General features: G+C 55.4%; 7 protein-coding genes across 8 annotated transcripts; 3 read left to right on the top strand and 4 right to left on the bottom strand.

The window, feature by feature from the left end:
• Positions 1 to 10830: 10830 nt before the first annotated feature.
• Positions 10831 to 25973, top strand: Onecut3 (one cut homeobox 3). The gene is given in 8 exon segments (XM_038312165.1): positions 10831 to 10863; positions 10866 to 11511; positions 11514 to 11545; positions 11548 to 11698; positions 11701 to 11879; positions 11881 to 11921; positions 11923 to 12020; positions 25681 to 25973. Coding segments are annotated over 8 exon segments (1473 nt in total).
• Positions 25974 to 31035: 5062 nt separating this feature from the next.
• Atp8b3 (ATPase phospholipid transporting 8B3) lies at positions 31036 to 50653 on the bottom strand. Its single transcript, XM_038345648.1, is given in 31 exon segments — positions 31036 to 31684; positions 33218 to 33345; positions 33484 to 33622; positions 35152 to 35199; positions 35202 to 35312; positions 35314 to 35394; positions 36079 to 36162; positions 36940 to 36963; positions 36965 to 37164; positions 37270 to 37492; positions 37495 to 37638; positions 37766 to 37865; positions 37953 to 38028; positions 38663 to 38774; positions 38859 to 39023; positions 39688 to 39800; positions 39881 to 40072; positions 40195 to 40360; positions 40682 to 40931; positions 41017 to 41207; positions 41567 to 41655; positions 41905 to 42063; positions 44440 to 44522; positions 44845 to 44915; positions 45071 to 45143; positions 45864 to 45925; positions 46175 to 46273; positions 46857 to 46970; positions 48042 to 48133; positions 48479 to 48534; positions 50552 to 50653. Coding segments are annotated over 30 exon segments (4017 nt in total). The 5' UTR covers positions 48525 to 48534; positions 50552 to 50653; the 3' UTR covers positions 31036 to 31102.
• Positions 50654 to 52146: 1493 nt separating this feature from the next.
• On the bottom strand, positions 52147 to 76377 carry Rexo1 (RNA exonuclease 1 homolog). Its single transcript, XM_042055436.1, is given in 37 exon segments — positions 52147 to 52865; positions 52868 to 52885; positions 52888 to 52914; positions 52992 to 53115; positions 53194 to 53292; positions 53294 to 53336; positions 53421 to 53478; positions 53481 to 53535; positions 53853 to 53942; positions 53944 to 53975; positions 54214 to 54253; positions 54255 to 54283; positions 54551 to 54638; positions 54640 to 54666; positions 54792 to 54836; positions 54838 to 54885; positions 54888 to 54930; positions 55262 to 55284; positions 55286 to 55377; positions 55995 to 56094; positions 56096 to 56119; positions 56411 to 56542; positions 56846 to 57009; positions 58320 to 58428; positions 58430 to 58468; positions 58470 to 58535; positions 59044 to 59145; positions 59916 to 60437; positions 60439 to 60564; positions 60566 to 60748; positions 60750 to 60841; positions 60844 to 61330; positions 61332 to 61633; positions 72074 to 72173; positions 72175 to 72236; positions 72824 to 72926; positions 76156 to 76377. Coding segments are annotated over 37 exon segments (3954 nt in total). The 3' UTR covers positions 52147 to 52827.
• Positions 76378 to 77333: 956 nt separating this feature from the next.
• On the bottom strand, positions 77334 to 86613 carry Klf16 (Kruppel like factor 16). Its single transcript, XM_038339804.1, is given in 7 exon segments — positions 77334 to 78156; positions 78159 to 78318; positions 78320 to 78358; positions 78360 to 78430; positions 86082 to 86190; positions 86192 to 86290; positions 86292 to 86613. Coding segments are annotated over 7 exon segments (756 nt in total). The 5' UTR covers positions 86541 to 86613; the 3' UTR covers positions 77334 to 78127.
• Positions 86614 to 94301: 7688 nt separating this feature from the next.
• On the bottom strand, positions 94302 to 101368 carry Abhd17a (abhydrolase domain containing 17A, depalmitoylase). Its single transcript, XM_038313751.2, is given in 10 exon segments — positions 94302 to 94709; positions 94787 to 94966; positions 96680 to 96701; positions 96704 to 96746; positions 96748 to 96812; positions 96815 to 96873; positions 97495 to 97577; positions 97579 to 97655; positions 97658 to 98019; positions 101222 to 101368. Coding segments are annotated over 9 exon segments (927 nt in total). The 5' UTR covers positions 97830 to 98019; positions 101222 to 101368; the 3' UTR covers positions 94302 to 94483.
• An 8494-nt stretch (positions 101369 to 109862) lies between these two features.
• On the top strand, positions 109863 to 121529 carry Scamp4 (secretory carrier membrane protein 4). Its single transcript, XM_038345489.1, is given in 8 exon segments — positions 109863 to 109928; positions 115754 to 115801; positions 116140 to 116268; positions 116365 to 116521; positions 117425 to 117526; positions 118712 to 118829; positions 120667 to 120786; positions 120789 to 121529. Coding segments are annotated over 7 exon segments (666 nt in total). The 5' UTR covers positions 109863 to 109928; positions 115754 to 115794; the 3' UTR covers positions 120822 to 121529.
• Adat3 (adenosine deaminase tRNA specific 3) lies at positions 109874 to 114600 on the top strand. Of its 2 annotated transcripts, none has more exons than XM_038345470.1 (2): positions 109874 to 109928; positions 113255 to 114600. In XM_038345470.1, the coding sequence occupies exon 2, from the start codon at positions 113271 to 113273 to the stop codon at positions 114324 to 114326; it is 1056 nt and encodes a 351-aa protein (XP_038201398.1). In that variant the 5' UTR covers positions 109874 to 109928; positions 113255 to 113270; the 3' UTR covers positions 114327 to 114600. The 2 variants fall into 2 exon arrangements, with proteins under 2 accessions (XP_038201398.1, XP_038201405.1); XM_038345477.1 differs by lacking the exon at positions 109874 to 109928 and adding an exon at positions 110071 to 110270.
• Positions 121530 to 139489: the final 17960 nt, after the last annotated feature.

The raw sequence follows: 139489 nt of genomic DNA, 5'->3' as shown, positions 1-139489 counted from the left end.
GAACCCCAATCCTCCCTCCTTCCTACTGTGGTGATAACTGGGGAGCGCCACTCTGTCTGGATTTAGATGCTGCCTGTGAGGTGTTGCAGCATCTGGATTATTCCAGAATACTGCAGTCTCTCCACAGAAGCGGGCTCCACCAGGGTCGCAAGAACTTAAGGCTCAGTCAATCGGACCATTCAGGACCCCTTGGAGGCTGAGGCCAGATATAGTGTTCTACAACGGTCATCCTAGGACTCCAGGTGCTGAGGCAGCGGGATTGTTTGAGTTTGAGGCCAGCCTGGTTATATAGCAAGACCCTGTCACAAGAAAAGAAACTTGGGACCCAGGAACAAGGTGTTTTTCCCTGGCTTCCCTTCCTCCAAACGTGTTTTGGAATCTTCTCTCTGGGACAAGCAAGGGACGAACAGGGCATTGCTCTTTGTCTTGACCACTTGATATGCATACAGGTGATACTCAGGTTGGGGCTCCCAGGATGCTCCTGGATACCCAGATGTGGGAACAGAGGGAGATGCACAGGTGGGTATAAGGTCACTGTGGCCAGTACCTGCAATGAGTTTTGCAGATAGAGTAGTTTCCTGGAGAGGCAGGATTGTTGTGGGGAGGTGGGAGCTGGTGTCTGGCTTAGTGTGGAAGATGCCCATCTTCAGAGGGGGAGGCTGGAGGGGGAGGTGGTAGGACCATCTTGTGGAGACGGGAAGCCTGGGGGGGGCACAGTCAGGTGTTGGAGGAGTCGGGCCTCCTCAGAGACACCCTGGTACTCTGTGTGGAGAGAAGCCAGGGCCATCTCTCTCCCTCCCAGGCTTAAGCGTGGCTCCCCACCCCCTCCTTCTAGGTTATTAATTTTTCAGAGAAGAAAATGCTTTTCGTATTTTTTTTCCAGGCAAAATATTGATAATGGACTTAATGCGTGTTTCCTGCTTTTGTGTGTGTGTAGAAAGAGAGAGAGAGCACTCGCTGCAGAGGCAGCCCTGTCTGCAGGGACACCCCCACCCCAAGCCCCCCACCTCTGCCCAAACAAAGCCAGACGCCCGCCCCTAGCTGGGTCGATGCCCCGCCTGGGGAGCCACAGCTTACCGCTCCCACTCTGTCTGTCTAAAATTTGCTTCTTTTTTTCTCCAGCCTTGGAGATGCAGGAAGGTAGGAACCTTCAGTCTGTGGCCTGAAGTGACTGACTCCTCCTGTGTGTCAAGTCCCCAGCAGGACATACAGGCCCCTCCATCCCCAGAGACAGCAGAGGAGGGTAGGCAAGTGGGCTCAGCAGGGGAAGGGGCTTGCTGCCAAGCGTTGCAATCTGAGTTCAAGCCCCCACACTCGTATGGCAGAGCACACTGACTCCCAGAGTTTGTCCTCTGGTGTCATGGTATGTCCACCCACACGCATTAATCAATATAAACCCAAGCAGACAGCCGCAACGAGTGTGTGACTAGAAACCCGTGAAACCTGGCAGTTCCAAGAGGAGAGGGAGGCACCGATTATTCCAGCACATGGAAGCTGAGGTAGGAGACCAGCTGTGAGTTCATGGCTGGCATGAATTAATAGTGAGACTTTATCTTTGTTCGTTTGTGTGTCTTTGAGACAGGGTCTCTCTGTGTAGTCCTGACCATCCTGAAACTCACAGAGACCTGCCTGCCTCTGCTTCCAGGGTGCTGAGATTAAAGGCGTGCACCACCATACCAGGCCTTAAACAAACAAACAAACAAACAAACAAATCCCCCACAGGGTCCAATGTAGCCAGATAGGCCTCCAGCTCACTGTGCAGCTTAGAATCACCCTGTCTCACGGTACCAAGCACTTGCTCATTGTTCTCTGCCGCAGGTTCCCCACCAGAGACATTGTGAGCTGGAGACTCTTCCTCTGGGCACCGGTGTGGCATCAGTCTCATGGATAACGGGGGTCCCTGTGTGCAGTGACTCTGTGTCCTCAGAGAACTGTGACCATCTTCCCATGGCCTTCAGATCACCTGTCGGTGAGGGCTGGGCACACACCCCAGCACTCAGGAGCTGAGGCAGGAGGTTCAGAAATTCAATGTCCTCCTCAGCTGTATAGTGAGTTCAAGGTTAGCCTGGGCTAAAGATTGAAATCATCTCCGGGTGGTTGAGAGTGTTTGGGCAGCTGTGGGAACTGAGGCACAAGGCCCTGTGTAGTGTGGAAAGAGCAATGAGGAGGGTTCATGTATGTGTGCACACCTTGTGTGTGTGTGTGTGCACTCCTTATATGTGTGTGTGCACTCCGCTCCTTGTGTGTGTGTGCACGCCTTGTGTGTGTGTGCATACCTTGTGTGTGTGCACTCCTTGTATGTGTGTGTGCACTCCGCTCCTTGTATGTGTGTGTGCACTCCTTATATGTGTGTGTGTGTGCATTCCGCTCCTTGTATGTGTGTGTGTGCATTCCGCTCCTTGTATGTGTGTGTGCACTCTGCTCCTTGTGTGTGTGTGTGTGCACTCTGCTGTGTGTGTGTGTGTGTGTGTGTGCACTCCACTCCTTGTGTTGGAGCTCACTGTACCAGGCAGTGAGAGAGGAGCAGAGGAAAACGGTTTAGTTCCCATGTGGGTGGCGAGGGCTTCCTTCCCCTTTGGTGGGAAGCACACAGGGAGAAGAGCATTTATTTGACTTATGGCTCACATTCCAGCAAGGAGGAAGCTGCAGCTGAGGCCCTGGAGGGGGCGCTTCTGAGTCCAGTCCGCACCCCAAGGCTAGCTCAGCTTTTCCTCTGACACAGCCAGCCCACCGGCCCAAGGACAGCATCACTGGTGGGCTGTGCCCTCCAACATCAGTTAGCAATGAAGGAAACGCCAGTCTGACATCCCAGCTCCCAGGTGGTTCCGGTTTGGGTCACCTTGACAGTTAGTTGGTGGTAACTATGACACTGTATTTAGGAAAGAGAATTATTTTCTTTGATTTGGAGTAGTTAAATTCACGGACAGGGTCTAACTGTCACATACACAGGAGAGATGGCTTCTGGGACCCGGGCCACAAGCCTTTCGCCTTGCCTGCTGGGGAGCTCAGACCATTGGTGTCAAGCCTTTCAAAGTGGCTGCTGTGGGTTTGAAGGGTTGGTTTCCCCAACCCCATGTCTCCACCTCAATCCTGTGGCTGCCTTGCCTTAGTTCTTGTTTTGTTTCTCCCACTTCCATCTCTTTGGCTCCTAAGGAGGAGGCAGGTAACACCCATGCCCTTGTAGGGCAGTGGCGGCACACACCTTTAATCCCAACACTTCAGTGGCTGAGGCAGGAGGATCTCTGTGAGTTCAAGGTCAACCTGGTCTACGGAGCAAATTCCAGGACAGCCAGGGCTAAGACTCCTGATCACGTCTCAAAAAACAAAAGAAAAAGAGAAAAGATCCCAGGCTGGAGGGCTGACTCACAGTTGGGAGTGCACACTGCCCTGCAGAGCACAGGATTTCGATTCCCAGCACCCACAAACAGCTTCTCAACTGCTGTCACTCAACGCCAGAGGACCCGGCGCCCCCTTCTGGCCATTATGGGTACTGCATGCATGTGGTGCACATATAGAGAAAATAAAGCAATTTTGAAAAAGGAGAGATTCTTCCCAGATGAGTACACAATCTCACAGGGACACACACACAGGTTCACATGGACACGCCCACAGACTCAAACAGAGACGCCCACAGGTCACACGGACACGCCCACAGGCTCACAGGGACATGCCCACAGGCTCACACAGATACGCCCACAGGCTCTCAAAATGCTGAGACCCCTCCGGTGGGGATACTGCTGAAAATTCATGCAGTCAGGCTGAAGGGTTGGCTCAGCACCCACAAAACCCAGACAGGGCTGGAATTCACTGTGTATCAAAGCCTGAGGCAGGAGGATCAGGAGTTCAAGGCCATCCCTAGCTACTTAGTGCATTTGGGGCCAGCCTGGGCTACTTAAGACCCTGTCTCCAAAGACAGAGGGGATGAGGAGAGAAATCAAAAAAAGGTCTCTTGGGAAAATCAGGGTGAACACGAGGCAGAAGTGGGTCTGGAAGAACCCAGCAGGCTACAACGGGCAGCCTCACCCCTGCCAGGGTAGGTGCAGCATTGCTGCCCCAGAATCTGTCCCCTGGTTGCTCATCAGTGAGGCTCTGCTGGGCCTGGATGAGGAAGGAGTTGCCTTCCTGTCCCCCTCCTCCTCTTTCTCCTCCCCCTCCTCCTCCTGCCTCCCAGTATGGAGCCATCCTTGCTGGCTCCAGCTCCCCTAGGATCGATGGGAGAATCAATTCCAGCTGCAGGGCTCCTCTGGGAGCTTCCACCCTCCCAGTCTCCACCCTCCCAGTCCCAGCCTACCAGCCTCCACCTTCCCAGTCTCCACCCTCCCAGTCCCAGCCTCCCAGCCTCCACCTTCCCAGTCCCATCCTCCCAGCCTCTACCCTCCCAGTCCCATCCTCCCAGCCTCCAGCCTCCCAGCCTCCACTCTTCCAGCCTCCACCCTTCCAGCCTCCACCCTCCCAGTCCCACCCTCCCAGTCCCATCCTCCCAGCCTCCATGAAAAGCTTGTGTACCCCATAAGCCTCTCTGTCTCTGCCGACACAGCAATCCAAATCAGACCAAATCGAAACAAATTAGAAAAAGTCCAGGTTTAATGGGTACAATGCTCCTGGATGATTTTTCCAGGCCCCCAGAGAAGAGACAGGAAAGGAAGACCAAAAAAACCACGTGTCTGTTTTCTGGAGGGCGAAATCTTGAGCATCTCTGGGGAGGGGGTCATCATTTTGCAGGCTTTCTGAGCTGCAGCAGGGTTTGGAGAGAGATGGGGGAGGGAGATTGGGATGGAGTTACCACCTGAGCATTCAAGACTCTTTGGGTACCTGGATGCCAGAGGCTGGGGTGAAACTTCCAGGAACACTCCACGCTCCCCCACTCCTTCCGACCCCTCCACCTCCTTGGTTCTCTCCCCTTGAGGTTGGACTGACCTGGGAGGCCCCATCTGCCACAGGTCTTTCCCGAGTCTCTAGCAAGCATCCCCAGCGGAGGCTGGGGCAGTGCTAGAGAAAAGGAGGCTCCAGGAGGGCCCGCACTGTGGGTCGCAGTGAGGCAGTAGGGACCTGCAGGGGTGCAGGGCTGTGGTGTTGTTCCCCATGGGCCTTCAGTTGAGAGGCACCTGCTCTAGGTGTGCCTCAGTTTCCCCATTTGTAAAACAACCAAGAGGTTGCCTTATGCTCCCTGTCCCCGCCATCCTGCAGACTCCTAACGTGGAGTGGAGGAAGAGGGGAGCCAGGAGATTGGGACTTAGCCTAGACAACTGAGCTTGTTGGGGAGGAGGGATGAGGAGAGGGGGAGGCAGCCAAAAACCAGGGAGAAGAAGGAGGTAAGATTGGGTCCCCAGACCCCCAAATGCCCATGGTCTGTCTCTCTGCTTGCCCAGTAGGAGAAACTGAGGCCAGGGAGAAGGACGGCCCTGCAGCCCACAGCTCCAGGATCTGTCCCTAGGGCCTCCTCTCCACCCCTTCCCCTGTGGCTGTGGCCCCGTCGGGGGCTGATCCACCTGACAAGCAGGTCCAGGACATTGGAGACACTGGCGACGGCTCATTTCAGGCTGCTGTCTTCCGACTGGTGGGTGGCGGGAGGGGGCACGGTGCCAGCCAAGACTGACCCTCCAACGCTGGGTCACCTGGATACCCCAGGGGGCCAGCGGGACCTAACTCCAAGCCGGCTCCCACCCCTTGTCCTCTGTGTGGGCTCAGCACCATGCAGAACCTGGCTCTCCATCTGGCCCACCCCAGTCTAGTTCCTGGCTTTATCTGATTGACTCACTCACCAAACATTTCCTGACGTGGGCCATGAGCCAGTAAGATCCCTGAACTAGGCTGCCGGTAGACCTCTGCTTCTGTTAGCCCCTGATGCGGACCCAAACTCCTACACATCTTACAAAACTTAGCCACTAGGACCTCTGGCTCCAGAAAGGGAAAGGCTGCTGTCCTAGTCCTCTCTTGGGTGGAGGAGTAGTGTTTGTCTCCCTTCCCCAGCAAGGGAGAGGAGAGGCGCGCTCTCTACAGTGGCGACCTCCTCCGCCAACTCTGCAGGTGCAGTTCCTGTCCCACGGAACTGCAGTTCCTGTCCCACGGAACTGCACCCTTTTTGGCTCAATCCAAAGGGGAAGACAGCCGTAGGAGCCCGCCAAGCTGTCCTCAGGGACCCGCCTTCCTTCCCCACCCGCTGGGCCAGCGGATAGGGCCGGGTGTGTTATGATTAACGACGCGTTATTCCAGCCGGGCCTCACCCGCTCTCTGCCTCCAGCCGAGCTGTGGAGGCTCAGGGCCAGACGCCATCCGGGGTGGCCCACGTCCGCCTGGCTGTGGGTCCTCTCCCGGGTTAGGGCTCCGGCAGACCTCCCCAGCCACCGTGGGGCACTTCAGGGTGTCTATCCCGTGAGAGACCAGCGGGGCCACCTGGGGCAGGACGCTGTGCCCTGGAGGCGTGGGCAGGGAGTCTCCGGAGTCCCCTCAGCCCGGCACAGCGCTTGGTCCTGCCCTGGCAGCCCCTAGCCGCGGGGGTTCCTTGCTCAATCCAAGTGGACGCGAACCCCAGTGTGGGGGCATCCAGGAGGTCCCTACCTGTCCCCTGCTCCTGCCCGCCCTCCGGTAGCCCTAGATCAGGTCTCTCTGTTTCCCCAACCCCCACCGTAAGGACAGTTCATTTTCCCCAGCTCATGGTGGAGAGATTGGAGACAAGTGGGGGTCTGCATTCCTCACCCCAGGAGGAGGCTGGACGGTCAGGAGCCTGGTTGAGGGCAGCCTGGGCTACAGGAGACCCTGTAGGAGAAGGAAGCGGGGAAGGACAAAGGAAGAGCGAGCAGAGGAGGGAAGCATCAGGTGGCTTAGAGAACAGCATTGGGCCCTCTCTCTCCTCTGGGGTCCCATAGAGCCAGCGGCTGCTTTCTGGGTGGGAAACCGAGCGACAGGGTAGCGGGCAGATCGGGGTCGATAATGGGGATCTCTCCCCGCCACTGCGGTCCTGGAACCTGAGAGGTTGAGGGTCCTTGCTCCGGTATGCAGTCGCGCAGTCCCTGGGGCCGCTGCAAACAAGCGGGTGTTTGCGCAGCGCGCGGCGCAGAGCAATGCGGATTCGATGGAGACGCGGGACTTCGGGGATCGATCGGGCGCAGCTGTCGCGGAGCAACCCCGGGGAGCTGCCACGGGCGAAACCCGCACAGGCCCGGGCGGTGCACGGATCTCGGGGTGCCGCGTGCGCCCTGGGTGAGCCCCAATGCACCACACTCAGAATACGTGTGCAACCCCACACCCGACCGAGAACCTCGGGGCCACCCCAGACCCGACACCTCTCGTCTGTCCCCATCACATGCATCAGACACCCACACCCAGCACATTTCCAACGGAGGAGGACAGGCGCTGCGCTGTGGGGAACAGATCCACAAAGCTTGCAGGTTTGGGGAAGGCTGGCCCGGGGACCTGCGGGCCATCCAGCTCTTACTGAACTGGAGGAGACAGTCGCCAGCGTTCCCGGTGAGAATAGCGGGGACAGGTGTGTAGCGGGTGAGACTCTCATTTCCGTGGGAAATAATAAGCCGTGGCCTGTCGGGGGCAAGGCTGGGTGACCCGGCTCAAGGCACAACCTTGGGTGTTTCAAGCGCCTGCATCCATTTCTAGCTAAAATGAGGGCGTCAGGCAAGGACCGGTGAGGAGGCTCCTGGAGGTTGAAGGGGCAGCCGACTGCTCCTCCGTGCAGGTCCCCCAACACCCTTGTCGCTTGTGCTCACCCGACCTTCACAGTCCTCCCGGAAATCGAGACCCCGAAACCTCCCATACTTGGGCTGAGCACAGAGACAGCCGGCTTCAGCCTGGAGCAGCCCAGCACATTCCAGACACCCAGAGGCCATTTTCCAGGGCTCCTGGACTCCACCTCTGATTTTCCCACTGGGAGCTTCCATGAGTTGTCCTAGGTCCCCACGGGTATGGAGATGGGGGCGCCCTGCCCCCCCTCCACCACTCCTCCTCCACCCTCAATTTGCTTAATGACCCAAGGATCGATCAGGCCCCAGCCACCTGCATGCCCGATGGCCCCACTCAATTCTATTTTACTAATTACTAACGTGAGGGAGGCTAGTTCTGGGCCGGAGGGGGGACGATGAAGCAGTGCGATTCTGAAGGGACCCCTAGATTTTTACTCCATCTCTCAGACCCTACAGAGAGAAGATTTAAGCACAGACTGCACACACGCCAGGAAAAGTCCCTTCGTGGGGCTGAGAGGCCCCTTCTAAATCTAGACAGTTCAAAAGGGTGTGTGTGGCAACCGAGGGTGTTATAATTCAACAGAAATAACCCCCTCATCCCAAAGTCACCCCTCAACTTCTTTTTTTCCTCAAAATGGACTCCTCCTCATCAGGAAGAAAAATCCACCTTGGTTATTACTTAAAACAAGAACCCAGCACAGGAGGGAATGAACCCCATCCACAGGAGCCCCCCATCCGCAGCATCATCCCAAACCCGACTGTCCACAGGAGCATCCCTGGTGGCAAGCCTTTGAAAGGGCTTCTAGCCACCTCTTGTTTCTCCATTCATAAGACCCCAGTCAGCCCCTGCCTGCTATGCTCCACGGCTCTTTCTCTTGCTTCCTGAAGCCCTGGATGTTATCGGCTAACGGTGGAGGATTGATTTCCACACCCCACGATTATGTTTATTATCTGTAATGTGGCAGAGTAGACGTGGTGGACCTCAGACTTGACTGGGAGCCTGGCCACAGCCGGGTACCACCCTACCTCATACACCACATGGGAGGAAACCCAAGTGGTGAGATCGGTCCCTCTCCTCGCCTCTGCCATTCTTTCTGGAAGATTGTGTACCCCCAAATTGTCCTAGACACCTCAGATCAGAATATCCTCAGGCTTTTGACCTTTGGGAAGTGTTGGGTAAAAACAACAGAGAAGAGTAACACTCTACAACCCTGCCCCACAGGGACCAAGGTGGCAGGAGGCAGATGTGATGGGGGGGGGACGGGGATAAATGTTGGAACTCTACCTCTGCATCCTCTTCTTGCCCTGTCACCTGAGCCCCGTGAGGAGGAAGCCCTGGGTCTGACCACACACACACACACACACACACACCACCACATACACACACACCACACACACACACACACACACCACGACTGTTTCTTCTTTCTCCACAGCTCCTCTGCTCCCACGGGGTCAGAGTGGAAAGGGAAACTGAGGAACACAGAAGGCTTCTGGTATGACCTGATCAAGGACACAACGTAGCTGTCACAATCCTCTATTGGGATGGTTTGCACTGTCTCTTCAGCCCAATAGCCCAAGACCAAGCCATTGCTGAGGGCAACGTCCTCATGTAAGTGGGTATCTGTCATTTAGGGCACTTGGTCCTCTCCCTGTAGAGGGAGTGACTCCCCCATTCCAGAATGGACCCTGGCAGTCCCCCTAGACAGTGGGCAGGGAACAGAAGGGAGAGAGCTGGGAACAAAGTTGAGGTCCCCTCCTGATCTAGCCTCTGGACCCCCAGGGTCCTGCCTTGCCCATTCTAGGAACTCTTATCTACCCACCCACGAGGGATCTTGTTTCCAGCTCCGTGGGGCCCGGAAGATATGCCTCTGTGAGCCCTCCTTACTCCCTCCCTGTCTAAAGGCTGCAGAAAGAGTTCCTAGGGCTCCCTCAGTCTCAGAAAAAACCCAAGCAGTTCTGCAGGTGACCTCAGCCAATATATTTCTAGACCCCAGGCACAGTGGGGCAGGAGGGTAGTCATACACACTGGATTTAGAAGGAATTTCTCTTTCCTTCCTTCCTTCCTTCCTTCCTTCCTTCCTTCCTTCCTTCCTTCCTTCCTTCCTTTCTTCCTTTCTTCCTTCCTATCTTCATTCCTTTCTTTTATTTGCTTTTTTTTCCATAATAGGGTTTCTCTTGTAGCCCTGGCTGTTCTTGACCTCACTCTGTAAACCAGACTGGTCTCGAACTCAGAGATCCGCCTGTCTCTGCTTCCAGTGTACTGGGTTTAAAGGCCTGCGCCATCATGTCCCCTTACCCACTGGGAAAGTTTTCTGTTTTTTTTTTTTTTTTTTTTGATAGAAGGTCTTAAGGTCTTACTAAGTAACCCTGGCTGCACTGCAATTCGCTGTGTAACCCAGGCTGACCTTGGACTCAACGAAATCCTCCTGCCTCTGCCTGGAGTGCTGAGATTAAAGATACACACCCTGCTGGGATTAAAGATAAGCACCCCAGCTCCAGAAAGATTTCTGAATGTCCCCAGGCTGGGCAATTCCACAACCGAGAAAACTGAGTCCCAGACCGCTTTTCCTTGTACTTGAGGTCAATATAGATCCTGATCGGTCTGAGGACTCCGCACTTCCCCACTTCACCCCCGCAGAGGTTTATTATTATTATTATTTTATGCATACGGGGTTGAGCCTGAAAAAGAGCTCCGTCTTTTTTGTGGGTATCAATTGAGTTTGGGTACATGTGGTCATAAACCCAAGGATTCAGGGGGGGTGTGCCAGAAGGGCCATACGGGCCAGAGATTACAAGGCACAAGATGAGACACATATACCCAGCCTCAGCTAGGGCGCTCCCCCTAATCTCCGGGTTCTCTGGCAAGCAAAATGGGGGGGACCCAGGAGCCAGCCTGGAGCTCCAGGGGGTTTGGCGGGTGCAGGCGGAGCAATGGGCGGGGGCGCTGACGTCAGACCCGGGCCCGGGCGCCAGCGGCGGCCGCCCCGCCACCATTCCTTGTGGCCGCTGCTCGCAGCAGCCAAAGCCGCGTGAGAGCGCTGAGCTACTGGGACAGCAGCCGCGGCCACCTGGAGCGTCGGCCAGTGGGTGGGGAACATGCAGCGGCCTTGAGCGCGCACGGAGGGGCGCCCGGATGGAGCTGAGCCTGGAGAGCCTCGGGGGGCTTGCACGGGGTGACACAACGCTCAAGCTGGCGAGCTGCTGAGTCCCGGCCACGCGCGCTCCGCTGCGGCCCAACACCGAAGCCTGGTGGCATCGGGACGCCCGGGCCTGGTGGCGGGCATGGCTAGCCTGCTGGACGGTGGTGGCGCCGGGGGCGGGGGAGCCGGGGGCGCGGGAGCTGCAGGGGCCGCGGGTGGTGGCCCTGACTTCCGTGGGGAGCTGGCTGGTCCCCTGCACCCGGCCATGGGTATGGCGTGCGAGGGCCCAGGTTTGGGTGGCACCTACACCACGCTCACGCCCTTGCAGCACCTGCCGCCGCTGGCCGCTGTAGCCGACAAGTTCCACCAGCACGCGGTGGCCGGGGCGCACGGAGGCCACCCGCACGCGCACCCTCACCCGGCCACCGCGCCGCCACCGCCCCCTCCGCAGCGCCTGGCGGCCAGCGTGAGCGGCAGCTTCACCCTCATGCGCGACGAGCGGGCGGCGCTGGCCTCGGTGGGCCACCTCTACGGGCCCTACGGCAAGGAGCTGCCCACCATGGGGTCGCCACTGTCGCCGCTGCCCAGCGCGCTGCCCCCGGCTCTGCACAGCGCCCCGCAGCCGCCACCGCCTCCTCCGCCGCCGCTCGCCGCTTACGGGGCTCCGGGCCACCTGGCGGGGACAAACTACTGCCACCCGCCGCCTTGCGAGCCCACATGCCGCGTTGCTGGGGCGCGCGGAGGACGCGCTGGCCCGAGGGCGTCCTGGAGGCGGCGCGGCGCGGGAGGCGGCGGGGCTGCTGGCGGGGGCGGCCGCGGGTTTGCTGGCTCCGCTGGGTGGGCTGGCCGCGGCTGGGGCGCACGGCCTCACTCAGGTGGCAGTGGCCCCGGAGGGGCGGTGGCGCCGGCGGAGGCGGCAGCGGTCCGGGAGCCGTGTGCCGCAGCCGAAGAGATCAACACCAAAGAGGTGGCCCAGCGCATCACAGCCGAGCTGAAGCGCTACAGCATCCCGCAGGCCATCTTCGCGCAGCGCATCCTATGGCCGCTCTCAGGGCCCCCTCTCCGACCTGCTGCGCAACCCCAAGCTTGAGCAAGCTCAAGTCGGGTCGCGAGACATTCCGCAGTATGTGGAAGTGGCTGCAGGAGCCCGAGTTCCAGCGCATGTCGGCGTTGCGCCTGGCAGGTAGGGACGAGGGGCCCCAGAGGCTTGGCCCCGGGGGGACACACTTGGCTTAGGGTGAAGGGGACTGACTATCTAGGGCCCTGGAGAGTGAGTCCTCGGTCGGCTGGGGGGGTTCCCCTGGCCTAGGAGACTGACCTCCGGTCTGCACCGCCAAGATCGCACCGTCCGTCCGCCGTCCCTGTCTTGGGAACTGTGTAGGGTGTCTAGTAGTGTCTTTGGGGGACTGTGTAGGGTGTCTAGTGTCTTTGGGGCAAAACTAAAACAGTCCCTCGCATAGACCCGTGTATGCGCGCGCGCGCATGTACACTCCTTCGGTTCATGATCCAGTGTGTCCCCCGCGACCAGAAGGTGCCACTCCCCTCCTCATAGCCACCCTGCAAGAGGGGCCCACCGGCGCCTCCCTGCCACCCAGTCCAAAAAGCGCCGGGTCGCTGACTACGCTCAGCCAGGCCTGGCCACCTCTCCGCCCCCAGCCCCAGCCCCAAACACCGATCGCTCTTCCTGTGTAGCTCAACCCCTGCCACCGATCGATCCACTAGTCCCCTCTCCCTCCCCCCTCTGGCTGCTGGCAAAGGTCATTTGAGAATGGGGGAGGGGCGGGCCCATGGACCCTGGGTTCCGTGGCCTCCAGCAGAGGCCCTCACACCCGCGGTTGCTCCCGGGCCCTGGTTGTTTTCTCTGTCCCCTTCCTACTTCTCTCCATCCCATCGGGACACATGGCAGTTCGCTCTCTTGGACCCGGGTTCCTAGTCCATTCTCTCTTTATTCTTTCCTTCCCTCGTGTCTTGCCTGAGACTCTCCCACACACACAGGGATACCAGCCAGCCCCCTGGGGAACCCGTTGTCTCCTCCTTTTGGTCTAGTATATCTGCTCCCACCCTATCTGAGTGGGTGTGGTGTGTGTGTCAAGTACCCTACATCCTGTGTGTTTGTGGGGTACCAGAGTCGGTGGTCTAGGCGCAGAGCATTCTTCTCTGGCGTGGTGGGGAGGGAGCTGGTACCCCGTTCTAGGGACAATAGCGGTTTCCAGAGAGTCATCGATCCCTCTGCACACAAACACAGAGAGGGGCGGGGCAGCCGGGGCTCGGTAAGGCGCCCCTCAGGCACGAGCAAGCCAGCGAGCCAAGCACCAGGTTGACTGTATCCCCAGGCCACCCTGCAAGCATGGGGAGGGGGGCGTGCAGAGAAGCAGGAATACTGGATGGTACGGGGTGGGTAGAAGCCGACCTGACTGAAGCCTTAGACACCTGCTCCTGTCCCAACCATTGCAAGCTCCTGCAGCCAGCTTCAGTTTCCCCCTTCCTCGGGAGCCTTCCGAGTGACGTCTACTTGAGATCGGTAGGCGAGAAACACAGGTTTATCTGAAGGGTCCTGTTGCTGGTGACCTAACTGGGATAATGAGACATGTCTCAACACACAGCTCCTCTCCTTCACCTCGCTGATTGTCCTCAAGTAGGATCACCAGGGACCAGTGCAGTTCTGAGCCACAAGCTGCTGAGTGACTGGCACCACGTTCTGTGTTCTGTGAATTCTGAAAGTAAAGCCTCCTCTCCTGGACACATAGGGACACTCCCTACCCTGAACCCACTTGACTGTCACCTTCAGTGTCCATGCTGGTCAAGGTAGTGTTTCAGTTGGTCTTTTGTGGACACCATAAAAAAAGCAACCCCACCGCAGGTGCCTTGGCACATCTGTTGGGTGCAGGGTCCCGAGCCTTGGGTCTAAATTCACATCAACACCAAGGCCACTGGCCCTCTTTGTTATTACAGACAGGAAACTGAGGCCAGACTCGTCCTTGTCTCGTGCTACAAGTGACCGAAGTCTCCTCCTCAGGGACTGTATCATGTGAGGTGGCTGTTGTGGGTCACTTCAGGGGAGCGTGAGGACGCTGAGCACACTTGGGGCACACACTGTTGTAGATAATGAAAATGGTAGACCTGGCCAATTCCAGACCTTCCTTAGGGTCCACACTCCGGCACTCGAGCCAGAAGTGCTGCCAGCCCGACCAGGGTCATTAGGGTCCCAGTCTTTAGTTCTGGTCCCTGCACAAATGAAAAGCAGTTAAGTGGCGGTAAATTGTGGTGTGTAGGAGGTGGTGAGGCAGCCAGGCAAGTCTCTTCAACATACTGTGTCTTGGTGACAGCCTGAGGCCTGCAGGTGTCCCCACACTAGTGCCAGATTGGGAGCATCACCCCCTTGTGTGTCTACTTGGGGCAAAATTGGACCTTGCTTTCATAAGCCCACGAGGAAAATTCTCCTTGCAAGTCAGAGCCTCACTAGGAAAAACATTGTCCCAATGCTACCAACCTGAGAGTGTCCTGCAAAGCAAAAAACAGTCAGAAAAAGGAACGGTGTGGGGACAGGGTGTGGAGGGGAGATGATAAAGAGGATGGAATAGCAGACAGACAGACAGACAGACAGATCGATAGATAGATAGATAGATAGATCGATAGATAGATAGATAGATAGATAGATAGATAGACAGACAGACAGATGGGTGGATGCGTGGATGGATGGACAGAAAGACAGAGTAGAGAGAGATGGAGAAGAAATGAAAGGTGGAAGAGAAGAGACAGAAAAGAGAGAGGAAAAGAGAGATGGAGAAATGAGAAGAGAGAGGGAGAAAGAGAGAGGTGAGTTGGAGAGACAGAGAAAAAATAGAGGGATGGAGAGTGGGAAAGAGACCAAAGCAGAAAGAAACAGAAAGGAGCACTGGAGACAAAGAAAGGGAGGGGCCACGGCGGCCAAGGTGGCTGAGCTGAGGCGGGGGGTGGGGGGTCCCCTGGCTGCTTCTGCCCCCCAGATCCGGGAAAACACCACAGCCTTCCCTTTCCTCATTTGGAGACCACTGAGGGTCATTCCTTTCTTTGTCCTCCCGAGGCATCACAGCAAAGAGCCCCAGAACCCATCCCTGCTTCAGTGTGCATTGTCCTCCCACGCCTCAGTTTCCCCAATGTAAAACACGCATTGTGTGTATGGGGAGGAGACACTGGGGGTCCAGGCTCTGGCTCCCCGAAAAACGTTTCCCACCATGCTGGGGGGACATTGTATCTGCTCCCATCCCACCTCAGAGTCCCCTCTCTGAGCTGTGCTCCCCCCACAGATACCCCAGCAACAGCACAGACTGTGACTGTGGGAGCCAGGCTGGGGGAGGGGAGGCTCCTGGCGGGTGGGGCGGTCGATGAATTCGAATTACCGTCTGTGATTCATCACCGTACAGGTCGATAGCCTCGGCCGGCTTCAAATATTGTTTAAATTGCAACTCTGGACTGAAAAAAATTCTTTTTTTGTAACTGATCAGAAAGAAATATACATATATAATAAGACATTCAAATAAGGGGACAGGAATTCACACACACACACTCATGCGCACACACTCATGCACACACACCACAAACCATGCACATCACACACTCACCATACACACACATATATGCACGCACACACACAGCCCCGCAAACCATACACATACACACACGCACACACACACACTTGCACGCCCATACCACAAACCATACACATCACACACAAGCCACACATACACATACCATACACACACACTGTATATACATGCATGAACACACACCACACCGCCACACTTATACATAGACACCATACAAACCCCCATACACACATGCATGAACACACACACCCTCCCTTCTTCAGCCTCTGCCTCAGGGTCGCTAAGCACTGGGAAGGGAAACAGAACCCGCAATGTAGCGGGTGGGAAGAGCATGGAGAAGTTGAGGCAGGAAATACATAGAACTGTGGGATGCTGGATTCTCTGGAGGTCCACAGGGGTTGGTGCAGAGGCAGCTGGCCACCAGCAGTGGGCAGGGAGGCCAGTGCATGCTGGGCTATAGAAAGAACGGTAAAGATTGGGGAGGCCTGCGACCCAAGGAGATGGGGCCCGCTGCGGAGTCCCTTGTTTACCGCTTGAGACAGGGTTTCTTGGTAATCCAGGCTGGCTGAGGCTGACCCTGAACTCTTGACCCTCCTGCCTACATCTCCTGAGTGCTGGGGTGACAGACATATGCCATCATATCTGGTTTATGTGGTGCTGAGCTGGACCTTGGACCCCATGCCTGTCAGGCCAGGGCGTTCCCCACTGAGACACAGTTCTGCCTCTTTCTTAAAGGCCAGGAGTCCTTGTGTAAACATCAGATACTCTGACAGAGCCCCCCCCACAACACACACAGGAGGTCTCTCTCTCTCTCTCTCTCTCTCTCTCTCTCTCTCTCTCTCTCACACACACACACACACACACACACACACACACATAGAGGATGTCCCGCCCCCCCAGGGGTTAGAAAGACTGTTTCGAAGGCTGTATTCACCTCTGTCTCATCCTTGGCTGATTTTAGACAAAGGTCTCAGCCTCGGTTTCCTAATCTGAGAAATGAGAACAGTTGCACAAGCGCCTGAGAGAGCAGCAGGGACTCTGGGAAGGTACTGGGTGGGTGGGTGGCACAAGCCCACATGGGGAAAAAGGGAAGACACTATTTGGGCTGTGGTGGCACACGCCTTTAATCCCAGCACTTGGGAGACAGAGGCAGGCGGATCTCTGTGAGTTCGAGGCCAGCCTGATCTACAAGAGCTAGTTCCAGGACAGGCTCCAAAGCTGCAGAGAAACCCTCTCTGGAAAAACAACAACAGAAGTGGAGCCATTGCAGGTGCCACAGAGAATACACACTCACTACACTGAGACCAAGGCCTCCTCTGCAGGCTAAGGTAATGCCCATCCCCCTGACCACGCCCCCAGCCCCTCACTGGGGATTCTAGGTGGGGCTCCACCCTGACCGCTCCCAACCCCCCTCACTGGGGATTCTAGGCGGAGCTCCACCCTGACCACGCCCTCAGCCCCTCACTGGGGATTGGGAAGTGGTGGGCTCTAGGACATTGCAGAAACAGAGATAAGACATCAGCTGGGGTGTCTCTTGGACGTGAGGGAAAGACGTGGTTCTTCACAGAGCAGTAGCTGGTAGCCCTTGACACACCAGCAATCACAGGGGTTTTGAGGCTGTGTTCGGCCTCCAGCTCCCAGGCACTGATGGGTTGTCCTGGAACACAGGAACACAGGTACACACAAACACATGCGCGCCCCTGCCCGCTCGCACGCATGTGCGCACACTGCCCAGGAATCCTCAGGGCCCAGGAGTTCTCAGAGAGCCTCAAGGAAGCGGGAAGGCTTTGACTCAACTGGACACCGTAACTTCCTGTCCCCTCCTGATGCCAGTGTCTGAGGCCATGTTCACACCTTCTTTCAGACCCAATAGCCACTTCCTGTGACCACACCAGAGTCTGGTAGACAGACAGGTAGACAGTTGGCCCCATGACTGCTTGGCAAGAGGCTGGGCTGACCTCCAAATCGTTCATTCTAAAGTCCCCTTGAGGGGGAGTTTACATGGCTCAGTGGGGAAAGGTCAAGTCTGAGGACTTGGGGTCACTCCTGGGGACCCACATGGTGGGAGAGAACCCACTCCTACGAGTTTGTGACCCCAGCCACATTCATAGACACACAAAACAAAATGTAGTTTTAGCTGAGCGGAGGTGGCTGATGCCTTTAATCCCAGTGCTCAGGATGCTGAGGCAGGAGGATCTCTGTGAGTTCGAGGACAGCCTGGTCTATAAAGCGAGTTCCAGGACAGTCAGAACTACACAGAGAAACCCTGCCTCAGAAAACAAAACAAACAACAACAAAGAGAACAGAAAAACTTAAGCCCCTTTCAACTAAATTCCTTGCCTGAACTAAGGCCCTGTAGATACCCTATCAGCTACCGCCTGTCCAACCTGAAACACAAAGGACAATTTTCTCCCAGCTGATCTCTTGGCTCCACTCCCCACCGGGCCAGAGCCCCTAAGTTGCGTCTTTCCAGGACAGCCTTCCTCTGCAACTCCCTCAGTCCTCTCAGAGAATAAAGCTGACCTGGCTGGCGCAGGACAGGTGAGGAACAAAAAATCAGGAGGCAGCAGAGTGGGGAGGCTGCCGGAAGCTGGTCGGCCCCCGCGGCCCCTTTGTATTAGCCTGCACACAGCCTGCTTTAACCAGGGAGTTCAAGCTGGTTTGAATCAAGTTTTTAATTAAAAATAGGCCATGATCAATACCCTAGGCTGTGCTGGAGGGGGAGGTGTGGGGCTGGGCCCAGAGGGGGGTGGTGACTGAGAGGTTCACGTGATCCTTAGGCAGCTCTGTGACACGTGTGGCCTCAGTTTCCCCTAAGCAAAGTGACCCGGACCCTCCCTCATCTGGGAGCCCTGCCAGTGGAGACAGCGGAGGGACTTACAGAATTATGGTCACGTTAAAAAACCATAGAGAGAAAGAGAACCGGCTAAAGGGGCGGCAGGAGGTCCCTGGTGTGGGCATCTGTACTGGAACCCCAGTGGAAGAGTTCTGGGGACCCTGTGCTGTTGGGGTAAAGGATTGTTCAATTTGAGACGCTGTGCCCAGGCTGCCAGTAGGCAGGCGATCCATGCCTCCGTTTACACCCAGACGCCCCACTCTGAGACGGGTGACCCCACTCTGAATCGGCGTCTCCCCCGCACATCCAAAGCCCTGGGCGCCTCCCCACGTCCAGAGCCCGGGGCGACCCCTCAACACTGCCCTGCGGCCGTGGGGAGGTCTCCAGCTCTGGAGCCCAGAAATCCAAGGCAGTTAGTGCACTGACTGAGCAGAGAGCCTGGGGATCCCCGCTGCTGGGAGGGGGCACAGCCCTCCAGCCTCCCCTCCTCCCTGCTGCACCTGCCCTTCCTCCTCCCTTTGGCTGGACCGCACAAATCTTTCAAGCCCTAACCCTAACCTTAAACCCCATCTCAGTGCAGCTGACAATGAACTTGACTCCCAGTTCGCTTGGCCTGCGCCTTCTTATTCTTTTTCTTATTCTTATTTTTACTTTTCTGGATTCTGCAGGGTCCCGGTGGATGCTCAGCTGGGGAGCTTCCTAGGTTTCCCCAGGGGCCTACTTGTCCACACCCAGCCACCCGCCTGCTGCTTCTCAATGCTGGGCTCCAGCCCGGCCCACAGTCAGGTGTTTGAAAACTGTGGCCACCCTTGGGTGCCAGGACGTACTTCCGGGGACACGGAGCCCTTATCAGTGGATTAATTCACAAACAATTGATCTGCTCACTCACTGCCCAGCCTGTTCTGGGTCAGTTTTTCTCTGCCTTCCTAGTCACCTGTTTCCTTTCCAGCCATCTTTTTCTAATTCCTCTCCTAGCTGCCACCTTGCCTCCTGCAAATGACTCTTTAAACGTTGAAGCTCAGCCTGGCGCAGTGGCACTGTCAGCTTTGGGGACCGAGACTGAAGGATGGCTGGGAGTTCTAGGCTAGCTTGGAATACAGGAGTGAGAACATATATATAAATGTGTGTGTATATACATATGTGTATATACATACATGTGTGTACATATATGTGTATACATATGTGTATATACATATGTGTGTACATATATGTGTGTGTACACATATATATGCGTGTATATGTGTGTATATATATCCAAGTTTTGGGCAGTGTGCTCTTTGCTGACTCGGTTTACCCCTGGCTGCCCCCAGTGTGTGACCCCACCCTGTGACCCTTCAGCTCCTAAGTGCCCCTCATCCTGGACGGGCAGGCCAGGTGGGTGTGGACTGTTGGTTCCAGATAAGACTTTGAAAAATGGAGCCTTTAAAACTCTTTGGAAGGGAGGGAGAGGGAGAGCTGGCGGGCGGGAGGGCTGTGGGACTGACTGAGGTACCTCAAGGCCCTTTTTAACCGCCCTGGGAACTTGTGACCCTGGCAGAGTCGCCAGCCCGGCTGGGAGGGTGGGGGGAGCACAGCCCGGCTGGGCTAAGTCACCGTGATGGGGAGGGATCCGTGGTCCCAACACCTGCCCCCACCCTACAGCTGATGGTGGGGCAGGACTTGTCGCCAAGGAAACCGGCCATCATCCCAGCCTGAGACCAGGCTGGTATTGAGTTGTCCGCTGTAGGAGTGTGGGGAGGGAACAGGCACACCCTTGCTGCTGCTGCTCACAGCCTTGGTGGGCAGCTGGGGGCAGAGGGCATGGGTGAGAGTGATTCAGGGCACCTGTGGGCACGGCGCACATGGGGGCCTGGGGACACCTGCATACCTTATTTATTGCTTTTTTTTTTTAAATTGGATTATGAGGCAGGGTCTCATGTAGCCCAGGCAGGCCCCTAATTCCCTAAGTAGCCAAGGACCGATATTGAACTGATTTGTTCGTGTATTCCTCTCCAAGACTGAGAGGAGACAGGACAGGCATGTTTTATTTAATGCCAGGGCTTCATGGCAGGCTGGGCAAGCACTCTTCCCACTGATCCCCAGCCAGTGACCAGTGATGGATCCAAAGCTTTGCAGGCAGCTACAGAAAGGGCTTTCTGGGGCAGGGGGCCGATGCAGCTGGGCTTTAAGGGGTGCGTAGGAACTGTCCAGTCAGTTCCTGTGGCTTCTAAGGGAAGATCCCAGGAAAGTGTGAGACCTTGCTAATAACGGGTCCTCATGGCAACATGAGAAATGAGACCCAGATCTCCTCTTCTCAGACACAGCCCCCTGTGAAGCTGGGGGGGTCCCTTCTCTTCCCCAATTCATTAAATATTTTTTCTTGCCACTGCCTAGCAATGGATAAAAGGGAGTCCCACCTGGGAACCCCAGAACAGCCATGCGTCGGACCTGGACTCGGGGTGATCTGTGCACCCTAGTGTATCTAGAAAAACAAGAAGGGCACCCTCCGTGCAAATCCAGGGTTCTAAGCAGATTCCACCCAAAACTCGAGGGTATTCCTCCAGGACACAACCTGATAGACGGGGGCGGCTTCCCTCTGCTGGACACAATGGGAACTGCAAGATGATGGGCGAGGGGATGGGCACGCGAATGAATGAATGAATGAATGAATGAATGAATGAACGAACGAACGTAAGGTTTAAAGCCAGGGCGTGTGGAGGCACTTGGTCGTATTCTCTGTTCTGTGGACACAGCAACAGGAGATGCTGGGCTGGTCTAGCCTAACCCACAAGCTTCAGGTCCAAGTGAGACAGCCTGTCTCAAAAAACAAGGTGAGGAGCTGGAGAGAAGGCTCCCTGGCTAAGAGCACTCGTGGTTTGCAGAGGCCGTGAGTTCAGCTCCCTGCACCGAATGGTGGCTCCCAATCCCGTGACTCCAGCCCCAGGGGTCCCGATGCCGCCCCAAAGGTGCCTGAACTCTCTGCACATGCCCCAGAGCAGACACACATCTACACACTTGTTTTTCCTGAGACAGGGTCTCTCTGTGTAGCCCTGGCTGTCCTGGAACTCTGTAGACCTGGCTGACTTCACAGAGATCCGCCTGCCTCGGCCTCCCGAGTGCTGGGATTGACATTGTCACCACTTCCCGGCCACAAAGGTAAAAATGATAAAAATAAATCTTGCCTGGTGGAACCCTGTTTTTTGGGGTGAAAAAAAAAGCAAGTGTGGACAGAAGGATGCTCGAGGGGTCTTGTACAGGGACAGAGCAACAGGAGGACTCAGTAGGTGCCAGGCACTGAACACTGTGTCTCGGTTGTGCTACTGAAAGGAGAGACCTGCAGACTCACCCCATCTCGGCAGCAGCTGCAGCACCCGTGGGTGGTGCTCTGTCCACACACAGAAGGCTGACCAGCCCTGGCTGCAGGCCCTGGTGCTGAGCATGGAGAAGTGGGGATCGTGCTGGGGATGATGGGGTTTTGAGGACACCATGGCGTGTGATGCAGATTGAGAAGAAAGGAGGGGAGTAAGCTGGGATGGGCAGCGGAGGTGAGGGTTTGTGCGATGCGGGTGATGGGCAGCAGACCATTGGTAGAAAATGGGGGGACCATGGGGGAAGGGAGGGCAGGATTGAAGGAGACTGAGATTGAAGGGGGAGGGGGGAGGAGATGGAGGTGAAGGCAATGGGGTGGAGGGGATGGGTGGGTGGGTGGGTGGATGGTGGGTGAGTCGAATTTAAAAGCTTGAGCTATTGTTGCTCTCCTCACCTGCTGGCTCCCAGCTGTGCCCTCATCCAGGGATGAGCACCTGGTCTCCTGTGACCATGGTAGCACAGTCAGGTCTGGAGGAGCCTCACACGAGAGTGGCCCCTTCTGTCCATCCGCCTGCTCTACTGTGACCAAATCTATGTGCATATATATGGGACTCAGGGTGGAAACCAGGGCCTCACCCCACAGCTTGCATTGGCAGTCAGTTTTAAATGTGCCCTTGCAGCAACCCAGGACCACCTGGGAGGGAGTCTCAGTGAAGGACCATGTGGATCATGGTGGCTATGGATCAGTCTTGAGGCAAACTCTTTGTGTTTTATTGCTGTCCTTTTTTGAGTCAGGGTCTCTGTATTATGTAGCCCTGGTTGTCCTGGAACTCGCTCTGCAGACCAGGCTGGCTTCAAACTCAAACCAGCCTCTGCCTCCTGAGTGCTGGGATTAAAGGCGTATGCCACCACGACAGTCTGTCTCTGTCCTGTTGTTACCTTAGGTGGGAAGACCTGTCCTTTGGAAATGCCACCAGTCACTGGGTTTGGGTCCTGGACTGTGGAGATGCCTCAGTGCTTAGGAGCACCTGGTACTCCTCCAAAGATAGGGATTCAGTTCCCAGATCCGGCACCAGGCAGCTCACAGCTGCCGGTAACTCCAGTTCCAGGGAATCTGATGCCCCCTTCTGGCCTTGGCAGGCATTGCACTTACACATGCCCATTTATGTACGTGCGCACACAAAACTAAAAATAAAATAAAAATTTAAACACAAAGAGTGGAAAAAGGCATTTGAGCACAAGCAGCTTGCAAGCTGGGTAGTCATGAACTCGTTTTCCCCTCGAGTTAATTTTTCTCAGGGTACTTTATTACAGTCATAGAAATGAACCGCAGAGGGCTGGAGAGATGGCTCAGCGGTTAAGAGCGAGCACTGACTGTTCTTCCAGAAGTCCTGAGCTCAATTCCCAGCACCACGTGGGTGGCTCACAACCACCTAATGAGACTGGTGCCCTCTTCTGGCCTCACACGGCAGGATACTGCATAAATAAATAAATAATATCTAAAAAAGAAAGAAAACATAAATGAACCGCAGAGCCCTGTGCCTTAGGCGCCTACGCTCAGTGTGTTCGCGCATGCGCACATGAGGTCAGAGGGATACCTGATCCCTCTCCACCCTATTTATTTTTATTTGATACATTTGAGTATTTTGCCTGCTTGCCTGTCTGTGCACCACATGTGTTGCTGGCCCCATTGGGGTCACTGGACACTTACGGTTTGATCATGGTTCCTGTGAATGAGCCCTCGGCTGAGCCACATGGGCCGTAGGATGCCTTGCTTTCTTCTCTCTCTGTCTCTCCGTCTCTGTCTCTGTGGTGTCTCTGTCTGTCTCTGTCTCTTTCTTATGTATACACATTCTGCCTCCATGTATGCCCACATGCCAGAAGAGGGCGCCAGATCTCATTACAGATGGTTGTGAGCACCATGGGCTGCTGGGAATTGAACCTGGGTGTTCAGGAAGAGCAGCCAGTGCTCCTAACCTCTGAGCCATCTCTCCTGTTCAGGATTACATTTCTTCTTGTAAAACTCTCTGCAGACCCTGGAGTCACTTGGAGCCATGCCATTCGCTGGACACTCCCCAACAGGATCCAAACCCAACTCATTAAGACTTTTGGAACCTAGGGGCTGGTGAGGTGGCTCAGAGGGTAAGAGCACTGACTGCTCTTTTAGAGGACCTGGGTTCAATCCCCCACACCACATGGCAGCTCACACCTGTCTGTAACTCCAGTTCCCAGGGTTTCTGACACCCTCACATAAACACACATGCAGAGTAAAACAATGATCATAAAATAACAAATAAATTTATAATTACTCACGGTCAGACCATGGTGGCACACACCTTTAATTTAAAGATCTGTTTTGTTTGGGTTTTTGGTTTTTCAAGACAGGGTTTCTTTGTGTAGCCGTGGCTGTCCTGGAACTTCTTCTGTAGACCAGGCTGGCCTAGAACTCAGATCGATCCACCTACCTCTGCCTTCCTAACTGCTTGGATTAAAGGGTGCCCACCACTGCCTGGCTCCTATTTTTAATTATGTGTGTGAGTGCATCTCTATGTGTGCCCATTCTAGCCAAGGCCAGAAGCGGGAGGACACTCTCCGGAGCGTCAGCTACTGAGCTGGAGTGCTGGCTGAGACCTGGACTCGGGTCCCTGCAAGAGCCACAAGAGCCGCCTCCAGCTCTGTCCCTGGAATTTTTTTCTCCTGGATTCTGAGCCCTCCAAAGCCATCCTGATTCTGGAGGTTTCCATGGCACCTGCCTTTCCTTTTCGGAAGCTTTAGGAAATGTCTGTCTGTTCCCAGAGGTGTGTCTGTCTGTGTGCACTGGTGTTCTTCAGTCCTGGTGTCTTCCTTACAAAGGTTGCTCCAGGGAGCAAGGGCTGTTTGGTGATAGCTGCAGTTCATCACCACGGGGAAGAGAGGCTGTAGGCGCTCGGGGAGATGCTCCAACCACATCCACAGCCAGAAGTCAGTGAATGCATGCATGCTGGGAGTCAGCTCACTTTCCACCATCAGCCCAGGATCCAGCCCAGGGGCTGGGCCACCCATAGCGGGCAGGCTTCCCCCTTCCCCCCCCACAAACCAAGACGCTCAGTTCCTGGGTGATTCTAGGGTCTGTCATTATGACAGTTACTTTAACCATCAGGCCTATATATTTACATTTTATCTTATTTATTCCTGTTGTGGTGTGTGTGTGATGTGCATGTGGATACACCGGCCATGGTGCACAGACGGAGCTCAGAGAACATCGTTTTAGGGTTTGCTTCTCTTCTTCTACCTCTGTGCAAGTTCCAAGGATTGAACTCTGGTGACTAGGCCTGGGTGGCAAGTTCTTTCACCCTCCGAGGTATGGCCCTCTTTCCTCCCTTAGCCGATCATCTGTTTGATCTGGTTGTGTGCTAACTCCAATGTGTAGGCCTTCTACCCCGAGCCACACTCCCCAAGCCCCTCCCTGGGTGGGGTTCCTCTAGTCTAGCAGAAAGACAAGGGCCGGTGAAGGACTCATGTCATCTGCTCCTGAAGGGGTCAGGTCTGTGTCTTGCTTGCTGAGACTCGAGGCCTAGAGTCCAACACACATCTCACAGTCAGGGCAGTCCCATCCTGTCCCCAAAAGTCCCAGGTGGGATTTGTGGCACAGCAGGGGGCTAGGCCCTCCGCACCCACATCCACAGTCTTTCGGGGAGAGGTCATGTTGGGATCGCGATTGGAATGGGAGGACTGGCAGTAGGAAGCTGTCACTGGTCACCCCGGAGGGAGGCTTTGCTGGAGCGGGTGACTGTGACACGCTTGTGTTAATATGATGCCATCGCTTGGCTCCCCCGTTTGTGGCTGCCTATCTCTCCCCAACCCCCGCTGTCCTGTTCACACTGCTAACGACCCTTCTCTTCCTTCTTCTCCCCTTTCATTTTTCTCCATCCTCTGAACCTTTCCGATGTGCGCCCTCTGCGCCCTGACCAACCCTCCTGCTCTGTGTTCCCTGACTCGGCCTGGCTCTTGTACCCTGCACCTCCCTTCCCTCTCTGGGTGCCCCACGCCCCCTTCCTCCCTATGTCCCTGCATCCTGCCCTGGCCCCGCGCTCTGGTCCCCGTCCCCTCACCGCCCCCCGTGGTGTCCTCTCTCGCCCCTGTCCCTCCTACAGCCTGCAAGCGCAAGGAGCAGGATCAACAAAGTGACAGGGGGGCTCTGCAGCCCAAGAACAGCGGCTGGTGTTCACCGGACCTGCAGCGCCGCACGCTGATCGCCATCTTCAAGGAGAACAAGCGGCCGTCCAAGGAGATGCAGGCCACCATCTCGCAGCAGCTGGGCCTGGAGCTCAACACCGTCAGCAACTTCTTCATGAACGCCCGACGCCGCTGCATGAACCGCTGGGCTGAGGAGCCGGGTGCCACTCCGGGCACCGCGACAGCCACTGCCACCTTCTCCAAGGCCTGAGCCTTCCACCCCCACCCCCCCCCCCCGCCCAGGGAATCGCACATCCCAGCCCCGGGCATGGGGACCCCTCCCCCATCCAGCCAAAGGAAGTCCCACCTACCCCCAGGGGACAGGGACCCACCCCAACCCCCTTCAGTTTTGGACACTAAGGGGACCTCGAGGGAAGAGTGGGTCAAGAATCAAGCACACCCTACAACAAAACCCGGGTATTTTTAAAAAAAAATTTAAATAGAGAACCTTACCTTCCCAGATCCCAGACCTCCTCAAAATGGGGAAAGCAGACAACTGCCTGTTTCTCCCCCACCCCCTTTCTCCTCCAGGCCAGGTCTCTGTCCCCTTGCCCCTTCCCAGGAACTGAGACTCGTCCCAAGTGGCCAAAAACCGACAATAAGCCGGATCCTTACAGCACCCATCCCCAAACTTTGCTCAAACGAAGCCCTCTCTCCGGGCAGGAAAGCCCCTCACCGCGGAGACCCTGGCCGCCCACCCCCCACCTCAGCGGCCTGCAAATCCTGTGCCAACAATCCCCCTGCCTTAAGCCGGGGAGGGGAGCAACGGGAGCCCCCTGTCTCCAAGGAGACAGTGGCGGATGTGGAGATGAGGGTCGCCATGGCCGCCTCGCCTCAGCACCCCTGGTTGAGTTCGCTATGAGCACCTTGCTACGTGAAAAAGAAAGCTACACAGGGAACGAGGTCACCAGAAAGCAAAAAACGACACCCCAGATCTTGGGGGCACATCAGAGTCTCCAGATCCGGGGGGCCCTTGGATGCAAAACTCTGGAAATCTCTGGAACTCATCGCCTGGTTTCTGGTTGCTTGGGGGTGCACACCTGGGCACCCCACACACCAGAGGACATTGGGGGGTAAGCCTCGCCTTGGTGACGCCTCGCTCAGAGGAGGAAGTGGAAAACTGCTCGCTCCGTTGTTTTGCCAAAAAAATGTACAATGGGGAAGGGTCAGAAGAGCAATGGGGGCACCCCCACCCCGCTGCTCAGTCCTCTCCCTCGCCTGGAGCCAGATCCCGGAGGCTGCATCTCTCCCTCCCCCTCTGGGGGTTCACCATCCTGGGAACTACTCTCTTCTGAACCCTGTCCCATGGCTGCTCCCAGGAAGGGCGCACCCTCAGTTTCCCTAGAGAATGCAAGAGACCTTTCTAGTGAGAAGAAGAAGAGGAACCTCCCGTCCTGTAAAGGCTACCTCACTGAGTCCATGCTGTGATTCAAATATCACGTCTGATACCAAAGATTCCCCCCCCCCAAGGGTTTGTGCTGGAAGCCAGGGTGTCCCCACCCTCACCCCATGGCTGTCCCCGCCCGAGAGAGAGAGAGAGAGGGAGAGAGAGAGAGAGAGAGAGAGAGAGAGAGAGAGAGAGAGAGACAAGAGGACAGCAGCGAGGTCGGTGAGTGCCTTTTTATTGAACCAAAGATGTGTGTAGAGAGTCCTCTGTCCTTAATGACTGGCTGCTCTCCCATGGAAGCAACTTGGATGGATGCTTCTAGAATCTTCCGGTGTGAGGCAGAATGCTCAGAGTGAAAAGAGCCCCCCCTGTTCCCACTCAGCAAGAGACAGGTCTCCCACACACACACAGACACACTGAGACATGCACACACCAAACACACCCCGGCTGGCAGGCCAGTGTATACACACACACACACACACACACTCACAATCATCTGGAACTCTAGTTCCGAAGGACTCAGCGCCCTCTTCTGGCCCTCCCAGGCACCTGCACTCTCACACACCCATACACGATTAAAAATAATTTTTTTTTCTTGTTGTTGTTGAGACAGGGTTTCCCTGTGTAGCCCTGGCTGTCCTGGAACTCACTCTGTAGACCAGGCTGGCTTTTAACCCCACCTGCCTCTACCTCTTGAGTGCTGGGGTTAAAGGTGTGCGCTACCAGGGCCCAGCTAAAAGTAAATCTTTTAAAACACACCCGCTAGCTCCCTCCCGTCTGAGACTCAGGCACTCCTCCCACCTGCACTAGCACTGAGTCCTCCCCTCACTCCCACACTTCTGATTCAGGCTCCAAAGCTGCCCTGCCCAGCAGGGGGAATAGACGGAGCCGGAATGTGGGTAACTATACTTAATGCCAGCATTCAGGAGGCAGAGGCAGGATCTCTGCGTTCACATGGTAAGAACCTGCCTCAAAAGATCTATGACTCAATGGCAAGTTAGAAAAGACCAATATATATGTGCATCTGCATCTGTAAGTTTGCGGGCAAGGTCCTGCTCTGCAGCCGAGGCTACTGTCCAGGCTGAGCGCTCCCTCCCCCAGCCTCCTGAAGACTAGGACCACAAGCATTGAGGCAGCAATCAGATTAAGTTTTGCTTTTCTCTTTGTCTTTTTCTTTTTGCTTTCCTTTCTTTTCTGGTAGTGGTTTGATAGGGTTGGAACCTAGGAGCTAGTACATTCTAGGCAAGTGTTCACCCTTGACCACAACCCAGCCCCTCACCATAAGCTCTACTCCTGACATGCCCCCAACCCACACTGGGGGATTCTAGGTGGGGCTCCACCGGAGCCACAATGGAACCCTTCCAAATACCATCACAAACACAACACACACCACCACACCATACATGCACGCACACACCACACATACCACACACACACACATACACACACAGGATCAACTGACACAGCTTGGGCTCCACACCAGGAGCACTGACACAAGCTGGGCTCCACAACACATGCACACACACACACACACACACACACACACACGTGTCAGGACCCTCTCCAGGCCCAGATGGGCCTCCACCCCTCCCACTCTGCCCCAAACACCTTCTGGTCCTTACCTACCAAAGATCTTTCCTACAGAGGGAACCCACAGTCCAGCACAATTCCTTCTAGCCTTTGACAATCTCTCCTGAAATACCTCAAAATATTTAATGTATAGTTTTATGTGCTAAAAACAAAAACAACAACAACAAAAAAAACCCTTAGCTAGTTTTGGGAATATGTGACTCAAAGCTTTATACCGTTAAATTATAATTTTGCAAATAATGGCATGTTTATCTCTGATCAGTTCCGTGGGAGACGCACTGAATGTTAGGGCAGCGAAGCCGGTGGTCCCTGCGAGGGTGAGGGGGGGACCGGTGGCCTTCACAGATTTCCTATGTGAAAGAGTCTCTTAGGAAAGAGAGAAAGGCGGTGCTCCACGGCTGTCCTTCCTCCCTGGCTTCTTCTGTTTCCTTGTTTTATGAGGTCAAGTCTTCTAAGAGTATTTTGATTCTATGTGTTCCGTGTTCAAATGTAATTTAGAAAAAAATAAGAAAATGAAAACCAAAAAAGGTGATGGAATTTGATTCATGTCTCATATGTTCTGATGACGTAACGTGGAGTGGGTATCGCATTATCATTGGCCCTGTCCGGGGACCCTCTGCTTAGGACCCACTCCACCGCATTGGCAAGGCCCTGAGGTAGAGGGGGGCTCCTGGAGCACAGCCAGACCCCCGAGCACCACAGCCATCGCTTCCCCCCTCCGATCCCGCCAGCTGTGTGTCCAGTCCTGACAGGGGAGGGCCATCGCTTCCCCTCCTCCTCCTCCGTTGCATCTGGGAGCAGGTGGGTGGCTGTGGACTCCTTGTCCCACCCAGTGGGGTTCACTTGAGCACAAACTTCCCACAACTAAGAAATTCATGTATTGTAGTCAAGAAGCTTGGTGCACACCAACTTCCCCAGATGCAAAAAGCCTTCTGGAAGCCCAGTTACCTGTCCTGAGACCCCTCAGCTTCCCAGGCATGGGTAGTCCCTTTCTGAAGTACATGGGAACCCTGAACAGGGCTCTGTACATCCCCATCAGTGGAGAAAGAAGTGGGGTACAGGCCACCTTGTGATTCCTGTGCTTGTCTGCCCCGACCTTCCCAGGGAGCTGACTTCTAAGGGCAGGTCCCATGTCATAGGATTGGGGCGAAAGAACAGCCCAGTCTCCCACCTGCAGGACGGCTCCCACGAGCCAGGAAGCGTGGTCCTAGATGTTTCCGCCTCATCACCCCAAAATGGTTCACCAAAGTTTTGCCACCAGGTATAGGGCGTTATCCTGGGGGCTTGTAAGGCTCCCTGAGTGTGGTGTTGGGGGTGTCTCAGGCCAGAGTTGGTGTGAGGGAACTCCCAAGTATTCTCAGAGAAGGAATCAAAGGCTCCAACCCCTAGAGGAAGACAGAAGGGGCAGCCAGTCCCCACCCTGCCCTTAGGTGACAGGCATCCACCATAACCAACGACAGGCAAGGGAAGCGGCACCGCCATTAACCACGCTGTGCTGTTTTTTGTTCTTTTGCTTTTTCCTTCAATAAAGTATTTCCTGGTCATTCAGTCTACATAGGGTGCTGGCCCACTGTGGACTGTACAGACCGGAAGAATGGGGGCTCCCGCCACCCAGAAGTTAGCAAGGCGGGGAGACCTTGAGGTGGGCACCCACATCAGGATCTGCTCCAGCCAAGGGAGGAGCCTGGAGGAGGAAGGGGGCCCAGGTGGTGTGGGGTGGAGACTGAGAGCTTTCCTTTCTCAAAAGCACCGAAGCCTATGAATTTAGAAGGTGGATAAAAGCCCACAAAAAGTTTCCTCAAATTTAACTACTTGACCAGTAAGGGTCAGTGTTTTGATGATTTTGGGGGGTGTTGGGGTTGGTATTTTTGTTTGTTTTTCAAGCCGGGGTTTGCTCTGTAGCTTTGGAGCCTGTCCCTGTAACTAGCTCTGTAGACAGGCCTGGCCTCGAACTCCTGAGCGCTGGAATTAAAGGCGTGCACCACCACTGTCCAGCGGATATTTCTTTTTTTTAAGTCTGGAAAGGAATGTTCCCTGGCTTTACCAAAAGAGGAGTTGGAGAAGGAGAGAGCCCAAAGCAGCCCTGGGGTCAGAGGACCCTGTTTTATTAGAAAGGCAAGGGTGTGGCCCCCCTTGTCTTGGGATGCTGTTTGTTGACTGTCTCTGCCTCCTCCTGTTGGGGCTGGGGCAGGTAGTTTCCTGTGTACGCGAGCAGGGTGGAGGTCTGACGTGAAAGGTCCCTGGTGCCCACCACGCTGCCGCGGCTGTGCCTTGGCCTTCTGCTCACTCCCAGGTGACGGTCCCACTGTACTGGATGACTGGGGATCTCCCAGCGACAGACTTCTGGTCAACTGGAGTCGTGGCTATGTTGCTTCTTGGGGACTTCCAGTTGGCTCGGCGTAGGAGAGGCTGGGTCCTTCCAGGGAAGTCCCTTCCAAGAGGCAGACCTGACGTCCAAGAGCTCTGGCCTGGCTCTCCAGGGTGTACCGTGAAGGCACACTGTGGAAGGCCTGGTCATCAGAGGAGGACACGGACGTGGCGCTTGGAGTGGTGAGCGGCTTCCGCGTGTCCGAGGGGTCCAAGGACAGAGTGGCCGGTCTCTCTGTCTGGAAGCTTGAGTCGGGGTGGACCTCCTCCTGGGATGCTTTTGCATGATGCTGCAGCTTCATCTTAGCCAGGATGGAGATCTTTCGCGGATTAAATATTGACTCCCTGTGGTGTGGGGGTTGCTGTGGGGGTAGGTCTTCTTCAGACGGGTTCGGGGAATCGCAGACAGATTCCTCCATGGACTTGCGCAGGATGGTACCCTGGGTGATCAGGTCTGCGTAGCCCTCACGGTGGGAGAAGGCATAGCTGGATCTGCGGGCAGGGACGCCGCGGCGAAGATGCCTCATGGCAGGCTCCACAGCCACTTCCTCTTCCTCACTTGGGACCTCCTCCTCCTCCTGTAGAGCAAGCGCGGGGTCAGGGCCACCTGGACCTTCTCAACACTGGTCCAGCTGACTGACATCTGGACCAGCAATTAGTCCTTCACTAATGGCCTACAAGAGAGCTTGGTGGGTAAAGTCACTTGCAGCCAAAAACCTAAGAACCGGGTTTAATCTTGGTAACCCACACAGTGGAAGGAGAAACTGACTTTCCAAAATGTGTCCCCTGTCCCCTGACCTCCACAAATATCCCAGGCCATGGGCCACTCAAGCTCCCATCCCCCACACACACTACAGACAGAAATGTAAATTTAGAAAGAATCCTTCTGTGACCCGCCCCCACTGCGCGGATCAGCAGTCTTTCCCTGGGACCTGATTTTATATCAGATAACAGAATTTTTGGTGGGCAGTGGTGGCGCACACTTTTAATCCCAGCACTCGGGAGGCAGAGGCAGGCAGATCTCTGTGAGTTCGAGGTCCGCCTGGTCTACAAGAGCTAGTTCCAGGACAATCAGAGCAACAGAGAAATCCTGTCTTGAAAAACAACAACAAAAAAAGATAGGAAGAAAGAAAGAAAGAAAGAAAGAAAGAAAGAAAGAAGAAAGGAAGGAAGGAAGGAAGGAAGGAAGGAAGAAAAGAAAAAAGACAAAAAAATAAAAGAAAAAAATTCCCTTCAAATTTAGCATGTTGGGTGGGGCTGGAGAGATGGCTCAGTGGTTAAGAAGAGCACCGGCTGCTCTTTCAGAGAAAACAGATTCATTTGGTTGCCAGCATTCACAGGTAGCTCACAACCGTCTCTAACTCGAGGTGAGCCGACGCCTCTGGCCTCTGTGGGTGTACACGTGGTACACATAACTGCACACTGACAAAATATCCACACACACTACAATTAAAAAATAAATAAATCTTAAAGTTTTTTTTCCCCAGTTGCCACCTTAGCCTCATTTAAGGGCATTTTCTGGCTCTACACAGATTCAGAAAGTTGTCCAACTGTTGACTTCCAGAACCTTCCATCATCCCCAATGAAGCCTCATTTGGCTGCCTCCTCTGCAGCCCTTGTCGCCCAGTGATCCACTGCCCACCCCTGGACACACACGACACACACCCTCGTCACCCAGGGATCCACTGCCCACCCCTGGACACACACGACACACACCCTCGTCACCCAGGGATCCACTGCCCACCCGTCCCCCTGCATAGAGTCCCACACTGTGTGTGTGTCCTTTCTGTCTGCCTCTCTCGCTGACCACAGTGTCTCTGAGGTCCCTCATCCTGCATTCTGGGGTCCTTCTTTTTGGAGCATGTGACCGAGTCACGTGTCAGCCCACGGATGGATACTGGAGCCTACTTCCCATCTGGCCTAAATTACCCCCGAAGCAGTCTTCCTCCCTCCCGGGGCTCTGAATGACACACAGCAAAGACCCCAAGGTGTCAGAAGTGTTCTAAGATATGGCTGTGCTCAGGGGTCTGGGTCCCCAGGACACTGCCCCAGGCAGGACACAGTCAGTGTCTGTGACAGCTGGGAGGGGCTGGGGTCCAGCTCTGCCTCACCTTAGGGCGCAATTTGGGAACAACTCTATGGATGATGCGAAGAGCCAGGACTGGCAGCGTGTTCAGGGACACATTGAGGATAATCACCAGCAGGCTGGTGGGGTGGCTCAGCACGTTGTAGTCAGCAACTGGAGACAAAGGAGAAGCAGACGGGTGGAGCGAGCTCAGGCCTCCCTCCCACCCTCAGCTTCCTCCCTCCAGATGACACCAGGGGGTCCCTGCAACCCTCCTGGTCATGCCTCCCTGTACACACAAAGGAAGCTCACACAGGAATGGGAAGGTCTGTGGTGAGATCTTGAACAACCACAGGCTCTGAGTGAGGCTTGTCATGACGACATAGGAGCCAAGGCTGAGCACGATGCTGCCCACACACAGGAGCGTCCAGTACTGAATGAAAAGAATAACCTGACGGGAAGCCAGGAGGTCAGTATCAGGAGGCAGAACCGCAGAGGACCCCAGGTCAGCACTGGGGGGCTGGTGGTGAGTCTAGGCTGAGGACCCGAGTTCCAATCTCCAACACCCATGTGGAAGCTGAGCGTTTGCTCCGCATGCCTTGAACCCCGGCACTGGGGCAGAGGTGCCCTGAGGATGGGCGCGATCCTCGGACTCAGTGGGAGAAGCAGTCTCAGGACTGGAGGTGGGGCAGAGGTGCCCTGAGGGATGGGGCCGATCCTCGGACTCAGTGGGAGAAGCAGTCTCAGACTGGAGGTGGGGCAGAGGTGCCCTGAGGATGGGCCGATCCTCTGGACTCAGTGGGAGAAGCAGTCTCAGACTGGAGCCTGAGGAGTCCCGAGGAGATGTCAGCGAATAAAGCACTGGCTGTGTCAGCCCAAGGACCCGCATAGGGCTGCTGACTGGGTGTAAGCATGCACACCTGCCATCATGGCCAGCCCATGGCTAGATGGGAGGCCGTGGCCAGACAGCCTGACCACAATCTGCAGCTGTTCTGTTATCGCTTCCAGGAAACTCCATGAGCAGGAAGGCAGACAACACAAAAAGCTTCAGGAAGTCCCTGAAACTGACCAGATTTACTAGGACCCTGCCTCCCAGAGTGAGACCAGCAGCCGGCCTGGAAGACACAGACACCTGCTGAGCTGCCTGGAGAGGCTTAGAGCCAGAGTCGGCCTGTCTGAGGTGCGCTCCAGCTTTTGGGAGCTGTCACCCAGGCTGGGGTGGGCTCATACTGGTTCACCATGCTGGACTTCAGTGGATTCTCTACTCGAGTCTGTTGTGGGCTCCCTATCTGGGGTGAGTAGACAGGTGTCTTTTTTTTTTTTTTTTTTTTTTTTTTGGTTTTTTTGAGACAGGGTTTCTCTGCAGCTTTAGAGCCTGTCCTGGAGCTAGCTCTTGTAGACCAGGCTGGTCTCAAACTCACAGAGATCCGCCTGCCTCTGCCTCCCGAGTGCTGGGATTAAGGCGTGCGCCACACCGCCCGGCTTAGACAGGTGTCTTGTATGTCCCAGGAGATGTCTTCTCACACAACAAGCAGCAATGAACAGGACCGTGCCTCAATCAGAGCACACGTATGCACAGGCACACATGCAGCCACGTCTGCATGTCCTCGAAAAGCTTTTTTGAGTGGGCACAATGGTGTATATATTTAATCCCAGATGTCTGAAGGCAGAGGCAGGTGGATCTTTCTTAGTTCAAGATCAGCCTGGTCTATCTACTGAACTCTAGATCAGTCAGAGCTGCATAATGAGACTTCATCTCAATAAATAAATAAATAGAAGGGGGGAAGAAAAAAATAAACCATATATATATATATATATATATATATATATGAGCTCTCTCTCTCTCTCTCATATATATATATGAGAGAGAGAGAGAGAGAGAGAGCTCTACCACCACCCTTGTGAAACACACTTTAAGGCTAGAACAGTCACTGTGAGGCAGATGCCGCCATGGTTTCTCAGGTGCCATGGTCCACCTACCTCCAGGGTGATAGACAGTAGCCCAGATATGGCCACCAGTTACCCCAAAGGGACTGGTAGTCACTAGAACTGCCGAACGTGGAAATGTCACTGCTGATGAGCACAGGCAAGAAGAAGTTGATGAGCGATGTAAGTGTGCCGTGGACGATGGCTTGCAAGAAATATGCTGTAGTTGAACAACTCGTCTTTCTGGCCGGCCACGTACAACTCAGGCATCTTTAGGCTCTTCTCTGCAGTCACATCCTGGACAGGAGGCAGAGGCTCTTAGTGGGGTCAGAAGGTAGGGGAGTCTGCGGTGGGGTGTGGAGGGGGGGAGTCCGCCGGTGGGGGAGTCCGTGTATGGGGTAGTTGGCGTTTGGGGGAGTCCACGTGTGGGGTAGTCCGCGGGTGGGGGAGTCCGCGTGTGGGGTAGTCCGCGGGTAAGGTAGTCCACGTGTGGGGTAGTCCGCGGGTGGGGTAGTCGGCGTGTGGCGAGTCCGCGGGTGGGGGAGGTCTGCAGGTGGGAGAGTCCGCGGGTAGGAGAGTCTGCGGATGGGGATTCTAAGAGTGTCTGTAAAAGTTCACTCAGCACGTGGAAACACATATTCATGCAAAATGGCCGAATTTTCCTCCCACCAACAACTAAATATTTCAAAATTTAAATGTGAGATGGAATTGAAACTCTTGCTCTCAGTCCCCGTTCCTCACCCAAAATAAACCCCCCTGGTGGCATCACTCCTGGATCATGGATGGGAGGAACAGCATGGACTCTTCCTTCTGGTTCCCCCTTCTCATTACACAGAGGCCAGACAGAAGATCTGGTCCTCGGGGTGCAGGAACCTCTCCAGCCAGAGGTCCCCCTCCCGCAGACCCCCATGAGACAAGAGCTCTGGAGATAGCAGGTGGCCTGCTGGCAAAGACAGAACGTGAGACCCTGTGTGCACTCACCTGCTCAAACAGACCGATGTATAGGACCGGGAGTGTGGAGTAGAGCAGATTAAAGAGAGCCAGGAACCAGCCTTCATACAGCGGCTGCAAGGGAGGTGACAGCTTCACTAGGGGCCCTGTAGCCGGCAGCTGGCACCTGGGACAAGTGACTAGCAAAGACAGACACCAAGTCTGATGTCTGCACTATGTAAAGCTTTGGAGAGAGAATGAGCTTCTAGATTGCTCTAGAATTGCATCAGATTTGATTCTGATGAGGGGAACTAGAGGCTAAAGAGCTTAGGAGAGACCAGGAACAACCAGAGCAGTTCTCTTGGAGCTAACTGAGCTAAAAACAAACAGCAGGAACCCAACCCTGGGGAAGCTGATACAGGAGGATGTCTAGCTGGAGGCCAGCCTGGTCTACGGTCGTCACGTGCTCACCTTGCACTCGTGAAGGCCCTGGTTCCGTGTCCAACAGCACACGTGGAGGCTTGGTACCTCCCCCCAGGCTCTGCACAGCTACAGCCCCGCCACTCATTTCGTAGTTCTGAACCAAGGTCTAACCAACAGCCTAGTTATATTTTATTTTTTTGGTTTTTAAAGACATGGTTTCTATGTATACTCCTGACTGTCTGGAACTCACTCTGTGGACCAGGCTGGCCTTGAACTCATAGAGATCCACCTGCCTCTGCCTCCAAGTACTGGGATTAAAGGCTGTGCCACTACCGCCATGCTTAATTTAGCTGTTTTGAGCCCATGATAATCTTCGTGCCTTACAATCCCCCACACTGTCATGATAGGCGTGCACCACCACACTGATCTGCCCAGGTGGTCTTGGACTAGTGGCAATCCTCCTGCCTCAGCCCTCACACCCCCACGCACCTGAGCTGTGAAGCCGTTTGAACATGGAGAACCATATCTGAGCCATCATGCTGGCCACCGTCTTGTAGAAAAAGTAACGCAGGAACTTGCAGACGCGCATGTAGGACCAGCGCCCGTGGACAAGGAGCAGTCGCTGCAGGTAGCAGAATTGGGCCAGCACGTAGTCGCTGTTCTGAACCGCCTGCATGCCTTCCTGACCTGCCAGCCCCACGCCGATGTCTGCAGCTGCAGGGGCCACAGCAGCCCATGTCAGCCATCCAGGGGCCTAATTCCCAGGCTCCAGACTCCTCCACCCCCCATCCCACCCCCAGCTACAGGTCCGCCACCCACTCTTGATCATGTTCACGTCGTTGGCTCCATCTCCGATGGCCAGCGTCACCACCTGCTGGTATTTCTTCACCAAGGCCACCACCAGGGCCTTCTGCTTGGGCGTCACCCTGCAGCAGATAACAGCTTGGCACTTGGAGGCCAGGTCTACAAAGGCCCTCTCCCGCCGAACCCTCGGGGCTTTCGCGGATCTTGGAGGCGGCTAACGGGGGACTGCGTCAGGGAGGATCCAATGTTTCGCCACATCAGGGAGATCCTCCGCGCCTGGAGGAAGTCCATCCTGGACATAACCGGCTCCTCAGGGGCCTCATCCACCACTGCATTTTGGACCAGAGCTCGGGGCTCCTTGCGCAAGGACAGGAGCAGCTGATCCTAGTGTCGGGTGTAGGGGATGGGAAGGGGGCGACGGGGCTTGGGTCACTGGGCCTGCATCCCTGTTCTTAGTATGTCCCCCCACCAGGTTTCCCCAGCCCCACTGCTCCTGGCCCCCATCACTCACCAGGAACTCTCCGTTGATAACCAAGGCTATGTTGTGGTGAGTCATCATCTTGAACGCCCTCTGCTGTTCGCTTTCGTTCCAGTAGTTCTCCAGTAAACGTCTGTGGGGACAAGGATGGTTGGAAAAGTGGCGCCGGCGTCCTAGCCATGGGACGGTGTGAAAGTGCCAGAGAGCGCGACCTGCTTACTTGATGTCCTTATCTTCCAAAATGAGCATGTTCTCCGACAACAGCCTGCACGCGAAGCCGATGTTCACCGCCGTCTCTGTAAACCCATCCAGGTGCATGCACTCTGGCTCAGCGCCGGGTCCAGGAGCCTGCCCCGCAGGCCCCGCCCACCACGGAGGTACTGGTCCCTTGCGGCCTCCTCCCCCCCACCTCCTGGCTGGGCGCAGTGATTGGCTTGAAGCGGCTTCGTGTTATAACAGAACTGGCCAATCAGAAGTAGCTGTGGGACTTTGGCTGCTGGGCTTGGGGAGGATGCGCGGGGTACCAGGGAGGTGGGGTGGAACCGGGATCCTGAGGCCTACCACATTTTAAGCAAACACGAAAATGTCAAATTTATTTGAAAGTCAGAAGCGAAAAGTCAAAAAGAAAACAAATTGGAAAAAATTTAAAAACCTCAAATATTGTCAGAGCGGACATGTCTCTACATGGGCCCTAGGGAGCGCCTCAACGCTGACCTGGAGGCCAACAGGTCACCTCAGGGCAGGTGTGTCTCCAAGTGTGTGAAGGGTCCCCACCCGGCTGTGTGATGGTCACGATGAAACTCTCCGGGAGCGCAGGGGTTGTGCGAGGCATGTGTCCCACTCCTGGAGAGCCCTGCGGCCGGTGCGGCACCCCAGGTGCTGCACCCCAGGTGCAGCATGCATTCTGTGGCAACAGAGCCAGGGACCTACCTGGCTTGTCCCCGGTCAGCACCCACATTTTAATGTTCCCCTTTTTGAGGCACTTGATGGTCTCAGGGACACCGTCTTGCAGTTTGTCTTCAATGGCCGTGGCTCCTAGCAGCTGGGGAAGGCAAGGGTGGGTTCAGGCACCAAGACCCAGACGGCAGGAGCCCAGTGGCCGGTCCCCACCCTTCCTGTCACCCACCTGCAGGTTCTGCTCCATCTTGTTATACACCTGGTGCAGGGCCTGCGCCCGGTTCTGCAGCATGAGGGTGGCCTCCTGGTGCTCTGGTTCCCACTGTTTATAGGCCTCCTCTGCCACCTTCTTGTAGGCCAGGCACAGGGTGCGCAGGGTCTGCTCTGCGAAGGCCTGTGGGCACAGGCACCCGACCACCAGTCCTCAGGGCCCTTCTCATCCCAAGTCCCCAGTGCCTTGGTGCCTCTGGGCCTTTGCACAGTGGGCGTCCTATCTCATACCCTCCACATGTATGTATGGCTCAGCCAATTCTTTCCTAAGACTTGATAGCCCAGACTAGCCTGAATTCCTCACTCTCCTGCCTCAGCTCTCCAGAGCTGGGAGTCAGGTGTGTCTGTCTACACCCCAGCTGCTCAGTGGATTTGAAGGTCCTACCCCCTCCCCTCTCAGGGTCCCTGTCCCAATACTCCTCCTAACATCACCATGGGGAGGGTCCTCCATCTCAGGCCCCCAAGCCTGTGGAACATGGCACTCCTGAAGGCCAGCGCTCCAGGGAAAAGCGCTCACCACTTCCCATGGCCCTTCTGTCCCTGTCCCGTGATGGTCTGTCCATTGGCTGATGGGGATTTGGTTAGGATGGGAGCTGAGGCTCAACTGTCACACTGCATCACCTCGGACAGGCTGGTGCTCTTCCCCGGACCTCAGTTTACCCACCCGCTCATGGAAAGTTCATTTATCTGATGGACCCCCTGGACTCTGGGTCTTCAACCTGCTCAAATGTATGTGACTGCGCCTGCCTACAGCTGTGCACACCGGCCTCCCCCAGCAGCAGACTCACAGCCAAGGCCTCCTCTGTGGTGGCCTCCATGGCACCCTTCTTGTGCAGACGCTCCAGGATGACTGTGTCAGCACCCTTGGTGTAGAGGCAGATGGAGCCCTCTGGGTTTCGGACTGTGGGGGGGCGGTAAGGTTCGCATGTCTGCTTGCCACTGTGCAAGGCACAGGAGTAGCAGGGAGAGGCTGGGGCTCACCAAGCACTGACATCCGTTTTCGAACGCTGTTGAAATCCATCATGGCCAGAACCTGGTAGACCCGTTCCTCCCCCAGCTCCACCAGGGTGATGGTGTCCTGGGTCCGAGACCGAAACACGTAGCCAAAGTTTCGAGCAGCAGTGACCAGTGCCTCCTCATCAGGGGAGGCTGCCTGATACAGCAGCTGGTCTGACAGAGAAGGGGAAGGGTGGGGTGAGAAGGGGAGGGGTGGGTGAGAAGGGGAGGGGTGGGTGAGAAGGGGCCATCTCCCAGCCCCTTGGATGGGGACAGCAGGCAGAGACGAAGGCTGACTGGCCACTCACTGTTATTCTCCTGTACCATCACAGTGTGGCAGATGGCGAGCAGACGCCAGAACTCCTGTACTACTGTGTCCTGCTGGCCTTGCACCATGTGTTCCAGCTCCTTATTGTAGAACTGGAGTTTGCCGTCGGCGAACGGGTTCCAGGCATATGGGTTGCGCTGGGAGATGGCAGGGTGCAGGCAGGGTTAGGTGATCTGGCACTCACCTCACCTAGGCCTACTAGCTGTGTCAGCGTCCACGTCCACAAGGCGGGCTTCACAGGGCTCACCTTCCGGAGAATCCCATGCTCATCATCCGAATCTGGGGAAGAAACCTGCTTCAGGATTTGGCTTCCCCAGGAGGCCACATTTAGGATCTCCTGGTTCCTGCACCAACTTCAGACGTCCAGGGAACACCTGACATTAACATCAAGCTCGGGACCATGTGGCCATTGGTCTGGTTCTGAGCTCAGGTGCTCATGAGCAGATCCCCAGGGCAACCTCACTAGGAAGCTGGGGTGGGCGTGGGCTGGGGGCATCACCGTAGATGCAGCCATTGATGCAGCACTTCTTGAAGGTCATGATGTTCTGGGTCAGCGTCCCCGTCTTGTCGGAGAAGATGTACTGCACCTGCCCCAGCTGGTCGTTGAGGCTGGTGCTGCGGGCCTTAGCCGGCATGTCCAGGGGCTCGTAGTACATATTAACGTCCCAGTTGATGAAAAAGCTGTTGCCTAGGTAGATGAACTCGGCACTGCAAAGGGCCAAGTCCACGTTCAAGTCAGTTCCGCTCAAAGTCCCACACCCTGTGTCCCACACCGGGCTGCCCTGAAGCTTACATGATGAACATGGCCATGGGCACCATGACGCTCAGCAGGATGAGGAAGCCCCAGAAAATGAAGAAAGACTCCACGGCCTCTGTGCGCGCATGCAGCGCCAACACGTAGTGGTGCTTGCCTTTGAATTCCCTCACCATGAAGGCGAAGCCCAGTGTCAGCAGCAGAGACACAATCACGAGGGATATGAATATCTGTGGGGTGGATGGAGACGGCGGGGAAGCTGCATGTGTGCATTTATCCAGGGGCTGCCCGGGCTCAGGGAGGACAAGACAGCAAGAGGGCTCTCAGAGTCCTAGTCTGGCTTTGGGGCTCTTTGTCTTTAATCCAAGCTGGCCTCTGAGTCCTGATCCTCCTGCATCAGGCTACCATAAAACATAATACAAAAGGAGCCTGGGGTAGGCCTGTCACCTTAGTGCTGGGTGCAGGCTGGGGAAGAAAGTTCAAAATTAGACCTCCCAGAAAAAAACAAAAACAAAAACATAAAAAGGGGGGGAAGGAGGGAGAATGGAGGGAGGATGAGAAGGCCCACAGGCTGTCCCGGACGCCTTACCACGATCACCAGCTTGTTCATCAGCAGGTCCAACTTGGTTCTCTTTGTATGAATCTTCCCACAGTTCTTCATGATCTTCGTGTCTAAACCTGCAAGATTTATTTCCATCTGTTATCTACCTCATAACACTCAAACATCCCTGCATGTATCCATCCACTTATCCACTTATCCATCCATCCACCCACCCATCCACCCACCCACCCACCCATCCATCCAAACAGAGTGCTGACCACTAGCCATCTGACAGTACCTAGGGCCCACATCATGTAGGCTTTGATCCCTCACCAGCTTCACAATTCTCCCTTAGTTCCCCAATCCAGAAGCCCAATGTGCTGTACCAGCATAGATAACCAGGCCGTAGCAGGTGTCTGTGTTGCGGATTTTGCAGCCACGTAGGAGGAGGTTACCGATGTCCAGCGAGTACTTCCTGTCGTTCCACTCAAGGCTCCCCACGAAATGATGCATCCGGCTGTTGGGTTCCTCACAAGTCACTGTACCTGTGGGACCCCGTGAGCGGCAGCCACAAAGCCTCAGCACTGGTGCTGGTCCCGCAGTTTCCTGCCACATCGCTGTCACCATCCAACCCAGACCACCCTCCTGGCACCCCAGCACCATCTCCAAGCTTCCTAGAAATGCAGCAAAGATGACCCATCACGGCCTCAGGACTTCAGTTCCTGCAGCCCAATTGCCTGCCCTCCCTCCCTCTCTAGCCCTGTCCCTTGTGGCTGAAAACTGGATGGGCATTGCTGCAGTGCCCAGGCCTTTGATGATATCGGTGTCTGTGACCTTCCCAGGCCTGCAGAGAGGTAACCCACAGGAAGCAGGAAGGCAGCTCTGCTCAGTGCGACACCGTAGCCAGAGCTGCTTCAGACTTCTCGAGTCTCACCCATGGAACCGTTTATTTTAGGCATATTTAAGTATGGCACAATTTGGTGAAAACTTATTCTGGTAGTAATTAAGTCAATTCTGTGTGTGTAACAGTGCATAGATAAATCTCCTTGAGGAGCAAGATAGGTCTGCATTGAAACTCTGTGGAGCCCATGAAGAAATGTTCTAGGTGACAGCACGTGCCTTTAATTATGGCACTCGGGAGGCAGAGGCAGGCAGATCTCTGTGAGTTCGAGGCCAGTCTGGGCTACAGAGAGAGTTCCAGGACAGCGAGGGCAAAACAGAGAAACCCTGTCTGGAAAAAAAAATAATTTTTAAAAATCAACAAAATGAAGAAAAGATAAGCATCTGAGGATGCTTGGTTCCAGCAGAAGGCAGCCTAACCCATGATCCTCTGCTGTCTGAAGAGACCAGGGCAGGTCGAGCGGTGGTGGCAGCGACGGTGGCGCACGCCTGTAATCCCAGCTTTCCAGAGGCAGAGGCAGGCGGAGCTCTGAGTTCAAGGCCAGCCTGGTCTATAGAGCCAGTGCCAGGACAGCCAGCCCTACACAGAGAAACCCTGTCTCAAAAAACAGAGAGAGAGAGAGAGAGAGAGAGAGAGAGAGAGAGAGAGAGAGAGAGAAGTACCTAATAGTCATGTGTTTCCTAAGGAGGGACAGGTAGAGACAATAGGTAGGAACTCGGTGTTTGGCATTTTCCCTGGAACCCAGACACCTGAGATGTTTGGCATGGACAATTTCTTAGGGTCCTGACTAGTTGATCACCAAACATTCCAGCAGGGGGCAGCTCTGTCCTTCAGAGAGAGAGACCCAAAGACGGGGGCAAGCAATGGAGCGCCTCTGCCACCCACACAGGGTCTCCTATGGAACTTTTTCCTTCTCACCTGACACACTAAGTGAGCGTGTACTGTGTGCCAGGTGCTAGGCCTGCTGGAGGGTTGTAGGAGGCAGAGGTCTCTGCACTCCTGGGAAAGCACCAGGAGGGCCTGGAAGGTGAAACACAGTGGGTGCTCTTGGGGGCCACACCTGCTCTCCCCAGAGCTACGACCTTGTGCCCTGAGGCCAATACCACACTGAATCCTTTCCCAGACCCTTACTGTAATTGTTTTTTTCTTAGTCAATTTATAGAACGTATCTTTTTGTTTTGTTTTTTGACATAGGGTTTTTCTGTGTAACAGCCCTGATTGTACTGAATTCACTCTGTAGACCAGGTTGACCTTGAATTCACAGAGTTCCACCTGCCTCTACTTCCCCAGTCCTGGGATTAAAGGCGTGCCCAATCTTAATTATATATATAATGTGTGTATACATATATGTGTGTATATATATACATATATATATTTAACTTTACTTTATATGCACTGGTGTGAAGGTGTCGGGTTCCCCTGGAACTGGAGTTACAGATGGTTGTGAGCTACCATATGGTTGCTGGGAATTGAACCTGGGTCCTCTGCAAGAGCAGTTAGTGCTCTTAACTTCTGAACCATCTCTCCAGCCCCTTTCCCCGAGACCGTAAATTGTAAATTACACATCTATGCACAGGTGTGTGCATATGTGTGCAGGAGCCTGTGGAGCCCAGAGGCACTGGGTCCCTTGGGGCCAGAGTTACTGGCTGTGATGAGCCAGTGAGAACCAAACCCAGGTCCTCTGCTAGAGCAGCCAATGCTCTTAACCCGAGTCACCTCTCCAGCCCTCAGTCCTGGGTTCCTCCTGCCTCAGCCTCCTGGGCACTAGAATTATTGCTAAGTTCTGAGGAAGTTTAGAGAAAGCCAGCCGGGGTGCTGTCGTTTGAGAGAATGGCTGAGTCTACACCACTTAGCACTAAGACAGCAAAAGGTCAACTTCCTAATTGGCCTTGAACTGCAGAGGGGCAGGGGGTCCCTCTCCACGGGTGGCACACTGAGCTGTGCAGGGCCCCACCCACCATTCATATGGACCTAACAAGGGAGGCAGAGAGAGGCACACAGGGCTGCCTCCATCCCTCACCATGGAAGGAAGCCATCTTCTTCGGGCTAGTAAGCTCCCGGTGAGTGACCATCAAAGCCTGTCTGAACTTCAAGTTGGTCTCCCTGGGGACAAGAACAAGGTGTAGAGTCATGAAAATGTGGCTGTGGATGACACCCTGTGTTGAGAAGTTGTACTTCCTCCAGGCCCCTGACCACTTTTGCTGAGTGCCTGCTGTATCCACAGAAAGATGATGCCCAGAGAAGGAGAGGGCCTTGTCTGAGGCCACACAGCACACCTGCCCCTGAGTCAGGGCTGCACCATGGCTGTCTGACCTGGGCACAGACACACCCTGAAGGCTTGGCTGGACCACCTGGCTGTCTCTTCCAGCCCCAGGAGAAGGGTTGCTCTGTTGCCCAAACCTCCAGGGAAGCCATGGCCTCTTACCCATCAATGTCTGCGGTTTCCACATAGCACAGGCTACTAGGCTCTGTGCTGGCCAGCAGGAGCATGTCGGCCTGCGGTGGGGCAGAAAGGCACTGTTGGTAGACCCTTCTCTAGGGGCACTTGTGGGGGCAGGGCTCACGGGGCGATGCTGTCTTTGCAGAGACACACCACATCACCCACAGCGGACCCTCCCCCAGGGGCGCTCGTGCTGGGGGAGGGGGCTCACCGGGACGATGCTGTCTTTGCTGAGACACACCACATCCCCCACACACAGATTCTTCCATTTCTTCCACAGGAAACTGCAAGGGGGGGGGGGATGTGGAGTCACGGCGTGGGCGTGGTATACTCCCCATGAGCCCAGCTCCTCTCCTGGAACTGCAATTGCCACCTCTGGAGCCCTTGATCCTACCGAGTCACCATCCTGCAAGGCCCAAGTCGGCAGCCACTGCCCCCAGAAAACCTTCCCCAACCTGCTTCTGCCCTCAGCCAGGGTCGTGTGTCCATGCGATGCACTTCAGCCCCAATCATGTCCTTCCTAGCCTTCCTTCAAGGGGCACCCCCTATGTCTGAACTCCACCATCTACAGAGCAAACTGTCAGGTCCCCATCCGAGAGCCACCTCCCCTCAGCTGGGATGGACTAGCTAAGAAAAAGCACCCATCCTATTGGCCCACGGGCATGTCTTTATCTTGATGGATGACTGATGTGGGAGGGTCCCACGGGTCCCCGCCCCGGCCGCCCACTGTGGCTCTGGGCTGTGCAGGGCAGCAGGCCTAACAAGCCCCAGGAACAGGTCCGTAAGCAGTGTCCTCCGGGGCCTCTGCCTCAGCTCTGCCTTGAGGCTCTGCCCGCCTTCCCTCATGATGGGCTGGAGCTGTGAGCTGACGTGAACCCTTTCCTCCCAAGCCGCTTTGGTCGAGGCGTTTATCACAGCAACAGAAACCCAACTAGGGCAGTGTGGGAAGGTGCTAGCCGCTCAGCGGCTCCCCCAGGGTTAGTCTCAATGTCCCCAGCCCTCACCTCTTCCCTCTCAGGATCTGGCAGGGTCTGTTGTTGATGATATTATCGCTCCTGTGTCGACCCTGAACCAACAAATGAGGATCTGAGAGGCAGCCCTGTCCCCTGTCCCTGTCCCCACTCCACTCCACTCCAGAGCAGATCCCCGAGAGAGGTAGAGGCAGAGGGTACCTGTCTACAAGTGCTCCCGGGCCAGCCTGGAGGCCCAGCACACCCTGCCCGAGGCCCCCTGGGCTCACTCTGCTCCCTATGTGTGGTCTGGGGACAGTCCCAACCTCCCATACCCTGGCCCATGCCACCCTAGCCTCACTCACGATGTCATCCACCAGGTCACGGGTGGCTCGGATCATAAGCAGACAGACCAGAGGTGCAAAGAGCGTGAACCAGGGTAGTGTGGAGATCTCAGGGATGCCCTGGAGGTGCCAGGAAGTCACACTAACCTCTTCTCTTCCCCTCCCCAGACCACCCTAACCTTCCCTTTCTGTCTTGTCCTCTCCCAGAAGCCAGGTTCCTCTTCCTTCAGACCTGAGCCCTTCCTAGACTGCCACTCTCCCCACGTCTCTGGCAAACAGAGGCCATGGCAGACAGGGCCTGGCTGACTCCCCGCACACAGCAGGTACTCCATACATGTTTTGGATGCCAGGACCTGTCCCAGTGGAGGGCTCCCACGCCATTCTCAGAGCCCAGGCAGGTGGATGGGGCCCAGGGAAGCCTGTGAAGCCTCACAGTGCTAAGTGCCCAGTGCTCGCTGAATACAAGGCCCCAGGACAGAGTTCGCTGAAAACGAAACCTCTCTCCCGCACCCATCTTTGGCTTTCAGTTTACACGACCCCTCCTGCCTGCCCGGGACAGTCCGCCAGCACATAGGAGGGGAGGCGGAGCGACTTTAAGGCCGCCCATCACACAGTCCTAAAGTGGCTCCCTTGACCCTGAGGTCCCACCTCCTTCTCCTACACTCCGCCCACCACCTCGCCCCGCCCCACCCACCCCGCCCACCTGTAGGATGATGATGAGAAGGAAGTAGAGATTGGACATGCGATGAAACTGCTCAAACAGGTTCAGAGGCAGGAAGGAGAAGAAGTTGTACTTGGCTGTGTGGATGGCGTTGCTCTAGAACGAGGGCCATTAGTTGTCGGCATGCAGTGCTACCCCGCACAGAAGCCCTCGCCGGCCCTTCCCACGGCACCTGGCTCCCCACCTGTCCCACCCTGCAGACTCCCAGGAGGCCTTGGCAACATCAACAAAGCGTACACCATGCCAGTGCCGAATGCCTACAGGCCTTGAGGTTTAGGAAACCACGCGGCTTCCAGCCAGCATCTACTACTAAGCACCTGCTGAGGGCAAGGTCTTGATGGAGTGCCAGCTGAGTGCAAGGCCTTCAACAGGCATTATCTGAGGTTCTACTTAGGGCAAAGTCATGGAGCTGAGCGAGACATAGCGAGGGACTGTGGGTAGGCCTGGTGGGAGTCCTGAACTGGTAGCTGTTGGATTAGCTCACCAGGAAGGAAGTGGAATTAGGGACTTGGAATGACATCACTGTCATCATAGTTAAAATAAGGGCGGCAGCAACGCCTGGTAGCACAGGCGTGTCACCCCAGCACTCAAGAGGCTGCGCAAAAGGATCCTGCCTGGCTGACAGAGGGAACTGAAGGTCACCCTATATCTGTATAAAGGGTAAATGTGTGCTCAAATGTGGAGCCCCGCCTAGAATCCCCCAGTGAGGGGCTGGGGGCGTGGTCAGTGATGGAACCCCCCTTAGAATTTCCCAGTGAGGAGCTAGGGGCGTGGTCAGGGTGCAGCCCCGCCTAGAATCCCCAAGTGAGGGGCTGGGGGCGTGGTCAGGATGGAGCCCCGCCTAGAGTCCAGCCCCGTGAGGGCCTGGGACGTGGTTAGGGTGGAGCTCCACCTAGAATCACCCAGTGAGGTGCCTGGGCATGGCTCAAGGGATGGAACTCCCCCCAGCATTCAGAGGCCTTTGGTTCCAGTTCTAATCCTACAATAAATTCCCTAGCACTGGAGAAGCTGAGGTAGAAGGATCCGGAGTTAAAGTGCAAGTCAGGGTACCTAGTGAGATCTCCTTTCAAAAAAACAACTCTGAGACTCCCAGGGTGGATCATGGCTCACCACAGGGTCAGGTGCTGGGCGGGGGCCCTGGGGTGCAGCTCTCCGGGGCGACCTCACCTTGTACTTTTTCTGACTCCAGCACAGGAAGCCTTTCTTTCTGAACTGCTTGTGGTAGGCACGGTTGTTGGCCTTCACCTCCCAGGTGAACGCTGCAGGGGAGCGGGGGAGAGGGCAGGACGGCTGGTGCTGCTGGGGCTCCACCAGGGACAACTGCTAGCGCATCACCCTGGAGCCTGAAGGCTAATAGGCCCCCAGGGGCCCCAGATAGAGTGATGCCCATCTCAGGCCTGGAACTTGGTAAACAGCAGGCTGGACAGGGGAGCCACTGGGAGCCCAATGGTCTTTGTACCTAGATGCAGTGACAGATGGCTCACCCCCAAGCCATCAGGGAGCTCCAGCCCTGGCGGCCCACTCTGGTATGTGGTACGGGCTGCCACATACCCGTCACCTGGCGCCTCCCTCTCCACACTGCCTTACTGGGGACACAGACGCACCTGTGTCTTTATCCTCTAGGTCTTCCCCAAGGTGAACATCATCCATGCTGGTGGGGCTGTGGGGTTGGGAGGAAAGAGCCCTAAGTCACAATCACCCTGTCTCCACACTTCTTCCGGGTAGTGTCTGTCACTGCCTTCAAGGACCTTGAGGCCTCCTCTCTGGAAGAGTGCCTCACTGCTAGACCCACAATCCCCTGCCTGGAGCTGAAACAGAAGAACTGCTTCACGGTCCTGCTCAGCATCTTGGGTGTCACTTAGGGGAGACATTTATCTCGCTCACCCCTCTTGTCCATCTGAACAGTCAGCCTTACATCCCTCATCTATCCCCAGCACCCAGGATGAGGGACAGCACTGCTGAGATGCCGTGGCCTCCAGTCACAGCAAGGAAGCCTGGCTGCCCCTCTAGTTTCTCCCATGCCCCTCCTGTTCCACCCGCTCCCCACACATGCTCAACTCCTGTTCATGGACTGACCCAATGGGGCCTGTGTAGAGGTGGCCTGGTGTCGTGGCACATGCCTTTAATCCCAGCACTTGGGACACGGAGGCGGGTGGGTCTCTGTGGTCTGGCTGCTAAGTGTAGTGACAGATGTCAGCCTGATAACCTTTCTGATGATTTATTTATTTATGTTTTTCGAGACAGGGTTTCTCCGTGCAGTCCTAGCTGTCCTGTAACTCTCTCTGTAGACCAGACTGTCACAGAGATCTGCCTGCCTCTGCCTCCCAAGTCTGGGATTAAAGGTGTGAGCCACCACTGCCCGGCATGATGGCTTATTTTTTGAGGCAGGATCTCACTACACTGACCAGACTGGCCTTGAACTCATGATTCTCCTGCCTCAGGCTCCTGAATAGCTAGGGCGACAGAGGGGTGCTACCACACCTGGCTGGTCTGGGAACTTGAGCCTGGCGTTGTAGCTAGGGACCCTAGTTCCCATTTAAGTCTATACAAATTGTACCTAGGCAACCAGCAGGTGACCCCCCCACCCCTGGGAACACTTCACCCCCATACCCCCACACTCCAGCAATCTCCTAGCTGCTCAGATTTGCTGCTCCCCCCCAACATCCTCCCCTCCCTGATAGGCTCCTCACCCTTCAGTTCTCATTCTGTACTTCCCAGAACAGCCCGTCTGGATCCTGCGCCTCCTCGGGGCTTCCTGAGTAGTTGGGGCGTCCCCCATCCTGCCTCTAGTCACCTCGTCTAGAGTTTTCACAAACTGAGTCTGCTGCACCCTGCTTCTCTCCAAGGGACAGGGACTGTGGGCGTCTGAGTCACGTGTGTCCCCAGGGCATCCTCCTGGCTCAGCACCAGGTCTGTCCTGGGAGACTGAGCCCTGCCTTTCCCTGATCATCAGAGGAAAACTGAGGCTAGGGAAGGAGGTGGGAGGGATGGGGTGAGGAGGCCCGCCAGGCAGCTGGGATTCTAGGGGACCTATGGGCCAGTGATTCTCAACCTTCCTGACGCTGCGACCCTTTAGAGTAGGTTCCACGTGTTGTGGTGACCCCCCAACCTTAAAATAATAATAATAACAATAATAATAATAATATTTTACTAGTAATAATAATACTAGTATTTTTGTTTTTTTCGAGACAGGGTTTCACTGTGTAGCTCTGCTGTCCTGGCTCTCAGAAATCCACTGTCTCTGCCTCTGAGTGCTGGGATTAAGGCAGGCGCCCTCACCAGGCCCAGCTCCATTATTTTGTTTCTATTTCATTAACTGTAATTTTACCATTATTATTCGATTGTAAAGTTAATATCTGTGTTTTCCGATGGTCTTAGGCAATCCTAAGGGGTCCTGACCTGTCCGAGTCAAGAGACACCCTCTCCAAAGTGCATCTAGTGCAGGCACACCGCCCACTTACCAGACACGCCATTGGCAGTGTCCCCTAGTAGCCACAATGCAGTCCCAGTAAACTCCGTCTAGTGGTCACCAGACTGTCGGGTCAGTAACCCCCAACTCGGTGTTTGATTTTATGAACCTCTAGGGGGCGCCATCTCCTGCCCCCAATGCTGACACCCCAACTCTGTGACCTGCAGAGCCCTGAGAGGTCACACAGCTCGTGAGTATCGGTGCTCACCTGCTTGGTGGTGCCGGGCTGCCTAGGGTGGGCCGCCAGCGGCGTCCAGGGCCGCCGATGTTGTGGGAGCTGTTAGCCTGGTGCCAACGGGTCTGAAACGGGTGGCACGGGCTGGGGGGCGGGGCATTGGGAAGGGGCGGGACCTACCAGGGCCTTCAGGGAGGGGGAAGGGGGCGCAGGCAGCTGGACCGGGCCTGGAGAAGGTGGGGCTTAGTTAAGTGGCATGGGTGTAAGGGCCGGGCAGTGTTGTGGGAGGGACCAGGTCAGTGTGGTGTGGCCAGGTCTTGTGGGCAGGGCCAAGAATGGACTGGGCCATCATGGGTGGAGGCCAGGTTACGTGGGCATCTATGGATTGTGGATAAAGCCACGCCTCATAGGTGGTGTCATGTTTCATGGGTGGAGCTATACCTCATGGAGAGAGGCCCACCATGGGCCAGAAACCAGAGAGGGTGTTGGTCCAGAGAAGCTTGCTGACAGGTCAGGCAGGGGTCGGCTTGCAGCCTCTGAGGGCGAGGCCCCAGACCTAGGAAAATTGTGAAAGGGTGACGTCATGGCCCAAGGAGGGCAGACTGCAAATGGACGGGGAGCTACCAGGGCAGGGCATCCCTGAGGTATCAGGAAGGGACCCCGTGAAGGTGTTGGGTCAGTGGACTGCGGTTCTGCAGGGCCTCACTCCAGACCTAAGATAGAGAACCACTGGTCTAACTATGGGATGCATTCATACCCTTTTGGATGGCCTTTATCTGGGAGACCCCCTACCTGAACTCTCCAGAGGAAGGGTAATTACAGTGGGGCAGGGGCTCCTCCAATGCAGAGCCAGGGTAGGCTAACAAAAGGGAAACCTCCAGGGGACCTTGACACGTCCAGGCAGACACACACACCAAAGCACCCAAGGCAGACAATTGGACTTCTGTGAATACATCGGCACCATTTATTATTATTTTTTTTAAAAAAAAAAACTTGTTTATAGAAGGTAAAAGGGGATAAATTGGTTAAGAGAACCCCTGAGGGTAGATTGCCCAGATTAACCAAGAAAGCTCCCATGGATCCTGCAGTTCCCTGTCCACCAAATACCTCCCCTGCCCCAGGCTGCTGTTGCCATGGGCAGGAGCCCCCACAGGTGGCTTGTGCAGCATTTGGACTAGGCTCAAACAGGGCTCTGACCGTCACAGTGGGGTGTCCCTGCACGGTTCTAATTGCAGCCAAACCAGGACCTGCCCACTCCAGATCTCACTGTGCTGCAGACAACTGCCAAGAGGAGGCCAATCAAGCTGAGGTCATGTGGAAAATTTGTTTTCTGGTCTTAGAACAGAGTTGGCCTTGATGGCTATAGGTCCCTTCTCAGGTGGCCGGAGTCCCTGGTCTCCTCCCTGGACATCGTTTGAGTAGCTGGGCTTATACCAAGCAAAGAGGCATGGACCACACACCACCAGCCTGCACAAGGGACACTCAGGAGAGGGCTGTCTCAAAGGTCCCCAGAGCAGGATGGCAAGGGCCCTCTTGGGCAAGGGAATAAATTGTTTTTGTCAACCCTGGCCAATAGGACAGAGGCCACAGGTGTCCCCGCCTGGCCAAAGCACCACACATATGAAATCTAAACTTCATACAAACATTTATTCTGTTTCATACCACTGGAGAGAGCAGCAGCCCCCAGGAAGCGGCCTTGAGGCTGGCTTGGCTCTGAGGCTGGAGAGTTCTGGTGGGTTGGGGTGAGTTCTGGAAGCCACCCCACAAGGCAGGGCAGAACATCCAGGCCATGGGACTGACTGTGGGGTCAGCCCCTGGATCCCAGTGGCACCAGGGCTGCTGAACTCCTCTGCTGAGGAGGTTGTGCAGGTCAGCAGGTTTTAAATTAAAAATTAATAAAAATAACAGTATAAAGTAAAAAAGGACAACCCCTGTCTCAAACCACGAGGGGTGTCCTGTAGCCTGTGTTATATACAAAGGAGGGAGGGAGGGAGGAAGGAAGGACCATTGCCTTGAGCAGCAGGAGGGGTGGGGGCTGACTGGGCACAGGGGCCAGGCCAGCTCTATCCTGGGCAGCTGCAGGCTCAGGGACAGGAGGGGGGTGATTGTGGGACTGGTAGGGCTCAGGGCACGCTCGGTCTCAGTCCAGCTCAGGGCCACTGCAGACCTGGAGCCTGAGCTCGGGAAGCACATGGTCAGCTGTCATGTTTTATTACACAGTTGAAAAGAGGCCACGGGGCATAGGGGGCTAAGGGCAGCCAGGGTCGTAGGAAGGGAGGGCACGGTTAGTGGTGGCGGTGGGTGGGGAGTCATCGCTTGGTCTTGGCGTCTTCTCGGATCTTCCAGAGACAAGGTGCATGCAGGCGTGGCATCATCACTGGAGCTGTGCCCATCCACTGCAGGGCAGACAGAGCAAGCACAGTCCTGACTTTCTGTATGTTCCCCAGCCCCCACCCTGGACCAGGGCTCGCACCATTGTCTGGATGACTCTGTTCTGATGAGGTAGTCGGCCATGAGTTCCGCAGGGAGCGCTTGTAGGGCAGGCCCCGGCGGTTGGGAACAGCACCGACGTTGTCCACCACCGTGCCATGGATCACCTACAGGGAGGAGGGTGGATAATGGACAGGACATGGTAGGCAGGGCCTCCCATCCTTAGCCACAGAAGGCACAGATACCTTGAGGGCCAGCAGGTCACTCTCCAGGCTGTGTCCGATGAGGATGGTGTCAGCGCCTGAAACATGCATCAGCAGGACGGCCTGCACATCCCGCAAGTCTGATACTTGTGTCTACAAGGTAGGCCTCTGTCACCCCGGAGAACCTGCAGAGGGCCGGATGTGAGAGGGGCGTCGGGCCGGGCAGGACAGAAGCGAGGCTGAGGTCCCCGCGGTAGGCTGGGGCACACCTGGTGTTGTAGTCGACAACTTCATTGTCAGGCTTGACAAAGGTGTCGTACACGACCGCATGTCTGTGTCCACGACTGTAACGCGGGTCAGCTCCAGGCCATATGTAGTGTAGGACTGCGGGGCATGAGAGGGGCACCAGATGCAGGTAGCTGCCCGGCTCACCTCTCCCCGCTGTGGCTAGCCATGGCGGCTGCTCAGACCCCGTGACGACACCAGGAGGGCAACGCAGCAAGCGAGAGGCGTGGGCTGGAAACTCAGAGAAGCCTTCTCAAGTGGGCTGAGAAGACTGCCCGCCCCCCAGGCCACTAGCCTGATAGTGCAAGACAGCCATTGAGACAGAGCATCAGTGACAGCTCTCGGTGGCTTCCCTTCCTCACTTCCCAGAGTGGACCCAGCCACACAGCACCCAGGTCTGAGACCCCCAAACTCACCATCTCACAGTCGAGGGCGAAGGACCCCTGCGTGGGAAATCTCTGGTTAGATCCTTCTGGAAGTGTGCGCACAAAGCCTTCCAGGTTCTCCCTTCCGGCCGTCCTGCACGTGTTGCTGGGGAAACCAGGGGAGTGAGCAGCAGGGCGGCACAGGCCACACACGACACTTGGGGACTTCCCTGCCCTGGCTAGGCCTGGGACCAGGTGCCCTGTGGAGACCCAGTGTGCTCCTCACCAGGAAGGGCTGAGTGGGGCCACCATAAGAAGCCTGAACATAGCGCTCAGCTGCGTTCCCCTCAACCCCAGTATGCAGAAGCTAAGAGCAGGGCGTGGCGACAGCAGGTCTTACCTTGGCGACCCTCCTGACAGCCCAGAGAGCCGACCGCAGCGGAGCAGCAAACACATATACTGGGTCTCCCAACCCCCAGCCACTGGGGAGAGAAAGCAATGGTGTTCTGGGCACTGGGCAGGGAAACCTTGCCCACCCAGTCAGGGGAGCAGGATTCAGGGAAGGCATCTGGCCAACAGTATCTCAAGTTGATGCAGGCCCAGGTTAAGGTCCCCCTTGGAAGCCAAGCAGAGCTGCTCTGGAGGAAAATCTAGATCACAGAAGGCCAGGGCCCTTCCCCATGGAAGTGGGGTGGGGTGGCAAGGAGGGTGTAGGCAGGGCTTGTCTGAGCCCAGGGCCCCAGCCTCACCTCGGTTCCGCCGCAGTCGCCCCCAGTGTGTAGGACACTCCTCACTGCGCACACAGCGGCCGAGGAGGACCACAAGGTACTCGTTGCCAACAGCGACAGCAGATTCTGGCAGGAGGTGGGTGGGTGATGACAGATGGACAGAGAGCATGTGGGCGTAGAGGCTGGCACCAGCACCCCTGATGCCCCAACTCAGCTCCCCACTCAGTGTTCCGGCTGAGGGCCCAACAGGAGGAGACTCACGGTCTTTGGGCTTCTTCTCCTCAGCTGTGAAGATGACGGCGCCCCCCTGGGCGCTCTGGGTGAGGGAAAGGATAGCCATTCTCCTTGAGCTGCTCCCTGGGTGAGCAGGTAGTCCCCTGAGAAGGCTATAGAGGGCACTCCTGTGGGGACACTAGGTTGTCAGTGCTGCGGGACACAGATGCATGCATCAGCTGTACAGGGCACTCCCTATGGGGACACTGGTTGTCAGTGCTGCAGGACCACAGATGCATTTCACACAGCTGTACAGGGTACTCCCTGTGGGGACCACTGGGTGTGGGTGCCTGCAGGGGATAAGGGGACATGCGCACACGCACATGCATACACACTGCTGTACTGGGCCGTCCCTATAGGTGCACTGGCTGTCACTACTGCAGAGGAGGGACAAGATATGGAACAGGGCAGTCAGGACACACGGAGGGAAGTGTGGGTCATGCAGAGGTGCCAACTCACCCTTTCAGATCCTCCACCCGGGGGGCTGCTGGGGCGGCTTAGTGAGAAGCTGGTCTTGGCTGCCAATTTGCCCCCCAGCACCACCTCATGGGACACAACCCTGCGGCCACTGGCTTCTAGAAGGAAGTGCAAAGAAGGCAGGGGTGGAGGTGGGTAAGCCAGCTGCACTCAGCCCTCAGTCACCTCACTGCTGTCTCCTAGCCAGCACCCCATCACATGTACACTACCTTCTCCTGCCTACAGAGTCCCCACTGGGAAGGGAAGGCAGGACAAGTCACCCCAGGACTGAACAGTTCCCCCAATCCATGCTCCGGGTGGACAGGACAGGCCCACTGTTCCGTGAGGCAGGGGCATGCTGCAGTTACCCAGGAAGATAACTAATGAATCAGCTTTGAGCTGTCACTGCCTTCAAAGGCCACCCAGACCCTTCCAGTGGGTGGGGAAGAAGCTAGCGGAGGCTAGCGGCTGTACAGGCAAGCGAGATCACTGTGGTGACTGCCTTACGTGGCCTCTCAAGGGACGGAATAAAACATCTTAACCCTGTCTCCAAGCAAAGGCAGTGCTCAAGCACGCCCTGTGAAGAGGCCGAGCACCATTAGTGGAAGCCCTCCGTGGGAGAGAGAAAGGGAGGGAGGGAGGGAGAGAGAAAGAGGGAGGGGCAGAGGGAACCTCAGGCGGGCAGCCTCCATGTGGGGTACTGGAGACAGTCCCTCCCTGCAGAGCTGGCACTCACTGCTGAGGCTGGGCACGGTGTTGGGGACCAAGCCCCTCAGCTTCTTGAGGGTGTTCACGGCCACATTCAGGTATATGTTCTTGCTGGGACTGCGCTCGTTATGCCACCTTTTCCTCGTTCAGTGCCTGCGCAGGACACAGTGGCACCAGGAGCATGAGCAGAAGGTCAGCTAAACTGGGGTGACAGCAGGGGCTCAGGGCCAGGGTGAGCCCCACACAGGTCTCTGCCCGTGGACTCAGGGCACACTGGCTAGGAAGAGCCTGCCACCCACGAGGAAGTAGTACAGGCAGTCAGTTTGGACCGAGATGCCTGGATGAGAGCCAGGGAGACAAGCAGGCCCTTCCTGGCTCCAGCTCAAGGCCACAGTGCCCAGGGCCCCATTCCGCCTGCTAAGGGACATGCACTCCGAGGCCCACCTTCTCAATGGCCTCCTGGTTGGACGAGCAGAACTTGAGGCACTCCTCGATGAACAGGTTGAGATAGCGCTGGCGGACCACAGTGGGGACCTTGCCGCCAAATTCTTTTGGGATAATGGGCTTCTTTAGACTCTGGAGGAAAGAGACCCAGGGGAGGGGGATGGGGCGGGAGTGGGGTTAGGACACGGAGCTTCTACATAGGAAAGGGTTGTCCACAGCACGAGGCCAGCATGAACTCTAGAGGACAAGGTTGGGGAACTGCTTGGGCATTAGCACCTGCAGTGTGCATGAACTCTGGTTCGCCCTCACTACTAGGAAACAACACACTGAAAGGCCAACACAGAACCCTGCTGGGGACAGTATGAGCCAAGGATAGCCCTTGGCTCCTCAGAGTCCGGCGATGAGGTTGGGAGGCACCAGGTGGGTGCACGGTACCTGGAGTGACGGGCTGTGGGCGATGCGCTTAGGGGTGACGGTGGTGGTGGTCTTGGATGCCATCCCTGACAACGTGCGTGTCTTCAGCGGCTGGCTGCCAGGCTCAGGACCGTGGGATGCCTGGCTGCTGCTGGTAGGTAGCGCCCTCTTGGCACCTGTGGGGGCTGGTGGGGGACAGGGGACATGAGTACAGGAGGACAGCAGGCCCATGACGGAGCTACGGAGCACCAGGAAGCTGCGGTCATTGAGTGTGAGCAGGATGCGCATCTCGCAGCGCAGCGGGGGCCGGGGGCACCGGGCTTGGGGTGCGGAAGGACATGGGACTCTAGCTGCTCTGGAGCAAGTCCATGGAGGTAGGGAAGGGCAACACGGCTGTGGAGGCCGGCTCAGGCAATGCCAAGGTCGGGACAGTCTGGCGAATGGTGTGGCGTGGCTGGGGCCTCTGCCGCATGTTCCAGTCCCCAACTCTGAGGCATTGACGTCTGAGGGGTAACCCTGGCTCCTAGGCACAGGACCAGAGGGCCTGGGATGCCCTGACCTGTTCATTGTGACAGGCTACCTGCCTGTTCCTGTAATGAGGTCACAAACCATACACAGTCTCCGCCCTGGCCCAGGGTGGTCAGGGATGCCCCCTAATTGTCCATGCAAGGGGCGTAGGGTGCCTGGCCATCAGAGTCCCTGCAAGAAGGGGAGGAGACACTAGGGACATCTGTCCCTAGTCGGGATCGTCTCTGGATAGGGCTCGGGGGCAAGACCAGGCTGCCTCTGCTATCCTTTCTGGAACCAACCCAAGGTTGTACTTGCCAACCAAGAAGGGGCCCCCAAGGAAGGAGGGGTCGCACGGGGAGGAGGGTGCACCTACAGGGAGATGCCCAGCCCTGTGCACAAGCTATAGCAGGAGCACTGAAGCAGATCAAGGTGCACATCTGGGGGCAGGGAATCGCAGAACCAGAGCAGCCCTAACATGCCATGCTGTGGCTGGGCAGGACATGAACAAGAACAGAGAATTCCAGGTGCTGTGGCCCTGGGGAAGGAAGGGGAGGCCCAGGCCAGGCAGCTCTCCCTGACTGCTCGCAGGTGCACTAGTGACTGGTGAGACCTGGTCTGTCCTGATGGCAAGACCCGCCCTGGGAGCCAAAGATGTGGCCTTGACCGCTATACATGGTGACACCTCACTGTCCCTCCCGGATTGGGACCACCACTTGGCATAGACAGGACTACCCCACACCTGACCTTCAGAGCTGCTGCCCACTACATGTAGGCCCAGGCAAGTCCCACCAACCACCGGCTCCAGTGTCCCAGGGGACTGAGTCTGGGAGGAAGCAAGGAGGCTGCCATTCTGTCCCTACTCCACAGTAAGTCACGAGGGTCCCAGGAGGGCAGTGCGCCAGTGTATCAGGAGAGTTCTCAGGGTGCTGCCTCTTGTACCTCAGATGCTGGGGTTGGGGATACAAGAGGGTGGGCCAGGACTTACCGGTGGCTAGGCGGGGGTTGGGTACGTGAGCGATCCTCCTCTTCTCCCCAGGGGCCGAGATATGCACAGAGGAGGGCCTGTCTGTCGGTTTCGGGGCACCCTGTAGCCAAGCTAGCGGAGTCCCTCTGTGCCTGCTGTGCTCGCCTGTAGCCACACCTCCTGAGCAGTGGGGGGGCCGTGCTGGGGAGCCACAGGAACCCTCCTTGGGGCCTCTGTCTGAAAGAACACATGTCCTGGAGCCCAGCTCTGAGTCCAGAGCACTCAAGGCGGGCTGGAAGAGAAGCAAGTCCCAGGGTGGGGAGGACTCCCCCACCCCAGCCTCCCTTGGCTTCTGCCCAGCAATGCAGGGCAGCGGTGGGGTCTATGAGCTGTTGGTGCCATCTTCTCAGACGAACCCTTCCTTGTTTGCATCTGGGACCCTGCCCCACCTCCTAGAGAGGCTCTAAGGACGAGTCCAGAGGGGTCGGTCGTGTTCCCTAAGCTTGACACCACAGCCCTGAGCAGGCTTCTCTCTCCTGGGTCCTCGCTGCCTTCAGGCCACAGCTGAGGCAGCCTGGCCTCGCCCCCACACCTCCCTACACCATCCCCATGACCAAGTGAGGGAAAACGGGACAGACAGTGGTCAGGACTTACAAAGGCCAGCAGCAGGGGGCCTGCGATCTAGAATGGGGTGGCAGAACTTCTCCCTCCAGCTGCCTGCCCTCATCCCAAATCTGGGTCTTACCTCCTTGCCTTGCTTGCTGAGATGTGAGACCCTCCTCTTCTGCCCTGGGAACAAAGTGGTCAGGCCTGCATGTTCCTTCTCCGAGGCTGCCTCTTTGGGGGTCTGAAAACACACATGCACTCCTCACTCTGGGTGCCTCCATGGGTCACACTACTTCCTTTCCACCCGGCCTCACGTCACCACAAGATCTCAGGCCTAAGGCCCACCCCAGCACCTGTCTCACAGGCTGGGACAGCAATTCTGTGAACAGGACGACAAGTGGGCATGGCCCCTGCTGCTGCCCCCACACCCAGCCCAGGATGATGGCTCAGATATGGAGTGCCAGTCAAGGGCATCCCATAGGCCTGGTGCTGGAGGGTACTGACCAAGTCCATCTTTGTCTGTTCAGGGTGAGCGCCCCCTGGCGGCCAACATGGGGACAGAGGAAGAAGGACACCCAGATGGATCAAGGTTGGCCTGAGCAGGCAAGCCAAGAAGAAGGGGAGAGAAGTGGGACAGAGGCCAGAAAAGGAGCAAGAGTTGGGGGGAGGGGTGGGGGAAGCCAAGGAGCTGGGGACAGGAAGTGTGAGGCAGGCTTGGGGCGGGAGGGCCCGGTACCCCTTTGCCGGTCAGTCCTGAACGGTCAGTCGGACGCTGCATGGGAAGCCGGCTGGGTGGGTAGAAAGCCAGCATCCTCGTTCTGGGCAGGGTGCAGGGGGGCAGCAGGCGGCCACCGAGGGTTCCTGAATTTGGATGGAGTTAAGAGGCCGGTGCTGAAGGAATGGCTTCCGCCTGGGTTGCAGAGGCTGGAGCTGGCTGCGGGATGGAGTGTCCCCTCGCAGGGCCCTCGCCTGCAGGGCCAGCGCCCTCACCTGCCGGGCCAGCGCCCTCACCTGCCGGGCCAGCCGGCCCTTGTCCTCTGCCTTCACACTGGTGGACTCATTGAAGATCCGCAGGCACTCCTCCATGGGGTCCGCATCGAAGTCCACCTCCTTCTCCAGGGCTGAGTAGTCCACATCCTCCTCTGCACACTGGCTGGCGCCCGAGGAGGAGGAGGACAATGGGGAGGGAGGTGCGGGGGATGTGGGTGGCACGGCCTTGAGACGCTTGGGCACCTGCGTCTCCCCCAGGCCCAGGCTGGAGTCAGAGTCTGAATCTGAGTCTGAGCTGAGGTTGGGCAGGGTGGGGGGCCAGACCCGGAGTGCCCCGGCCCCCACGCCCAAGTCCTCCTCCTCGCTCTCATCCCCAAACAATTCAGCGTGGCTCAGAGCCCGTTTCTTGAGCTTAGGGGTGCTCTGGGAGGCACCCTCATCCAGGGAGCGGGTCTTGCGTTCCACTAACTTCCCCGATGATGACTTCCTAGCGCTGCCACCTTTACAGGCCAGTGGCGGGTGAGGACCAGGCCAGTGGCGGGTGAGGCTGCAGCACTCCACTGGAGGGGCGACCTAGTCCCCCCTTTCCTGAGCTGGCTACTGTGGTCATGTTGGATGGCTTTTTCTTGGTCCCTTCAGAGCCCTGGGTCTTGCCCCGAGGGCTGCCAGTCTGTGGCTTTCTTCTTGTCTGCACATAGCTTCTCCTTCTCCCGGGGCCGTCTTGGTTCCTTGTCTTTTTTCTTGTCTTTTTTGCGGGCCTTGTCCTTGTGGCTGAGGCTGGCCAGTGTCCCACTTTTCTTCTTCTTGGCTTTGCTATCCTTGGGGACCCCAGCATCTTGAGATGCCCTGGCTGGGGGAGCCAAGCTTGGCCAAGGCCACTGTGTCTGCTGCTTTGGGAGGCTGCCCAAGGTCTTCTACGTCATACTGCACAGCCATCTCCTTGGTGCCCGCAGACTGCCCTCCTCGAAGGCACGTTTCCCAGGTGCCTTGCTTTCATGGTCAGCTTCAGCCTTGGGGCTGCCTGTATCAGCCTTCGGTGGGCTGGCCACATCGTCTTCTGAGTCTGAGAACCTGGCCTCACAGCCACCAAAGGGGTCACAGAGCTTCTTGATGGCAGGTGTGTAGGGCTCAGCACCCTGGGAGCCTCGTGGTCGCTTGGTAGCTCTCTCATCCCTGGCACGACCCTGCCAAGGGTGCCGAGCTGAGTAGTTGGACAGTGGGTCGTACTCCAGATCTGTTGATGGCTTTGAGCTGTCCACTACGTACTTGCCACCAGACACGGGTCGGCCACAGCGGCGCGGCTGGCTCACAGCCTTGGGGACATACTCCAGGGCACTGACGCCCCCCCCAGCTCTGCTCTGACCCCCCTCTGAAGGGGCCAGTGAGTACTTGTGACCTGGCTCAGCAGGGGCGGCCAGTGGGGTGGGCTGATAGGCCCGAGTCTGGGCTCAGCAGGGCACCTGGTGTATAGGTGAGGGCCAGAGAGAAGGTGTCATCGTCATCTAGGCTCATGGCAGGGCTGCAGGGCACCAGGGCTGAAGACCCGGCGCCGTGCCCCCGTGCTGTCTCCAGGAGCTCCTGGTAGCGCCTTTGCTCCAGTTCCACCTCGCCACGCACAGCCTCAATGGCCTGGTTGACCAGCTCCAGCTCCAGCATGCCATCACCTTGGCCCAGAGTGCCATTCTCCCTCTGTGCAGGAGGCTGAGGCAGCTCTGGGTTGTACGGGTCATAGCCAAGCCCTGGAAGGGAAGAGAACATGGAATAACCACTGAGCCAGCCTGCCAGAAATGGGCAAGGTAAGAGAACCAAGTTTCCACAGCCTACTGCACACCAGGCTTGGGCCACCAGGACATCCCTCCCATGACACCGTGATGCTGCTGTGTTGGGAATCACCTGCCCTATAGCAGAACCTGTGCAGAAGATGACAGAAGGGTGCCGGTGTGCGTGCGTGTATGCTGTACGTGCGTGTGCATGTGGGGTGGGTCTGGGTTTGGGTCTTTGAGAGCAGAGCACTGCCAGGGATGCACAGGCTTCACCCCAGCACCACACAGACCAGTCATGGTGGCTCACACCCATCACCTAGCTCTAGGAAGGTACAGGCAGGAAGAGGGTCAGGAGTTAAAAGTAAACCTCGGTTACATAATTCAAAGCTAGCCTGGGCTGCATGAGATCCTATGTCAAAAGGGGGTGCAGAGAAGCAAGGTTCCCAAGGACCTCTTGGCATGGCCTAGAGACCAAGGTGACACGCTACCCACAGGGCCTACCAAGAATTAACCCCACAGCTAAAGGCTCTGGCCGGCCTGCAGCCCTGCTCTCAGCCAAGTAGGTCTCACTTGGTTCAAACAGCCAACTCAAGCTCTGGGGCTCCACCTCCCCAGTGCTGTGGTCACAAGTGTACCCCGCTGCGACCAGCTTTTCTGGAGTGACCACCTTCACTGAGCCCCTCATGCATTTCACACCTTCGCAGAGGACCTGAAGGGCTGGAGACGGCAGAGTAAGGACTCCACCGTACTGCCAGATGGATCAGTTGACACCCTAGCCCCACAGCAGGCGGCTAGAGCAGGACACCTCTGGCCCTCCATGGGGGCCTGACTCACACAGCCCCCTGCCACTCACTATGAAAAGTAAAACTTTTTTTAAGCCTTAATAAAGTAACTATGTAGTCCCACCAGTAAAAGCAAGAATTGTACAACCCAACTATGAATATCTGGAAGAGGTGGGGTCCCGATACATTTACTGATATCCCCTCTCCAAGCACTGCCCCCAACGGAAGCTTGGGGGGCACCCAATTGAGCTGCAGGGTCAGGGAGGGTAGGTTGTTACAAACCAGTTGGTCTTCTCAAGAGCCCATACAGTCCTGCAGTACGGTCACACATTCAGACATGCGCAGTTCCCTGTGGCTGCCTCCAACTGACATCTTGTTCTGTCCCATAGCCTGTGGCTGGTGACCCTGAACTGGGAACCATCCTCATCAGCAGGGGCCTCGTGCCTCCCACAAGGTGGTCTCGGGGGAAGTGGGACTGAAAATCATGGGAAGGGGCCCCATGCATAGCAGGACCAGGCAGGAGGACCAGGTGCCGGCCAGGCCCAGGGCCAGCTGTCTCCATGAGCAACACAGCACAATGAGGGGACACAGCAGGGGACTTCACATCTGCAACCTGAAGGACAAAAGATGGGGTGTTCTGCTGCCTAGAAAAGCAAGGGCTTGGGACAAGAACCCAGCACACACTGGGACCCAGCCAGAGCCCACTGGCCTTGGAAGGGACTGGGGAAAACCAGGAAACAGGTGAGCTGCCTTCTCACTAGTCCCTTAGTTATCTGAGGTGGGATCTCACAGTGGTGTAGCCCTAGCTGGCCTGAATATGTAGCTGAGGATGACCTTGAACTTCTGGTCCCCCTGCCTCCACCTCCTGGGTGCTGGAGTGGTGCCAGGCTTTCTTACTTTCTTAGAAAGTAACATTTCCAATGATTAGAGGTAGTGGACCAGCCACGCAGGAGGCTGAGGTAGGAGGATCAGAAGTTCAAGGACAGCTTAGACCAGCAAGGCCCCATCTCAAATCAAAAAGGTTAAAATGGGTGGGGGGTTCAGTAGCAAAGAGCCTGCATAGCACACCCCGAGCCCCTGGGCAAAGGGGAGGAAGTGGGGATGAGGGGAAAGGAGTGGGTAATCTACAAACTAAACTATTCAGCCAGAGCTAAACTGAATGTTATGCCGAGGGCCTCCTGCAAGCAATGCCCCACTTAAGCCCAGTGAGCGTGGGCAGGGAAGACACCCAGATGAGGGATACTCTGCCTGGCTCTGTTATTTGGAGAATGGCTTCTTATTTTGCAAGTAGAGGTCAGAGGACAGCTTGAGTCGATCCTCTCCCTCCACCAAGTGGGCTCCAGGGCTTCAACTGGCTTAGTGGCAAGTGCTGAGACATCCAATGTTCATCACATGGGCTGCGAGAAGACCCACCCTACACTTGGGGACACCCAAGCATGGGTTGGGGCCCCAAACACAAGAGAAGAGAAAGAAAGCTGAGCACCAGCATTCACCTCTGCTTTCTGACTGTGGACTCGGTGAGCAGCTGCCTGCCCCCGTGCCCACCCCTGTACCTGCTTGCTAGGGCGGACCGCAGCTCCAGCTGTGAGCCAGAATAACCCCTCCTAAGCTGCTGTTGTCAAGTGTTTTGTCACACACATCACTAATACAGATGTTGATCCCAGGAGTAACCACACCTGCTATCCCAGTTGAGGCAGGAGGATCACACCACCCTGGGCTTTATAATGAGACGGAGTCTCCAAAATCTACAGTGACAAAGGAGGGCCTTCTGTGCAAATGTGGGTGTACATGGTGATCTCTGGAGAGTGGGCTGGGCTTTTGGAAATTGCCCACCTGCAGGGGAGGGTCTCGAAGTCCTAGGCTGGGGTAGGATTTACACACCACCTACACTCCCCACCTGACAGACCGCTGGTCAGGGAACTAGGGCTGGAACTGGACGCCTGGAGCAAGTTCAGACTGTCTGTGGGAGGAGAGACACAGAGAGTACCGAGCCAAGCAGCATCCTCCAGGGTGAACCCTGTCAGGCCACACCATAGGCAGCAGAGTCTCACTGGGCGCATTTCCTGCTAACAGGAAGTCAGCCCCCAGCCAGCACCTGGGGTCTCCACTCAAGGCTAAGGGACTGCTTAGCATCCAGTCCAGCCTTGGGGTGGTAAGAGCGTCCGTAGACACCTTAGGGAGGGAGGGAGAGAGGCAGTGTGGCCAGTGCTGGGTGCTAAGTCCACTCTGGGCTGTCTCAGATGGATTTGGATTCTGACTGGCACAGTTCTGAATGGCAGCCTCAGAATAGATGGCCACACTGCCCAAGGCCCCCAGTGAGGACTGTGAGCTGCCCAAGGCCCCCACTGAGGACTGTGAGCCATCTTTCTGGGCCTTCCCACCTACATTCCCCTGCACTCAACACCACTGGACGGATGAGGTCACTCAAGCAGGATCAAGCTCCAAGGCTACCTTGGACTCACGCACAGAGACCACACACACTGCACCAGAAAAAAGCTATGGGAAGCTGCACACAAGTATGAGTCTGGCCAAAGAGGGTGAGACCAGGCCTAAGGAGTGCCCCTCAGCCTCAGATGGGTGCACAAGTCTTATCCTTGGCGGTCACCTTTAAGGAATGTGCCCAGGATCCCTGTGCCTCCAGGTCACCCTCTAGAGCCTTCTCATGACTCTACAAGGTCAGTCCTTTAGGGTGATGGCTTTCAGGCAGGTGTGGTCACTCAGTGGGGTACAAGGAAACAGCTGCCTTAAATTCCTAGGATGCTGGGCTCTCTGGGGCAGGGGCAGGTCTGAGCCACTATGGGCATCCCCCCCCCCCCCCCCCACACACACACCAGAGCTCAGAGGAGCTGATAAGGAGGCTAACATCACCCTGGGCAAGGTTAAATAGAGGTGGCCTTTCTTCCGTGGTAAAGTACTTTCCAGTCCAATGAAGAAAATTCTCGATTCTTAGCTACTCTTTCCCAGAAGCAGACAGAGCTAGTATGCAGGCCTGCCTGCCCCTCTTCCTAGAGTCCCATAGGTATATACTGAGTCCAGAATAGCCAGAAAGACCTTCAGAAAGCTTCGGGGCACATGTGCCCAGACCACTGCCACCCCAGAGTCTCTGGCAAAGTGAAGCAGGGCTGGGGAACACCTCAGGCTGCTGTGGGGCAGAAGTCCATTCTTGGGGGGGCTGCTTCCAGAAAGAAACACTGGGCACGTTATAGGTCCCAGGGACAAGTCACCCTCAAGGGATGGAGTGTGCCCTAACTTTGTCCCATGGGTCTCCTGATACCACAGGCCCTGTTTTTAAGGCTTGGCATGGAAGAAGTTGTCCCTGCAGAGGCCATACTTCCAGGCCTCTGGCAGGCCTTGCAGGCCTACCAATTCCAGACAGGCTCAATCCAATGCCCCTGCCTCTGTGAGAGGGTGTCCTCAGGAGAGGATGGTCAGTTGCTACTAGTGCTACTCGCTAGCAGTCCCTTGTGTAAATGGCACCGGGACAGACAGGCCACAGAACCAGGTCAAAGGGGCCAGCTAAACGACAGCCTCAGAGAGCAGCAGTGCCCAGCTGAACTCGCAAAGAACAGAATGGTCATGATGAACAGAGAGGAGCCACGGCAGAGGCAGATGTAGGACAGATGCAGGATGGGTGGCTTCTACACTCATCAGGCACCCACAAAAAGCACTCTAAAGACAGCACCAGTTAGGACTGGAGAGATGGCTCAGCAGTTAAGAGCATTGCCTGCTCTTCCAGAGGTCCTGAGTTCAATTTTCAGCAACCACATGGTGGCTCTCAACCATCTGTAATGAGTCCTGCCCCCCTCATCTGATATACAGGCGCACATGCAGGGAGAATATTGTATACATAACAAATACAAAAATCTTTAAAACAAGACAGCACCGGGCACATGTGCCAGCTGAGTAGCAGCAGGAGCATCCTGTCCTGGTTATACCAGCATAGCGGTCGCCCTCCAAGCCACCCTTCCCTGCAACGCTGGACCAGTAGAGCCAGCTGCCCAGCACCAGCAGGTGGCCACGAAGGGCAGCCCTGATGCTCCCTGGCTGGGCAGGACTGGGCCTGGAGAGGGCAGACGGGAAAGCAGTCACCCGTGCAACCACAGTAGGATGGCTCTACTGTATTTCAGAAGACAACTGGGGAATGCCGTCTCACCTTCTAATGCACAGGTGTACCCACAGATCCACAGTGCCAACTATCCCTGAATGGACCTTAGGGAGGCACTGCTGGCTAGAATGCTGTTGAGCCTGGGGCACCCTCTGCTGGTGTTTCCTGGCGAAATGGATCTTTCCCTAGGAAGGAGCACAAGTGGCAGGAATGTAGGCTGCCAGCGGCTGGTAGAGGTCCCTCCAGCCCCAGGTTCCTCAGACAAGGAAAGCTCCCCAAGCAGTGAGCCTTGCTGGTCTGCCAGGACAACAGGCAGTCACAGGTCCCATGTGTGGGTAGCCGAGGTCAGTGGGAAGAGGCCAGCAGCTTGACCCCTCTGACCCTCGCTGCTCAAGCATGTACTATGGGAACTTGACTGGGATCCAGGAGCCCACAGAGGCCCTCAAGGATCAGAATGAACTTGGCCATAGCCACGGCCACTTTCCTATCCCTCTCTCCACCACCTCCCAGGAACAATCCTCCTTTTCCTTGCTTGAACCAAACCCTACTCCTTCTAGAAAGCTCCACAGCCATTGGCTGGACTTGTCCCTTGGCACCCAAACTGTCCACAGCACCCAATCTGGGAATGATTCCTGCTAGGTGTGTGTGTAGAACCCCTGTACTTCATTCTTGGCTGCCACCCACACCACACGGCTGGGGGAGTCTTAAAGGAGGGCCAGGCTGCCCTGAAGGACATGCGGTAGCAGGGGTGGGAGTAACTCTCTAGCCCCAGACACCCTGATTTCTCATTTCTGCTCCTCTCACCTACCGCCCTTAGCAGACAGTAGCTGTAGAACATGCATCTAAATAACTTAGGGTTCTGTTGACATGAGACACGATCGCTCCTGACAGCACCGATCTGTTCTTGAGAGAATGTTGAGCACCAAAGACACTCTACTTGGAGTTTGTTTCTTCTTGGCCAATTGGCCTTGGGCAAGGAATGCCCATGCCTTGACCACTGACAAAGTGAATGGTGTCAGGACTGGGCAAACAAGATACAAGAAAGACTGGCAAACCTTGCAAGACAGAGTAAGACGGTTCTGCGAATGTTCCTGCCTCTGAAAACGGTCTGTCAGTTACTCTAGGCCTTAGCCAAAGTTGGTTGCTTCAACATTGCAAATGAGACTTTGGGTGATTGCTCAGGCAGCCAGCTGTCTCATCTACTGCACATTTTGGAAGCTGCTTGATTGCTCTTCCTGCCTACTCAAGTAATATTATCTCCCTTCTCAGGCCTTAGATGGGGTTGAAGATAGATAGTCGTAGTTACCTTCCTCTCATGATCAAGCCAAGCAATTTCTAATACAAGACTTAGACTCCTTAGGATAGAATGTTTATTAAAACATCTAGCATTCGTTCCTTGCTTAATATTGTTTATGCTGGTTGTAATCCTAATTTTATAACTGATATCTGTTCCTAGTGTATATAGTTTTGTATTGGGTTTTGGAACTCTCTGTTTCTTCTGTTTTGTTTTTCTGAGGCAGGGTTTCTTCTGTGTTTGCTTTGGAGCCAGTCCTGGAACTAGCAATGTAGACCGGTTGGCCTTGAACTCACATAGTGAGTTCTGCCTCATAGTGAGTGCTGGTATATTAAAGGTGTGCAACCACCACACACACCCAGCTTGGAACTCTCTTATTTAGAAAAAAGGGGGGAGGTGATGGGGAAACCCTCTGTCAGCCAGTGACCTTTAAGAGATTAGACCAGGTTAGAGCATGAACTTTTTGGGTACCCAGAGAAAAACCACAGTCACTGCCCAGTGCTTGCTCTCTCCGCATCACACACCTGAGGTTGGACTTCTGGGTCCTGTTCTGTGAGTTTGCCATTATAATAAGGAAAATCTAAGTAAAATCTTTGGTGTTAGCTTGGGATTCTTTGACCAGTGTCCTCACCTCCAACAAGTAGAGCCAGCTGGGGGCCATTGGGCTCTGTGAGGGCCACTGTACCAGTCCCGCTATGTATACCAGTCAGACCCAAACAGCCCAAACAACCCAAGCCATCATGAGTCCCCAGAAAAACCCGAGCCTGGCCCTGTCACTCAACGGACCACAGGCCAGCGCCCTCCCCAGCTCTAACCTGCCTCACTGGTGTCCCTCAAGCCTGTCTCCCCGGCAAAGCACTCACCATGCCTCAAAAGGCTAACCATGTCTCTCCAGCTGAGCAAAAGGCCAGCCCAAACAGGGCTGCAGGGACAGTTGTCTCTGAAGCCGCTGGAGGCCAGCCACATGTGGGTTTGCTTTGCTGTGGGCACAAAGGCCATGGAGGGCTACTCCAGCAAGCCCAAAGATGCCACCAAGGGTTGAGGCATTTGGAACCGTATCCTAGCCCAGAGTAGTCCAGGCCCAGGCCTCCTCAGAGGGCTGCTGTGGTTGCACCAAGGAAAGGACAGCAGGTCACAAAGGTCCCCAGAGCAGGAAGGGCTGGGCTGGGCTCTGTCTGGGTTAGAGACAGTAGAAGATGCCTGTCCTCAACACTAAAGACGAGCAGGGTTGTAAAGGGGACGGTCGGGTGCAGTAGGACAGCGCCAAGACCTCAAACACGACCCTTTGTGTCACAAGACAGCATAAGAGCTGCATGGAGGAGAAAGCCGAGGACCCACACTCTGCTCAGAGATGGGGCTAACTGGGTCCAGCTCGGCACACAGTGGCCATGCAGGAAGCTCTGCTTCCATCCTCACACAGCTAAAAGGAAGTAAACGTTTAAAAGTCAGGATATCCCTAGACTGTGTTGCATGCCGACACATGGCCCTTAATGGTCCAGAACCTGCACCCATTTTACCCAGGCCACTCGGGAGGCAGAAGCAATCCGGGCCAGCCTGGGTCAACACAGCCAGTTCCAGGACAGCAGGGTCTACACAGTGAGGCCTGTGGCTGGAGTTAGGAGCGCTGGCTGCTCTTTTGGAGGGCCTGAACTCCCGGCTCTCGTGTCTGGAGGCTGACAACCACCTGGAACTCCAGCTCTAGGGGATCTGATGCTCCCTCTGGCCTCTGCAGACACCACCCAGGTGACAGACATGGAGACAAACAGGAACATGCATACATACATACATACATATAAAAAGCAAACAAAAGACACTGCATGCCACCTAAGCGGGCACTGCAGTCTCTGAAAAGCCACCTACGCCAGGCACTCTGTCAACCCCTGGCTAAGAACTGCAGAGCTGTGTCCTTGCTCCTCCATGGCAGCTTCCCCAGTGCCGGGGTGGAGTCCCCAGCTAAGGGCCAGATGAAGAACCTGACCACTAAAGACAAAGACCACTGCAGGTGCTTTAAGCCAGTGTATGCATAAAACTGGACTCAAAAACAACAGGTAGATTTGGCAGTTCATGCCTGGCATCCCAGTGCTCAGGAGGCAGAGACAGAAGGATCACAAGTTTCAAGGTCAACCTGTCTCAAAGAAACACACCAGCAGGGCTTAAAGAGATGGCTCACTGCTGAGAACACCAACTGCTCTTGCAGAGAACCCAACTTGAATTCCTAAAACCACCACATAGCAGCTCACCACCACACCATAACTCCAGTGCCACGGGAGGCCAATGCTCTCTTCTGACTCTTGGACACTGCACACACCTGGGACATATACATACATACAGGCAAAACACTTTTGTTGTTGTTTTGGTTTTGATTTCTAGAGACAAGGTTTCTCTGTGAAGCCTGGCTGTCCTGGAAATCACCTTGTAGACCAGGCTGGCCTCAAACTCAGAGATCCGCCTGCCTCTGCCTCCTGAGATTAAAGGTGTGCGCCACCATCAGACCTTTTTTGGGAGGGAGTGTTACAACACTTTCACTGATTTTTTTTTGTTTTGTTTGTTTTTGTTTTTGTTTTGTTTTTTTCAAGACAGAGTTTCTCTGTAGCTTCGGATCCTGTCCTGGAACTAGTTCTTGTATAGCCCAGGCTAGCTCGAACTCACAGAGATCCCCCTGCCTCTGCCTACCAGTGCTGGGATTAAAGGCCGTGCGCCACCACAGCCTGGCTTTAAACACTTTCAAATAAATATTTACTTAAAGAAAAACAGACTGAGACAGACTGGTATCTGAAATCAGTCTGGGAACTGCAGATGAAGCCAGTGCTGAGGCTTGCCTCTCACATGTGAGTGTGCGCCTGTCCAGGGATGCAGCAACAAAGCAGCTGGGATGATCACATGTCATGTCAGCAGGGGGCATCCTTGGCTTCACAGACTCTGAGGCCAGCCTACACTACATGAGACCTGCCTCAAATGTATAAAATAAAACAAAGGAGAGGCCCCTCTGAAGGGACAGAGGTCACCAGGGGTCTAAAACAGACGAACTCTATTCAATAAGCCCTTCCTCCAGCCTTTTCCTCCTAATGTCTGTCGTCTTTCTGTTTAGAGAGGCCACATATGTAACTTCAGGCCCAGCCTGAACTCAAAGAAATTCACCTGCCTGTGCTCTCAGGTGCTGTGGATCAAAGGTGCATGTCACGATGCCTGGGTTTTTTTGCATTTTTTATTAATTTCGTGCATAAGAGTTTTTTGTCTGTATGGTGAATTTTGCACCACACTGTCTGGTGAGCAGAACCAGACTGCATCAGGTACTGGAACTGGAAGTTATATGGATGCTGGGAACCCATCCCGGTCTCTGCAATAGTAGCAAGTGTGCTCCCCCTACCCAACGCCACAGACCTACTATCTATGGTTTTTTCTGAAACAGATCCTCATGTAGACCAGGCTGGCCTCAAAGTCAGAGGGTCCACCTGGCTCTGCCTCCCGAGTGCCGTGAGACTAAAGACGTGCACCATCCACGCTCCCAGTCAGAACAGCAAATGCGAGCCATCTCTCCAGTCCCACAATGTCTTCTTAGCGCAACAGAAATTCTCTGCGTTTGGTTAGAATCATCCCAGAACTTGCTAGATTGAATTGAGGATCCTGGGTCCCAAACTAGTCAGGCCTCCGCAATAAAAACAAACAAACACTAATTAACAAAATCCTAATTTCTCCCACTGTTTTCTTCTAATACAGTACCTCCTCCACACTGCTTAATCCTCGAGGCCTTCAGAAACCACCATCACACCAATCATTGCGGACACGCTCCCTGACAAACTGAAAGTCTACAAGCCAAGCCAAGCGGGTTTTCAGCTTGACAAACAGCAGATTGCCCTAGGGCCTTGTGTTTCCAACTACTGGAGACGCCCCGAGGAAAGTGTCGCGACCATAAACAAGAAGTACCACAAGTGCATAGGGTTGGGTGTTCGGGTGACAGGAGGGGAATGACATCCCGTTTCAAACAATGAGGACGGGGGGAATCGCACCGACTGCACCAACGGACAATGTAGGTTCGGACGCCCACATTCTCTCCCTCTGCCGAGTCGGGATTCACGTTTTACTCAGTGATCAGAGAGGCCTAGGCACTTGCACAGCATCGCGACAGCGACTAGGGGAGGATAGACAGCACTGTGAAGGGGTGCACAAGGGGAACATGCAGCAGCACGGGCGCGCTGGCCAAGCTGCGGAACCGACGCAGTCGTGAGGGCTTTAACCTGCTGCGGGAGACGCCGCGCCTCCGCTGCCGGGGCCCCGAGCTCCGCAGGGTGCCGGAGAGTGGCAGTAGGGCCGCCGGCAAGGCCCCCCGGGAGCTCCCCGCCCAGTATGGGCAATCGATGGAGCGGAAGAAAGCCGGTAGAACGTTAGCATGGTCCGTTCCTCAGCGGGGCCCCCGGCCCGGAGCTACCCGGGACCCGGGACCCCCTCCTCACACTCGCTCCGGAGGCCGCAGCTCGCGCCTCTCGGACCCCGCCGCCACCGCCATCTTGCTCGAGGCCCCAGAGGCCCCCGGGACGCTGTCGCTAGGGACGCCGGGAAAGGCTGCCCGAAGTGCGCCTGCTTCCAATATCGGCTACTTTGGAATAGTGGCCGACGCAGGTCTAGGACAAGCAAAGCTCTAAAAGAACAGCTTAATTATCTGTTCCTGGTCTCTAAGAACCTTCGGCACCCGACTTCCGCGAATACAGCCTCGTTATCTGAACCTCAAGCCCCTGAGGAGCCTGGACTGTCCGGAGCGCGCCTGACTGAAAATGTTCCTCGGATCGCGGCTGTATTTATTGGGCCCGGACTATGCTTATTTCATTTCGCTACATAATGACTTCGTGCGCCCCCTGGAGGACGAGGAGAGTGTTGCGGTCGAGTCTCTCGCTCTCTCTTTTTTTTTTCCGAGACAAGGGTTTCTCTGTAGTCTCTTATTTTTTTAGGATTTACTTTGTGTTCGTATGTATGTGCAAACATGACTGTACCTGATGCTCGCAGAAGACAGAAGAGGGAGTCGAATCCCCTGGAATTGCAAGCTACAGAGGTTGGCGAACGACCATGTGAGTATTGGAATAGAATCCAAGCATTCTGCAAGAGCAGCAAGCAGCAAGTGCTCTTCACCACGGTGCCACCACTGTCCGACTTCCAGGTTTATTTTAAATTCCATGAAATCCAACGGCCATCTTTAGCTTCCAGGGTCCCGGGAGATTACAGACATGAGCCAACACATGCAATTTTGAAAGGCTATTTCAGCACTCATGTCACACACCATTCTTTAAAACACCTCCCAGACAGAAGTGACCTAGATAAGTACAGATACACATGAATGGTTCCATGCACGTGGCAGAATATTACATAGCCTAAAAAGGAATTCTGCCGGGCGGTGGTGGCGCACACCTTTAATCCCAGCACTCGGGAGGCAGAGGCAGACAGATCTCTGTGAGTTCGAGGACCAGCCTGGTCTACAGAGCTAGTTCCAGGACAGGCTCCAAAGCTACAGAGAAAACCCTGTCTCGGAAAGCCCAAAAAAAAAAAAAAAAAAAAAAGGAAAATTCTTGTGGTGCATACCTGTAATTAGAATGGAGGAAGAGGCCACAGGATTCATTTAAGATCATTCTCAGATACCTAGAGAATTCAAGGCCAGCCTGGGTTACCTGGAAACTGGTATTTAAAAATAAATAAATTTCTGGTCAGTGTGGTGCATGACTTTTAATCCCAGCAGTTGTGAGGCAGGGGGCAGGCAGATCTCTGTGAGGTCCAGTCCAAGCCTGATATAGAGAGCAAGCTCCAAGACAGCCCAGGGCTACAGAGAAACCTCATCTGGGGTGGGAGTGGAAGAGGAGCGAGAAAGCGGAAAAAAAAAAAAAAGGAAAAGTAAAATAAAGATTTGTTTTTTTTTAGACGGCATAGGCACACTTAGAGAGATGTACTACAGAGCTCCACTCCCAGGAGCCGGTAAGACAGAGAGTAGTGTCACCGGTGGGTGGTGGACTGGGGTGGGGACAGCTCAGTGTGGGAGGGTAGGAGTGTGGGGACCACCGCACAGCCCTGTGCATGGGTTTCATGGTCCAGGCTATGTGTGGAACTGACATTGTGGAGTGTTAAAGTGTATTTTATGCAATAATTATAGACAAATAGGTGAGCAGAACAATGAGGGGGCATAGAGAACCCGGGGTTGGCCCCACACCAAAGCCTGGCTCGGTGTGCCATGTGCCCTGGGACAGGAGCAGTAGTGGACCCCATGGCAGGGTCACTGTGTAGAGCCACAGTTAAGGTTGGCGATGGGGTGCTGAGGTCCGCAAGAGAGGTGTTCCAGGAAAAGGCTTTTCTCACAAAGTCCCTCAGGCAAGGCGAGGTAGGATACTGGGAGACTGCACCTCAGCCAAAGGCAGGAGGATGATGGAGAGCCTGGAATGTCCCTGTCAGGTAAAGCCCTCAGCATGTGCTTCCCCAGCTGACAGTTTGTACCCCTGGGGATCTTCCCAGACATCTTGCCATCTGAGAGCATAGTGAACTCAGTAGTGCATTACTCCTCTCCAAAGCCCACCGAGCCAGCGTTCAAGGCTTGTGTCCATCTGTTCAGGGAAACCAGCGACTACAAAAGTCTTTCCACATCTGCTGTGGCTGTCACTAGGGACAGGACAATATCTCCTTTTATGTGGCCTTGAACTGACAGCCATTCTGCCTGGCATCCTGAGGAGGACGGCAGACCTGTGTGCAATCACGTATAACATTTTGTTTGTTTTGTTGTTTTTGAGACAGGGTTTCCTAGTAGCTCTGGAACCAGTCTTGGAACTCACTCTGTAGCCCAGGCTGGCCTCGAACTCACAGAGATTCCCCCCTGCCTCTGCCTCCCGAGTGCTGGGATCAAAGGCATGGCCCACCATGTCTGGCTAATTTCGCTACTCTTGGGAAACATGATGTAAATATGGCTCTGGAAAACATGATTGTCAGCGAGAGAACCACGCAGAAGAGCAAAGCATAGTGTGGACCGCACAGAGAACGTTCAGAGCTGGGAGGAGAGCAGACCTGGAGACGAGCACTCATGCTGCTGGGGAGGGGGAGGCGATGGCAGTTCGTGGGGGCAAGGGCTGATTTTCGCATAAAGAATGTTCGTTGGCTAGGCAATTGGTGGCACACACACCTTATTCCCAGCACTCGAGAGACAAAGGTAGGTGGATCTCTCTTGAGTTCATTCCAGCCTGGTTACAGTTAGTTCCAGGTCAGCCAAAGCTATGCAGAGAGGAACCCTATCTTGCAAAAACAAAACAAAACAAAACCCCAAAAAACAATTAGTGATGGTAATAGCACTGGTGCGTGGGTCAAAGCAGAAGATGTGAAGACGCGTCTAGGGCCAGCGGTTGTGCTGGCCTAGAGTCCCTCAATGAGGGGCTGGGGCGTGGTCCATGGTGGAGCCCGCCTAGAATCCCCAGTGAGGGGCTGGGGGCGTGGCCAAGAGGTAGAGCCCCATCTAGTATATGTGCAAGGGACTGGATTCCATCCTCGCCCGGTCAAAATAGTTTAAAGAGGCGAAGAATCTGGATAGGTATTTCGTGGAGCCTCAAAAGCGCTACTCAAGCTCCTCCTCACTCACTGCACAGCACGAAACTGCGGAGTGTTTACAAAGACCATGGGGTGAACATTGTGACAGGCGTGGGGCCAGCGTGGACAAGGGCGGGGCGATGAAGTTAACAGTTGGAGGCATCTAAAGAGTTGCAGGCGGAGATTCAAGGAGTCAAACAAGGATGGTGTCTTTTTGTCCTATGAGGAAGCTTAAAACCGTTGGGAGCATGCACTGCTAAAGTATAGAGGACACTAGAGAGGATCAGAGAACCATGAGGAAGCTGGAGAAGCCAAAGTGTTCATGAATGCCTGGAGCTGGGGGCGTGCTCCGCCCAAGCTCTCCAAGGAGCCAGTTAAGCGGATTCCCTAGGAGCAATTCCCCAGCAGACTCCGACCCACAGTACTAGCTCTGGCCACTAGGTGGGGTGCAAAGCCTCCCCTGGCACAGCAGGTGCAAAGGGGCACCTCAGCCCCGCCCTACCCCACCCCAACTCCAGAGCTCTGCAGACCTTTGGGATCTGGTGTCCTTCTCTCAAACAGGGATTTAAGCTCTCTCATCAGCTCCTGAAAGCTCCCAGCCTCTTGAATCCCCACTCACACTCCTCCTGCACCAAGAGGGCATGCAGTGGGCATTCAACTTGTGCACAATGGGATGACATAGCAAGGCCGGTGTGGCGGGAGAGGTCCCTAGACACCTTTTGAGCTTGAGCAGTTACTCCACTCTAGGGGTCTATCCCCACCCCCCCCCTCCTACTGGCTCCGGAAGGGGGCGGTGGCCGACGCCCCCAGGAGCCCTGTCACCGATCTCTGGTTGCCGGGTAACGGGTGTGCAGCTGCACCAGGCGTGGGTGACTGTGTTGTGCAGACTGTGCAGGCAGCCCCCTTCCAAGGTCTCAGAGGGTCCTAAGCCATTTCTGAATACATCAGCAGGCTCCCTCAGTTTCCCCAGGATGTAACTAAGAACCTTGAAGGGCATACTGATGGGGGTGGGACACGGGAACCAATCAGACAGACACCAGGGCAGGTTTTTTAAAAAGGGCTTCTTTAATTAAATACAAGGGTGAGAGGCCCGGCGCGGCGGAATGGAAGGGGAGTGCCCCTCCCAGAGAGAACCAACCCTTGCCTTGCCTGTGTCACAGACACTACCTCCTCCATGGTCAGACCCAAGTTCCAGTGACCAACCAGAACCTGAAGGTAGGGAGTTTCCTCCCAAGGTCCCGGGACCCGGAGCCGGGATGGAGCAAGATACAACCAAAAGACACAAAATAGGGTCTCAACCCCTACCCCACCAACTAAGGCATCTCATTTCTGTGTCCAAAGAGAAGGGGCAGATGGAAGTACCTGGGAGGGTGGCTGGCCTAGGACCCTCCGAGCCCAGCTCCAGAAGGGAGGTTGTCCCTCCAGGTAGGCTCAGGGGAAGGTGGCTATACCTACAGCCTCCCTCATTGGATGATGGAAGGTTCCGGAACAAATGGAAATGTCAGAAACCTCCTACAGCCAATATGGGGCAGCTCAACTTTCTCTTCCGGGAGAGACCACCCAACCAACCCTCATGTTCAGGTGAGACCTCCCCCCAACACTCATACCCCTGAGGATAGTGGCCACACAAGGGGAGGCCCCTGAAACAAGGAACTGGGAAGCCTGAAAAAATAGTCCTATCCCAGCAAAAACAAAACAAATAAAAACAAACAAAAAAACCCCGAGCTGTCCCAGAAGGCTCAGGAGCTGAGCCCCTGCTTCCAGTCCTGATACGTCCCAAGATCACCTTCCCGCAGACACCCAGGGAGTTTGGAGGACATGAGGGGGGGGCAGAGCCCTGCAGCCCTTGCCTGGATGACCCACACAGTCCTACAGAAGATTGTCTGAGACGCAAGGCGGCCGCAAAGGCCCCAACTCAGGGACCCTAATCCAGCGGGAAGTAGGGGAGCAGGGCCCCCCCAGGCTTCAGACGCCCACTGTCTCTCTCACACATAAACACCACACCCGATGGGGTGCCAGGCCCCCCATGCCAACAGTCAGAGAGGACAATAAATAATTTGGTTTCCCACCTGCCCAACAGCACACCCCACAGTATGGACGTGCTGATGCTCGATGAAGGCACCTCCACACGCCGCCTGTACCCCCAACCATAAGTCCTCTGAAAACCGCAGTGCCTCCTATCTTCCCAGGGCTGGGGATGCGAGTGGCCCCTTACTGAGGGCAGAACCTGTGGACACCTGAGATTTGAGTACCCCTGTTTGGGGGGGTCAAGCCAGGCTGCACCCCCTCCATTTCCGCTGAACTTCCGCCAATGGCTTTCAGTGGGGTGGGGACAGGTCGGGGCCCACGGGAAGCCCCCAGTCACCTATGGCTGTGTACCTTGTGTCCCAACCTGGAGGAGTGACGAGGGGGCTGAAGATTAAGGAGTGGGATTGTGGCCCAGGCTTCATGCCCAGTGCCACCCAGGAGGAAAGGAAGAAATGGCAGCAGGGGACACGGAGGACCTGCTGACTGCCCATTTGGGGATTCCTGCCAGAGGGGATGGGGACAGTTAATCATGGCTATTTACACACGGAGCCCAGACCACCTCCCAGGGCCCCTGGTGACCAAAGTCCATTCTCAGTCCCCTTGAGGCTTCCTTGATATGGGCTGGGACTCCAGAAACACGGAGGGCAAGATGTCCCTTGATGGAAAACCCTGCCGAGGCCTAGCAAGCCGGCCATTCTCAGGGTGGACAGACCAGGGCTCTATAAGCTGGCAGGAGCTGGGCTAGGACAGGGCTTGGTGCGGGACTGCCAGCCAGGCTGCAGGGCAGTGAGTCGCTGGGTGAGGTACTCCGGGCACCGGGTCGCCGCAAGGTAGTGCCGGGCGGAAGCCGGGGTGGCCGTCGGGGCGTGCTGTGTTTAGATGGTCACTTGCGGGTGAAGCGCTTGGTACAACAGGGGACAGGGAAACCGCTTCTCGCCCGTGTGCGTCCTGGTGGTGGCGGGCAAGCTCATCAGAACGAGCGAATTTCTTGTCGCAGCCAGGCCAGTCACAGGCAAAGGGGCCGTTCACCTAGACAAAAGACAACATGGTGGGTGTGGCGGGGGGGCAAGGAGGGGGTTCCTGTAAATCCCAAGGCTTCCACCTATCTACAGAAGTGGCCCTGGCTAATACGGTGGGTCCAGCAACTGGGCCGAGGGCCTCTCCATTATCTGGACTTCCCATCTCGCTGTTCTGAAATCACGGAGCGGGGCCACTACCTGGCTTATGCGGTGCCAAGAACAGAACCCAGGGCCTTCTACATGCTAGGGGAGCACATCTCCCTGAGCTACAGGCCTGTGGAGGCATGACCCCAGCACAGCCAAGAATGAAGAAAATCTTGCCTCGGCCTCCCAAGTGTTGGAGCTACAGAGTGGGCTGTCCACGGCTGACCTATGTCCATTTAATGCCCACCCTTAAAAAAAGGTCCTCAGGCCCGGGCGGTGGTGTGCGCACGCCCTTTAATCCCAGCACTTGGGAGGCAGAGGCAGGCAGATCTCTTGAGTTCGAGGCCAGCCTGGTCTACAAGAGCTAGTTCCAGGACAGGCCCTAGAAATACAGGGAAACCCTTCTCGAAAAACCAAAAAAAGAAAAAAAAAAAAAAAGTCCTCAGGAGTCCTAGTCCTCAACAGCATCCGTGGGGGCACTTGAAAGGAGCCATTTTCTGGGTGCTTGTACACCTGGATATAGGGCAAGCCATCCCCCATACCACGGACCATCAGCAGTCTCGAGTCAGACCTGCTAGTTTCCGTCTGGGGTTCTGAAGCTGGGGGTATAACAAGACTTTTGTTCCCCCACAATCCCAAGCTTCGCTTAAATTCAATCACCGGGTGTAGAGAGAGTGCCCCAGGGGTGTGGGTCTCACAGAGGAGGTCAGTCAGAAGCAGGTACCTTTGGGCTGAGGCAAGACACCACTACGCCGCGTCTCCTCCACTGGACCACTCCACCGTGACTTGAGTGGCCCCCTGACCCAGCCTAGGACCCACTGGCCATAGCTCTTGTCCCCCAGAGACACACCCCAACACCAGACTTCACTGTGTGATTAGCCCCTTCCAGGCCTCCATGGACCAAGAGGCCCAGGGGACTCACCGGGAGCCCCCATGCCTTGGACCTGGCCTGTCTGGCCCCAGGCTCCAGTTCTGGGGACAGGGCCTGGGTGCTCTGGGTACCCAGAAGCCTGGAATTTGCTGAGGCCCAAGGGGGTGGAAGGGGTGGGTTTGTGCACACAGAATGTGGACCTGAAACCCCGTACAATTCCGCTCATTGAAAGGGTCAGACTCCGGAGGCAGGGGGCAGAACCAAGTCATTTGGTGACCAGCAGGCCTAACCTCTGCTAACTCACAAGGGACTAGCACCAAGTCACCTGGTTTGGTCCCAGGCTGATCCACTGGGTAACAGGTACTCAGGCTCATGTCCCATCAGAAAGTGGCCAAGGGACCCGCCAGGACAGGATCATGGAAGTGAGGGAAGGAAGTGGGGAGGAAAGCGACCAGAAAGGGGAAACAGATACCAGGCTAGGCCGAAGGCCTGGGTGATTTGGGTGTCATCTTTGCTGTAAGAAGCTTAGGGGATCCCAGGAGAAAAGGACCGGGGAGGGGGGGGGGGAAGTGGGCGGGGCCAGCACTAGGCGGGACACAGCCAACCCTGGCCCCAGGAAGCAGCCAGATGAAAACTATCTCCATCAGGCCCCCTGCAAACCACACCCCCACCATGGGGGTGCAAGGAGGCCAGGAAACTGCTTCTGGGGTGCCCATGTGCCAATTTTGCATGTCATCCAGACAACCTGAGGCCCCAGGAAGTTGCGGACCCTAAGCAGGAAATGAAGAGAGAGGGATTATTGTTCCTAGACGGCTGTCAGCAGTCTTTAGCATTTCCAAAGTGTCCCCTAAGTGATTCGAAATGCCAGGGTCCCAATAAAAACGTTGTCGGGCGGGTCCAAAACAGTCTCAGAAAGGACTCCTCCTCCCCTACCCCAGCTCCAGCACAGTGCCCACGGGGCTCATTCTGAGGGGAAGGGATGCTTGGTTATGGGTGAGGTTCCTAGCTTTGGAACAAACCCTGGGTGACGGGAACTATGTCCTATGTCGTCCAAGGGAGACATGTAATCCTGTCGCCATTTGCAAACAGAGGAGAGGAGGGAGGGAGTGTGAGAAAAGGGGACATCCCCTAGCACTCAATCAGCTTATTCCCCTTTCAGGGCCTCCCTGTGGGGCTGGCTCCCACCTCTCGCCACCGAGTTCCAGTTAGCCAGAACAGGTCGCAGTGGAGGCAACCGCTGCCAGGTCGCCAGCCCCCCGGGAACTCAGCTGCTGCACTAGCGCGGCGGTGGCGAGCCGGAGACGTAGGCGGTCCTAACCGGCTTTGCTCACGTGGTCTTAGCTCCCGCCCTGGGGGGAGGCAGAGGCCGTGGCCAGGGTCGCCTTGGTAAGGGGGGGACGAGGGTGGGGCTTGCTGAGCCAGGAGCCTGCCAGACCCCGCCCTCACGCCTAGGGTACTGGGGAGAGCACGTGTGCACACCGATGCGGGTAGTTGCGCACGGCGCACCCACCTCAACGTCGAGGTGAACACTTGCCAAATACCTGGCCTGGCTGTGCTACTGTAAGTATCTGGATCTACCTAGAGGGCTGGGAGCTGGAGTTAACTTGGGGGAGCTGCAGGCGGGGCCCCTCACAGCTCCAGCTACTTGACAGCAGGGAGGAGAAGGGTCAGGTGGGTGGGGACCACTCAGGAAGGGGCCCTGTGGCTTGGCTGTGGACTTGACCCGCTGACTCAGGCTGGGCTGGGGTGAGCTGGGGACAACTCCGGGCCTCTAAAACATGGAGGTTGTGACATCCTGGGAACTTGTTCCAGGAGCGGAGTGGCCAGCAGAGGGGGACCTGAAGGTGTAGTTTCCATCAGCCTGAGTCCTGACCTCCTCGGGGAGGCCTGGACTGCGGTGTAGGCTTGCTGAACCTCCACCTTGGCTGGAGTAGATTGGTGAAGTCCAGACCTTGGCTTGCTACCCCTTCCCTGTGGAGCATTACCCCCTGCAGCCCTTCTTTACTCAGATGGTGGTCTCTCCCAATATGGTGTCCTTCCCCAACACCCAGCTGTGAGCTAGGTCCTAAAATGTCACAGGCTTCAGTATGGCACGCAGTGGATGCTTAATGCTTACTTAACTGTGGGAAAGTCATAGACCTGGGACTCCCACTATCTGCCCACGTACGGAATAGGGGACAATGGGCTAATGAGATGCCTCTTGCCCACCAGAGGGACCTTAACCCTAACCTGAGCTAGATCTCCAGGACCAATATGGTGGGAGAGAATCAACTCCTCCAAGATGTTCTCCGACCTTCACATACGCACGATGACACACACATATGACCCCATATATCACATACACACGCATGCACACACAGTAAATAAAAAATTAAAACCAGGTGGTGGCAGTGGCAGAGTTCGCCTTGAATCCCAGCAGAGGCAGGCAGATATCTGACTTTGAGACCTGCCTGGTCTACTGAGTGAGTTCCAGACTAGTCAGGCTACTGGGATAAAACTGAGTCTCAAAGCCAGGTGGTGGTGGCACAACGCCTTTAATCCCAGCACTCGAGAGGCAGAGGCAGAGGCAGGAGGATCTCTCTGAGTTTGAGGCCAGCCTGATCTACAGAGCGAGTTCCAGGACAGGCAGGGCTACACAGAGAGTAACTAAGTTCTCCAATTAAAGGGTGGCAGCAGGACCTCGCCATCCCCTTCTCCCTCCCAGAGGGCCAGGATGTCTGACTACTCCCCACCTCTCGGGAGCACCCCACGAGACTATGCCACTCCTCAGGACACCACACCAACCCACCCCTCCAAAGGGCAGTCAGGCCTCTGGCTGGTATCATTTTGCCAACTCCCACCCCATCTGGGCTGCTTTTATCAGAAGCCTAGGTGGGGGTGTGGGTTATCACCCCCCAGCAATGTAGCCAGCCCCAGCTGCTGTGTCCTCGAAGGAGGAACTGAGTTGAGGATTTGAGTAGGCTAGCAATCCCCAAAGGCCACCTGAACCCCTTTCTACAGGGCTTCAAATCACACTAGGAATCTTCTTGCCCCTCTGCCTGCAGGTGACCAGGCTCCTTCCCATTTCAGGCCCTCGGTTCGGTTTCCCCCATCTGTCTCTCCTGGAAATAGCTTCAGACAAATTAGAACCACTTCTAGGACTAACCGCAAAGCTAGGGGTGTCCCTAGCCTTTTGGCACCCCACCCCCCAGACACCGCCTGCCTCTTCCGTCCTAAGCACCCCCCTCTATAAAGAGAAAGAAAGTCAGCCCAAGACACCCCAACCTACAGTAGCCCTCAAAATCCCAGTCCTAGGGCTAGCCTGCTGTTCCCACGCCAGCCACACTGTTCCCGACCCCGCCCAGCTACACGGTTATGGATAAGCAAATCCCCCACCTTCAGACTTCATGTTTAGTGGGCACAGGACAGAAGACGCCCACAGTGACCCTACACAATCCCAGTAACCATAAATACTAACGTTTTTTCAGAAGTATGTAATGTTTTACATTACTGTGTGTACGCAGGAGCGTGTGCTCCACAGTGCATGTGAAGGTCGGTCAGTGGCAATAGGTGGGGCTTCCTTCAGTGATGCAGCTGGCTCTGTAGCTAGCACACCCCATTACCCTAACGCTTCTCAGACCTAAGGAAGCGATTTCCAAATATACTAGGTGACCAGAGGCCCTCCAGCAGATACTGGGCAGTACCTGGGGACATGTGTGCTGTTCCCAGTTAGGGGGAGCCCATGGCATGGGAGTAGGTAGAGGCCATCCTGCAGCACCCAGGACACCTTACTGAGAAACAACCTGGACCCAGAGGGGTGAGACCCTGCGTGGATGAGTCAGGTCTCTCAAGCTTCAGGGACCGGATCAAGGGACGTCCCCGGTTCCTGCCAGGTCTAGGGAAGAAAGGGTGCCAGAGATGGAGGGGGCTTGAAGAGCAGAATCAGCAGCCAGCCTCTCCTCCCGCCCCCGCCCCAAGGCTGGCTCGCTTGGCAGTATCCATGGCAACAACGTCAACATCCTCCCACAGCCCTAAAATCCTTCTCCACCCCAAGCAGGGGCCCAGAGTAACTGTGACGTTCAAGAGTGCCAAGCTCTGCCTACTGCCTAGAGTCCCTTGGATGGGGGTGTTCTGTAAATCCCTAGGTACAACGGGATGTACATAACGGGACCCTTCGCCCTGTTCTGTCTGTCTGGATCCAGTCTACAAGTCAGGCAACAAGTGGGTGTGTGGAGACACGGCTTCCCCTCCCGTGCACAGCCTTGGGGCATGGCTCTGCTTCTGCAGGGGACCAGATCTATCTATCCCTGCTCTGCAGCTGAGGTGAGTCCCACTGGCCCTGGGAATGGGTTCTGTGCCAGCTTCCCCTGCGGTGTACAAGAAACAAATCCCTTCCACGGAAGAGGCCTGGTTAAGTCAGAGGTAGCTCTTGCTTGTAATCAGGAGAAAGCTGAAGCAGGATTGCCTCAAAGGTTTCAAAGCCAGTTCTGGGCTACAGAGCAAGAACTTGTCTCAAAAAAAAAAAAAAAAAAAAAATAAAAAAAGAAAAAAAAAATAAAAAGAGGCTTTTAAATCAACTGTATGGTTCCAAGTATAGTGGCCCACGCCTTTAATCCCAGCCTTCGGGAGGGCAGGAATCAGGCGGAGCTCTGTGAGTTTTTGAAGCCAGCCTGATCTACAGAGTTCCAGGATAGCAATGGCTACATTAAGATAGACAGGAGTCTATCAAAACAGTCGGTTTAAATTAACTATATAGCAATACTCAAGTCTATGGGATCCCCAGACACCTCAAAAATGACATTAAGGTGCCTGGATTCAACATGGCTCTCCTGGTTGCACAAATGGTTATTATAAGGGGAATTTGGGGGACATGAGACCAGGAAGGGGCATCACATTCTCCCCCACCGTCATCCTGTGGACTTCCACTTCTTGGCCTCAGTTTCTCTGGCATATCAATCAGGTCAAGCTTCCTCCCAGCTTAGGGGTAGCTTGCAGCCATGGACAGACGGACAACAGGATTGTCTCTTGATGTCCCGGGGGTGGGGGAATGTGCTGGATTCCTCTTTCATAGACCCACCAAGAAGCCAAATTCTAGGAGCCAGGAAGAATACAGGTGTTGGCCATGCAGGCCGGGCTCAGTCGGCTCCCATTACAGTACAGCCAAAATCAGTTGTGAGCCAGGACACCCTGGACTGCAGTCTGTGGGAAAGAGAGGTCTTTCTCAAGAGTCACGAGGAAAACACACAAACACACACACACACACACACACACACACAAAATCTACCTTGCTATCGCTGTGCCCCTTTGAAATGTTCCATAGAGATAAATGTGCAGCTGTGTACAGCAGAGTGGGGAGTTGCCCGTTCCAAGTCCTGTCCATTTGCACACCAACATGGGGTGGTCCCTAGACCGTGGTCACAGGGACTAAGACAGCAGCTGAGGGACAGAGTGAGAGGAGGCACCATCCATGCCCACCCTCTCTGGCTCAGCAGACACCAAAGATGGCGCCTCCATCCCACCAACCTACCCTGAATATGCCTGGAGCCACCCACACAGCTACGGAGGCTGAGACTCTCCCAGTGTGGCCACAATGGGAGCCCCTGGACCAAGTTATCTTTGGGTGCCCCGTTGCCCACAGCAAGAGCAGGGCAGCCTGAATTTTTTATGTAGACAGGAGATGGCAAGACCTAAAGCAGGGTAAGTTAGGCGGATGACAGAGGCGGGTCGCCCTACCCCCGGGAAGCTGCAAAACTGTTCATTCCACCACCGCTAAAGAGGTGGATTTTCAAATCCTAGAGCAACATTCCCAGCTAAAATGGATAAAGCCTTGGGGCGACCAGGACGGGGAACAGTCAGGGCCTAGCAAAAGGTTTCCCCTAACCAATCCCGAGGGACTGGACTTCCCAGAAACCCCGGTGTGGTTAAGTTTCGCTGCCCACCTTGGACTTTGCGCAGATCCATCACAGGTGTGTGAAGAGCGCAAACACGGGGTTGGGTGGGGTTGTGGTGGGGATTTTAATTTTCAGTTTTCCATTGGACTGAAGACCCAAGCCCCTAACTTCAGATCCAGACCGCGGCCCTCCCTCCGCCACAAGTACACAGAATGGAAAGGAAACCACCCCCTCACCCCCACCACCCCCTGGCCCCGCGCCAGGTACTTTCGCCGCCCTCCAGAGGGAATCCGCGCAGATACCCCGGAGGCAGTGACCAGGATCCTCCCACCCTCTTCACAGATAAGGAAACTGAGGCTGGGGGTGGAGGGACCGAGGAAGAACTACGGAACCGGATGTTCTGACCACTTAGCGCAAGAGACCATGAGCGCTGAGAAACAGGACAAGAACACGAAGTGGGACTGAAGGGGTGAGAAGCTGGGGGACACGATCGCGCGCGGTGGACCCACCGTGCAGGGGTGGATCCCGAACAGCCACCAGGGCCGCCCTCCGCGCGCTGCCCGACCGCGTGGCCGCCACGCCCCCTGCGTGCGCCCCACCCACCATGTCCCCCGCCTTCCCGGTCGGCGGGGTGGCAGAGGGCCGGGCGCGCCCCCCTCCCCGCCCCCCACGCGCCACGCAGTTTCGGGGTTCCCAGTGAGGTGGGGGAAGGGGCTTCCCGAGAGCGCTCCAACGCCCCCCTGAACCCCACGGGGGCTAGAAACGTGGGGTTTACCTGTGTGCGTCCGCAGGTGTGACTTGAGGTGCGAAGACTTGTAATAGGCTTTGGCGCAGCCTGGGAAGGGGCAGCGGTGGCTCTTGGCGGCGCCGGGGGCGCGGGCCCGAAGACGGCGACGAAGCGGCCGAGGAAGAGACCGGAGAGGTGCCCCCCGCGGTGCTGGCTGCGGCGGCCACTCCGGGCCCGCCTCGCAGATCAGCACAGGATGCTGGCGGCCAGCAGGTGGGGCGCAGCAGTGGCGCCTCCCGGCCCCGGAACGGTGGCTGGCGGTGGCGGTGCCCCAGGGGTCCCCGGCGGCGTGGCCTCACGGCGCGTGGCGCGCACATCCAGGCCGGCTGTGGGGCCCGCGCCCTCGGGGCCGGGTCGCCCGCGATGCACTACGGCTCCTGAGGAGATGGCCATGAGGACGTCGGCGGCGAAGTAATCCACGCACGCCACGGCCGCCGACATGCCGGGCAAGGACGCGCGAGCGCGGGATCGGCGGCGGGAGAGAAGCGGAGGCGGCGGGAGCTGCGCCCGTCCGGCCGGCGGCGGCTGCTGGAGTGCGGGAGGCGGAGGAGGAGGGGAGGGAGAAGGCGGCCCCGGCGCGCCGCCGCCGCCCGCGCTCAGCCCCGCCCCGCCTGACGCGCCCTGACGCACCGGAGCCCGCGGGGGCGGCCGCGGCCCGCCCCGCCCGGAGGACGCCCCCTCGGGGCTCAGTGGCCACGCCCTCCCATCGCGGTCACGCCCCCTCCTGCCGCGCCCTCCACCGTCCGGAGAGTCGCACGCCACCGCGGGTGGGCGGAGCTCACTCAGCTGCGGTCCTTCCCCACTTCCACACCCTTGTGTGTTGGCAAAGCACCCGGCGACCCCCAGCACCCTAGATCGTGCCCTCTCCACACGAGAGAAAGCCAAACGGAGAGAAACCCAGCCCGCGGCCTGATACGCACTACCCCCACCGGTGCCCTTTCCGGATTGCCGCCTCCCCACGCTCTGAGAGTTACGCCCACTCGGCGACACGCCCACAAACCCTACCCCAGTCTCGGATGCCCCACCTCCCTCCCCAGTGCGCGCCACGCCTCCTCCGGGTCCGCGCTCCATCTCCTCCTGGACGCGCCCACCACGCTGTGCCGGGTGCGCAGACGCCGGGAGTCCTCGCCTCTCCAATTTGTCCCTCCCCCCACACACTAGCACTGGGGCGCGCCCCTGTCCGCGAAGGGGAGGGGACAGCTGGAATCCGCACGTGGCCAGGGTGGGGGTGCGGAAGCCCGCGTCCCCGCCCCCGAGCCACGTGCGCGACCCTTCCCCCTCTTCCTCGCCCTGGCGCCTGGCCGGAACCCGGCAGCCCTGATTCCCCATTTCTAGGGTCCCCAATGCCATGCATGTCTTGGGGACAAAATATTCCGGCAGTGGGACTTTGGAACGTACGGTGGTGCCCTACACCCCACTTGGCCGAGCGAATCTGTAGAGTTCGTTTTTGCGCACTGAGATTCGGGAATAATCGGAATGGCAAAATGAGCGGGGCTGCAGTGAAAAGGTCTGTCTCGGTCACCCGCTCGAAGCTAGGGACACTGGAGTTCCGGGCGTTCCTTCCCTTCCTCGGTTGGGGGCCCTTGAGACTGGAGCAGGGAAACTGCGGCTAGCTGATGGAGCGATTGGAAACTCGTGTAGATGATTCGGCCAAGTTGTGAAATGATGGTCCCCTAAAAGCCCCAGGCCCCAGTCGCCCGGTGCGCGGAAGTCGGCGCCCAGGCTCCCGCCCCTTCCTAACTCCCGCCCGGTTGTGGAGGCCATGCAGTGGCCCGGACGGCCTCCAGGGGGCGAAGCACACCAGCCGACAGCAGTCTGTCAGTCAAGGCTCCTCATGGTTGTTCCCAGCCGTGGCTAGACGGTGGCAGTGATCCCTGAGTGTCATCTCTACCTTCCTCACATGCACCCCCAGCTGACTTCCTCAGGTTCTACCTCTCTGCCCTCGGGTCGGCCATGTTTCCCTAAGAACCCTCTGTGCTTGGTGGTGACACCTATGTCCCTCAATGACTGAAGTTTGATATCTGGTTGGTGGGGGGGGGAGCAGCAATACTCTGACTGGACAGAAGTGGGCCAGGAGAACACACCCACCTGCCTTTCTTTCCCAGGCTTGCATTCCAACAACCAGAACCATGTAGGTCCTGGCCCAGCTTCTGTGTCATCGAAGGTAAGGGCGGTATCCTTCCTGCAGGAATTTGTTGCCCTCCCTCCGCACCCTTGCACCCACCCTTGGCCTCCCCAGACACACACACACACCTGAAGAGGAGCCATGGACAGTCCTTCTCTGAGAACTACAGCCAGGATGAATGAAGATAAGCGCAACCCCTGGCTCAAGAGGTCACACCTAACAGCCCTACAATGATAAGGTTTGTAAGGCCACCCTTACAGGTGGTGCCACTTAGCATGCCCCAGCCATACATCCTTAGACCTCAGTAGTGATCCAACACCCAGAGCAGCCCCAGGCAGGTGCTCATATACAACTCCTGTATATTCTTGCATCCCAACCCCCATTCCTTCACCCCCCACCTCATACCCCACCCCCCACCCCCGCAAGTCCTTTTGACACTATGTGTCAAACCATGGATGCTGCTGCTGACCCAGGAGGGGCCTTACCTTACAGATGGTACTGTCAAAGCTGGAACCCTGTGCACATGATTCTGGCGCTGAGGGTTCTGGGAAACTGCTCAGCTTGCTCCCACAAGGCCTGACCGGTGAGAATCGCCTTTCTCCTTCCCTGGGGCTTCATGGGTGATTTTTATCTCCAGACAGGATCTAGGTGGACCACAGGTCTGAGCTACTGTGACTACCCAGTTAGCCATATGTATTTTAAAGCTTTCTTGATATGGGGTTTCTCTGTGCAGCCCTGGCTGTCCTGGAACACACTGTGTAGACCAGGCTGGCCTCAAACTCACAAGTGATTCACTTGCCCCCTGTGTCCCAAGTGCAGGGATTAAGGTGTGACCACCACACCAGGGCTCAAAGGTGAACTATTAAGCACCCTGTTGAGAGCTCTGGGTTCCATTTTGAGGGACAGGATGGACCCCCAGAGGTCTGTCACCTCCTGGAGTCTCACAATGTGCCTGCTTCGCCTGTTCTGAGCTTTACACAGACTTGGGACAGGTAAGACAAAGCACAGACCCAGGTCATTGCTGCTCCCAAGCCCCGTGGCTGAGGAAGGTTGACACCAAATGCTCCAGCACCCAGACAGCCACTTTCTAAGACTGGCTTGATCCATGTCAACATCCAGCACATGTCCATGTTGGAATATGCACAGGGCTGCATGGGTCCGTGCTCTTTGTTATGTTTGTTTGTTTGGAGGGTTGTTATTAATTATCTGGGCATGTAGTACACATCTTTAATCCTAACACTCTCAAGGTGAAGGCAGGACATCAGGAGATTATTCTAGTCTACATAGTAAATTCCAGCCCAGCCTGGGTTTTGTAAACTCCTGTTTGAAATACCAACGCCGAGGCCAGGTGAGTAGACAGCCTTAATCCCAGCATTTGGGAGGCAGAGGTAGGCGGATCTGTGAGTGAGAAGCAAGCCTGGGCTGCAGATAGAGAATTCAAGGATAGTCAGGTCTACACAGAGAAAGGCCGTTCCAGAAACCAATAAAATAAAATTGCAGCACTGAGGAACAAAAATCCAGAATAAACAAATCTGATTGAATCACAAACATGCACCATCTCTGTGGACCCTCAGCTAAAAGTAGCCACGCGCCTAACACATCCTTGTCCACTGTATACCCTGGTAAGGGAGGTAGCTGTCACAGAGACCTATTCCAACTCCAAAGAGATGATGCGTTCAGGAGAAATCCAAACCCCAAGGCAGGCATCGGCCTTTCTTGCCCTCACGTGAGTCCGGCTGCTGTACACAGAGCCCTCAAGACTAGAGAGGACAGAATGACCTAACGTCAGGCGTGGGAAGGTTCGTGACGTGATCCTGTATCCCCAACTCTCTGGGGGCCACTAAGTCACTTAGGAGGTGAGCCAATGTGTCAGGAGCATGAGGTGATGGCAGGACCTTGTGGCCATGGACTGGACTGGACTGGGAGACCACCACAGCTGGGGTGCGAATCAGTGTGGCTGGGAAATTCACAAAATGGAGAGCTAAGGTAGGCCCTGTTCCCAGGTGGGCTTCCTGGGGTCGACAGTGGCCTCTGGGAAAGGGGTGTGTGTAAAAATGAGCATAGGGCAAGAGGGAAGCAACACCCTCAGACATAAACCTAGAAGCTGGGGTGACTGACAAGTCCCAAGTCCCCAAGGCTCTACACTCTCCACACTCCACACGAGGCCCTGGCTGCCACACTCTGCATCTTGGGAATGGGTAGACAGAGAAAACACACACAGGTGCACACACGCCCCAGAGGCCTGTGGTTGCTGCTGTCAGAGACACGTGGTCAAACCTACAGCACTGGTGACTGAGTTGTGATGTGGGAGCCCCAAGTCCTCATTTAATATCAGAGGATCCAACAGAAGGAGCCAAAGGGAAGTGAGAACTGTTATTTAACATAAGTTTCATCAGAATTTTATCTCTGAATGTGAGCGATTTGTATTCATTTCTTGTTTGCTTTTGCAGCTGCTCACAGGGCGATACTAGGCGGGGCTCCACCCTGACTACACCCTTGGCCCCCTCACTGGGGGATTCGAGGCGGAGCTCCACCCTGACCACGCCCCTAGCCCTACAAAGATTTTTAGAATGAAAGATCTTTTGCTGTTCATGAGAAAAAAGAAAGCCCGAGCACTGAGGGGAGACAGGACCTGAGAGTATGAGAAGGAGTTCCTATAACTTGAGTTGCTGAGCAGTGGTGATTTAGTCATTTTTATTTTACAAGTATGGATGTGTTGCCTGCGTGCATGTGTGCATGCATGCATGCGTGTGTGTGTGTGTGTGTGTGTGTGTGTGCGCGCGCGCGCGCGCGCACCATGTGCATGCAGTACCAGAGACGGCCAGGAGAGGGGGGTCAGATTCCCAGTTCTGGATTTTTGTGAGCTGACTTGTGGATGCTGGGATCTGAACCTGACTCCTGGGCAGAAACCGCAAGTGCTGTTACCACCGAGCTATTTCTCCAGCCTCCCCCAAAACAAAAACATTCTAAAATCAGGCCTGCAGGGCCTGCTTGTAATCCCAGACCTCTAAGCAGCAGGACCCTGATTTCTAGCTTGACTTGGTGTTCTGGTTTGCCTTCTACTGCTGCAATAAAAAACCAGGATCACCAGCACTCGTGAGGCAGAGGCAGGTGGATCTCTGTGAGTTCAAGGCCAACCTGGTCTACATGGCAATTCCAGGATAGCCAGGGGTACACAGCAAGATCTCGTTGCAAAGAGACAGGATTGGGGCACCCTGGAGACACTGCTTGGGGTTAAGGACACTTGCTGGTCTTTCCAGAGGATCGGAGTTCAGTTTCCAAGCCCCATAGCAGGTGGCTCATGATCACCTGCAACTCTGACTCCAGAGGACCTGACCTCTTCCAGCCTCAAGCCCGTTCACCAGAAGGATTTGCTTACACAGACACACATTAACTTGTGTAAAAGAGGAAACTACCCCAATTGTAGAAGAAAACAAAGTATCTTATGCACTTGAAAGTTCAGGTAATGTTTCCTTATAAGTCTGACTTGCTAGAAAAAGCTGGGCAGTGGTGGCACATGCCTTTATTCCTAGCTCTTGGATCACAGTGGGTTCCCTATCGCCCCATGGGAGGCAGGCACATCTCTATGACTGGGACCAGCCTGGTCTATAGAGTTTCAAGACAGCCAGGGCTACACAGAGAAACCCTGTCTCAATAAAACAAAAAACAAAAGCAAGATAAATTACCAGACAGATTGGTGGCACATGTCTGTCATTCCAGCCTCAGGAAACAGAGGCCAGAGGATCAGGAATTTATGGTCAGCTAGGCAACAGTGAGTTGAGACACTATCAAATGCCAAATAAATTTTTTAAAAATATCTGATTTAAAACCACCACGAAGTCATTGGTCCACACCTCTAGTTGCTGCATTCTCAGGCGGAAGCAGGTGGGTCTCTGTCAGTTCCATGGAAAGACCCTGTTTCATAAACACAGGGGAAGGGAAGGAGAGGGGGGGGGGTCTAGCGTGGTCTACAAGAGCACTTGCTACCCTTGCAGGGGATCCAAACTTGATTTTCAGCACCCCATGTGGGGCAGCTCACAGCCACCTGGAACTCCCGGGGACCTGAGACCCTCTTCTTGCCTCCCTGGGCACCTGCCTACAGGCCAAGCACCCACACACTTAAAATGATCTGTGTGTAGGAGCTCAGGGTCCACAGACTTTGGATGCCCTGGAGCTAGAGTGACAGGAACTGAGCCGGGGTCCTCTGCAAGAGCAAACAAGTGCCCCTTACCACTGAGCCTTCTCTCCAGCCCCCCAGTTCCTTAATGTATAAGATGCTTTAGCAAACAACAAAACCAACTGGGTAGAATTAGAAAAAGGCTGTAAAGCCGGGCGGTGGTGGCACACGCCTTTAATCCCAAGCACTCGGGAGGCAGAGGCAGACGGATCTCTGTGAGTTCGAGGCCAGCCTGGTCTACAAGAGCTAGTTCCAGGACAGGCTCTAAAAAAAGCTGCAGAGAACCCCTGTCTCGAAAAAACCAAAAAAAAAAAAAAGGCTGTAAAATACACACTATTTAAATATACATCTTTATATAAATGTACATTTATCCAACTTTTAAATAACTATAGTGACAGAGATGGCTATTACAAAACAGCGTATGGAAGCATTTTATAAAAGCGGCTGGAGGGGCCAGCCAGATGGCTCAGTGAGTACACACTTGCCTTCAAGCCTGATTACCCTCAACTCTGTCCCAAAACAACCACAAGGTGAGGAACTGATTTCTGACAGTGACCTCTGACCTCTGCACATGCTGGAGCACTGTGCTCACCCCAAATGATGTGGGATTTTTGTTTATTCATTGAGACAGGGCTTCTCTGTGTAGCCCTGGCTCTCCTGGAACTCACTCTGTAGACCAGGCTGGCCTTGAACTCACAGAGATCCGCCCTGCCTCTTCCTCCAGGATTAAAGGCCTGCGCCACCAAGCCCCAACCTGGCTGGTTGTTTACACTGGCTATGGCTCCTATGCTGGCTCATCAGATCTCACTCCAGCAGGGGGGAGATCGAGGTCGTGGGACTGCCTCTCATTGGAGGCCAGTTACATGGCAAAGTTTCAGTCTGCCAGGCTAAAAACCAAAGTACCACAGAAACCAAGTGTGGCAGGCCTCAGGGTCCGTGTTCAAGACTCAAAAAGCAGAAAGAGGGTTGGGGCGGCCAACAGCTCAGCAGGTGGAACATTCTCCCTCCACCGGGGAAGAACCTGGTTCTAGCACCCAGGAAACCAGACTTTGTGGCCAGCAATAACTGGGCTTGAGAAGGTCTCACTCGCTCTGTACCCTGTGCTTCCCTCAATATTGGTGGCAATCTTCCTGCCTCAGTCTGATTCCAGGATGACCAGCTGGGGACGAGGCTTGCTAACTGTGCACAGCTGCTTTTTCCCCAGCTGTGCCAGGGTCGCAGGAGACTTAGTCCTGGGGCAGCCTGGCTTCTCAAGTTCAGCATTTCAGGGAGTAGAAGGGGAGAAGCGGGAAAGGAGACACAACGCTGCAGCAGGTAATGGGGAGGAGGTAGTCGTGGTGGGAGAAACAAGCAGTTGGACTAGAGACAGGGATCTAGTGAGGGTACGGGTAACCTGAGGTCGGAAAGGAGTGGCTGGGGCGTCAGGGATGCTCCACTCCGATGGGGGGAGGCTTTTAAAGGTCATGGACTTGGGAGTCACTTCTGCTACAGCCAGACCTCACATATTCCAGTCCCCAAATGTACCTTGCGGCATCAGCAGTCAGTTCAGACTGCTGGCCTCCTGCAGACAAGCCCTTCCTCCCCCGAGGGACCCTATGGCTCGAAGAGTCCCTAGCTAGGGCTGCCCTGCAGTCCTGAGACCACCTCACCTTCTTTGGCACAGTACGTGGCCTGGCCCTGGGGTCTACTGGGTCTGTCATCTCCACATCTGAAGTAGGAGCTTATGCTCTGTCCACATGGGAATGGGGACTCCTGCAGAGCAAGGCGCTGCCCTTCAGTCTGGGTGCAGGCCTAGCAGGGAGGACCTGACATCTTCCTAACAGCCCCCTACCCGTCTGGACCTTGCGATCTCCCAGCCCCAGGAAGGCGCACTAGAGCCATGAAGAAGCCAGGGCAACCCTAAAATCTTAAACCTTTAATTAGTTTCCCTCTTTCCTTCTCTTTGCATCCACGAGGAGAAGAGGGACCTCCTTCGCCTGCACATGGCTCGTGGCCTGTGGGGTACCGGGAAGGGTCCTGAGCGCCGGGTCACATGCAGCCCCGGCAGGAGGCCCGTATGCTGCTGAGGTCCCTGCGGCTTGGCTAGGTGCGTTGGCTGGGCAGCTCCTGGGAGATGAAGCGGCGCAGGCGCTCCAGGTACTGACTGTATAGCTCAATGTCGTTGTGCCCGGCGCCCTCTACCCACAGTGGTTCCACGGCCTTTGGGCAGCGTTCATACAGTGCCAGCCCGTGTGAGAAGTCAATCACCTCATCCTCCGTGCCGTGGATGATGAGCACCGGTGATGTGATCTTCGACACCTTCTCGATGCTGAGGAAGAAGAAGGTCAGGCTGGACCCCAACCCCTACCCCAGACCCCGCCCCCAGGACCCACTAGCCATGCTCACTTAGGGAAAGCATCGAAGCAGTAGGTCTTCTTGGTATCAGGGAAGGCCACCCGCATGCCCGAGGTGAGAGGCGAGTGCAGGACCACTGCAGCGCACTCATAGCGCGACGCCAGGTCCACCGTGGGCACCGTGCCGATGCTCTGGCCATACAGGATGATGCTGTCCGGGCTGATGCCGTACCTGACCGACAGCAGCAGCAGGGTCAGCAGGAGGCCTGGAGGAGAGCAGCTCCCAGGGCCCTGGCCAAGCCGCAGCTCCCTGGCTTTTCCCTCAGACCCTCTGACAGTGCCTGAGTGAGGCAGGCTGGGGGGCCTAAGAGTCCAGACCCAAAGTTCGGGTTCCCATCCTGACCCCAGAGAGAAAGCCGTGTCTGTCTCTTCTCAACGCTGATTCTTCCACAAGCTTGGGTTCCTGGGACTTTAGAAGACTGTGTCCCCCGGATGGCTCTGGCCCAGTTTAGGGTCCCCTGAGTTCCCTGCCTGCCAAAATAGAAGCGCTTGCAACAACACAGGCAGTGTGGCCGCGCAGGTCCTGGGAGCCAGTCCATTCCAGCTACCCTGTGGCCCCTCCTACCCAGAAAGGTCCCTGTGGGTCACTTATCCTGGCAGAGCTGGCCTAGTGCTGCCCAGACTGCTGCCCCTGTCAGAACTCCCACTTGTCTGTCCCACAGGCCCCTTCCCCTAGATCCCAGCAGGAGCTGGACCACCTAGGGCAGCCTACACTGCTCACGTGTGCTGCCCAAGACCCTCCAGCTCTGCCTGCTCGGCACTATGCACAGCTCAGGCCTAAGCTCCTCTCACCACGGGGGGGGGGGGGGGGGAGGTGGGCAGCCCCTCCAGAAGTCACCCCACCTCCCCTGAGGCTTGGCTATGGTGCTGGCAGAGGTCCCTGAAAGTCAGTGCCATGGTGGGACAAATGGAGAGAGCTAAGAACACATGGAGTACTCCAGGCTGCTGGACAGGGAGATGCCAGGCCAGGGTACAGGTACCTGTGGCACTCAGACAGGTCCCCAGTGCCAGCACCAGGAGTGCCAGGGGACCCAGCCCAGTGATACCTACTATCTCCAGGGTAACCAGGGTCCCCACTTCCCCAGGGCTGTCAGAAACCCAGTACCACATGGGACCTAATGGCAAGGTTGGGGCCTCCAGAACTAGAGACGGCTAGCCTCTTCTATGGTGGAGGATTGTCTATGTGTTACTTTCATTGGTTAATAAAGAAACTGCCTTGGCCCTTTAATAGGACAGAAAATTAGGTAGGTGGAGTAGACAGAACAGAATTGTGGAGAAAAGAAAGCAGAGTCAGGCAGATGCCTCAGGCAGAAGCCTCAGGCAGTCGCCATGCCTCTCCTCTCTGAGTCGGACTGCAGGTTAAGATCTTCTCCTGGTAAGCCACCACTTCGTGGTGCTACACAGATTACTAAATATGGATTAGTCAAGATGTGAGAATTAGCCAATAGAGGCTGAAACTAATGGCCAAGCAGTGTTTAAATGAATACAGTTTCCGTGTAATTATTTCGGGTGTAAAGCTAGCGGGTGGTGGACGCAGGCCCACTGCTCCTTCTACACTTCTACACCCCCTGCAAGGGCTCTAACTCGGTGATGGAGCAAAAGGAGGCCTTCATGAGGGGGGTGAGACAGGGATGACTGGGACATACGGTGTTGACAGAAGGAAGCCGGAGACTAAAGGTCTAGAGTGTAGGCTGGCAGTCTAAACCTGTGACTGCTGTCACCTGGGCACCCTCTGGGCCAGCTCCCCAGAGCGAGCTCAGCTGACAAGGTCCCTCAACAGCTATCTCTGGACCCAGTGGACAGCAAAGGACAGCTTGATTTTCTGGCCACACAGGTGCCTATCCCGCTGGCCCCACCCATGCCCCAAGGGGGCCAGGGCCCTCACCTGGTACGAAGGGCCTGCCAGCCGCATCAATATCGGCATAGAGGTTCTTCTCCGAGGGCCGGCCAGAGGCTGATCCCGTAGCCAGAGTAGTCATAGGAGAAGATGTTGCAGCCAATGCGCGTGCCCAGGCCACATAGAAGCTGCACATCTGGCCCAGGTCCACTGCATTGCCATGCGAGAAGAGAACTGTGTACCTGGTGGTCGGGGCAAGAGGGGCATGGGCACAGACAGGATGACCATCTGTGCTGGTAGCCAAGCAGCAACTCACTGTCCCATCTGCTCAGCTGCTAGGCTCCAGAATGGAGGCAGTATTAGGTGGGAACGGCCTTCCAAGGCTAGTTTAATCCTGTAGCCCTGGGTGTCATCAGCCAGCGGGACATGGAGGGACCCACAAGGAGTTTCAATCTTTAACAGGAGGGCGATAGCCATCTCGAGTAGTGGGCATGTTACACTCCACGGTGCTGGAAACTGCACCAAGAAGAGCCCGTCCCACGCACTCCACGAGTGCACACTCTTGCTAGGGGGAGGACTGGGCCCCAACCCTGGTCACCAGCCAACTCTTAAGGCCCATCTTCTTCCCAAATGGCCTCTGCCAACCCTGCCCCCAAGGCTTCCTGAAGCACCTGCCCGGCTCCTCATTAAAGGACTTGCCCTTTGGACTTCAGACTCCAGCTGAGAGCTATCACCCCCACCCCACCTAACCCTCTGCTGGGGACCTGAAAGCATGAACCCAAGAGCAGGCTCTTCTGTCCTTTACAAAGAGGGGTAAGATGGCATGCACCCCCGGGGAGAGCCCTGGGACCCCCTCGGCTCACCTGGCACTAGGTACGCAGCGCACATACATGCAGGCGATGCGGTTGGCGCGCGCGCTCTTGGTCAGGAAAACCTCGATGGTGTCCCAGCTCGCGCTGGCCGTACTGGAAGTCAGCGCGCTCCGTCAGGTGGATCTTCCAGCGCCCAGGGTTGGCCGCTGAGTCCGCAGGGACCCAAGGGGGCAGCGGCCCAGCCCCCGCCGGGCCCCGGCTCGGGGTTCAGGTACCAGCGAGTAGGTGGGCTCAGGAGGCAGGAAGGCGAGCTTGGCGGCGATGCGGCCCGGGCAGGGCGGGCAGCAGAAGAGGCAGCAGAGCTCGCTCACCGACAGGCCGTTCATGGCGGGCACCGGGCCCGCGCCGGGCCAGGGGAGGGGCAGGGGTGCTCCGAGACGCGGGCAGCGGGCGGCCAGGCTCGCGGGCCGCACACCTCAGTCCGGTTAGGAGGCCGCAGCCCGGCCCCATCGCGGTCCAAGGCGAGCCCCCAGGAGCCTCGCAGCCACAGGTCTCCATGTCTTACAGTGGGACACCCTGTAGGGGACACCAAGATGTGGGGTTCCCTCTAGGAAGCTAGGGGGTGGAACTAGGTGCTAGCCCGTGCCAGGCAAGAGGAAGGCATGTCCCCCATATCCACGGGCTAGCTTGTTTCCTCATGGTCTGCCCACAGCCCTGAGCTCATCACCCCGCAAGCCTCTCCTGGCTGATGCACAACTTCGCTGTGTATTGCCCCAGCCTCTGCCTTTCCACCACCCCAAGGCCTATGTCAGACTGTCTTCCTGCCACAGCAGTGTCTCCCTCAGTCCCTTTTTTTTTTAATTTATTCATTTTTATTGCATGTATGTTGGAGCTTTGTCATGGTGTCCCAGTTCCCTGGAACTGGAGTTGCAGACAGTTGTGAGCTGCCATGTGGGTGCTGGAATTGAACCCTGGTCCTCTGAAAAAGCAGTCAGTGCTCTTCATCACTGAGCCATCTCTCCAGCTCCATCCCTCAGTCCTTTAAGGAGTTATTCCGCCAGGAACAGGTGACAAAGGCAAGCCCAGCCCAGGTCCTTGAGAGGAGACCCAAAGGCTCTCACGTCAGGGGGAGGGGGGGAGGGGGACCGCCACATGGCCTTGGAGCATAGAGACAGAGCCCAGGGAAGGAAACAGACACAAAGGACCGGGAACAAGGGACAGGATCGTCTCAGAGGCAGGGCCCCATTGGCTGGACAATGGTTGTGTCCCAGTGCTTGGAGCCAGTGGGGTCTCCCTGGGGGTCAGAGCAGCTGAGGCCTCCTGCAGCTGCAGCCTCAGGGTTGAGTCACCCAACCTCCTAGGTCTGCGATCCTAGCATCTACTCTGTGCACCTGTGGCCTCACAGAGGGAGTTAGAGAGGGGACAGGGCTGACTCCAGTGGAGAGCCCAGATGCTCCATTCCTGCAGGACAACCCTGAAATATGTCCAGCTGACACTAAAGCCATGACCACTGTGTGCAGAGCTGCCCAACAGACGAGACCTCTTTCCAGAATATTCCGCCCCACTCATCATGCCTACCAGGGAGGAAGCAGGGAGACATCACAGTTCAACTTTAACAAGAGGATATCCATGCACAACCTGGGTTTAGGTCACAGCAATGAAAACCCACAGGACAGATGGACACATAACACTCAGGCAGCTGTGGGCTCACAGACACATTCTGCTTCCCTGTGTACCTGAGGTGTACAGCCTGGGGCTTGGGTAAATGTCCCACTCCATGACAGTGCAGGAGCACACTGAGAGAGAGATAAGGGAGCCACGCGCAGGGGACAAAGAGGTTGTCAAGAAATCCCCAGTTCCCAGCAGGCTGTCAGTGGGTTCAACGCCTTTAATCCCATACTAGGGAGGCAGAAGCAGTCAGACCTGTGAGTTCTAAGCAAGCCTGGTCTACGAGAGTTCCTGGGGGACGTCAGAACTAAACAGAGAAACCAGTCTTGGGAAGAAGAAATGTGGCAATTCTCAGATGCAGGTGAGGCTGTCTCTAGGCGAGTACGAGGCCATGGTGTGCAAATCTATAACCAGGAAGCACTCCTAGAATGGAATGGGGTGGAGACTGGTGGACTCTGCCCAGGACCCTGAGGAGCCCAGAGCAGCCCTAGAAGGCAATGATCCTGCCCCAAATACCCACAGCTTTATAGTCCTTTATAGTCCAGGCCTCGTCAGGGAACACCCTGTAACCCCTGTGGTTCCAGAGTTTGGAAGGATCTGCAGCCCAGGGAGAAAGAAGCCCTGACCATGCTGGAGAAGAACAAGATAAAACAAGGACCTACTACCAAGGCCAGAAAAGTGGGTGCCATCATGGACACTGCCCTCCAGTCCACTCCAATGGCTCCACCTGGCAGCCCACCTTTCCCCTACTGCACTCTAGCCTCCCTGCCTGGGTCACATCTCAGTCACCATCATCCTTTGCCAGGCTGCTCCCCTAGCTACTATGACACCTTCTGCAGCACACACCCATCAAGTGACCTCCCTTTAGGGGTATCTTCCTCCCCATTCACAGACAACATCCCTAGGTACAGTTTATCCGGGTGCAACCTCTGGGATGTCATCTTGCAGTACACTTTGTAGACAAGTCAAACATGGTAGGCCTCAGTCTCCCTCCTGAGCCTCCCATGGTGGGGGCCCCACATAGTCACTCTCTACAGTTAGCCAGATCTCCACCCTGCAAGAAACTCTTGCGGAGGGGGCCAGCAAGACCAACAAGCACCTGCCTCACTCAACAACCATGTGTTGCGCAGCCAGAGAAAATAAGGAAGTTGTAGGAGAAAGACATAAGCCTCCAACATCTGCCAGTGTTATAATGGAGGGGACAGACAGCATGTGGGACCTCATTCACAGATGGGTGCCACTGGGTAGCGCAAGCTAAGACATTTCACTCAGTGCTACTCAAAAACCCAGGTACTGTGATCACAAATATAAAACCTGGCCCCGGTGTTACCCGCAGCCAGTAAGTAAGTAAGTAAGTAAGTAAGGGCTTTAGGACGACCTACATATGCCTGCCTGCACTGGCATGCCTAACCCAGCCAGTCAGGCTAGGGAGGCAACCCCCCTAGAAGCAGCACAAGCCGAAGAGTGCAAGAATGTAGCCGGGCCCCAAGGCTGAAGATCAGAGCTGCATCATGGGGACCCACAGAGTGGGAGCCGACTGACACCAAAAAGCTATCCTCTGGCCTCTGCGTGGGCACACCATGGGAAAAGGGAAACAGTCAAGACACACAGGACTGGAGAGGGAAACCCCGGCGGCGAAAGAGAGTTCCCGGGGGAGCAGGGACGGCTCAGATACACCTTCGGGCTCTGTTGCAGGGTGAGGACTTGATCGTGGGGGTGAGGGGGAACCCTGGAGTCCTGGGCTGCATCAGGGAAGTCTGAAGTGGGCCCCAGCTGGCAGGAAGATACCAGACATGGGACAGAGGTGGACGGGGAGTGTCAGCAGGGAGATGCAGGCGGAGGTGGTGTGGGATAAGGGCAGGTTCCGGAGCTGGCTCAGGGTCGGCGGCAGGGCCCGGGCGTTTCTTGGAGCAGAGCCGCGTCCTGAGGAGGTTAAGTGATTGCTCTAGGATCGCTGCCCGGGGACAGAGGGACGCGAGGGACAGGGTGGGTGCGCTGACCGTGCTGTAGTACTGCCATCCTCCGAGGGCGCAGAGGTGTCTCGGACGCAGGGCCCCCGCTCGCCTCCACCCCGCTCCCCGAATCGCCGCCGCCGCGCGCCCACACTCACCGCCGCCCGCGTCCGCCGGCTCCGGGGCCGCACTCCATGGCTCCCGGCTGCCCGCCCCTGCGTCCGTCTGTCTGTCCCTCGGGACCGCTGCCGGGGCTCCTGCGCCGCCACCACCGCCGCTCCGCCGCGGGCGGAAGTGAGCTGCGTCCTAACACCACCCCGGAAGTGATGCGGGGGGGGGGGAACCGCGCAAACCAGGAGGCCCTAGTGTTTATGGGGGCGGGGCAAAGGGACCAGAAGCGGATTGGGAGAATCCCAATCCCAGAAGTTGTGGGAGGTGCATATTCTGGAGGCGGGGCCACGGGCGGAAGGAGACGGATTGAGTCCTGGGTAGAAGGCGGGGCCTGATTGGGTGAGGGGGCGTGGTCACCACAGAAGATGCACCTGGCGGTCTGGGGGCGGGGCCTGAAATGTGGGCGGATCCGAGTGGCCAAGAGGCGTGGTCAGGGCAGGGTGTGGCTCTACTGGAGTGGAGCAGGTCTGCCTAGAGGCGGGGCCTAAGCGGGGAGCAAAACGGTGCAGTGGGCGGAGTCTGCATCCCCTGTTGGTTTTTTAAATCATTCTTTCCGCATTCCCGGAGAGGCGGATAGATCAAATCATTCTCTCTCAGGGTCTGGAGACAGAATCTGGAGGGGTGGTTCAGCGTTTAAGAACACTGGCTGCTCTTACAAAAGACCAGAGTTTGATTCCCAGCACCCACCAGGTGGTTCAAAACCGTCTGAAATTCCAGTTCTAGGGGATGCCCACGCCCACTCCTGGCTTTTCAATCACCAGACTATAGAAACCACAAGCAGACAAAACAACTTTACACTAAAAAAAAGATTCTCTTTCTCAATTTTTTTTAAAGATTTATTTATTTATTATGTAACAGTGTTCTGTCTGTGTGTATGCTTGCTGGCCAGAAGAGGGCACCAGATCTCATTACAAATTGCTGTGAGCCACCATGTGGTTGCTGGGAATTGAACTCAGGACCTCTGGAAGAGCAGTCAGTGCTCTTAACCTCTGAGCCATCTCTCCAGCCCCCTTCCAAACTTTTTTACTTGATTTATTTGTCTGTACGTATACATTACTGTGCCATGAAGCTCCTGTTGAGGTCAGAAAATGGCTTGTGAGAGTTGATTCTGTTTTAAGTAATAGGGACTGAACTCAGGTATTAAGGCTTAGTGGCAAAAAAGCTTATATCCAGTGAGCCATCTCAATGGCCCACTTTTTGTTTTATTTTTATTTATTGTTGACGTAGGGTTTCTCTGTGTAACCCTGGCTGTTATGGAACTTACTCTGTGGACCATGCTGGCCTTGAACTCACACAGATCCACCTGCCTCTGCCTCCTGAGTGCTGAGTGCATGCGCCACCACCACCAAGCTCTATTTTCTTATTTTGTTTGTCTGAGTATTTTGCTGCATATATGTATATGCATCACATGTGTGCCTTGTGCCCAAGAAGTGGTTAAATTCCCTGGATCTGGAGTTATTGATGGTCAGGATGGTTGTGAGCCACTGTGTGGTATCTGGGAACCAAACCTAGGTCTTCTGCAGCACAGTAAATGCTCTTAGCCACGGCGTCATCCCTCTAGCCTCCTCCTTTGTTTTTCTGAGACAGCATCTTGATCTGTAGGCCAGGTCAGTGGGGAACTCGCTATGTAGTTCAGGCTCGGCCCCTGAATTTAGCAATCCTGTTAGACTGACAGACATGAGCTACCACGACGAGCTGAGTGAAGGGCTTTTCTTTTTTTTTCTTTTTTCTTTTTTTTTTTTGGTTTTTCGAGACAGGGTTTCTCTGTGGCTTTGGAGCCTGTCCTGGAACTAGCTCTTGTAGACCAGGCTGGTCTTGAACTCACAGAGATCCGCCTGCCTCTGCCTCCCGAGTGCTGGGATTAAAGGCGTGCGCCACCACCGCCCGGCTTTACCAGCTTTTCTTAACCTAAATTATTCCAACTACCTTTTCCCTCTGGGCTTTTTTCTTTCTCTATTTCTGTATTAACTTTCTTTACTTTTTTTCTCTATGGCTTGCAGTGAAGCTGGGTGGCTGGCCTCTGGTGTCCCCTTCTCCTTGTTCTCTCTTTGGCTTCTTGCTCTCCTCAGCCTTGGTTTTCCTTCTATTTATCCTCTCTTCTTGCCTGCCCTTCCTGTCTTTGTTCCTGCCTTGCTATTGGCCGTTCATCTCTTTATTAGAACCATCAGGTGTTTTAAACAGGCACCATACCACAACTTCACGGACGAATACAGTGTGAACAAGAGCCACACACCTGGAAATACTATTCACCAACAGTGCATGGCCAGCAAGATAGCTCAGTAGTAGCTGACAGGTCTGGGGACCTGAGTTCCAGCCCTGGGACGCATACAGAAGAAAGAAAGGAATGATTTCTGCAAATCGCACTCTGGTTGCCACACTGCGGCAGGAATGCACATACCAAAGAAATGAAATGTTGCAGCCAGGCGGTGGTGGCGCACGCCTTTAATCCCAGCAGAGGCACACGGATCTCTGTGAGTTCAAGGCCAGCCTGGTCTACAAGAGCTAGTTCCAGAACAGGCTCCAAAGCTACAGAGAAACCCTGTCTCAAAACACCCCCCCCCCAAAAAAAAGAGAAAAAAAATGTTGCCCGGTGGTGGTGGTACAGACTTTTTAATCCCAGCATTCTCAGGAGGCAGAAACAAGAGGATTTCTGTGAGTTCAAGGCCAGCTGATCCCACAACAGCCAGGGCTACACAGAAAAATTCTATCTAGGGGCTGGAGAAATGGCTCAGCGATTAAGAGCATTGCCTGCTCTTCTAAAGGTCCTGAGTTCAATTCCCAGCAACCACATGGCAGCTCACAACCATCTGTAATGGGGTCTGGTGCCCTCTTCTGGCCTGTAGACAGATTATTGTATACATAATAAATAAATAAAAATAAAAAAATTTCTGTCTAAAAGAACGAAGGTCAGGGAGGCAAGTGCTTACCATAAAAGTTCCAGGATCTGAGTTCAAGTCTACAAAAGCTATGTAAAATGCCAGGTTCCTGGATTGTAATCCCAGGGCTAGAGAGGCAGAGACAGGCCGGCCTGGGTGCATTGTTGGCTAGCTGGCCTAGCAAACAGCTGAGCGCCAGGCCAAAGGGAATACTGTCTCATACAAGGTAGAAGACCTTCCCTGCGGCATCGCTAAGGTGTTTTTCTGGTCTCCTACTCCTGTACATTAACAGGCATGGAAAGATGGATGGGACTCAGGAAGTGGCTGAGCAAGTAAAGCAACTTCTACCAAGCCTGACCATGACCCGAATTCAACCCCAGAATCCACAGAAAGCTGGGTAGAGAGATGTGAACCCACAGGTCTGTCCTCTGCCCTCCACATGTGTAGCAGGATGCAAATACACACAAGTAAATGTAATTTTTTCTTTTTTTTTATTTTTCAAGATCAATAATAATAATAATACTTTAATATTTAAATTTACATTTAGCTGGGTGTGGTGGCACAAACCTTTAATCCCTGTACTCTGGAGGTAGAAGCAGGAGAATTTCTGTAATTTAAAAACCACCCAGGTATACAGAGTGAGGCTCTGGCTCCAAAAGTAAAAAATTACACAGAGTGGTGGTGGCTGCACACACCTTTTTTTTTTTTTTTTTTTTTTGAGACAGGGTTTCTCTGCAGCTTTTGGAGCCTGTCTGGGAACTAGCTCTTGTAGACCAGGCTGGCCTTGAACTCACAGATATTTGCCTGCCTCTGCCACCCAAGTGCTGGGATTAAAGGTGTGTGCCACTACCACCCGGCGGCACACACCTTTAATCCCAGCACTTGGTAGGCAAATTCAAGGCCAGCCTGGTCTACAATGAGTTCTAGAACAGGCTCTAAAACGACACAGAGAAACCTTTTCTCGAAAAATAAAAATAAAAAAATTTAAAAAAAGAATTTTTAAAATGTCTAAGATAGTATAGTAAATCACCTATTTAATCCCAGCACTCAGAAGGTAGAGACAGGCAGATCTCTGTGAGTTTGAGGCCAGCCTGGTCTACAAAGTGAGTTCCAGGACAGCAAGGCCTATACAGAGAAACCCCGTCTTGAAAAAAAATGAAAATATCTGAAGGAATTATTATTATTTTTATTATTTGAGACGGGTTTCTTTATGTAACCCTGGCAGTCCTGTAACTCACTCTAGACCAGGCTGGGCTCAAACTCAGGGATCTGCCTGCTTCTGCATCCCAAGTGCTGGGATTAGAGGTGTGCACTTTCACGCTTGCATCCTGGTGATTACTTCTTTCTTTCTTTTTTTTTTTTTGTTTTGTTTTGTTTTGTTTTTTCGACTCAGGGTTTCCCTGTGTAATAACCCTGGCCGTCCTAGACCGCTCTGTAGACCAGGTTAGCCTCGAACTCACAGAGATCCACCTGCCTCTGGCTCCCAAGTGCTGGGATTAAAGGTGTGCGCCAACACTGCCTGGCCAGGGTCATTTCTTTAAAGAAATGACCATGAATGAGTCATATCATGAATAGACTCCTTCAAACCCAGGATTTCCTCCAGGCCATTCCAATTTAGGGCTGGGAGAAGCCAGGGCTGGCTAAGCCAGAAAGCCAGGCTATATGTGGGATAAATCATAGGGAGTGAAGGTAGCCCTCGGGCTGGGGGTGAGAGAATGGCCAGGACAGGACTCTAGTTGGTGGAGTAAGACTCAGTTCTCCACTGAAGTCTGTCCTGCTCTCTCTTCTATACAATGCTACCCACATTCCCCAGGACACTTTGTAAAAGAAAAAACCCATTGTCGTAGCCAGACATTGCAGTAAGCACCTGTAACGACTCCCTAGGAAGGAAGCAGAGGCGAGAGAGGCAGCGGATGCAGGCGCGCGCTGTCCAGCCCGGTGATCCTGTGAAGCAGGTGCGCGCTGTCCAGCCTGAAGAGCTGACTTTAATCGCAAGGACTCAGAGTGGAGAAAGACACAGAACAGATCCTGTAAGCTGGCGTCTGACCTGCATTCACACACCCACAGACCAAACCCCACACACAAAGTAAATACAAGCGCACTATTTCGCCGGGTGGTGGTGGCGCACACCTTTAAATCCAGCGCCAACTTAACCCAAAGGAGACAATGTCTTAAAAAACGAGCCAACCAACCATTAAACAAAAAAAACAAGGCTAAAGAGACAGCTCAGCAGTTACGGCACCGGCTGCCTCTCAGAGGACCTGGGTTGAGTTCCAAACACCACAGGGCACAAGCACCTGTAACCGCAGCTCTGGGGTTCTGAGGCCCACTTCAGGCCTCGGAAAGCAGCACACACACACCACACACACACCACACACCCCCCCCACACACACCCCACACACACGTGCACACACACACACACACACACACACACGGTGCACATGTGTGTTATGGACATACACTCACACACATAAAATCTTATTTTAAAAAAGAAAAGAGAAAACCAGAATTAATTAAGTACTATTCACAAAACTGCGAAGATGGAACCGATCTTGGGACCAGCCGGCTTTGTTGGCTGAGACTGTCTTGGACCTCCAGCAGCTGCCTGCTCAGATGGCCCCATGCCTATCAGGCTTAATGGAGAGCAGTCAAATTGGAGAGATTTTTTTTCTGAAGCTTAAGTAATGGCTGTTATGGTTTTGGTTCCTGTCCCTTTAAGAGACAAGCCACGCCCACTCCCTCCCCCATCTGCTGAGACAGGCTGATCTTCAGCTTCCTGCCAGAGCTTGCTCTCTTTTCCATCTTCCTCTCGGAGGAGCAGCTTAGCTTCTGCCTCTCTCCCCACTTCCCTGCTTCTCCCTCCCTCCCTCCCTCCCTTCCCCCCTCTTCTTCTCTTCCTCTTCCTCTCTTCCTCTTCCTCTTCCTCCTTCCCTTCCCCCTTCATAACTCCCCTGAATAAATATTCAACCTCACCATGTCTTCTGCCCGCCCGCCCGCTATGTGTCTCCCTGCCTGGGACCAACCACTGCTTGAGGACTGGCAGCCATCTCTGCCTGGGACTGGCTGCTCGCAGGGCCCGCTGTCTGCCGCCACATGGCCTGCTACCACCATTTGGGACTTCATAGCATTTGCTGCTTGCCTACAGCTGCCGCCTGGGACTCTGCAGCACTTTTAAAAGAACACAACAATGGCACCACATAGTATCTTTTTAAATTTTTTTTTTCGACACAGTCTCATGCAGTCCAGGCTGGACTTAACCTAGTTGTGGAGCCAAGGATGACCTAAACTTCCTGCTTCCTGTCTCTGCCTCCCAGTGCTGGGGTAACAGGTGCGCCTCATAAGTTTGCTTGGTGCTGGGGGCGGGATCTCTGGGTTTCTGCATGCCAGGCACCCAGCTATAGCCCTGACCCCTGTTTGTTTGGTTTTGAGACAGTGTTGCTACTCAGCCCAGGCTAGTCACTGTTTAGTGGTCTTCTGGTCTCAGCCTCCTCAGCGCAGGATCACAGGCATAACGGCACCAGCCCAGGCTTCTTTCCCAATTTACAAAGCAGGTTCCAAATCTTGGGTGTCACAACTGCACAGCCCGAGACTGTGCCTTGAAGACAGCTGTATTTGGTGAATGCATGCCCAGACATCAGATCATGGCTGATTTCAAGGGGCTGGGGCAGAGAGTATGGTTCCTGTAGAGTGTACAGGCCAGGCAGGAAGTAGAGGATTGGGGAGGTGGGGGTTGAGACAGGGTTTCCCTGTAGCTTTGGAGCCTGTCCTGGAACTAGCTCTTGTAGACCAGGCTGGCCTCGAACTCACAGAGATCCGCCTCCCAAGTGCTGGGATTAAAGGCGTGTGCCACCACTGCCTGGCAAACGTCAATCTTTTTTATCAATTCATTTTTGTTATGTTCATTGGTGCATGTGTATCTGTGGGAGGGTGTCAGAAGCCCTGGAACTGCCACGTGGGTATTGAGAATTAAACCTGGGGCTACCCAAGAGCACAGATGTCCAATTAAACCTGGATATCTTTTAATTTGGTCTGATTTGTGTTGGCAGAGAGGCTCATCTCTCGTTCGGGTCCACAAAATAGTAAAATAACTAGCATGGGTTTTCTGGTGACCCTCTTCCAGTGTAATGGCCCAAAGTCCTGGTTTTTCTTTGAGGTTCCTTGGCTCATGTGGCCTCCTGTAAGTTGGACACAGCACCTAAGGTCTCTGGCTTTGTGACATGGATCACATCACGTCCACACTAATCTCCCACTTATCGGTCTTGCAAGTGACCATAAACTAATCCTGTGGGACCTACTCTGGTGTGATAGCTGGTCACAAGACACTCTTTATTCCAGAAAATAAAGACAGCCAAGAAGATTGCAACAAGCTGATCCTGCAGACATTGGCCAATCCAGGCTCTCTGGCGCCCGTTTCTACCTTGCTGGCAGTCACTGCTCAAGCCAAACAGTCTGCAGTTTAGTCAGGGCTGCTCTGTGAAGTCCCCATGAAACATCAGATCCTGGCTCCTTATTTAACAAATCAATTAAAAAGTATCGCCACCTACTTTTAATGTTAAGCCATTTCTCTAGTCCCTACTATTTATTCATTAATTTTATTTCATCTTTGTTTGTTTGTTTGTTTTCAAGACATTGTCTCATGTAGTCCTAGCTGTCCTGGAATCCTGCCTCTGCTTATGGATTGATTAAAGGCATCTAACACAGGTCAGCCTAGGTGGAATTATTTGTGACCCTCCTGACTCTGCTTGCTCATGCTGGCATGAACCCCCATGTTCGGCTTCACTGTTTTTGTTTTTTTTTTAATATGTTTTTTTTTTAATATGTCTGAGTGTTCTATCTACATGTATGCCTGCACGCCAGATGAGGGCATTGGATCGCAGTTACAGATGGTTGTGATCCACCATGTGGTTGCTGGGAATTGAACTCTGAACCTCTGGAAGAGAGCAGCCAGTGCTCTTACACCCTAAGCCATCTCTCCAGCTCCGTTGGCGTCACCTTTAACTTTTTGTTTTATGCATTGCCAGAGGCTGCAGCCAGAGTTGCACAGCTAGCCCGCAAGTCTCCACCGTTCATCTGCATCCCCGGAACTTTGTTATTTCAGACGGGGTTTTTACCTGCCTCTGCCTTCAGAGTGCTGAACTTTTTCTTTGTTTTTTAAAGATTTATTTATTTATTATGTATACAGTGTTCTGCCTGCGTGTACACCTGCAAGCCAGATACATCACAGATCCCTGCGAACCACCACGTGGCTCCCCAACCACAGTTTGTCCCCTGAGCGGCGGGACGAATTATAATGTGCACTAGCTGTGTTGGGGGATGGAATCAGGGGTCTCCTGGATGCTAGGCAAACATCTTACAAGCGTGCTACAGCCCGAGCCCCAATTTTTATTCAAGAGTCCAGATATTTACTTCATCCACTGTAGGGATGGGGGAAAACGAGGGCCTGAGGGGACCCGGAACCCGGGGAACTTCCCAGTAGTCTGAGGGCAGATGCTCTTTGAGTGAGTTTACTTCTGCCTCCAGTCTCCCCTCTGTATTTATCTCAGTGTCAAGCAGGGTCCAAGTTTGGGCCATCCATTCGCGGGTCTTGAACCGGCAACACAGCGCTAGGGCCCCTGCAGGACACAAGGAAATAGGCCCCCAGACACACTAAGATGGCGTGAACGGGCACGCGCGCGGCTTTATGGGAATTGTAGTCAGGCCTTCGCCTCGAGCAGGCCCCGCCCACGAACTACGTTCCCGTCGTGCCCCGCGGCGGTAGGCGGGGCGGCCCGGTTGCTAGGACTTGGAGCAGCGTGGCGTTCTCGCGGGCGTCCCTCAGGTGAGCAGCCGCGACTCGGCTTCCACTGTTCCGGATACGCGACCGGGCAGCGGGGAGAACGACACGATCCGGTCGGTGGATGGGAAAACCGCGGCCGACCACGTAGGCTCCGGGAGTGCTGCGCGCGTCCCGGGAGGTGGTGGGCGTGCTGGTGCGCTCAGTTAACGCGAGTACGCGTGCGTCGAGGGTTTTGTACCTACCGCACCTTACGCCGTCGGTTTGCTGCGCACGCGTGTGCCCCTCTTCTCATCCCGGAAACTCGTAATTTCCAGTTGCGTCTGTTCCGGGTCATCGCAGTTAGTCCCCTGCCTCAGGGTTGTTCAAACACCGTCTAAACAGCAGGTGTGCAGTTTCCCTTTAAGCTCTGGTACCCTGTGGGAATTGTTGAGGTGGTTCTGGCGGTACCAGGTATCGAATCCTGGGCTTTGGTCCTATTAGGTGGGCACCGCTGACCCACGTCCCTTCCCTTCGGTAGCTGATTCCACCCTTAGACGCTCACTGGAGGTGGGTAGGTTGTCCACCGCTGAGCTCTGCCTCCAGTCCCTTTTATTTTTTATTTAGGAGGGTTTTGCTTTCTGTCTCATAGACTGGCCTGGAACTCAGCATCCTGCTTACTTAGGGCCTGGTGTTTTAGGCTTGTGCGTTCAGACTTGACGCTGGGATGCTGCTTGCTATCCTCCCCTGTAGCCAAGCCAGTCGACAGCCGTGGCCCGTTTCTATGGGACCTTGGACCCAGGGCCCATTGCTTGCCTGCAGTTCTTAAGTGCGGTGTGCTGAGGTTCCTCGGAGAGAGGCAGACTTCCTAAGCCACTTTAGGGAGTGTCTGGCGGGCCCCAGGTCCCTGTCCGGGGCTCATGGGGCAGGAGCTCCTTGTGGGACCTGTTTGCATGCAGACTCCATTTATGCTGGTGTCCACTTCAGTCCCAGCACGTGGGAGGTAGTGACATGAAGATGACCGCAAGTTTGAAGCTGATCTGATAGTCATGGTGAGCTCTCGGCTAGCTTGGGCTACACGGGGAAACCTTGTCCCAAAACAGAACAAGGAAGCAAGCATGCAGAATAGACCTTGAAGGACCCCTTTGGTCACAGCCTTGGCTACCATCCTGTGGCTTTCAAACTCCTCCCCAGAGGTCTGTAAGCTAGACCACCTGTCCCCAAGGCAGCCTTCTTTCTGCGTCTCTTGTTTGTAGTCTTGAGGGGACAAACGCGGCTGTGTCTTCTGCCCCGCTAACAGTAGTGCTTTGTGGTCCCGGCAGTCCGTGGGGGTTGTAGACGTGCTGTGTGCCTTGGGAAGGCCAGATGTCACCATGGCCCCTCATGGGCTCTGTTGCCCTGGGGCCTGTCAGGGGCAGCCATGGTGACACTAGGCTCTCAGACATGCCTGGCACCATTCTCCCTTTGTAGTTCTCGTATTAGCCCATAGAGCCATGCTCCACTGACCTGGGTACCCAGGGGGAGCTCTAGAAGCCAGCAGATGCTCACCAGGCCCGGGGGACACCACAGGGGTGGCGGTTTGTGGGTAACGTGGACAGGCCCACCCTAGGCAGCCCTGCAGGTTGCCTCACGGGAGCTCTTGTTCTGTCCTCTGGTTTGTTTCTTTGATGCTGAGTATGTGACTCAGGTTTCAGTGTGGCAGCCACGTTCCTGCCACATTTGAGCCACGCTCGCAGCCCCTCCATGGCGGTGCTCTAATGATTGTGAAGAATGTGGGTGTCTAATCGTTGCCTGTAGGTGGTGACAACTCAGCTGACATAAGGGTGGCAGTTGGTTTTGGGTAGCAGGGTCTGTGTGGAGCCTGCGCTGGGGCTGCCGTCGGGTCTGACTGGCTGTGACTCCGTGGCAGGGCAAAGCAGTGTCTGAGGCCAAGGGGATCCTCTGCAGCCTAGCCCTCACAGGTGCCTCTCACAGCCTGGTGTTTCTTTTCTTTTCTTTTTCGTTTTTTCTGACAGGGTTTCTCTGTGTAACCTCCCTGGCTGTCCTGGAACTTGCTTTGTAGACCAGGCTAGTCTTGATCCGCCTACTTCTGCCTCCCTTGTGCTGGGATTACAGGCATGCGCCACCACTGCCTGGCTGTGCCTGTCTTTTTCTCTTGTGTATCACAAGGTCAATAGTGTTGGCTGTCAGCTCAGGTTTCTTTGGGGTGCTGGCAGAGCAAAGCTCAGGTACCATGGATGGCCAAGTTCCCAGGCTAGCCTACTGGAGGGTGCCATGGATAGGCAAGTTCCCAGGCTAGCCTGCTGGAATGGGTCATGGATAGGCAAGTTCCCAGGCTAGCCTGCTGGAATGGGTCATGGATAGGCAAGTTCCCAGGCTAGCCTACTGGAATGGGTCATGGATAGGCAAGTTCCCAGGCTAGCCTACTGGAATGGGCCATGGATAGGCAAGTTCCCAGGCTAGCCTGCTGGAATGGGTTGTGGCCACATGCCTACCTTGTTCAGCAGGGTCTATATTCTTGGGATAGATAAATCTTAGGTCTGCTGCCTTTTTCTGGAGTATTGAAGTGGGGTCCTGCCCTGTAGCTCTGGCTGGCTGTCCTCCAGCTTACAGCCATCCTCCTGCCTCTGCCCCACAAGTGCTGGGGTAACATTTGTGTGTCTCTGCTCTGGTCCACTATTACCCCAGTAGGCACTACCTGGGGTGGGAGGGATCTGAGTGTGAGGGTTATGCTCTTCTCTGGGTGGTCCTCCACCCCACCCGTCAGTCCTGGGGCCATAGCCAGGAACATGTGCTGTGGTCGCGTCTTCTGCAGGTTGAGGTCCCCGTGGGGCTGTTCTCACCTCATACTGCAGGCAGAATTCTGTTTTTCCTGACTATAGGCCTGAGCTCTTCAAGCCAACCAAAGTGTGGCTGTAGCCCATGCCAGAACTGTGACCTCTGAGGCACAGGTCAAGTACCAGTTGTCTGTCGGTGGCTTGCTTAGGGGCCAAGGACTGGGTTTTGTCTTTCATGGACTTTTTTTTTTTTTTGTGAGAGACAAAGTATTATGTAGCCCAGGCTGGCCTCAAAGTCGCCATGAGCTCCTGATGCCCTGGCCTGCACCTCCGGGGGTGATAGGTAGTGCCACTGGGCCTGTGCATGCTGATGGGTGGGTTTGGATTTGATAGTAAGGAGTGCCTGTCTCCATGCTGCCCTCAACACTGTGTCCATCCTGCCCACGTGGACTGGTCAGAGCCCTGAAGAGCCTGTGCAGCCCGGGAGTCAGCTGATTGTACCTGGCGCTCTGGCTCCTCCTTCCCAGACCTGGCTGGATCCATAGCATCCCAGGACAGACCCCGAGCCAGTGAAGCTGACGGATGACACTCCAGTCGCATCTTTGTCTCCCACAGTCAAAGCTTGCTGAGCATGGATCCCACCACGGGCCTCGCAGAGCAGCCTGAACCTGAGAAGACTGGAAGTGAGGAGCAAGAGCCGGTGCAATGGCAAGCCCTCCCTGTCCTGTCTGAACAGCAGTCGGGGGCCGTGGAGCTGGTGTTGGCCTATGCCGCCCCCGTCCTGGACAAACGGCAGACATCACGCCTCCTCCGGGAGGTGTCCGCTGTCTACCCGCTTCCAGCCCAGCCCCACCTCAAGCGGGTGCGCCCCAGCCGCAGTGCTGGCGGCGCCCACTCATCGGATCTGCTGTTGTGCCTGGCAGGGCCCTCCGCGGGCCCCCGCTCTCTGGCTGAGCTCCTCCCCAGGCCGGCCGTGGACCCGCGTGGCCTGGGCACACCTTTCCTGGTGCCCGTGCCTGCCCGGCCGCCCCTTACCCGGAGCCAGTTTGAGGAGGCACGGGCCCACTGGCCTACATCCTTCCACGAGGACAAGCAGGTGACCAGCGCACTGGCCGGGCAGCTCTTCTCTGCGCAGGTGCGAGCGGCCATGCAGAGCCACATGCAACGGGCCGTGCGTGCCGCCCAGAGAGCAGCTGCGCAGGGCCTGCGGGCGGTGGGTGCTGTGGTGGTGGACCCAGCCTCCGACCGTGTGCTGGCCACAGGCCATGACTGCAGCGGCACGGCCAGCCCCCTGCTGCACGCTGTCATGGTGTGCATTGACCTGGTGGCCCAGGGGCAGGGCCGTGGCACCTGTGACCTCAGACGCTACCCAGCTTGCTCCTTCGCCCCGGCCTCCACCGCCCAGGGTGCACGTCCTGGCAGCGTGCGCAAGCTGGATGAGGATGAGGACAGCCTGCCTTACGTGTGCACTGGCTACGACCTGTATGTCACCCGCGAGCCCTGTGTCATGTGTGCCATGGCCCTCGTCCACGCCCGCATCCAACGTGTCTTCTATGGGGCGCCCTCACCGGACGGCGCCCTGGGCACGCGCTTCCGTGTCCACGCACGGCCAGACCTCAACCACCGCTTCCAGGTGTTCTGTGGCATCCTCGAAGACCAGTGCCGCCAGCTGGACCCCGACCCATAGGCCTGGTGACCTTCTGCTTCCAGACCTTCTCTGTGTCCCCTGAAGCTCCATGGCCTTGGACCCGGGGGACCCACCCTCTGTGTCTGTCTGAGGACACTGACCGCCCCTGTCAGCGTGTTTTGGGACCCTTTCAGCCCCAAGACAGCGGCCTCCTCTCTGCTGGCTGGGGCAACCGTGGGGCGACTCTGCTTACAAGCCCCGTGGCTGTTTTCCAGTCCCCAGGCTCGGGGCAGGGAACAGCCATCGTGTGTGAAAATAAAGCACCTCAAACCAAGTTCCTGTTTGCACCGAGGTGCCAGGCTGTGTGGCTTTGAAGGGGAAGGTGGCAGTCCTGCTGAGTGTAGCCAGCTCTGGATGCTTTTAGGGGCAGAAGCAGTTCAGGAGGTGCCCATGCCTGTCTCTGCAGTCCCTCTGGACACCTGTTGGCCTGGGCTCAGTACCACAGGCTGTTCATGGCCCTTCTCCGTACCTCTCTGGTGGGGAGGCTGGGGCTTCAAAAGGGTCCACCTGAGTGTGGTGGGCTGCTAGGCCTCTGAGCAGAACGCTGCTGCTCTGGCATATGCTGGTGGCCTGGCAGCAGTGCGTCTGAATCCAAGCTGCCCTTAGGAGACCCAGGCTGGGGGCCGTCCCAGGCTGAGGGGACACGGGGCTTTGCCAGTGCATCTGCTGGCCTCGGGCAGAAAAGGCCTGGCCCAGCCGGGCAAACAGTCCATGGAGCAGCCGGGCAGATGTGGACAGCGGAGCGTAGCTCAGCCTAGAGCAGAGGTCAGGCTTGGGTTCCTGCCTGTATCTTCATGTCCTCCCTTCCAACCTTTCTCCTCCAAGGAAAGCCTGTTGCTACTCAGATGACCAGGAGGCAGGGTGAGGCTGTGAGGTGGCCCATCTTGACACTGAGACAGTGTCCAGCCAGTGGCACCTGGTTGAGCAGGGCCTGGACTCTGAGACCAGGGTGGACCTGCAGCCTTTTTACTTGAAACCTCAGAGGGGCTTTCCCAGCCTCCTCAGAGTCATTGCGGTGACTGGGGCTGTGCCAGGATCTGTGAGCTCTCGTGGGTGAATTCCACACCCACAGCTGCTGTGACCATGTGATTGGCACACGGCAGGAAGCTCTGTTCTGGGTGGTTCCCTTGACTAGGAGTTCCGAGGAGTGTGTCAGGAGCACTTGGGGTCATCTGTGGGGCCACAGTCGGGTCAGTGTTGGGAGGACACCAGAAACCGGGGACATCCTGGCCCCAAGGTCGCGGGTAGAATCAGCTGGTGGCTTCACCCATCCCTGTCCAGACTTCTCTGTGGGGAGGTGACATGCAGCCCCACACCTGGGCCCAACACCTGCAGGGTAGCAGCCAGCAGGGCCTGCATGGGTGGACTTGGCTCGGGTCTTTCTGGGCCTGGTGGCTGCAAGGGCCCTGATACTAGTCTCCTTTCAGGTGGCCTTCTCTGCCTGGGTGCCAGGCCAGCTGGTACAGGAATGGCAGGTGAGACGTCCTGTTCCCCAACTCCACTGAAACCCTGGATTCTGGAGCTGTGGTTGCAGAGCTGACCTGAGCTCCCCCAGCTTCTGCCCTTGTGACACGTTTAGTGCCACAGTGGGGCATAGAGCCACCAAAGAGCCACCACCTTCCAGTGTGCAGATTGAGGGTTTGAAGTGTGGCTTGGAGGGGGTGTATAGGGACCCTAGGACTGTGGAGGGGCCCCTGGCTGCAGCCTGCGAGGGGAGTGACCTGCAAAGGTCCCTGTCCTGTGCAGCCTCAGTGGCGCAGGAAGGTGCTCCTGCAGGCTCTGGCGCAACAGGCTCGGTGGGGTTCTTCTGCAGGAAAGGAGAACAACTTCCCGCCGCTGCCGCGCTTTGTGCCGCTGAAGCCCTGCTTCTACCAGGACTTCTCTGAGGAGATCCCCGTGGAGCACCAGGTGCTGGTGAAGAGGATCTACCGCCTGTGGATGTGTGAGCCTCGCGGGGCGGATGGGGTCCCCATCCCTTCATGCGGCTCATCCGTCCTTGCTGATCTGCCTCACTCTTCCCCACCTGTGTCCCCTCTAGTTTACTGTGCCACTCTGGGGGTGAACCTGGTGGCCTGCCTGGCCTGGTGGATTGCTGATGGGACGGGAGCCAACTTTGGCCTGGCCCTGCTCTGGCTGCTTCTCTTCACTCCCTGCAGTTACTTGTGCTGGTTCCGGCCTGCATATAAGGCCTTCCGGTAAGGCTGGTCTAGGGGCCGGCAGGCCGCAGAACCTCTCTGACCTGCTGGACTTTCTGACCCATGTCCAGGACGGGCTTCCGCTCAGTTAACTGACATCTGTCCTCTACTCGTCCAGTGTGGCCGCTTGGGTCATGGGCCACAACCAGCTCTGCTGGGTGGAGTCCAGGGTGTTAGACTCGAGGCAAGTGGCACTAGCTGAGCCATGTCCCCTTCCTTGGTGCTTTGAAGTGGAGTTACACCACAGGGAGGTCTGGTCACAGTGTCCCTGCCTCAGCCTCTGGGTTGTGCAACTGTGCCTCCTCAACTTGAGGGCACCCACTATGCCGTCTTTGGAGTCCTTACCCGGGTTTTGGGTTTACAGTCGGCTCAAGCACTACAGTCTCCTGAGCACAGTGTGTGCTGGGGTTGCAGTGTGGTAGTGTAGTGTTGCTGGTGCTTGCTTCTACAAGATTCCATCATGCAAAAGTCCGCTCTCCGGCCTCCACAGAGCCACTTCTGTCTCTGGACAGTGGCTGTTAAGGAGTCACACACGTGTGTGACCTCCCGTGTTTGTTTCTCTGAGCACAAGTCCCGCTGTGGTGCGTGTCAGAGCCGCGCGCCTGGGTGTCCGTCTCCACCTTTGGCTGCCTCCTCAGCTGTTGTGCCTGAGTTACCGACGGAGGGTGGAGTGGGGCGGGGGCCTCCACCAAGCCAGAGCAGAGGCTGCCACCTCCCGCTCCCCGAAGCCCTTCCTTTGCCCTCGGGGTGTCTAGGCTTTATCAGCTCTCCCTGTTGCTGGGACCCCCACGTTTCCCCAGTCCGTCCCTAGGGACACTGGCTGAGTGTCTGGTGGAGGGTCAGTATGTCCATGGGGACCAGGGGACTTGGCGCCTCCTCCCCACTGTGCTCTTTCCCTTGCAGAGCTGACAGCTCCTTTAACTTCATGGCGTTCTTCTTCATCTTCGGAGCACAGTTTGTCCTGGCCGTCATCCAGGCCGTGGGCTTCTCGGGCTGGGGGGCATGGTAAGCAGACTGAGGGGTGTGCCCTTCCTGCCTGTCTGTGTGGGTCAGACTCGGACCGTGGGCCTTATCACGAGCGACCAGCAGAGGGTGCTACCGAGCTGCTTGTGGCTCTGCCAGTGCCACCCTCTTCGATTTCACCCTAAAGCGGACCCCTTCCTGCCACTCTGCCAGAGGCTGCCTTGGACAGACACACTCCATTTCTTGTTTTGAGGGTCTCACTGTGTGGCCTTGACTGGCCTGGACCTGGTAGTTGAAGTTACGAGTTTTATCTGCCCCACTCCTGAGGACTGGGATAAAGGCATGTGCCGCTGTGTCTGGGTCCCCATTTCTTTTTCCTCCCCGCCACTATTCCCAGCACCTCCCTTTCTTCCAGATCAATTTACTCCTCTTCCATTTCCCTTCAAAAAAAAAGCAGGCCTCCCAGGGACGTCAGCCAAAGGGGAATAGCAGGTTACAGCAGGAGTAGGCACGGCCTCGTGCACAGCCATGAGAGCCCAGGACAAGGCTCCCTCCCGCACTCCCGCTGTTGGGTGTCCCTCAGCTGTGTGCAGAGGACTTAGGTCAGGCCCTTCCGGGCTCCATAACTGTCGCTATAGTCTCTGGGAGCCCTTAGGAGCCCTGCTCAGTTGAGGCAGTGTGGCCTTCGTTTCTTTTGTGCATCCTCGTTGAAGTCCATGTAAGGTCCTCAGGCACCCTCTTCCCCCTCCATGTTTCTCATGAACCCTGCTCCCTACCTCCCCCCATCAGCTGGAGTCCATAACCTGGGAACTGGCTGTCACCGGCTCCATCCCTAGCCATGTCACCGGCACATGGCACCTTCAGGATAGACGGCTGCCGAGGAGGGCTTTTAGTGTGTCCCACCAAGCCCCACGGACTTAGTCTCCTGAGGTTTAGGTCATTAGTGGTCGTGGAGAACAACCTGGAGGAGCCAGCAAGGCCTTGCCTTAATACTTTTTTTTGAGATGTGTTTGGTTTTGTTTGGTGTGTTTTTTTGGTCCCTGACTGAGCTCGGTTCCTTTACCTCTTTCTTGATCCATTGGCGCTCTGTACATACGAAGGAGATGAGGCCTATTTACCTATTCCTTGTTGATATGTCAGAGCTCTTTGCATGTGAAGGACAACAGGTGGGCCCCACTGTGGTTATGCGGGCCCTCCTTATCCCTCGTCTCCCCTTTCACTCTGCAGTGGCTGGCTGGCGGCTGTTGGGTTCTTTACGGTCAATGTTGGGGCTGCCGTGGTCATGCTGATCCCGGCCATCCTGTTCTCCTTGTCTGCTGTCATGATGGCCATCACTCTTGTGAAGGTGAGTCGGCAGGTGTGGCAGTGAAGAGTTTTGTCACCTGGGAGCTCACAGGCTTGGTTGGGGAGGACACATGGCCCTCTGCTAGGTGTGCGGGTCCTGGAGGGGGTTCAGGACTGGGCATCACGGGTGGCACTGGCCCCAGAGCGGGCAGGGCGGGAGACCTGGCCGGGTTCCCCAGACACCGCAGCTCTGCCGCAGCTCTGCCTGGCTGGCCACATCCTCGAAGCAGGGCGCAGGTCTGCCATAGCCAGCCCTGTAGGGAGCAGGAACCTTTTTTTTTTTTTTTTTTTTTTTGGTTTTTTTGAGACAGGGTTTCCCTGTAGTTTCTAGAGCCTGTCCTGGAACTAGCTCTTGTAGACCAGGCTGGCCTCGAACTCAGAGATCTGCCTGCCTCTGCCTCCTGAGTGCTGGGATTAAAGGCGTGTGCCACCACTGCTCGGCTGGCAGGAACCTTTTAAAAGGCCTTTTTTTTTTTTTTTTTTTTTTTTTTTTTTTTTTTTTTTCCGCCAGGCAGTGGTGGCGCACGCCTTTAATTCCAGCACTAGGGAGGCAGAGGCAGGCAGATTTTTGTGAGTTCAAGGCCAGCCTGTATAAGAGCTAGTTATACAGAAAAACCCTGTCGCAAGGGGAAAAAGCCTTTTTTGGGGGTTTCTTTTCTAGAGGATAAACCCAGGCCTTGTGAGCTCCAGGCAGCCCTGCTCAGCCCAGAGCTGCTCTTCCAGTCATGAAACTGACACGTGTCTAGGAGTGACACGTCCCTAGAGCTGCATCTTATCTGCAGCAACCCCGATGTTCCCAGGACAGTGTTGACAATCCAGGAGGCCCGCATGTCATCCTTATAGTGTCTACTCAGCCCTATCTGGGTCACACTCCCCAAGTGCGTGCCGCTGTTCTCCTCCCAGTCCCTAACTAGCCATGGAGGAACGGTGTGCTCTGAGCAATTCTAAAGACACAGCCCCCAAAGCTGAGGCAAGCCCTGCACATGGAAGAGAAGCTGCACATGGCCACTCTGGCCTTACGGCCTCTGTAGGTTTTTCTTTGAGTATTTTTTGTTTTGATTTTTGGAGACAGTATCATGTAGCCCAGGCTAACCTCAGATTCACTGTGTAGGCTGAGACTGACCTTGAACTCCTGATCCTCCTGCCTCAGCCTCCAGAATGCTGGGGTGACAGATGTGTGCCACCACAGCTGGTTTCTGTGGTGCTGAGGGCAGGATGGGACTCAGGATGAGTATGCCTTACACACTGAGCTGCATCCCCGCCCTCAGCCTGGCTGGCCTGGCGCTGATAAAGATCTGCCTGCCTCTGGCTCCCACCATGCCTGCCTTTTTATTTATTCATGCTTACTTTTTATTTATTTAGTTGGTTTTTTCAAGACAGAGATCCTCTTTGTAACTCTGACTGTGCTGGAACTCGCCCTGTAGCCCAGGCTGGCCTCGGGCTCAGAGCCCACCTCTGCCTCCTGAGTGCTGGGATTGAAGGTGTGCGCCAGCCATTGTGCGTTTTTGTTTTTCAGATAGCGTCTCATGTAGCCCAGGCTAGCTCCTACCTCAGCCTGAGTGGTGAGGGTCTACACCACCCTGCCCTGCATTATCACCCCTTTCTTCCTCAGGCTCTCTAAGAAAGATGGTCAGAGGTCACACACACTAGCGACAGTGAGGTGTCACAGTAGGGTGACGCGTACTGCCCTGGAGAAGCTGTTTGTTGAACTGCTGTGTCCTTTGGGGCTGCGGGGACAGCAGAGTGGAGATGAGGTACCCAGGGCACAGCGAGGGCGCAGGGCCTGTCATGCCCTGTGATGTCACCTGTGGGCTCACAGTGGGTCTCTGACCCTTCAGGTGCACAAGATCTACCGTGGGGCTGGCGGGAGCCTGCAGAAGGCACAGACAGAGTGGAGCGCTGGCACCTGGAGGAACCCCCCATCGAGGGAGGCCCAGTTTAACAACTTCTCTGGGAATATAGCCTGCCTGAGTACCCCACTGTCCCCAGCTAACCCCAGTGCAGGGCCAGTGGCCTTAGGCAGCTGGCTAGCCCCAGTATCGTGGCTCTGTCTCCCGCCATCAACCCTTGGGTCCTGAAGCCCGAGCGTCTCCCCAGGGTCACAAGAGGCCCTTGGCCTGTGTTCATCTTTGTCCGAGCCCTCAGCAAGCTCAGCCCAACAGCTATTGTCCACTGCCAGCCCCCAGAGCCAAGCTGTGTTACTGCCCCGCTCCTGTCCACGAAGCAACCTTGAGGGCCAGGCTACTGCCCGTTGTATCCCAGAGCACGGAGGGTGGAGGCAGGAGCGTGGCGTGTTGTGACTGCATCCTTAGCACTGCCATTGAGAGACCTCTGCCAGTGCAGGCAGCGATCCACTCCGTCGGGGCTGCTCCGGCTCCGGGAGGCCCCACCCCCCGCCCCGCCCCCGGAAGGAGAGAGATGACTCAGCTACACAGCAGGCCACAGCCCTGCTGGAGGCTAGCCAGGACCCGAGGCCCTTGGTCTGCTAGGAGCAGAGCCAGGGACAGAACTGTGCCTTAGAGAGAACCCTGCTTTCCCTCACCCTTCAGCCTTCCCAGGGCAGCTGTGGCCTGAGTTATAGAAGATCCATGGCACCCCAGATGACATTGGACTCAACATTTTCCCTTATGACCTGCTGGTGCCACCAGCCAAGCCACTGCATTCCCCAGGCCTCCCCACAGAGCCGTGCCCTTCCTGCCAGTGTCCTGCCAAACCGCCTGGGCACCTGGATGGCCAGAGGGGGCCAGAATAGAGAGTTGCAGGCAGGCACATGGGGATGAGCCTCGCACACTGAGGTGCAGAAGGGACATGGGGATGGAGCCCAGTGCCCCCCTCAAGACACCTACAGCACTGCCCTGCCCATCCCGGGGTATGTGTACCCACATGCCAAATTGGTTTTGTTATGTGAGAATATTCTGGAAATAAATTTTCTTTCTGCAGCAGGGCCTGTACTTGTGTGCACATGTTACGTACCCGTGTGTGTGTGTGTGTGTAGCCTAGAGGTTGGTGTTAGCCAGCCGCCTTCTGTTTTGAGACAGTCTCCCATTGAAACAGAAGCTTACAGATTTGCTAGGCTGGCCTAGGAATCCTCCTGCCTCTGCCTGCCCAGGGTTGCAGTGACAGGCAAGCACCACCATAGCCTGCTGTTGACCTGGGTTTTGAGCAGGCAGGGACCATGCTGGCTAAGCCTACATAGCAAAATACATATGCCCCAAAATAAGAGGGCTATCCTGGGATACGTGGGACTCAGTCTCAAAAGGCTTTAGAGAATGTGGCATCATGGAGGACGTGCCCAGAGTGGACCAGCATGGTCTCCCTGCACTAAGGCCCTTCCCCTGAGCCTTGGCAATGCCCACGAAAACTGCATCTTGCTAGGTGGTGGTGGTGCATGCCTTTAACCCCAGCACTCCAGAGTCAGAGGCAGGTAGATCTCTGGATCTCAGAGTTTAAGGCCAGCCTGGTCTGCACAGTGAGTTACAGGACAGCCAGAGACTACACAGAGAAACGGTCTCAAAAAGCAATAAACAGAAAGATCCAAAAGCACAGATACCTGCCAAGGGAAGACCATGGAAGGACAGATGGGCAGATGTATCTAGAGGCCAAGGACACTGAGGTCACTGGCTGCCACATGCCACTGGACAGGGCTGGACTCCCTGTTGTTGACCTCAGAGTTCCGTCCCACAAATGGAGACGAGCTTGTGTTGGCCCTGGTATGTGGGGCTTTCCCTGTAAGCCTGTGTCTACACACAACTCACTACCACACATAGGGTGGCAGTTCTTCAGGAGCGACAACAGTGATCCCATAGTTATGAAGTCTACATATTCCTCTTCCTCACCCCGGCATCTCTTCCACAGTTATGGGACACTCTTGGTTTCTCGTACCCATTGTCCTCTGCACTCTCCAATGGTCACTGCCCCTCTTTGCTCCACCCACACTGGCCTCCCACACTGAGTCCTGTCTCCAAAGTCCCAAGTACAATATCACATGCTGTAATCCGTTTTCTGCTTTTGTTCTTTTAATCTTTTCTAGGTTTGTTGTTTGTTTTTTGGTTTTTCGAGACAGGGTTTCTCTGTGTAGCCCTGGCTGTCCTGAAACTCTCTGTAAACCAGTTTGACCTCTAACTCACTGAGATCTGCTTGCCTCTGCCTCCCAAGTGTTGGGATTAAAGGTGTGTACCACCACCGACCAACTTACTGGTTTGTATTTTTAATATGGTCTCCTGTACCACAGGCTGGCCTCCAGCATGCTGCATGGCCAAGGCTGGCCCTGAGCCCTCTTGCCTCCACCTGGGAGGCAGGTACTGGGATAACAGGTGCAGCTGAGCACATCTTGCTAAGCCTCCTCTCCACTGGTGCGTCCTGGGGTCCGCTTAACTCCCTGCTGGCATGGGGGGGATGGCCTTGGATGTACTACAAAACGTACTCATCTCTGAAGCCAGCGAATAACTTGGAACATTCTCCCTGAGTTCCTTGTTTAGGATTGTGCCTCTTAATCTTCAGAAAAGTTGCTGGAATTGCTTTAAAAAATGGGGAAATAGAGGAAAATTAAGAATCAACTATTGTCAGAATCTGTGTAGGCAAGACGGCTGCCCTGTCAGAGTTCACCTACCTGGTAGGTAAATTAAAAAACTCTACGCCCTCGCTGGGGCGGTGGTGGCACGCATGCCTTTAATCCTAGCACTCGAGGCAGAGGCAGACGGATCTCTGAGTTCGAGGCCAGCCTGGTCTACAAGAGCTAGTTCCAGGACAGGCTCTAGAAACTACAGGGAAACCCTGTCTCGAAAAAAACAAAAAACAAAAAAACAAAAACCAAACAAACAAAAATCTGTACTGCTCTTCCCTCCATGCAGACATCACCAATCGATTGACAAATGAATGATTCCTTCCAAGTTTTGCACAGACAGGCATTAAGCAATCAATCTGCCAGCCAATGGTGTGGTCCATTCTGTTCACAAGTCAGGCGTCAATAAGACAAGTCTTCCCTTCTCAGCACACATCACTCACCACGTTCAGCAATGGCCTCCCTCCATCTGTGCATATAGAGAAGTGACATCAAGAGGAAACCACATAGCATCTTATTTTCACACTCAAACTTCCTGAAAGACATCTCTAAGCCCATCCTGGGACAGGTGAGCTCAGGCAGGGCAGCCCCTCCTGCAACCACAGCACACTGTCCCAGGATTAGCTTGGACTCTAGCCCCTTTGGGGCAACATCAAGAAAACATCAGCGCCGGGCGGTGGTGGCGCACGCCTTTAATCCCAGCACTTGGGAGGCAGAGGCAGGTTGGAGCTCTGTGAGTTTAGGGCCAGTCCTGGTCTACAATGCGCTAGGTCCAGGACAGGCTCTAAAAAAGCTGCAGAGAAACCCTGTCTCGAAAAACAAAAAAAAAAAAAAAAAAAAAAAGGAAGAAAACATCAGCATGTGTCTTCCAAGGCCGGTTTCTGCTTGATGACCGAGACTGTCCTGTCCCCTCAGAGGGAAACTACCAGGCCTGGCTGGCAAGTGTAGGCACCCTGCCACTCAGTGTGAGGAAGCCATGTGTAACTGGAGTCCCCGTGATTAGCAGTGCAGGGTATGGGCAGCTGTCATCTCTTCAAGGCCCTCCACCTGCTGCCAGGAACAAGCTAAGCCCTCTTGGCCCAAAGGGGGACTCTTCCTGCCTCCTCCAGCTGCTGAGGAATCCTGGCACCTCGCCAGCAGGTGATTTAGCCACCTGCTCTGCTGGGACTTTCTCAGTGTGGACATTACAATCTCAAGTCCAGGCGGGGCTCAGTGGGTAGCATTCCCTAGCTCCCAATGCTCAAGATCAGGAGTTGGAGTTTGGATCACCCTTTGCTACATATTGTGTTTGAGGCTAGCCTGTACTACATGTGACCCAGTCTTTAAAAAAAATTATTAGCCATAAGATGGTGGTGCACGCCTTTAATCCCAGCACTCGGGAGGCAGAGGCAGGCAGATCTCTGTGAGTTCGAGGCCAGCCTGGTCTACAGAGGGCGTTCCAGGACAGGCCCCAAAGCTACAGAGAAACCCTGTCTTAAAAACAAAAAACAAACAACAAAAATCCCAGAAAGATATAATATCACCTAAGTTAACAGGAAGTGCATAGTAAGCGACTTCTAAAACTCTAGAATTGACAGAGACTTCTCACTGTCTGGACAGTCACCCAAAGTTCTGTATCATTGGGGCATCCGTCTTCGGCCTACAGGCCCATAGTATCCAGCAGACTTTTACACAAAGCAGGAAATTTCAAAGCTAGTTCTGCCTATATTGGCAGTTTGTCAGTCACTTTCTTCTGAGTCCTGCAGAATGTCTGGCAGGCTCTTTCATGAAGCAGGAACCCCGAGGGATCATCTCACCTTTAGGCAAGTTCAACAGTCATTTCTCTGTGGGTCCTGCATGTCCAGTTCACACAGCATAGCATCAAGCAGTCCAGGCAAGGGCAGTTTCTTACCCAAATGGCTAACAAACTCCATGAGGAGCCTCTCTGATGCCCATCTTCCTCTTGATGTGAATGGTGCTCCCAGGAACAGATGTGTCTCATTGTCATGAAAAGTCTTAAGCTCTTTTTTTTAAAAAATATTTATTTGTTATGTATACAATATTTTATCTGTGTGTATACCTGCAGGCCAGAAGAGGGCACCAGATCACATTACAGATGATTTTGAGCCACCATGTGGTTGCTGGGAATTGAACTCAGGACCTTTGGAAGAGCAGGTAATGCTCTTAACCACGAGCCATCTCTCCAGCCCACGTCTTAAACTCTTAAAACATTTTAAATACCATCCACATTCTGAAGATCTCTGAAAGATTTGAAGAATACCTATTTAATTTGAAATATATCTCTATATAGCTAGAAAACCTAACTAACATGACTACAAGCTTGACTATTATATACATTACTTTTGTTTGTTTGTTTTTTGTTTTTTGAGACAGGGTTCTCTGTTGTTTTGGTGCCTGTTCTGAAACTAGCTCTTGTAGACCAGGCTGGCCTCGAACTCACAGAAATTTTGCCTGCTTCTACCTCCCGAGTGCTGGGATTAAAGGTATGCGCCACCACTGTCCAGCTTACATTACATTTTTTAGAACAGTTTTATTCATTTATTTTTTTAAATTGATATTTATTGAGCTCTACATTTTTCTCTGCTCCCCTCCCTGCCTCTCCCCTCCCCACTTCATTTTTTTTTTTTCTGAAACAGGGTTTTTCTGTGTATCTCAGGCTGTCCTGGAACTCACTCTGTACGTCATGCTGACCTCGAACTCACAGAGATCTGCCTGCCTCTGCCTCCTGAGTGCTAGGTCTAAAGGCGTGCGCCACCACCACCCATACATTACATTTTAAATGAGCTGCACAAACACAATATCTTAATCAAGAGCAGAAATATACATATAAAAAAATTAACCTTAAATCTGTATCAATAGACCAAGATCCATACCAATGCAAATCTCTATAGCATATCCCCCTTTAAATGTAAATAAACATTTATAGACAGTATTTGGGAATATGGGCATAGTTCTCTCTCTCCAAACTGCTTCCTGGTTTTTGTTGGGTGAACTATTTTTGAGGGTGTTCATGGTGGACCTTTTGGGGGATTTTTGTGCATCAAACCACATTAGTCTGGAATTAATTCATGGGTCCTCATCTTCTGTGGAAACAAAAGCAGAACCTCTTTTCCAAAGTCTAAATTCTTAGACTAAAATTTGAAGTCAAAATACCTTTATGTTGGTTTAACTTAACAGTCCACAAAATGAAATGTCTCTTATTATGTAGCTCTTTAATAGTCAAAAAATCACCCGGTGGCGGTGATGGTGCATGCCTTTAATCCAGCACTCGGGAGGCAGAGGCAGGTGGATCTCTGTGAGTTCGAGGCCAGCCTGGTCTACAAGAGCTAGTCCCAGGCCAGGCTCCAAAGCTACAGAGAAACCCTGTCTCAAAAAAAAAAGTTTAGGGCTGGAGAGATGGCTCAGTGGTTAAGAGCATTGCCTGCTCTTCAAAGGTCCTGAGTTCAATTCCCGGCAACCACATGGTGGCTCACAACCATCTGTAATGGGGGTCTGGTGCCCTCTTCTGGCCTGTAGACATACACACACAGAATATTGTATACATAATAAATATTTTAAAAAAAGTTTAAAAAGTAAAGAAAACACGGTAATATACATAATCCAGACTGTTGTATATCACATCTTTATGTGGCTTATTTTTTCTTAGTCTATTACTTTTTCAACAAGTTAAATATTTATTTTATTTACTCCTTTAATCTATGACTGTCTATACTCTTTTATATTACATTTACTGTCTCTTCACTCTTTTCTTCTCTCTCCCAAGCCTACGTACATTTTCTAACACTATGATCCATTTAGAGGTCTTTTTTTTTTAATATGAATCTGTCTTACTGTGTATCTGTAATTATTTTTCTGATCAGAAGCACCCCTTTTTTTAATGCTAAACAGCATGGCTAGGGCCAGTACGGCTTCTGCCTGCTTGCTCGCCCAGTTCCAGCATGGGGGAGAAATGTCCGCTGCCTCTGAGAGGCATGCACATCGCCCCATTTCCAGGCACACAGCAGTCTATGGTTGCCACTAAGCAAGTTGTAGCACTCTGCTCGGACCCCATTCAAATGCTCCATAGCCGGACCTCCCAAAAGAGGCCAGAGTCCTTTGTGCTGGCAAAACCAGGAGGCCACTGCTTTTTTGTTGAAGAATCCATGCAGTTTTTACTGTGCCTTTCTTGCAAACAGAGCCTGTCTGAAAAACTGCTGTCTCTAAGAAGCTTTTTTTTTTTTGTCTAGAATTCCTTCCCAAACTCTCTTAGATTTGAAGTGGATTGAGTTGTCCACGTTGGCGCCATTTATTGACAGAGATTACTGTCCTGCCCAGTCCCACAGCCGTTCAGTACCAAAGAAACACACATAAACCTACATTGATAATAAACTAGTTGGCCTATTAGCTCAGGCTTCCTTATTCTTTCTTACGTCTTAAATTAGCCCATAATTCTTGTCTGTGTTAGCCACATGGCTTGGTACCATTTTTTGTTATTTTCTTTTTTTGGTTTTTTCAAGACAGGATTTCCTCTGTAGCTTTTTTTTTTTTTCTTAAAGCTTGTCCTGGAACTAGCTCTTGTAGACCAGGCTGGCCTCGAACTCCAGGAGATCCGCCTGCCTCTGCCTCCCGAGTACTGGGATTGGTACCTTTTTTAAGCAAGGTCATTCCTCATCTTGCTTCCTCTGTGTCTGGGTCACACTGCAAACTGAGTTTTCTGTCTTCCAGAATTCTCCTGTTCTGGTCGCCCCACCTCTACTTCCAGCCTGACTCTGGTCAATATCAGCATTTTATTAATCCAGTACATCTGACAAACCTTTACAGGTACAAGACCATTCTCCCACAGCATGGTGGTGCAGTGACCCAATGAATCCCTGTCCCTAATTCTCAGTATCCATACTGGAACATCAAAAGGGGTCTCAGCTAACAGGGAATCTGAGACTCCCCAGCCTGCAGGTAGTGACCTGGGGCTGGTCAAGGTGCGCTCCTGGGGCCACCCTGCCAGCAGCAGTCCCTTGTACCTAGGTGGGATGACAGCTTGCGGTATTTTATCATTTCTGGATTCCCACCATATACTCCACAGGCCTTGCCATTACCTAAAGTTATAGAATGATAATCTGAGGACCAGAGAGGGTAAGCGATCAGTCCACAGTCACACAGCCTCTGCTGGAACAATTATAATCCTGGCTTTAGTAGGAATTTGAGATCTGCACAGGGCAACTGGATTAAGAGGCAAGTAGCAGTCATAACCCAGGTAGACAGGGACAAAGATAGGGAAGGACATCTAAAAAGGGAAAAGCCCAACTTCTCCCCATCTGTGAGGACTGTGGAGTTTACACACCCATAGGTTGAGGGCCTACTGTGTGCACACTCCCAGGGGCTCCCAGGACAGAGATTCAGCCCCGCCCACCACACCTCAGGGGAGAACCATGCTGCAGTGAGAAAGGAGAAAAGGCTGCGCCTTGATCTTTGTGCTCGGCAACCTCTGGGGCTGCACTCGGCTATAAAAAGCTGATTCAGCCTTCCCGAAGGAAAAAGCCATATCTACCCCTTGTGTATCTTCTAAGAGGAAAGCAGCATAGTCGGGGGAAGAGGCTGTGAGCTGGGCGCTCAGCATCTGGCCGTCCCAGAGGCCATCTGGTCAAAGCATCCACCCTCAGGCAAGTTACCACCCATGACGTCATCTGACCCCAGGACTGGGGACTCCGTGGGTAGTCCACCGCTTGAGCCTCGGAGGCTGTGCGGACCTGTGACTAGATAGGTCTCCTTCAACTGAACAGAGATAGCCGCAGGCCTGGCCTCCTTACCGGCAGGGCCTTGTGGTAGCACAGGAGTGATAAAAGGGACCCCGCGCTCAGCAGCCACTCCCCGCGTTTATTTGAGGTGGGCAGACATGCAGCAATGCGTTAACAAAGCACTTCTGAGGGCTCTGCACCAAATGCCTGCCAGCTGGAAGCCGAGCCTGTGCTTTGTAGGAGGCTGCTGGCCGGCTGGCCCTGGGTGATGAGCTGCAGGATTGGGTCCCCCAGAGCTCTGGCACTTAGGGATGTCGTCATGCAAAAGAACGATGAGAAAAACCCAGGAGTAATGGGTCATGCCTGTCATCGAGCACTTGGAGGCGAGGCAGGAAGAATTCCTAAAGATTCCTAGGAGTTGGGGGCAAGCATGAGCAAGGCAGTCTCCAAAAAAATATAAAACAAAATGAAGCCGGGCGGGTGGTGCACACCCTTTAATCCCAGCACTTGGGAGGCAGAGGCATGGGGATCTCTGTGAGTTCGAGACAGCCTGGTCGGCAGAGTGAGTTCCAGGACAGCCAGGGCTGTTACACAGGGAAACCCTGTCTCAAAAAACAAAACAAAAATTAAATAAAAAATAAGTTTTAAAGAATTAACACCAGACGAATCCCCTGACTCTGATCATTTGCCTGTAACAAATCGACAATTTTCTGGAGTTAGACGATTTTAGAATACGATTTTCATTTATAGAAGTAATTTCCAGGTCCAGCGCCATGCATCCTTCCACTCCCGACCCCACCCCCAGTCCAGGGAAACCACGCCCTTAGACAACCGCCCCCCGTGACGTTAGTGGCGAGACAGTGACGCCACGGACGCGGCTCCGGGCTGGCGCCCCGGAGACCGCCACGCGTCTCCATGGCAACGAAAAGGCGAGACCCCGCGGATTTCGTAAACCCCACCTTCACAATGGTGGGGCTGCTGATGGAACTAGTCACAGTTCAGGTACGCTCCCGCGGCCACCTGTCTTTGGTGTCCCTCTGGTGTCCTTCGGGATCCGCCGAGTCCGCAAAACGCGGCAGCCGTAGTGCGGCGAACCCTCCCTTACCCACAGGCGCCGTCGCAAAACGGCGTGCCCGCCACTCGGCCCCGCCCACCGATATGGTAATACTCTGCTCCCGCCCTCGACGCCCGCCCACTGGCAAAGCTCCGCCCCACCACCGTCACTCGCTCCTCCCACCTCAAGGCCCCGCCCCTCCCTCGCCCCCACCGTGTCGTAAAGCTCCGCGCTCGCCTCCCAGCCACAGTTCTGATCGACGTAAAGCTCCGGGCGCTTCAAAGTGACCATGCTGATATTGTCGTAAAGACACGTTCCGCACCTTAGGACCACGCCCCACGCTATCGTAAAGCGACGCCCCTTCCCAATGGCCCCGCCCCGCCCTATGACGTCCGCACGGCACGCCTCCCGCGGCCCGGTCGCGCCGGCGCAGTGGCGCGCGCAGGCCGCCGCCCCCCGCTGGCCGACGCTGGCGGCGTAAGGCGCGCGGGGACTCCGCGGAGCTGGCGCGGCGGAGCGGCGGAGCCCGGCCCTCTCCGCCGAAACATGCCGAGGCCGGCCCCGACAGCGCGGGAGCCGGATCGGGGGCCCGAGCCGAAGCGCGAACGTGCGCGGGGCACGGAGCGGGGGACGCCGCTCTTGCTGAGCTCGGCCGCCACCGCCCGCGGGCCCCAGGGCGGGGCGCAGGTAACGTGCGCGCGCACGGCCGGCCGCGCCCCACCCCCGCGGCGGCCGGGGACCCTGTGACCCCCCCCTCCCCATTGACCTCAAATGACCCCAATATCCGCACCGAGGTCGCTCACCGTCCCCACCCTGCGGTTCCCGACTGGTCCTTTGCACCGCGCTACCCCAACTTCCGGTCACCGTGCCTCAGTATCCTCTGTCTCTGAACCCTGAGTTCCCGTGTCTACTGCTTCGCAGGTTCTCAACTCACCGGCGGCACTCATGCGCCCCCACTTCCGGTCGTCCTCTTCCCGAGACCCCCATTCTGTTTCAGAGTGCCCCACACTCTGACCCCACTCGTGTCCTCGCGTTCTGACCCTCCAATTTCCTGTGTCTTCTTCCCAGGTGTTCAGAACCACCTGCAAATCGCACGTTTTTTCTCCGTGTCCCCCCCATGTCCCTTTTTGTCCCCAAACCCACTTTCCACCCTGGTCTCCAGGCCTCCTGCTATTTGGTCCGGCTCCTTGTCCCTCTACCCCCCGGCCCTTCTCCCTGATGTTCGCTCTTCACATTTGTGGTCCTGACGGTTTGTTGGGGGGCTTGGGAACAGGGACTGAGGGGGGGACCTGTTGCAGGGAGCTGCTTGGGAACTCTTGGGCCCAGCTGCCTGCGCCCCTCCCCCTTCCGCTCTGGCCACCGGCTTTGTTTTCCGGAAACACACGGATTAAGGAGGGAGGGGTGAGATGTCTGAGCAGGCTGCTGGATCCCCTGCCTGTTACCTCTCTGCCTCAACTTTGTCCACGTCCACGGGAGACTTTCTCACAAGGAGATAGGAACAGTGTCATCAGGGAGGGGTCTTCTGTGCAACCTGGGCGAGGACCGAGCTTCTAGGTTTGGGGCAGCTGTTTTTCATCTTGGTGGCCTCCGGATGGCAGTTTGCAGGAAGCAGCCTGGGGGTTGGTGTGTAGGTGGAGGCAGGGAGACTTGTCTGTCCTCGCTGAGCTGTAGTCTGCTCGCCCAGCCCTGCTCTCAGAGCCTCTGAAGGCTGATGGGGTCTTCCTCCAGGAGCTACAAGGATGTCTATGGCCTGGGGACTCTGGGAGCTGGTGGCTGGAAGCACAAAGGTCCTTGTTGGTATAGGAGAAACTGCAGCTGCCCACTGGGATAGTGCTGACCTGTCAGGTGTGGGGGTGGACACTGGGCTTTTTTGCCTGCCCTGGGGCTTTCCTTGAGCCTAGAGAATACTGGCGCACTTAGGTTTGTGAGGTTTTTCTCCACCAGAGCTGTGTGGTACTGACTGGTGGGTTTCCCAGGAGATCACAGGCACACAGTGCCTGCCATGGGTCTCCAGGGCCTTCCCACTAATGCTGAGCCTCGGTACTTTCTTGGAAGCTAGTGGAAGAGAACCAGAAAGACTACACAAGAAAGCTGGGGACCCCTGGAAAGGGCCAGACTCCAGAGCCCGCTGCAGGCCAGTGGGGTGAGATTCAGGGTCTGTGCGTCCCGCCTGCCAGCTGCTTGAGGATGTCTCTGTTTGTCTGCTTTGTCTTGTTTGTCACCTTGGGATGGTCACTTGGGCTCCTAGCCCTCCACCTTGCTCCTGCTGGTCCATGGTGGAGCCCAGTGCAGACTTCTTGGAAGGACCTGTGTCTTCTCTCCTTATTATACAGTAATTGCCTCCAGCAGAAGGGAAGTAGGGGAGGTCTTGGTAACAGCTTCAAATGGCCACCCCCAGCTTTGGAGACTACGTGTGTTGCTGGAGAACTTGTATGTAGGCCTGGCTGGGGAAGCGTACCGTACAGCAGGCAGGAGAGCTGTGCTGTGGGGTGCTGTCTGTTCTGCTGTGATGCTGCTGAAACGGCCCCAGACTCTGTCCTTCCTGCAGGACTGGGGACCATTAAGGGACTGCTCTTACCTGTGTGGGGGCCACACAGGGAGGAGGGAGGAAAAGCAGGATTAAGTGCCATGTATTGCGGTCTTTGGTGTCTAGATGGTATAGAACAGGCCAATAGCATTCTTGTTATCTGGGGGGCAGTTGGAGCTACTTGAAGGAGCCCCCAGCCTGAGAGTCCTGTAGCTGGGTCATGGTGAGAAGTGGCTGGGGCTTCATCCAGATTCACCCCACACATCTGATGTCCACTTAGAGGCCATGCTCTTGCTGGATCCAAGCCTTGTCCTTGTAAGCCCTGGTGCATCAATTTGCCAGTAAGTGCCATGAGCAATTTTCTCTAGAGCCTGTTGGTTGGCACTGGACACAGCCCTAGGCAGTGACTCCCAGTGTTGTACACTCAGCTGGGAGCCTAGTGGGCCTGTGGCTGTGTGCTGTGGCATCCATGAGGTGGTCATAGCACCTGTTTATAGAGGGGATGACTTGTTCGGGGTCTGGTAGCCTGGTGTTAATAATCCCTGCACACAGGACATACTGGATGACTCCAGGAGGGATGTTCCCCGAGGAAGTCCCTGTCTGCGTGACCCTGTGGGTTGCAAGACACACTTGTCCCTTGGTACCCTATTCACTCTCTGTGACCTCTGCTACTTCCAGCGGCTGGGCAGCCGCACCTGTGTTGTCACCATCCTGGTCCCCAGGAGGCATCAGTCACTCTGGAGGCACAAAAGCAGGGCCTGACCTCAAGGTGTGGTGTTGGGGAAACCTCAGCAGGTCTCCTGGAGTGTTTGGCCACCTGTCACCTGAGGGAAACAATCTGGCTGCTGACATTCGGGTGGGCCACGATCCCAAGGCTTGCAAGGATGTAGGACCAGCAGACCCCTAGTCCTTCCCTCTGTATGCTCTGTCCCACACTGCATGGTCTTTATCCTGGGCAGAGGCCACAGGACACCCAGGACACATAGCAGTCAAGAAGCCGAGACTGGGAGCCACAACTGTTAACATCTGCCTATGTCCCCTCTCTGGCTCCATGTCATGTCCACAGGGCTCTCAGAACCCTCCTGGGAGACAGGAGTCACTAGTCCCAGTCCTGTGGCCAGGGCACAGCCTGAGGACAGAGTGATGTTTGGGTTTCACTGCCTCTGCTCTGCACTCTTGGGGGAGTCTCCTGTTAGAGGCCAGGTGTTGTGGGCGGGCCTCCCATTCTTTTCTCTCCGAAAGAGGCCCCGCACTGGGGAAGTAGTCTGTTTCCCTCCCCTGGAACAGGCCTTCAGGTTGCCTGGGGCCTCCTGCCCACAGCCTTACCCCTCTGGACAGCTCAGAGGCATGAGGCTGCGACAGATTGAGGTCACATCCTGTCAAATGGCGGCTCTTGCGGAGCCTTCAGACACAGGTCAGGGTCCAGTGGCAAGCGCCGCAGCCTCGCGGGAGTCCACAGTCAAAGCCTGGAACAAGGTTGTCCCTGTGTGGTGCTGTGCAGACCTGTGACAGCAGGACCCTAGGTCTGGCTGGGCCTGGGCCCTGGAGGTGTGAACTTCCAGCTGGGAGGGCTACCAGCCAAGGACTCCCTAGAGACCCCCTAAGGGCGTGCCACACCCAGCTTGGACCCAAGGGGGCAGAAAAGTCATCTGCTCTTTTTGTTTTAGATTTGAGAGACAGGGTCTCAAATGGATTAGGATGCCTTGAACACCTGCTCCTCCTGCTTCCATATTCTGAGTGTTGAGGTCATTGTGCTTGGCTCTTGATGCAGGGTCTTGTGTATCTCAGGTGTGCGTGTGGAGGTCTGGGGCAACTTGGAATTGGTTCTCTCCTTGAACGGTTTTGTTTTGTTTCTTAGGACAGGGTCTCTGTAGCCCTGGCTCTCCTGCTCTCGGAGATCCGCCTGCCTCTGCCTCCCGAGTGCTGATATTAAAGGTGTGCGCCACCGCCGGCAAGCTTTTGTTTTTTGACAATAGGGTCTTTTAGCCCCTGGCTATCCTGGAGCTTGCTGTGTAGCACCAGGCTGGCCTCCTTCCACGTTAATACAGTTTCCAGAGATCAAACTCAGGCTGTTAGGTTTTCACTAAGCCCTTTACCACTGAGCCATTTCACCAGCCGTTTTCCACTTTTGAGACAACAACTCTGTAGGCAAGGCTGACCCTAAATGTAGTCCAGGCTGGCCATGAACTCATGCCTGCCCCAATTTCCTGAAGGCTGGGACGTATGTTTGTGGCACAACACCAGTGAAACTGTTGTTGAGCCCTGCTGTAGGTTTTGAGGCAGCATCTCAAGTGGTCTAGGCTGGCTGCTGTGTCGCTGATGATGGCCTTGATCGCCTTGACTCCTGGGATTTGCTCCGTGCATGTTCTCCTGGGGTTACGTGAGAAAGATTGGAGCACCCCTGGTGCAGCTAAAGAAAACCCTAGCTCAGGTGCAGGCCTGTAAGGGTCTTCAGGTGTTTATACAGATTGGGGGGACAGGTGCAGGAATCAGGACCAGCGAGCTGGCTGTGCCAGGAGCCCCCAGAGTCTCCAGTTGCCCCAGACACAGAGGGACTGGGTCCCACAGAGCTTGCTGGTGGCTTGCAGCCCCAGGCACTGGCCTGTTCTCTTCACCATGCTGTGGCCTGTGCTCCCTGTGGAGGCACGCCCCTGTGGGCTCCTGGGAAATCTGCATACTGCCCTTGGCTGTTGAACTACGCCCCTAGAAGGAGGCGTGGCCTGGGTAGAGCCTCTAGGACCTACTATGCCCCTCTGGCTGGGTGGCTGTGTGCATCTAGCCTGTGCCTCACCTCATGCTAGGCCCTCCACACACTGTGTGCGCCTGGACAGCTCTCCCCTCAGGATTAAGGTTTGTGATCACCCCCACCTGTAAGAATACAGTTCTGGGCTCCCCTCTCCCCCACCCTAGTATACTGTTATTAAATTGTTATTAAAATGTCAAGACCAAGCTTGATGGCCCATGCCCCTCTTCCCCAGCTTGGGTAGAAGTGCTGGGGAAAACTGGGTGAAGTGCTGCCCAAATTCAGCTCCCCAGTACTCACTCAGAGGCCACTTGTGGGGCCAAGTCCTTACACGGAGCTGGCTGTGCTAGCTAAAGTGGCAAGCTGGGGATTTCAAATGCCGAGGTGGCTCGTAGCAGATGGAGAGTTAGTTATCCAGGAAGACGCATGTGCACGTCGGGTCCACCCTGCTTGTGCCTGAGACTGCAATACTGCAGGTCCCAGGCTGTTCCTGAGAACCACCCCTTGGTGATCGTTCTCCTGCTGGGCAGGAGCCTATGGCTGAGTTGTCCTTGTAGCATGGGCTTGATCTGAGCCCCCGGAGCTGGTGGTCCCGTGCGGTCATTTCCTGTCATAGTATCTGGGTGTTGTGGGAAGCACGCGGGCCTCTGCTGTAGACCACAGTCCGTACCTGTACACAGCCGTGCGCGGGCTGACGCCAGCTTCGTGGCTTTTGACGGGTCTGTGAGTGCTGGGCAGCACCCATGGCCCATGGTTTCCTAAGAGCAGAGTCACCTCACCGAGACCTGGGTCAGGAGGTCCCTTGGACCCTGAGGCTGTGTCCCACAGTCGCCAACCCCTAAGTGTAGAGGGTACGAGATCCAAGGTCTCAGAAACTGACGCCATCTGCCTCTCATGTAGAGGGACATTATGTTTTGTCAGGGGAGCAGGAGGGAGGCTGTGTCCCTCCTGCCATCCTTGCATTCAGTCGCTCTTTCTGTAATTTATGCTGTAGAGATGTCTGGGTGTCGGGCACAGAGAGCAGGGCAGTGGTTGATTCTTCACCCATATGGAGTGCATACCGATTGTCAGGCCTGTGTGCACCCAGCATTGGTTCTGGGCTGCAGCTTCCGATAATTCCATGTGCCATCCTATGTCAGCGCGTGTCCAGCTGCGTGAGTGTGAGCATGGCGGATATGGTGGCGCACGTGGCTGGGGTTGGCCATCTCTTCTGAAGTCTGTTGATGGGTCCCCCCAGATGGTCTCCCAGTGCTCCCAGCCCTTTCCTGCGGACTGTCAGCCCAGGTGTTGGTGAGCCTCCACACTCATCCCCAGCAGTCTCTGCATCCTTAGGGACAGTAATGCAGGAGCAGGTGAGCTGTGATTGTACTTGGGGTGCTTTTCTCTAAGACAAGGTACTGAGAAGTCTGGCCATTACATGGACCACTGTGTAGGACTTGTCCCTCCCTCCCCCCACTACCATCAGCCACATGGGGCAGACATATATCTGTTTTAGTCATCAGATCCCAACTTAATGCATAGCCCCACTGCCCACTGGCCAGGTAGCAACCACACCTTGTAGGCCACGCTCCTTTCCTTTCTTGGTTTGAACCCCAAGTTTCTCTAGCTGTTTTCTAGGACTCGGTGCTGGAGAGTCCTGGTGTGTCGCAGCCTGTCTGCAAGAAACAGGAAGTCCATGTTGGGCTGCCGCTCAGGTGCAATATCTTCGGGGCTGCAGCCAGATCCCCACCCGCTGCAGGACTCCCATGGTGGGTGATGTCCCTGCTTGTCCCCTCAGCTGGATACCAGGTCTAGCTTGGGAACTGCCGGTTGACGTCAGCTAGGGACTGTGACATCACTGAGTGGAGATGCGGGGAAGGGGCTTGGGGCCTCCAGCAGGGAGCAGCCGGGGGTCCCAGCAAGATGAGGGACCCCAAAAAGAACAGGGCAGGTGCGTGCTGGGGCCTTGCAAGGAGGGGTGTGTCTGGTGGGAATCCAACCTGCTTGTCAGCCAGCTCCCTGAGTGAGCACCCTGTAGCTGACCTCCATCTAGTCTTGCCCAGGCCAGTCAGGGTTAACCTGAGCCTGGGGACAGCCTGGGCTCACCCCTGGGGACAGCCTGGGCTCGGGCCTTGTGGGTCCTCCCAGGAAGGCTTTATTTAGGGCTGGGAAAGCCTGCCTGTCTTCCTAGGTCTATTTTTAGCTACAAACTTCATCCAGAGCCAACATTAGTGGCACTTCCTCTTCTCTGGGGTCCCGGGTCACTCTTTCACATGCGAAGGTGTGCCTGAGACACAACTGCTTGTCACCAGGTTGTCTGTTCCACTGACCCTCGGTGTTGGAGTGACAGCTGTCCACACAGCCCATGTCTGCATAGTTTGTGAGTGAGGAGTAGTCGCAGATTGGTGCCGTGTCCGCTCAGGATAGGGCAGCATACTTACCCATAAACACCATGGGTCAAGGGCACAGCAGTGTGGGGCCTGCTGCTTCCAGCCTGCCTGCTTTGAGCCGGCCAGTGCTTGGTGTCCTGTGCAGAATCCTTCTGACCCCTCATTTGCCATCCCTCCTGTCCATCCTGTAGATGCCTGTTCCATCTGCATATCCTAGTTGACCATGCCCCCAGGATGGACTGTACACTGCCTGTGCTGCTGGCCTGTGGCAATTGGTGTTGTTCACCTAGGTCTTGCCCCACACACCCATAGGTGGGTAACCGAGTCAGGGACCCATGTTGAGCTCAGGTGCCTCATGAGGGGTCGCGTTTGTGTGCTGAGCCTAGGCTAAGGGCTATTGTGCCTGCGACAGGCAGCTCTTCAGGACCAGGTTTGCAGCCGTCCAGCCATGCTAAGGAAGAAAGGAAACAGCGGCTTGTCCCTCAGATTAGGGCTATCTGTCTCCCCAGGAGAAAGTGGCGCACTGCCCTGCCACTGCTAACTCCTGTGGCCCCTCCGGCCTGAAGGGACTCAGCCTCATCTGGGTACCTTTTCTCCCTAATCATTTGAGTGGCCCCTGCTGCCTCTGGGATCTGGAGTGCCCCATGTCCTGTGATGTGCACATGCACGAGTGGGTGGCACCTCGTCCCTAACATTGGTGTCCATGCACCAGGTCTCTTGATGTCACTCACTGCCTCTTCCAATGCTGCCTGCTTCATACAACTCTCCCAGTTGCTGGGCCCCATGGCGGACTGCACCTGCCCTCTGCAGAGGTGCACTTGGGGAAGGTGGGGGACACCTGGGCTCCCCAGTTGCTTTTCTCAGAGTTGGTGATGTTCTGTCCCGAGTACATAGCCCTGGCACCCGTGCAGGGGTGTTGGGGCGGTGCCTGCCTGAGAGTGCCTCCTGTGTGTGTGCAAGCTCTTACAGTCCTCTGTGAGTGTGTGATGGAGGACCATCGTCTCATTCCCCCAGGGGGAGCCGTCATCTTGCTGACCTGTGATAATGTTCTGGGAGCAGAGTCTCATGTAGTCAGGATGGCCTCTGAGCTCCTGGCCCTCTGCCCTCTGTTCCTGCGTGTGGAGACAGCGCTGTGCATCTCATGCGTTGGGATGTTGTGTTAGGGATGTCAGGCTTCCTGCACGCTAGGGAGGTGCTCTGCCTGCTGAACCTCAGTGAGGTCGCCATGGACGTCATGGTGACCATGTGTGGACACAGAGGCTCTGAAGGGAGTTGCCCAGGTGTGTCCCTTACTGACGTGAGAGTGAAAAGTAAATGGGTTCTCTGCCACGTAGCCTTCATCGCTCAGCTGGCCCAGGTGCAGCCTCTGCCCGCATCTCCACAATGCTCCTGGTGGCACACGGGTCCCGCGCCGCAGTTTCCTCACCACCCTGGGGCTAACAGTGCTGCCTCCCACGCTCCTGTGAGTCAGTGTCCTGGTGAGGAGCTCCTCCCCATGGCATCCATAGTGGGGAGGGGGATGCTTGCCCCAGGTCCTGGGCTTTTGTGGGTGTGTCCTTGGTGGAGTGCAGATCCTGGAGAGCCTGTGGCATAGCTGTTCGCATTGTAGAGGACCGCCCAGTGGGACACACGCAACCCGGGAATGTCGAAGCAGTCCCCACCCCTGTTTCTTTGAGTTCCCCTTATCTTCTTTAGG

Source organism: Arvicola amphibius, chromosome 1 (genome assembly GCF_903992535.2).
Source record: "Arvicola amphibius chromosome 1, mArvAmp1.2, whole genome shotgun sequence".
NCBI classification, from domain to species: Eukaryota; Metazoa; Chordata; class Mammalia; order Rodentia; family Cricetidae; genus Arvicola; species Arvicola amphibius.
This window is presented reverse-complemented; position numbering and strand designations above follow the sequence as displayed.

Coding starts and splice junctions, on each gene's coding strand:
- Adat3 (XM_038345470.1), top strand. CDS start 113,271: ATGGATCCCACCACGGGCCTCGCAGAGCAGCCTGAACCTGAGAAGACT.